Source organism: Rattus norvegicus, chromosome 1 (genome assembly GCF_036323735.1).
Source record: "Rattus norvegicus strain BN/NHsdMcwi chromosome 1, GRCr8, whole genome shotgun sequence".
Lineage (NCBI taxonomy): Eukaryota > Metazoa > Chordata > Mammalia > Rodentia > Muridae > Rattus > Rattus norvegicus.
In genome coordinates this window covers 65,285,289-65,429,467 of record NC_086019.1, presented here as the reverse complement: position 1 = coordinate 65,429,467, position 144,179 = coordinate 65,285,289, and the positions used below count along the sequence as shown (strand labels likewise).

The following is a 144,179-nucleotide window of genomic DNA, read 5'->3' as shown; positions in this document are numbered from 1 at the left end:
CAATCTGTTTTTCAGAAGAATAGACGGATACGTGTTCTGAAAATTCTGTTTCATTAATCAAGTTATCGATGCATCGACAAACTGAGCTCTAGCAAACGGTTACCAATAAAATAGAACTTTCCATTCTGATCTGCCTCTATCCAATAGGTAGAGTATGGGACAAATTAATTTTTAAAGCTCAAACCCAGGGCACCATGTATACTTGGCAAATGTTCTCCTCCCATTGAACTGAATCCCCTACCCCCTCAAAATATGACGAATGCATTTTGTGCTTGCAGGATAACACTTTTTTTTCTATTCTTTTTTTCGGAGCTGGGGACCAAACCCAGGGCCTTGTGCTTGCTAGGCAAGCACTCTACCACTGAGCCAAATCCCCAACCCCAGGATAACACATTTTAAAGCTGACTGTGCACTTGTTCACTTGAGAGTTCTCCTTCTCAAGCTCACTAACCCATATCAACCCGAAACAACTACAATGACTGCTGTTATCTTTGCCCGCACATGCTGCTATGTCATTTCCAACTATCCCCAGGTCTTTCAAAAAGGTTTAGGGTAAACAATGAAATTACTAAACAAAAACTGAGACAGTATGCCAAGTTTCAGGAGAAATTGCTCTCTTCAGTCCACCCATGGAATATGGAAATGATTAAAATATTGACTATAATCCAAACTCCTGCTGAAGGCAGGAAAGTGCTTCAGACAGGCGTCTAGGACACGGTAGTCTAGGTCTGCAGAGCCTCCCTCCCCCACCTCTGAGTGATTCATTTCTACAATCTGGTCTAGCTGGCCTTCCTCAGCCACAGCTGTCACAGAGCTTGTCTACTATGTAAAACAAGATGGCCGCGCAGCAGCTCTCTGCTCCCAGACACCGTGGGAGAGAGACCCGACCGCCTGGTCAGGTGGGCACTCCTGAGGCTGCAGAGCGGAAGAGACCACCAACACTGCCCACCCCTGCCCACATCCCTGGCCCAAGAGGAAACTGTATAAGGCCTCTGGGTTCCCATGGGGGAGGGCCCAGGAGCGGCAGGACCCCTGCCTGAGACACTGCCAGAACCTGAAGGAAACAGACCTCTGCACCCAAATCCCAAGGGAGGGAGAGCTAAACCCTCAGAGAGGCAGACACGCCTGGGAAACCAGAAGAGACTGCACTCTGCATACACATCTCGGACGCCAGAGGAAAACACCAAAGGCCATCTGGAACCCTGGTGCACTGAAGCTCCCGTAAACGGCGGCACAGATCTTCCTGGTTGCTGCTGCCGCGGAGAGCTCTTGGGCAGCACCCTGTGAGCAAACTTGAGCCTCGGGACCACAGGTAAGACCAACTTTTCTGCTGCAAGTGACCTGCCTGGTGAACTCAAGACACAGGCCCACAGGAACAGCTGAAGACCTGTAGAGAGGGAAAACTACACGCCCGAAAGCAGAACACTCTGTCGCCATAACAGGCTGAAAGAAAACAGGAAAACAGGTCTACAGCACTCCTGACACACAGGCTTATAGGGCAGTCTAGCCACTGTCAGAAATAGCAGAACAAACTAATACTAGAGATAATCTGATGGCGAGAGGTAAGTGCAGGAACCCAAGCAACAGAAACCAAGACTACATGGCACCATCGGAGCCCAATTCTCCCACCAAAACAAACATGGAATATCCAAACACACCAGAAAAGCAAGATCTAGTTTCAAAATCATATTTGATCATGATGCTGGAGGACTTCAAGAAAGACGTGAAGAACTCCCTTAGAGAACAAGTAGAAGCCTACAGAGAGGAATCACAAAAATGCCTGAAAGAATTCCAGGAAAACATAATTAAACAAGTAAAAGCCCATAGAGAGGAGTCACAAAAATCCCTGAAAGAATTCCAGGAAATCATAAATAAACAAGTAGAAGCCCATAGAGAGGAGTCACAAAAATCCCTGAAAGAATTCCAGGAAAACACAATCAAACAGTTGAAGGAATTAAAAATGGAAATAGAAGCAATCAAGAAAGAACACATGGAAACAACCCTGGATATAGAAAACCAAAAGAAGAGACAAGGAGCTGTAGATACAAGCTTCACCAACAGAATACAGGAGATGGAAGAGAGAATCTCAGGAGCAGAAGATTCCATAGAAATCATTGACTCAACTGTCAAAGATAATGTAAAGCGGAAAAAGCTACTGGTCCAAAACATACAGGAAATCCAGGACTCAATGAGAAGATAAAACCTAAGGATAATAGGTATAGAAGAGAGTGAAGACTCCCAGCTCAAAGGACCAGTAAATATCTTCAACAAAATCATAGAAGAAAACTTCCCTAACCTAAAAAAAGAGATACCCATAGGCATACAAGAAGCCTACAGAACTCCAAATAGATTGGACCAGAAAAGAAACACCTCCCGTCACATAATTGTCAAAACACCAAACGCACAAAATAAAGAAAGAATATTAAAAGCAGTAAGGGAAAAAGGTCAAGTAACATATAAAGGCAGACCTATCAGAATCACACCAGACTTCTCGCCAGAAACTATGAAGGCCAGAAGATCCTGGACTGATGTCATACAGACCCTAAGAGAACACAAATGCCAGCCCAGGTTACTGTATCCTGCAAAACTCTCAATTAACATAGATGGAGAAACCAAGATATTCCATGACAAAAACAAATTTACACAATATCTTTCTACAAATCCAGCACTACAAATAATAAATGGTATAATAAATGGTAAAGCCCAACATAAGGAGGCAAGCTATACCCTAGAAGAAGCAAGAAACTAATTGTCTTGGCAACAAAACAAAGAGAAGAAAAGCACACAAACATAACCTCACATCCAAATATGAATACGACAGGAAGCAATAATCACTATTCCTTAATATCTCTCAACATCAATGGCCTCAACTCCCCAATAAAGAGACATAGATTAACAAACTGGATACGCAACGAGGACCCTGCATTCTGCTGCCTACAGGAAACACACCTCAGAGACAAAGACAGACACTAACTCAGAGTGACAGGCTGGAAAACAACTTTCCTAGCAAATGGTCGGAAGAAGCAAGCTGGAGTTGCCATTCTAATATCAGATAAAATCAATTTTCAACTAAAAGTCATCAAAAAAGATAAGGAAGGACACTTCATATTCATCAAAGGAAAAATCCACCAAGATGAACTCTCAATCCTAAATATCTATGCCCCAAATACAAGGGCACCAACATACGTAAAAGAAACCTTACTAAAGCTCAAAACACACATTGCACCTCACACAATAATAGTGGGAGATTTCAACACCCCACTCTCATCAATGGACAGATCATGGAAACAGAAATTAAACAGAGACATAGACAGACTAAAAGAAGTCATGAGCCAAATGGACTTAACGGATATTTATAGAACATTCTATCCTAAAGCAAAAGGATATACCTTCTTCTCAGCTCCTCATGGTACTTTCTCCAAAATTGACCATATAATTGGTCAAAAAACGGGCCTCAACAGGTACAGAAAGATAGAAATAATCCCATGCGTGCTATCGGACCACCACGGCCTAAAACTGGTCTTCAATAAGAATAAGGGAAGAATGCCCACATATACATGGAAATTGAACAATGCTCTACTCAATGATAACCTGGTCAAGGAAGAAATAAAGAAAGAAATTAAAGACTTTTTAGAATTTAATGAAAATGAAGGTACAACATACCCAAACTTATGAGACACAATGAAAGCTGTGCTAAGAGGAAAATTCATAGCGCTGAGTGCCTGCAGAAAGAAACAGGAAAGAGCATCTGTCAGCAGCTTGACAGCACACCTAAAAGCTCTAGAACAAAAAGAAGCAAATACACCCAGGAGGAGTAGAAGGCAGGAAATAAACTCAGAGCTGAAATCAACCAAGTAGAAACAAAAAGGACCATAGAGGGGCTGGGGATTTAGCTCAGTGGTAGAGCGCTTACCTAGGAAGCGCAAGGCCCTGGGTTCGGTCCCCAGCTCCGAAAAAAAGAACCAAAAAAAAAAAAAAAAGGACCATAGAAAGAATCAACAGAACCAAAAGTTGGTTCTTTGAGAAAATCAACAAGATAGATAAACCCTTAGCCAGACTAACGAGAGGACACAGAGAGTGCGTCCAAATTAACAAAATCAGAAATGGGGGTTGGGGATTTAGCTCAGTGGTAGAGCGCTTGCCTAGCAAGCACAAGGCCCTGGGTTCAGTCCCCAGCTCCGAAAAAAAGAAAAAAAAAAAAAAAAGGAAAAAAAAAAAGAAAAAAAAAAACAAAATCGGAAATGAAAAGGGAGACATAACTACAGATTCAGAGGAAATTCAAAAAATCATCAGATCTTACTATAAAAGCCTATATTCAAAAAAACTTGAAAATCTGCAGGAAATGGACAGTTTCCTAGACAGATACCAGGTACCGAAGTTAAATCAGGAACAGATAAACCAGGTAAACAACCCCATAACTCCTAAGGAAATAGAAGCAGTCATTAAAGGTCTCCCAACCAAAAAGAGCCCAGGTCCAGACGGGTTTAGTGCAGAATTCTATCAGACCTTCATACAAGACCTCGTACCAATATTATCCAAACTATTCCACAAAATTGAAACAGATGGAGCATTCCCGAATTCCTTCTATGAAGCCACAATTACTCTTATACCTAAACCACACAAAGACCCAACAAAGAAAGAGAACTTCAGACCAATTTCCCTTATGAATATCGACGCAAAAATACTCAATAAAATTCTGGCAAACCGAATCCAAGAGCACATCAAAACAATCATCCACCATGATCAAGTAGGCTTCATCCCAGGCATGCAGGGATGGTTTAATATATAGAAAACCATCAACATAATCCACTATATGAACAAACTGAAAGAACAGAACCACATGATCACTTCATTAGATGCTGAGAAAGCATTTGACAAAATTCAACACCCCTTCATGATAAAAGTCCTGGAAAGAATAGGAATTCAAGGCCCATACCTAAACATAGTAAAAGCCATATACAGCAAACCAGTTGCTAACATTAAACTAAATGGAGAGAAACTTGAAGCAATCCCACTAAAATCAGGGACTAGACAAGGCTACCCACTCTCTCCCTACTTATTCAATATAGTTCTTGAAGTTCTAGCCAGAGCAATCAGACAACAAAAGGAGGTCAAGGGGATACAGATCGGAAAAGAAGAAGTCAAAATATCACTATTTGCAGATGATATGATAGTATATTTAAGTGATCCCAAAAGTTCCACCAGAGAACTACTAAAGCTGATAAACACCTTCAGCAAAGTGGCTGGGTATAAAATTAACTCAAATAAATCAGTAGCCTTCCTCTACACAAAAGAGAAACAAGCCGAGAAAGAAATTAGGGAAACGACACCCTTCATAATAGACCCAAATAATATAAAGTACCTCGGTGTGACTTTAACCAAGCAAGTAAAAGATCTGTACAATAAGAACTTCAAGACACTGAGGAAAGAAATTGAAGAAGACCTCAGAAGATGGAAAGATCTCCCATGCTCATGGATTGGCAGGATTAATATAGTAAAAATGGCCATTTTACCAAAAGCAATCTACAGATTCAATGCAATCCCCATCAAAATACCAATCCAATTCTTCAAAGAGTTAGACAGAACAATTTGCAAATTCATCTGGAATAACAAAAAACCCAGGAGAGCTAAAGCTATCCTCAACAATAAAAGGACTTCAGGGGGAATCACTATCCCTGAACTCAAGCAGTATTACAGAGCAATAGTGTTAAAAACTGCATGGTATTGGTACAGAGACAGACAGATAGACCAATGGAATAGAATTGAAGACCCAGAAATGAACCCACACACCTATGGTCACTTGATTTTTGACAAAGGAGCCAAAACCATCCAATGGAAAAAAGATAGCATTTTCAGCAAATGGTGCTGGTTCAACTGGAGGGCAACATGTAGAAGAATGCAGATCGATCCATCCTTATCACCCTGTACAAAGCTTAAGTCCAAGTGGATCAAGGACCTCCACATCAAACCAGACACACTCAAACTAATAGAAGAAAAACTAGGGAAGCATCTGGAACACATAGGCACTGGAAAAAATTTCCTGAACAAAACACCAATGGCTTATGCTCTAAGATCAAGAATCAACAAATGGGATCTCATAAAACTGCAAAGCTTCTGTAAGGCAAAGGACACTGTGGTTAGGACAAAACGGCAACCAACAGATTGGGAAAAGATCTTTACCAATCCTACAATAGATAGAGGCCTTATATCCAAAATATACAAAGAACTCAAGAAGTTAGACCGCAGGGAGACAAATAACCCTATTAAAAAATGGGGTTCAGAGGTAAACAAAGAATTCACAGCTGAGGAATGCCGAATGGCTGAGAAACACCTAAAGAAATGTTCAACATCTTTAGTCATAAGGGAAATGCAAATCAAAACAACCCTGAGATTTCACCTCACACCAGTGAGAATGGCTAAGATCAAAAACTCAGGTGACAGCAGATGCTGGCGAGGATGCGGAGAAAGAGGAGCACTCCTCCATTGTTGGTGGGATTGCAGACTGGTACAACCATTCTGGAAATCAGTCTGGAGGTTCCTCAGAAAATTGGACATTGAACTGCCTGAGGATCCAGCTATACCTCTCTTGGGCATATACCCAAAAGATGCCCCAACATATAAAAAAAACACGTGCTCCACTATGTTCATCACAGCCTTATTTATAATAGCCAGAAGCTGGAAAGAACCCAGATGCCCTTCAACAGAGGAATGGATACAGAAAATGTGGTACATCTACACAATTGAATATTACTCAGCTATCAAAAACAACGGCTTTATGAAATTCGTAGGCAAATGGTTGGAACTGGAAAATATCATTCTGAGTGAGCTAACCCAATCACAGAAAGACATACATGGTATGCATTCATTGATAAGTGGCTATTAGCCCAAATGCTTGAATTACCCTAGATGCCTAGAACAAATGAAACTCAAGACGGATGATTAAAATGTGAATGTTTCACGCCTTCTTTAAAAGGGGAACAAGAATACCCTTGGCAGGGAAGAGAGAGGCAAAGATTAAAACAGAGACTGAAGTAACACCCATTCAGAGCCTGCCCCACATGTGGCCCATACATATACAGCCACCCAATTAGACAAGATGGATGAAGCAAAGAAGTGCAGACCGACAGGAGCCGGATGTAGATCGCTCCTGAGAGACACAGCCAGAATACAGCAAATACAGAGGCGAATGCCAGCAGCAAACCACTGAACTGAGAATAGGACCCCCGTTGAAGGAATCAGAGAAAGAACTGGAAGAGCTTGAAGGGGCTCGAGACCCCATATGTACAACAATGCCAAGCAACCAGAGCTTCCAGGGACTAAGCCACTACCTAAAGACTATACATGGACTGACCCTGGACTCTGACCTCATGGGTAGCAATGAATATCCCAGTAAGAGCACCAGTGGAAGGGGAAGCCCTGGGTCCTGCCAAGACTGAACCCCCAGTGAACGTGATTGTTGGGGGGAGGGCGGCAATGGGGGGAGGGTTGGGAGGGGAATATCCATAAGGAAGGGGAGGGGGGAGGGGGAGGGGGATTTTTGCCCGGAAACCGGGAAAGGGAATAACACTCGAAATGTATATAAGAAATACTCAAGTTAATTAAAAAAAAAAAAAAAAAAAAAAACAAGATGAATTTCCCAGCAGTACTTCTGAAATCTTTCTCATGAGACACTGTGCAAGGAAGCCTGTCCTTTGACATATAACACGGCATAATATTGTGTAAAGTGTAGATTGACATTGCATGTGTCTCAAGATCAATTAGCTGGCAAGCTTAGCTACATAGAATGCACCTGATAATAACTAGGAAAATGATCAGTTATTTGAACCTCTAAAGAAATCTTTCACGTGTATGTGTGTGTGTACATGTATGTTATCATATGTGTGTCAGTGCACACATCTGCATGTAGAGGCCAGTGTACAATCTCAGGTGTTATTCCTCCGGCGCCATGTAACTTTCTTTTGTTGGTATGTGTGTGTGTAGGTGTGTGTGCACGTGTGCATGCAGGGTGTGCATTCATACATGTATTCATACATGTCCAGGCCAGAGTCCAGTGCATTCCTCAGTTGTTGTCTGCCATACATCTTTTGAGAAAGTCTCAAGCTCACCAATTCATCTAGGTGAGCCATCTACTTAGCTCCAGGGGTCTGCCTGTATCTCCCCATTTCACCCCAACCCCAGTGATGGGTTTACACACGCATGTCCATGTGACAGCTTTCCATGTAGATGCTGCTTGCCTAGTAAATAAATTGAATCCTTACCATGTGCTACACACACCACACTCATCCTCTGCCTTAGATAGCTGAGGCCTGAAAGATAAGCTGCTTACTCCTAATGGCATCCTCAAAGCTACTCTTAACCTAAGGCAGGCCATAAAGATGCAGGGTAACGACCACGGTTCTCACCCTCTGCAGGCGCACTGTGGTCCCATTTGTGTTTATGATGTGATAGAAGGGGATGAGTCACAACCCCAGAGTCGCAATTGCTTGCGTTTATTGTGTGAATCAGTAGAAAGAGAGCAGAGGCTGAGGCTGCATCCTCTCATATTAATATGAGGACTAATCACCTGCTGTTGACATTTTGAATCGAATATTGAATTGTTTTCCTACATGGCCTTGCATTATAAAGCTCAAAGCCAAGGCGATGACCCATGTCACTAACATGAAAGGATTCGTCACAGTTCTTTTGTCTGTTGCGCCTTATTCGCACGGTTTTTATCTAGTTCTTCCCACCTGTTCTGAATTTATAAGCTATCAGATTACTTCAGTCTATTTTCTGATGTTATAACAAAATTTCTGATCCTGAGTATTTATAAAGAAAAGTCGCTTATGTGGCTCACAGTTCTGGAGCCTAGACCTCCAACATAAGGGGTCTGCATAATCTTAGCGTCTGGGAAGAACTTCCTGCTGTACTGAAAACAAGAGAGCAAGCAGGTGCGTGTGGAGGAAGTGTATGTGCAAAGGAGTGAAGGAGACATCAGACTTGTCACATAATAATCTGTTATGAGTAACACACTGCCACAGGAATATCACTGACCCCTTCATAAGGGTGCAGTACAGGACCCGCCCACCTCTTAAAAGTCTCAGACCTTTATCACTAGAGACTGAATCTCTAGTGTGTACATTTAGGGAACAGAGAAATCATATTACATATAACTCTTAATCTAAGTAAAATTTCACAATCTGCAATTAATTATTAAAAAGTCTATAGGATATTCATTTATATGAGTATTTCCATTTCTCAGCAGGATCAAACATAACAGTGCATGTATGTGTGCATGCATATTATACATGCATGTATGTGTGTCCATGCATGTGTGCATGTGTATGTGTACATGCATGTGTGTGTATGTGTACATGCATGTATATATCTATGTGTGTGTTAGCTTAACTTAAAATGGCAAAGTTGGACATGGTGATATATGTCTATTAACGCTGTTCTAGGGAAGTAGGGGCAAGAGGATCAGGATTCAAGGTCATCCTCAGGTACACAATGAACAACCACAAAAAAAACAAAAACAGTACAAATCATAATTCATTTTGAGATTGGGCCTTACCATGCAGCCAGCATTTTGTAACTTTTCCGGGGTGCCATGAACAAGCATCTACTCACCCCCAGATAGCAAGGCACTACAACAGATGAACGAAACAATTCTACCCAAGTCTAGCTTAGAGAGACAGCGAATTCACTGCCGTCATTTATGGTGGCATAGTTGAGGGATTGCTTACACGGGAACACACCAAAGTCCCTCCGTGGCACCGGTATGGACTCACAAGGGTTGCATCCCTACGGCTCCTTGCTCAACTCCCAGGCAGCTGCACCAGGCCCAGCCAGTCTCCTCCCTCTCACAATTGTCAATGCTGTGTAACCTCGGGGAGAAGGCCTGTCAATCTAGCTGGGTAGTTTCTTGAGTCATGAGTTCTGTTTACAGCAAGAGCCTTTATACTTAATTCCGTTTCCCTCCTGAGTCTTAAAGGTTTCAGATAGACTCTGCAACGGCACTACAGATGTGTTGCTCCATGTCCACGAATTCAAGTGCTTTTCTGAATCTTGAGGGTTTTAAGATGCCCTGTGTAATAGTGAAAAGCATCTGGGTAGTTAATGTTGGAGGTCCCGGCAAGCTCTAGTGCTGGGAGAGAACTAACCACAAGAGGCAAAGAAATCCCACGTCAGCACAACTTAGTTTGCCAGGCTGCTTCAAACTTCAGGAGTCTGACCCCTACGCAGCTTACTTTTGACATGTGGAAGCATAGTACATCTCTGGGAAAAAGGTTTCCTCATGGCAGTCATCACAATGAGTGACCATATCTAAACTCCTCTGCAAGGTATGTTTCTTTTGCAAAGTACCTGTGACCTCTTCCATAAAAAAAAAAAATGGGTTCCACTGACTGACAGACAGTGCTCAGGATGAAGGTGAAGCCCAGCTCTGCAGAATAGAGAAATATCAGATTCTCCAACAACATCCGCTCGGGACTTCTGGGTAGAAAGCAGGTATGTGCATCCCGGCTGTTGAATAGAAAAGCCTGGATGTGCAACATCTGTTTCCCTTACACCTCTCTGTGGACACACAGACCTCATGCCCTCTCCAGTTAATCACTGCCATGATGTCAACTTGATGGACGCTCAGACTTGTCACCGGAGGCTTGCTTGTCACATCTTCTTGGGGTTGTCTGTAGACATGGCCTGGCATCAGCTTTTTACCTTGTATAATGCAGCGAAATCGTAGCACTGACACTGACACAGAACAAGTCTTGAGTTCTCAAAAGCTCTCAAGCAGCAGGGAACCAGAACAGAAAAGCCTTCCATGATTGTTTCAAGGATTCTCTTTCAGGGATTTAACACAGTATGCCCGAAACCATTTCTGGAATTACTGAAAATCACAGAACCCCTAAGTTAACTTCTGGAGTAAATTGAACAAGTTCTTTTCCTTTAAAGCCCGGTGTTCCTCTCTTCCTGGAGTGCCACTTCGCCCTTGAGTTTGAAAATTCAAAGGATGCATAGAAATACCAGCAACTCAAGCAAGACTAATCGTACCGCCAAGTACAAAATGCCAAGGAATAAACTACTTTATCACTTTAAAGGGACTCGAGTGAGGACAACAAAAAGCAGAAAGTTAATTTTTATGAAACCAGAAGAAATCCATGCACCTCAAACCCTGGTTAAGAAATAGGTGAGAGGGGAAACAGCTGCCCACCTAGTCTGCTGAGAGGATTCTGCTGCCGGTGACCTGGGAGAAGGGGTTGCCTTTGCACGGTCTCTCAGGAACCAGAGGCGCTACCATAGGAGGCTTGCACATAAAGCAATACGACCCTGAATCTCTACTCTTAAAACAAGGAAACAAACAAAAACCTGATGCAGAAACATAGCCCTGAGGATACTACGGTTTATGGGAGTCAATGCTGAATGAACTCCTGATTGCCCAACAGTGAAGTTCACAGACTGTGTCAATAATAATACTCCCATGTTCCTGGAGCTTTCGGGATGTCCTAAACATGAGCAGGAAGCCAAGATTCACCAGCGAATCAAGATACCACCTTGTAAATGAGATGAACCCCTGCCCCCACCAGACCAACAACTGAGAAAACACAAAAGGGAGAACGCAGACATGACATATATTTCCTGGCCAAGGAGTTGTATTCCAATCCTGAGAACAAATAAGGAGCTCTTGTAAATTAAAAACATTTAATACTGGAATTCAGTGACTCACTGGAAAATGGAAAATCTGGCCCAAGAAATCTCCAAGATCAAAGGGAGAGAAGTTTTGTTCCTGGAATGGAGCCAGTCCTGCTGCACAAGTAGTAACTAACAGACCCTGAGCTGAAGTAGCAGAGGAGAAGGAGCGCTAAGGAATGTCAAAGATAGGAAACCCGATGTCGATTTGCTGAAAATGTTGGACACGAAGAGCTGTAGTAAACTATTTAATCTGTTTTAAAATCATCCCTGTTTGTATTTTATTTGTGTGGATGGGTGTTTCCTCTGAAAGTCTGTCTCTGTAGTATGTTCATGCACGATGCCTTCATTTCAATAAATAAATAAATAAACAAGTAATCTTTTTAAACTCCGTTTCATTAAATACAAGAGTAAGACTTCCCTGGGCAGAGAAAAGGGCATCATACACTGGGGCACATCTTCCTAGGTGTTCCCCCGGTCCTTGCATTTTGCAACGTTTAAAGAGATGATAATGGATATTGGAATCACTATGATGCGTGGATTTATTTCAATATGTGAAAAGGATGTTATTTATCTTAAAATGTCAGCATTTACGATACATCAGAATGTTTTATATAATATAAAGCAATTCTATATCTTGAAAATTGTATGAATGAGTGCAATTACAGAATTTTAATTTTAGGATGTCTGAAAAGTATTTTTCAGAACACGGCTCCAAGGTTGACTGCTGGCTGCAGTTTAATTTAATAAATAGACTCATACTGCCCCCTGGTGGTTGAAATGGTCAGCAACACAACTGGTACCTAGCATTTGGGGAAATTTCTATTTCTTTTTTTTGCAATAAATAAATAGAAAATTTTGTAAACTCTATATAGAACAGAAGAAACACTCTGAAAATAAGTATTTGCAACTCAGTGGACCAAAATTACAAAGCATATGCCCTCTGCTCTGATCAACAGTACTGGATCATTTCAACAGGAAAACATCCTTCAAGTATCTGCTTCTTTTAAAAATAACTTCCCCGTGACCTTGGCTGTGACTTGCTGCACTGGTGTAGCCAGGCAGGAACCCCGGTGGAGCGATAGGGACACCAAGCCACCCACAAAGCTTTTGACCCAAAATTTATCCTGTCTACCAAAACCTGCAGGCAGAGGGATGGAGCAGAGACTGAGGGAGTGGCCAACCAATAACCAGCCCAACCTGAGACCCTTCCCACAGGTAAACACCAATCCCTGACACCCTTGATGGTGTGATGCTTGTAGACTGGAGTCTAGAATGGCTGCTCCCTGAGAAGCCCCACCCAGCAGCTGACTCGGGTAGATGCAGATACCCACAACCATACAGTGGATAGAACCTGGGGACTCTTATGAAAGAGTTGGGGAAAGGACTGCTGGCCCAGAAAGGGTTAGGAACTCCAGAGGAAGACAACAGAGTCAACTAACCTGGACCCTTGGGGCTCTCAGAGACTAACTAAAGAGCAAACACGGACTGAGCCTGGACCTTCCCACATAAACGTAGCAGATATGCAACTTGGTCTTCATAGTCACACGGGTCCTCAATAACTGGAGCCGGGGCCGGGGCTGATTGTCTCACAAGCTGTTGCCTGTCTGTGGGATATGTTCTTCCGTCTGGGCTGCCTTGTCTGGCCTCAGTGGGAGAGGAAGTGTCTAGCCCTGCAGAGACTTGATGTGTCAGTGTGGGGGCGGGGGTTGAGGGGAGGTATAGGGAGGTACTTGCTCAGAGAAGGGGAGGGGTACGAGTATGGGGAAGAATTGTGGGAGGGGATGACTGGGGCAGTGAGCAGGATGTAAAGTGAATAAATAGAAAAAGATAAAATTAAAATTAAAAAACAACTTCCCCATTAAAACAAAACAAAACAAAAACAACAACAACAACAAAAACTTCCTTGACTGGTAAGTACTTCGTGAGTAGCAGAACTACAAGCAGAGTACCACCACCCCTGGCCTGCATCCAGCTGAGGACCTGCTTCTCCATCTGCAGTACTGACTTCTTGAAAAGCTGCTGTAAGCACACTTTGTATTTTCTCACTGAGTGCAAACCTGGCTTGCATTTTCTTCCCATCCACTGAAACTTCCCAGTCAGGCTCTACAGTTGAGTTCTTTGATAGCAAATCCAGTGAAGCCTTCTCTGAAGGCCTGGGTGCCTTTGGATAGCTGATAACTTAGTAAATAAAAGATATATTACGTAAAAAATGGCGTCCTAGGAATTACTTGATGGCTAACATAATACAAGCATTCAAAATACCTCCAGAAAAAAAGGATTTTTTTTTTTTAGAAGATTCACATGTCATCTCACAGAATGCAGAAGAAATGACACTGTGAACACTGGGTTAATTCTGTGCATTGTTCCTGCTTCTAGCTATTTGTTCCCATGTCCCTTGTAGAGTACCAGTATGTAAGGGCCGAGATTGGGGGACCAACAACTCCCATGAGAAAGAATCCAATGCCACAGCCCACAGTATCCATCAGTTAGCTGTGCAGGTCCTCTGTGATAACAAAGCTTTATGTTTTGTCTAGTCTGTTCAAGAACAAATCCATATGTTGTGGGTAAGGTATTTTCTTAGATGTATTAAATTTGTCTAACTGCTCTTACTCCGAAAGAAGTATATTGCAAATACCCCATTATAATAAAAGCATTCACTATTTTATACTGTTTTCATAGGCCAAATAAAAATCCAAAGAAATAAACATATAATCTAATTTAAAAATAGGAACAGAATAGTCTTCACATGGACATATAGATGAGAGGGGAAAGTAGTTTGTGACCTAATTATAAAGAAGCGACCTAATTAAAATTGAAATGTTTTCACCATAAGGCAAAGAAGAAAGTTAACGGTTTGACCATCAGTAAGAGTTCTGCTCAGGACCTCAGTGGACTGGAGTAAGAACACTTGTTGGCACTTCTCGTCCCTGCTCTAATGCTTCTCACCTTACTGCTTTGAGTCAGGATCTCTCACTCAACTTAAAACTCACTGCTGGGATTTATTAAAATGGCCTACAGACAGTGGTTCAGCTAGTCGAACAATGGCTGTCAGCAGAAGATACAAGAATCCAGTATTGTTCACTACATTGTCTCTTCAGTATATGGCGGTACATGCCGGAATCCTGAGGGAAGCAGGCTCTAATGCCAGTGAAGGAATGAACTCGTCAGCAAGCCTAAGGGCAAGCAGGAAAAGAGCAAAAGCTTCCTTCTTCCATGTCATTTATACAGGCTGCCGCCAGGAGGTGTGACCCACATAAAAGGTGGGTCTTCCTGCCTCCGAAGATCTGGATTAAAAGTGAGACCTCCCACTTCAAATGACTCAGTTAGGAAAACCCTTCACAGCTGGACTTGGATTTTAGTTAATTCCAGACATAGTTAAGTTAACAGCCAAGAACAGTCATCGCAACAGGTAAGGCATTATGTCCCAGGACACACCTAGGTGTCCAGTAGATTGTTTTTTAATAAAGAAGTTAAAAGAATCCAAATAGGAAAGAACACTATTTTCAACAATGCTACTCAAAAAGTTGAATCTATATGGGGAAATCTCAAGTGATGAATCTCAAGTTGCACTTTTTCTATTAAAAGGAAAAAAAACAGCTCTTTGGGGACTAGGGAGGTGGGACTAGGGAGATTCCCAGTGGCTAGGGACACTGGACGCTCTTACAGAGCATCTGGGTTAGATTCCCAGTACCCACATGGCAGTTCACGACTGTCTGGAACTCCAGTTCCTGAGGACCCCACACCCTCTTCTGGCCTGCACAGGTATCAGACAGGCAACCAGTGCTCAGACATACGAACGAAGGCAGAACACTCATACACACAGCGTGACATAAATAAACCTGAAAGCTTTACCCAAAATCCATTCGTGGTGAAGCAATGACTCACAAGTAACACCTGAAGTGAAAGCACAGGACACGTTTCACCAAGCCTTAAAGAAGCCATTTTATTATTAGTGTGTGTATGCTCTGCTTGTATACACATGTGTGGTGTGTGTATGCCTAGTAATCACAGAGACAAAAAGAGACTGAATCCCCTGGAGCTAAAATTACAGATGGGGAGGCTGGGAACCAAACGTGGGTCCCTTGCCAGAGCAGTCTGTGCTCTTAACCACTCAGCCGCCTCTCTAGTCTACTAAGTCTTTTAATCAAATCACAAAACTGTAGTGGATAAAGCCATTGCAAGGAAAAGATCACAGCAGGGGGCGTTATTACACCACTTGACTTCAAAATACACTACCAAACTGTAGTAACCAAAATAGCATCGTACTGGTGTAAATACAGACCAGTGAGACAAAACAAGAGAGCCTTCAAGTAAAGCTACACGCCGGCATCAACTGGATTTTAAAACACGTGCACACAACATCCATCAGAAACAGGAGGCTAAGAACCGGATATCTGCACACAGAAAAAGAAACTAGGTCCCTACCTTACGCAGTGTACAATAAAATCAACTCAAAGTACGGTAAAGCCAGGCACAGTGATGCTGCCTGTTAACACTGGGGCAATGTTTCAGTAGACCAGTATAGGAAAAGATGTCTTGTTTGTTTTTGTTTGTTTAATATGATTCCAAGAGCAAAGAGAATGAAAGCCAAGTAGACAGACGGGAAGGCATCTGATCAAATCTGCAACGCACAGTAAAGAGCCACGCGGAAGAACTGCTGTCTCCAGCAATGGCTGCTCAGCATGCTTGAAGCTGTGGCCCTACCCCTAGCACCAAATAAAACTCAGAGTGAAGAGACTGCGTAGGTAATAGGAGAAAATATCTACAAAACAATGCACATAAAACATACAGGTTAGCATCCAACATATAAAGAGCCTCAAAAATGAATGATAAAAAACAATGACCTAATTCAAAAACATATAATTCTTATTAGACACATCTTCAAAAACTTTACCACAATAAATGACCAGTAAGCGCACAGAAAAATCACTCACAAAGAGAAATACAAAAGCCAAACCCAGTGAGATACCATCTTATGTCAATCAGAATAGCTAGTATTAAAGAAGCTAAAAGGCTGGAGACGGTGTAGAGACAGTGACACAACAATATACTAGTGATAAAAATATAAATTAATTCAGTCATTTAGGAAAAGAGTGTGAGACTTCCTTTAAAAAATAAGGAACACAGACCTGAAGGGACCCGGTCAACAGCTCCCTGCACCCAAATCCCGTGGGAGGGAGAGCTAAACCTTCAGAGGGGCAGACATGCCTGGGAAGCCAGAAGAGACCACACTCTGCCCACATTTCTGACTCCACAGGAAAACACCTAATGCCATCTGGGACCCCAGTGCACGGGGGCCCCAGGAAAAGGCGGCACAGGCCCTTCTGGTTGCGGCCCTCACAGAGAGCTCAAAAGCAGCCCCCCATGAGCAACTTGAGCCGCGGGACCACAGGTAAGACCAACTTTTCTGCTCCAAGCGACCTGCCTGGTGGACTCAGGACACAGGCCCAGAGGAACAGTTGAAGACCAGTAGGCAAGAAACACTACACACCCAAAAGCAGAACACTCTGTTCCCATAACTGGATGAAAGAAAACAGGAAAACAGGTCTAAAGCACTCCTGACACACAGGCCTATAGGACAGTCTAGCCACTGACAGAAATAGCAGAACAAAGTAACATCAGAGACAACCTGATGGCAAGAGGCAAGCGCAGGAACCCAAGCAACAGAAACCAAGTCTACATGGCATCATCAGAGCCCAATTCTCCCACCAAAGTAAACACTGAATATCCAAACACACCAGAAAAGCAAGATCTTGATTTTAAATCACATGATGATCATAATGATGGAGGACTTCAAGAAAGACATAAAGAACACCCTTAGAGAAACGCAGGAAAACACAATAAACAAGTAGAAGCCTATAGAGAGGAATCACAAAAATCCCTGAAAGAATTCCAGGAAAACACAATCAAACAGGTGAAGGAATTAAAAATGGAAATAGAAGCAATAAAGAAAACACACAGGGAGACAACTCTGGATATAGAAAACCAAAGAAAGAGACAAGGAGCTGTAGATACAAGCTTCACCAACAGAATACAAAAGATAGAAGAGAGAATCTCAGGAACAGAAGATTCCACAGAAATCATCGACACAAAAGGCAAAGATACTGTAAAACGAAAAAGGCTACTGGTCCAAAACATACAGGAAATCCAGGACTCAATGAGAAGATCAAACCTAAGGATAATAGGTATAGAAGAGAGTGAAGACTCCCAGCTCAAAGGACCAGTAAATATCTTCAACAAAATCATAGAAGAAAACTTCCCTAACCTAAAGAAAGAGATACCCATAGGCATACAAGAAGCCTACAGAACTCCAAATAGACTGGACTAGAAGAGAAACTCCTCTTGTCACATAATAGTCAAAACACCAAACGCACAAAATAAAGAAAGAATATTAAAAGCAGTAAGGGAAAAAGGTCAAGTAACATATAAAGGGAGACCTATCAGAATCACACCAGACTTCTCAACAGAGACTATGAAAGCCAGAAGATCCTGGACAGATGTCATACAGACCCTAAGAGAACACAAATGCCAGCCCAGGTTACTGTATCCAGCAAAACTCTCAATTAACATAGATGGAGAAACCAAGATATTCCATGACAAAACCAAATTTACACAATATCTTTCTACAAATCCAGCCCTACAAAGGATAATAAAGGGTAAAACCCAACATAAGGAGGCAAGCTACACCCTAGAAAAAGCAAGAAACTAATCATCTTGGTCTCAAAACAAAGAGAAGAAAAGCACACAAACATAATCTCATATCGAAATATGAATATAACAGGAAGCAACAATCATTATTCCTTAATATCTCTCAACATCAATGGACTCAACTACCCAATAAAAAGACATAGATTAACAAACTGGATATGCAATGAGAATCCTGAATTCTGCTGCCTACAGGAAACACACCTCAGAGACAAAGACAGACACTACCTCAGAGTGAAAGGCTGGAAAACAACTTTCCAAGCAAATGGTCTAAAGAAGCAAGCTGGAGTAGCCATTCTAATATCGAATACAATTGATTTTCAACCAAAAGTCATCAAAAAAGATAAGGAAGGACACTTCATATTCATCAAAGAAAAAATCCACCAAGATGAACTCTCAATCATAAATATCTATGCTCCAAATACAAGGGCACCTACATATGTAAAAGAAACCTTACTAAAGCTGAAAACACACATTGCACCTCACACAATAATAGTGGGAGATTTCAACACCCTACTCTCATCAATGGACAGATCATGGAAACAGAAATTAAACAGAGACATAGACAGACTAAAAGAAGTCAGGAACCAAATGAACTTAACAGATATTTATAGAACATTCTATACTAAAACAAAAGGATATACCTTCTTCTCACCACCTCATGGTACTTTCTCCAAAATTGACCATATAATTAATTGTTCATAAAACAGGCCTCAACAGATACAGAAAGATAGAAATAATCCCATGCGTCCTATCAGACCACCATGGGCTAAAGCTGTCTTCAACAACAGTAAGAGAAGAAAGCCCACATATACATGGAAGTTGAACAATGCTCTACTCAATGATAACCTGGTCAGGGAAGAAATAAAGAAATTAAAGACTTCTTAGAATTTAATGAAAATGAAGGTACAACATACCCAAACTTATGGGACACAATGAAAGCTGTGCTAAGAGGAAAACTCATAGCTCTGAGTGGCTTCAGAAAGAAACAGGAGAAAGCATATATCAGCAACTTGACAGCACACCTAAAAGCTCTAGAACAAAAAGAAGCAAATACACCCAGGAGGAGTGGAAGGCAGGAAATAATCAAACTCAGAGCTGAAATCAACCAAGTAGAAACAAAAAGGACCATAGAAAGAATCAACAGAACCAAAAGTTGGTTCTTTGAGAAAATCAACAAGATAGATAAACCCTTAGACAGACTAACAAGAGGACACAGAGAGTGTGTCCAAATTAACAAAATCAGAAATGAAAAGGGAGACATAACTACAGATTCAGAGGAAATTCAAAAAATCATCAGATCTTACTATAAAAGCCTGTATTCAACAAAACTTGAAAATCTGCAGGAAATGGACAATTTCCTAGACAGATACAAGGTACCAAAGTTAAATCAGGAACAGATAAACCATTTAAACAACCCCATAACTCCTAAGGAAATAGAAGCAGTCATTAAACGTCTCCCAACCAAAAAGAACCCAGGTCCAGATAGGTTCAGTGCAGAATTCTATCAGACCTTCATAGAAGACCTCATACCAATATTATCCAAACTATTCCACAAAATTGAAACAGTTGGAGCACTACCGAATTCCTTCTATGAAGTCACAATTACTCTTATACCTAAACCACACAAAGACCCAACAAAGAAAGAGAACTTCAGACCAATTTCCCTTATGAATATCAACACAAAAATACTCAATAAAATTCTGGCAAAACGAATCCAAGAGCACATCAAAACAATCACCCTACATGATCAAGTAGGCTTCATCCCAGGCATGCAGGGATGGTTTAATATATAGAAAATCATCAACATAATCCACTATATGAACAAACTGAAAGATAAAAACCACATGATCATTTCATTAGATGCTGAGAAAGCATTTGACAAAATTCAACACCCCTTCATGATAAAAGTCCTAGAAAGAATAGGAATTCAAGGTCCATACCTAAACATAGTAAAAGCCATATACAGCAAACCAGTTGCTAACATTAAACTAAATGGAGAGAAACTTGAAGCAATCCCACTAAAATCAGGGACTAGACAAGGCTGCCCACTCTCTCCCTACTTATTCAATATAGTTCTTGAAGTTCTAGCCAGAGCAATCAGACAACAAAAGGAGATCAAAGGGATACAGACTGGAAAAGAAGAAGTCAAAATATCACTATTTGCAGATGACATGATAGTATATTTAAGTGATCCCAAAAGTTCCACCAGAGAACTACTAAACCTGATAAACAACTTCAGCAAAATGGCTGCGTATAAAATTAACTCAAATAAATCAGTAGCCTTCCTCTACACAAAGAGAAGCAAGCCGAGAAAGAAATTAGGGAAACGACACCCTTCATAATAGTCCCAAATAATATAAAGTACCTCGGTGTGACTTCAACCAAGCAAGTAAAAGATCTGTATGATAAGAACTTCAAGCCTCTGAAGAAAGAAATTGAAGAAGACCTCAGAAGATGGAAAGATCTCCCATGCTCATGGATTGGCAGGATTAATATAGTAAAAATGGCCATTTTACCAAAAGTGATCTACAGATTCAATGCAATCCCCATCAAAATACCAATCCAATTCGTCAGAGAGTTAGACAGAACAATTTGCAAATTCATCTGGAATTACAAAAAACCCAGGATACCTAAAACTATCCTTAACAATAAAAGGACTTCAGAGGGAATCACTATCCCTGAACTCAAGCAGTATTACAGAGCAATAGTGATAAAAACTGCATGGTATTGGTACAGAGACAGACAGATAGACCACTGGAATAGAACTGAAGACCCAGAAATGAACCCACACACCTATGGTCACTTGATTTTTGACAAAGGAGCCAAAACCATCCAATGGAAAAAAGATAGCATTTTCAGCAAATGGTGCTGGTTCAACTGGAGGTCAGCATGTAGAAGAATGCAGATCAATCCATGCTTATCACCCTGTACAAAGCTTAAGTCCAAGTGGATCAAGGACCTCCACATCAAACCAGACACACTCAAACTAATAGAAGAAAAAGTGGGGAAGAATCTTGAACACATGGGCACTGGAGAAAATTTCCTGAACAAAACACCAATGGCTTATGCTCTAAGATCAAGAATCGACAAATGGGATCTCCTAAAACTGCAAAGCTTCTGTAAGGCAAAGGACACTGTGGTTAGGACAAAACGGCAACCAACAGATTGGGAAAAGATCTTTACCAATCCTACAACAGATAGAGGGCTTATATCCAAAATATACAAAGAACTCAAGAAGTTAGACCACAGGGAGACAAATAACCCTATTAAAAATTGGGGTTCAGAGGTAAACAAAGAATTCACAGCTGAGGAATGCCGAATGGCTGAGAAACACCTAAAGAAATGTTCAACATCTTTAGTCATAAGGGAAATGCAAATCAAAACAACCCTGAGATTTCACCTCACACCAGTGAGAATGGCTAAGATCAAAAACTCGGGCGACAGCAGGTGCTGGCAAGGATGTGGAGAAAGAGGAACACTCCTCCATTGTTGGTGAGATTGCAGACTGGTACAACCATTCTGGAAATCAGTCTGGAGGTTCCTCAGAAAATTGGACATTGAACTGCCTGACGATCCAGCTATACCTCTTTTGGGCATATACCCAAAAGATGCCCCAACATATAAAAAAGACACATGCTCCACTATGTTCATAGCAGCCTTATTTATAATAGCCAGAAGCTGGAAAGAACCCAGATGCCCTTCAACAGAGGAATGGATACAGAAAATGTGGTACATCTACACAATGGAATATTACTCAGCTATCAAAAACAATGACTTTATGAAATTCATAGGCAAATGGATGGAACTGGAAAATATCCTGAGTGAGGTAACCCAATCACAGAAAAACACACATGGTATGCACTCATTGATAAAGTGGACATTACCCCAAATACATGAATTACCCTAGATACACAGAACACATGAAACTCAAGAGGAATGACCAAAATACGAATGCTTCACTCCTTCTTTAAAAGGGGAACAAGAATTCCCTTGGGAGGGAATAGGGAGGCAAAGTTTAGAACAGAGGCAGAAGGAACACCCTTTTAGAGCCTGCCCCACATGTGGCCCATCCATATACAGCTATGAAACTAGATAAGATGGATTAAGCAAAGAAGTGCAGGCCGACAGGAACCAGATGTAGATCTCTCCTGAGAGACACACCCAGAATACAGCAAATACATAGGCAAATGCTAGCAGCAAACCAGTGAACTGAGAACGGGACCCTCGTTGAAGGAATCAGAGAAAGAACTGGAAGAGCTTGAAGGGGCTCGAGACCCCTTATGAACAACAATGCCAACAGAGCTTCCAGGGACTAAACCACTACCCAAAGACTATACATGGACTGACCCTGGGCTCCAACCTCATAGGTAGCAATGAATATCCTAGTAAGAGCACCAGTGGAAGGGGAAGCCCTTGGTCCTGCCAAGACTGAACCCCCAGTGAACAGGATCGTTGGGGGAAGGGCGGTAATGGGGGGAGGATGGGAGGGAAATACCCATAGCGAGGGGAGGGGCAGGGGCTAGGGGGATGTTGGCTGGGAAACCCAGAAAGGGAATAACAATCGAAATGTAAATAAGAAATACTCAAGTTAATAAAGATGAGAAAAAAAAAAAAGGAACTACAACATGACCCAATGAATTCCACCAGATGGTATATTGTCAAAGGAAAGAAAATCATATGTTAAAGAGATAGCCACATGCCCAAGTTCTCTGCAGCATTTACTGACAATAACCACAAAACAGAAATTCAGAATGTACAACAGACTGGGAGGGTGGGGAAAGGTGGTAAATGTGTAAATGTGGTATGACATTGCCTCATAAAGTGATGAAATGTCATGTATGACACTGATGGGAATGAGGCGTATACTGAGATAAGACAGGCAGAGTCAAGCACTGTATCTCACTGTGTGTGGAATCTAAGTTTAGTTGCCAAGAATGAGTGGTGCCTGTGGGAAGCTGGCCAGAGTTGGGGTGGGGGTGGGGGTGGGGGTAACAGTGAACTAGGTCACACTGAGATAAGAGCAGGAAGTTCTGTTGTGCTATTACACAGCACAGGAACTACAGCAGTGTAATGTTTAAGAGGTATGAAAGGGATTGTGTCACACACACAAATGAAAAATTGGTCAGTATATGTTTATCCTTATTTCAAACTCCAATAGATAGTTCCGATACAATGGTCACAAAAAGGGGGGGGGGGGTCATAAAACCAACCTCGAAATCATGAATCTGGGCAAGGAATTAATAGGGATCAGCGGGGATTGATAGAAAAGGGAAATAATAGAGTATGTGTGGGGGAATACTCACAACACTCTCTCTCTCTCTCTCTCTCTCTCTCTCTCTCTCTCTCTCTCTCTCTCTGTGTGTGTGTGTGTGTGTGTGTGTGTGTGTGTGTGTGTGTGTGTGTCCCCATCAAATAACATTAAAATTTCAAAAGACTCAAACTCTTACCACATGACCAGGCCAAAAACATATGTGAAACAATTTGCAAAAGAAACCCATAGAAATGTCACTCCTCTTAGCTGGAAAACAAGGCAGTCTCATCGAGAATATCGAGAGAGGGTAGGGATGAACACAGTCAGCCGTGGCATTACTTGGCTGATGAAAGGCAGGAGGATCAGAAGTTCAGGGCTCTCCTCAGAAGTAAAGTGAGTCAGAAGCCAGCATGGGTCCTGAGTCCATTCCACCTCCAGCCAACCTCCCCTCAATTAAAAACAAACGAAAACCAGCATGGACTACTGACACACAAAGTATAAAGGAGTCTGAGAAACACAGTGTTGGATAAAGGAAGTCAGATGAAACGAGTGTGCACTCCGTGATCTCACCTACTTCAAATCCTGGCAGGACAAATCTGAGCTCGTGTAACTTGAGGCAGCTCGGTATGTGGTTTGTCAGGAAGGGGCACAGTGAAAACTTTCAGAGGAGTGAAAATATCCTTCATCATTATGGCAGGATAGCATTGCCGGAGCTCACATTTATAACGCACCATGTATATTTTATTGTACATAGAGTTTCTGGATAAAGTTGACAAAAAAAAAAAAAAAAAGAAAGAAAATCAAAGGAGCAATTCACTTTAAAGTATCACTTCTTAGAACATGGATAATTTACAAAAGAATGCTCCACTCATACAAAAAACAAAAAAATTAGAAAACTAGCGGGTCCTAATAATGTTTTTTTTTAACTCACAACAGCGGAGATCACCAGTGAATCCCAAAGAGTGACAAAGCCCTTTAGAGGAGCCGGAAGGATGAACTGTGTAGTGGAAGCAGATAGGGACATTACATCCGAGTGAATACTTACAGGCTCAGTGTGAGTGGCAGCTCTCCTGTGTGGTCCAACATCACCAATAGATTCCAGTGCGTCAAAACGCTCTGGAAAAAGCAAGTACTGTGAGGTCACCAATACAGCACAGAAAAATAACACAGCAGAGCCAAGGGGACCGACCCCGTGACACCAAAATCATCTACTGGCTATAGAGACTCCACAGATTCGTACACGGGGCTAAGTGGGTGGGGATGGCATAGGCCTTTAACCCCAGCACATGGGAGGCAAAATTAGACAGAGCCATATGTGAGTTCCAAGCCAGCCAAGGCTAAATAGTAAGACCCTGCCCAGCTGTAATTGCCCAACCACCATCCCCCAAAAATGAGAAAACAAATGTGTATCAAGGCCAGAAGTCACAGTCAAAAAACAAGTGTTTCATGAAATCTTAAAAGTTACAATTATGTAAGCTATTAAATATCTAACATTTAAAAAAATGTGTAACGCCACAATGACAGAAAATGTTAATAATGGAGACCTACATTCGTGAGTTGGAAGTCTTAGTCCTGGGACTATTCCCCAGTGTCCTCCACTCAGGGAGCTGCTTATAAAATGTGAGAGCAAAGAATTCCAAAGAATCGGGAGTAATTCTGAAAAAGTACACAGGACTTTCACTTGTAAACTTGAAAGTGTACTTTCATCACTGGTGAAAAACAGAAGGTGCGGTTGGCGTAAGGACGTAAATACAAATGAACAGAGCAAAGCCGGGAGCAAAGCACACGGATGCCTGGTCTCAGAAAACTAAAAACGAGATTCGGTGCTCAGCAAACTGTGAAAAGAAAAATTTCTAGTCAAATGGTGTGTACTATTTCTGTGGTAAGTTCATAGAAAATCCAGCCGTTGCTTGGTTTTGTTTCACATGTGTAAACTAATATTCTGCTGGGTAGTTCTGTTTTTCACTTCCTCATACAGACCATAATGTGCATAGAATGCTGTATCTGCTAAAGGAGGTGAATATTTTCTGCATGGTGCCAATTTTTTGTCATCAAAAACTAAAATTCCTCAAAAAAAAAAAAAAAAGTGCAGCGTGTCCCAACACTTGAGAGGGAGGCAGAGACAGGCAGATCTGAGTTTGAGGCCACCCTGGTCTACAGAGTGAGACCAGGACAGTCAAGACTACACAGAGAAACCATGTATCAAAATACAAAGAAACATAGAAAGAAAGAGACAGAGAGGGAGAGAGAAAGAGAAGAAAAGAGATTTCCCTAGAGCCAATCGCAGAATTGAAAGCATTTTGTTTGGTAGCTTGTTTCTCCCTCTTTGCTATAGTACAAGGTGCACCTTTGGATAAATGCCCCGGTATGGGAAGGATGCCTGAAGAATTTACATCTGTACTTACGTTTAACTTAAAGAAAAAAAAATGAGCTTAAATTTCTACAAAAGTCATTCACTGGAGAAAACATAATTTAATCTCAATGGAACTAAATGTTTTCTTCCAAATACTGATAACTGAACATTCTAAAAATTTTAACCCAAAAGTTACCTACAGATATTGAAACTGCTGTCCCATTCACCTCCCTCCACAGACCTTATATCCAATGCCATGGCAAAGGATAATGGCTTGTCTTGAATTTCAATGTTTGATAAAGATTCTATTCATTTATGTACCGATTCAGAAGCACCTAAAACTTGTTTGCTGAGTAATGAACCACTAAAAATTTTAACCAAGGTACCTTCACATTTAGATGAAGCTGGTAAATCTTAAAATCCACTTTCAATACAATGACTAGTTGTTTTCCCAAGCCCTAAGCCTCACCTCCTTTAAGCTATTGCATATAACTACAACAGTTCCTTACAAAACTAAGTAGTTTATACCAAGAAGTTAGTGGAGTGCAGAGAAAACTACCTAAACATGAGCTGCAAAAAATGATATGCCAAAGCGGACGGGGAAAGCCTGGGAGGCCTCAACCCCACAAGAAGAACTGCAGGCGTGGGGGAAAGTCTTCCCCAGGGAGGAGCATGCCAACTGCTTATCCAATACCAAACGGTCAGCCCTGAAAACATACACACAAGTGATGTTATACAGACTGAGCGGCTTACGTTTATAAATGTTGACACACACACACACACACACACACACACACACACACACTCACTCATAGTAAAAAAAAAAAAGAGGGCAGGAAAGAGAGCAGGGAGGTATGGGAATTATGTGGTATTTGGAGGGAAGGGAAAAACAATGTGGGATAGCTTTTCCAAGGCAGGCTGGCCTGTGTAGTGAGTTCCAGGTGTAGAGAAAATAATGTCACAAAACAAAAACCATAGAAGGTTGGTGAGTGTTCTCAAATAATCTTACCATAAAATCCACTCAACCCTTTCACTGCACGTTGCAAAAATAACTGAAATGTCCACATGGTTAACCAAAGGCTCCATCATACAAACTGCAATGGTTTACAGCACTCTGCAACTGCTGTAGCGGTCTTGTCTCACTGGTTTCCGGTCTGAAGACTCATTCACGCCCTAAACACAGAGGGTTTTCTTTATAAGCAGACAAGCCATTGCTTTTTATAAGAATCGTTTATTGTTTATTATTAAAATGGAAGGTTAGTTGGTACAATGCTATGTGTAATCTCTCATCTTTAAAAGGTAAACAAGTGGACAGAGAAGCAGAATGAGCATGTAAGAGACAAAAGTAAGCATGTGGGTAATGCCCCGGACTGCTGCTGTCCCTGTATCTCAGTAACTTTATGGCTTGCTCCTTTACTGTGTAACTGTTACTTTTTACAAATAACACTCAAATGTTACATACAGGTTTAAGATTGCTTCATTCACCTCAGCAAGTTAATGCAATTAAATGTCAAATTGTTAAAAAGAAAAAAAGAAAAAAAACCCAGCCCATTCTCCAAAATTGCATTATTTTTCGCAAAGTCTCTACAACAGGCTTTTAAGCAAATGACTTAGCCGCAAAGGCATGTAGCGCCGACCCTGAGCTATTTGCTGTGTATCAGGATTGTGGGAAGTGTTCTTTGGGAATTAAATGATCGTTTACATTAAAAGTGGAGGAAAGTGAAAAATGTTAAAAGTTGTGTGCCAGCACTGAATATACTATCATCATTTTTATCTTTAATTAAAACTAGATGTTTAAAAGTTGAGTTATTCCCCAACGCATTACCTTGCATATCAAGAATAAAAATACATCGTCTGCTTCGGGATAACTTTAGGCCAGAGATGAAACTGCTTTGAAAAGAAAAGTCTGTTTGTATACACAGCATAAATTTCATATTTAATCATGTAAAAGGAAGATATAAAAATATAAAGCCACAGACTAACTTTAGGTTGCCCCCATGGAGACCAGGAGTAAACGTTATTCATGGCTACACAACATACATACAAAATCCCCACTGAGTGTAAGGAGAAGGGGGTGGTTGAGTAAGGCATCCAAGGAGAATGCCCACAGGAAGCCAAGACTTCTGTCATCTGTTCTACTTCACAGAAGACGGATTCGTCCACACAGTAAGAGCTTAGGATTTCATATTATCAATCCAATTGTTTACCAAAACACCTTTCTTTCTGGCAGCAGTTACTTAAAACAAAAGATTAAATGCTTGAGGAAACAAGGATGCAGCAGAAACTCCAGGAGCCCACATATCCTTTTTCTTAGAATTTAATTTGTCATATATAAGGTTTTATGTACAATCAGTGTGCACTGTAACAGTTTATATTAAAAAGTCAATCAAGTCCGTCTAAAATGTTAGCCTGGCTGCATAGCACATTTGACATTATTGCCCACGTGAGAGGGAAAACAAATGGACTCACAAGAACGTTTGGCCAGTCTGGATTTTGAAAGTGTTCACACACCTACCCTTTTAAACCAAATGCATCTGCAAACTTTCCCAGAGCATCAAGTTTCTATCTCACATGTAACCCTCACCACTTCTTCTTCTGTAAAAACTACAAACACAAAATTGACTTTAAAAAGGAGGGGTAAAACATGTATCTAACAAAAATATTCAATATAAAAAGAGGACGAAATGAATAAGTGGCCCCTTTCCCCATTTTTACATTCTAAACAATGATTCCATCGAGACAAATCATTAAAGAGTGTTATTACACTGATTTTTTTTTTTTTAATAAGAAGGCCTGAGTTGGTAGGGAAAGGAACAGTCAGAAGAAGCCTGAGAAGGGTAAGGAAGGAAAGCTCATTTATACATTTACAATAATTTACAGCCATCTTCTTCTGTAAAAAGGCATAATAATAATCACAAACAGGAAGTTCCCGGCTATCTTACAGACTTCAGTACAGGATTTAAATATTCAAGCTTGTGACGGGAAGCGGCAAGGTGGTCGCAGTGTACAATGTAAACAAGTAGCTTTGGAAAGTGAACAAAGTCCTTGAGCGATTTTTCTTTATTAAGAAAAGACCTCTCTTTCATTCCTTCCTGAAACATGATCACAGGTCAGAGTAAAGTTCATATACAAACATAATTTAAATGGAGTCAGTCTAAAATCACTGACGTATAAACAGTTTTATACAGCCTACACGGGAGGGCAGTGCTGAGGTCCCTGGTATAGTAAACATTTTCCATTTCTTTAAAAAAAGAAAAAAAGGTACTACAGTATTGCAGTACAGTGCAGCATAATCCTTAAATATAAAAATATCTTCTCTTCTGTTGGGATAATAGACCTTGCGTCCTGGAAAGAAGTAACAATACTGCTACCGATAGATAGAAGAGCTGTTTGTATCTTTCAAGTCATGTAAGGCAATTACTGTGTTGGTTTATGATCTATGGCTAAAATGAAGTCCAGAAAGACAAAACCATCAGTATCTGTTATGTCTTCCGACTACTCCAGGTGTGTTCAGGTGTACTTCTGTGTTCAGCTGAATGTTCAAATGGGGACCTGGAGCCATATGGAGACCTCTGATCTAAAGGAGACCTAGGGCCACTGCTGGCAGCTCGGTGGTCCAGCTGCCAATCTGAGAGGTACCTATAATCCCTGGAAGACTTATGGTGTGTGTGCTCAGTGCTGGAGCGATGGTCTGAATGCATCCGATGGTCCGAGTGAGATCGGTGGTCAGAATGACACCTGTCCTTTAAGCTGCCTTCCACACTTGGCCTGTGCTCTCGACTCCTGTGGTCATCCAGTTTTCTGTGTTTCTCTCTGTCACTATAGTACCTAATGAAAGAGAAAGAGACTTTTAGTATAAGTTAAAATTCCCAAATAAAACCATACAGAAAAGTGTAAATACTTTAAAATGTACTTTAATCATGCAGAAGCTCACAGAATTTCATGACAGTAGCTTAGAATCACTTCTCTGCTGCAACAGAGCCACTCATGCGGCAGCTGGAATCACTAGAAATCTGTACAAATCCTGCTCACACATCTGAAGAGAACACCTGAGAGCATCTGCATTCACTGAGAACCATGTGAATCAGTGCGGCTCAGTGTCTAAGACGCACGGAAATAACCAGAGCTATGCAGTTTCCCCTTGAAACTGAAGCCTTGTACAAATCTCTAGGAAAAAAACTTAAAATGCCAGAATGCAGGCTGAAAATTCCTAAAACGAAACTTCTTTAGTTTGTGATGTCAAACATGTTCTCATTCAACTAGTTATGTACTAAGTCAACACACACATCAAGAAATTCACCCCATAATACAATTTGGCAGCTAAACAAGATCTCTGGTATATTTGCCTTTTCAAATAAAATGCTCCTATTAGTCAAAGAGTCTTGTCACAAACACTTTCTCATGAATTTACTGGTATATACAGATATAGACATAGCTTTTCTTTTTCTAATGTCTCTAACAGAAAGTCTTTCTATAATTAGGGCTTATTCTGTGGTGGCCATGAGCACACCCAAACCACAGAAGTCACATGGGACTTCGCCACACTGGGTGAGCACTCTCAGAGCAGCACCTGCAGCCCCTCCCATTTATTTCTGACTTTTACTTTTACGTCCCAATTTCCTGAGTTTAATTGTAGCAGTGGTCCTACATTAGCAAGGAGACTCTTTACACAATAAAGGAATAAAGTGAATTTTGCAGTTAAAATATGCTCCCCCTCCCAAGGATTTCAATAGCCAAAGCAGAATTCTCTCTATTAAAAGCCTGTGCTTTCAACAAAACTTTCAACTCTCATTGCATATTCTGAGGTCAATTTAATACTTCAAAGCCACTTTGGAGAAAAATTTATAAATATTAACATGAAAAGGACTATCAATTCTTCTATTGATAAAAAAAATGCTTGATCTGTTGTCATGAAAATGGTATAGTTCTACCCCAAATGCAGGAAATGCAATTGAGAAAAAAGATGGGAAGAAGGCAGACTTTGACAGCGGGCCTCCAGCTTACCTACTGTCTTGCCTGTAGTGATCCCACTCGCGATGGTCTTTGCCGTTGCTAAATGAGGAGTAGGGTCTCTTCCGAGAGTCACTCTTTTTATAAGAGTCTCCCTGATGGCGGTCCTTGTGATGATCATGGCACTGAGATAAGTGTCTGTCCGAAGAGTAGCCGTCCCTGCTGCTGTCATCGTGATTTGTATTCTCTTTTAACCTTTCCATGTCTATCCGATAGATAAAATGTTACAAATACTTAAGTAACAGTAACTCCTGCCCAAACAAAATCAATCCTCAAACACAGATAGCTAAAGTATTTAAAAATGGTTTGTAAGCACAGAACTAAAGCTTTTAAAGGGTTTTGCAAGTAAGTGTAGGTACCATGCCTCATCAGAGCCTCTTTATAGCAAGTGGAGACCATTACAGAGAACTCCAACTGGACCCACGGAAGCTACCACTGGGTCCTGGGGAGCTCAGCCCCAAGGATACATTGATTCCACAACTTCTGTGTCTGGTGGAGAAGGAGGTGGAAAAGCCAAAGTACTAGGAAGTCTGTGGTAATACAAGTCTCTCCTAGAAATTATTGCTGCTGTAAGACCAGAACAATGGTGATACCAATGGACATAAAATATGGAGGAAATGTTACAGGGTCCCAGCCCTCGAAAGAGAACTATAGGCAACTAGTGACTGCTTGAAGGAAAACTTTTAGCCTCTCCCAGGGATGAGCCTCTACTGGCTGTCCAGTGCAGAGGGATCGGCCCTGAAACCATATACAAACAACAACAAAAACTGACTTACAGGCTCTATTTATGCACTTGCGCGGGCACATGCATGCACGCACACACACACACACACACACACACACACACACACACACACACACACACACACACACCCCTAATCAAAGAACAAGAGGCCATCAACTTGAGAAGCACAGAGGCAAATTAGAGAGAGGAAAATGATCTAATTCTTTTAGTTAATAGTATTTTCTCAACATAAAGGTACTTTGAATAAGAATAACTTTTTAAAAAATAATTTAAGAAACAAAAGAAATAAGGGCTAAGGAGCTAGACATCTTGCAGAATAAATGTGTTTATTGCAAAATCATGAGTCCCTGAGTTCAGATCTCAGCACCCATATAACAAGCCTGACCAAGCTCCAAGGAAGCAAAGAGTAGAGGATTCCTAACACTTGCTAGACTGCATACTGAAAAAACTATGTGCCTCAGGTTCAAAGATGCTTCCTCTAAGTAACATGTGGAAAGGGATAGGAGGGACATTCAAAACCCTCGCTGGCCTCCGTACTCCCACACAGACACAGGTACTCACATGCATATACTCAATCGCACACAAAAAATAAATCTTCACAAACTAAAATGAAGCCAAGCCAACACATACATGTACACCATTGAGGGGCGAGGGGAGAGGGGGAAAGGGAAAAGGGAAAAGGGAAAAGGGAAAAGGGAAAAGGGTAAGGAATTCTTAAAAGTTTACCTGGATTCCTAATCACATGAGTGGTAGGAACATTGCTATTCTGGTCACTGTTTTGCTAAAATAAAATGCACAAATATTAGACACATTTAAGTAATTTAAGTAGCCTAAACTACTCTTACAGAATAGTAGATGCGCATGGGGGGGGGGGGGGAGATTGAGGGGGGAGGTCCCTTCAGAAAATCCTGATGTTGAATTAAGGTCTTCAAATACCAAGCATTCATAAACATAAAATATACAGGTTTCTTTAAACAAAACAATTTCCTCCATGTTTTTAAAAACTGACTTTCATTTAATTTTAGACTTGACAGAGACGATGATGATGAAAACCATGCACTGGCCTAATATTTTCACCACCTGCCCACCAATGTTAAATCCATGTGCAATACAACACTATCAGCTGAACTAGTTCTCTCTTATGTCCCTAGAAGCCAGTCTAAAACCTACATGCCAGCTATCCACTGTGTCTCTGTGGCAGTCTTCTTCGATAACCTTAACATTTCTAGGAGTACTATTCAGTAGTTTTATTGAGAATCATTCTCATACAGTTTCTCTGAAATTTCCTCATGGCTAGATTCAAATCACATACTGTTGGTGACACCATCACAGATGGGCCATGATTCTCTACAGTGTAGCCGAGGTCTTCATGCTCTGGTTTGTTGTGATTACTTAAGATTGTCAAACAATGTCTCTTTCACATGAATATCACGTTCCTTTCATAGTCACTATCCACGAGGCCAATATAATGGCCTGCTTTCTTTCTTGCCCATTACTTTAAACTTATGGATTTATGCTTGGAATTATTAGTTTATGGTATTAAGTCCAATGGAATTTGGTTTAATTTATTCATTACCTCTATTTTATTAACTAAATTCCCCATTTATTATTAAATAATAAAGAAGGTGTATGGTGTTAATGATATAACTAAAGAATAAAATATTATATACCAATTACCTGAGATTCTTGTCGTTTTTTAATAGCATGCTTATATAATTTATGTAATTTCCTTGCATCAAATTCAGTAAACTTAGAAACAAAAATCCACAGGTTTCTAGAAGAAGAAGAAAAAAAAAAAGCAAATTAGTCTGGTAATAAATATTTAGTCTCATCACAAAATTTCTACTATCGATCATCTCTCTCTATGAACCAAAGTCTATATTAAAGAAATGAATTATTGGAGGCTATTACGGTGGCTCAGCAGGTAAAGGTACATCTGCCAAGTCTGACAACCTGGGTTCAAAGTCAGGAGCTACACAGTGGAGAGAAGTTCTCTGATCTTCATACATGTACACACACATACACATGTACACACACAAAGAGAAAAACAAAACAATTTTTAATAAAAAGGAAAGTTAATTTTCATGTTTACTTTTCAAATTTTCAAGCACATTTAATCTTCAAACACATAAATGGTTTTAGTTCTTTTCCAAATCCCTTTATTTTAGTCTTAGAATGAAATCCTGTATTTGACCCTAACATGACATGTACCAAAGATATGTAAAACTAAGCATACAGTCAAAGATTCATTCTATAGTGCAGAGTATGTGCATAACATCAAACATGCTAATATATGAATAAGAAAAAATAATAGCAGATAACAGATTAAGTTGGTAATGACCTTAAATAACATATTACAATCATTTTTAATAGTATTGTAATGGTCCCAAGAATAATATGGACAGGGAGTATGAAATAGGAGTACTTCAAGTATATCTATATCTTGGCCTTTTTCCATCCAAGGACAGATATTAAAGTAGTAGTTATTTCAGTGTGTGTGTGTGTGTGTGTGTGTATGCGTAGGCACAGTCAAATTGTATACATTAAATACTGTTCCAAATTATCAAATGTCCTTCCAACAATAAACCCATTTAGGTTAGTAACTTAAAATATAATTTGAAAGCAAACTTGGTTGAAATAACAAATTCATTATCTCCCAAAATCTACAGAAACACAAAATTCACTTAAGTTTTTAAGTTAATTTTATACAGTAGCTTAAACATATATATGTATGTATGTATATATATATATATATATATATATATATATATATATATATATATATTTTTTTTTTTTGCTACATCAAAACGAAACAAAGCAACTCTTCTCCTAGGAAGAACTAAAATTAGAACAAGTCTTTTCATTTTCTAGGATAGTAGCCGCTTGGGGGGTCTCCTCCCCTTCCGCCTGTAAGGAACTCCGAATAAGCACACACCGTAAGGATAGCACACACTGTAAGGACAAACAAATAACAAGAAGCATAAAACCAAGGTTGGTCAAGGACTAAAGGGGGAGAGTAAAGGAAGAAACATGGAAACGAGCAATTAACACTCAGGGCCACTTGAGGGCCTTATGAAAACCCACAATTAGAAGAGTTCTAAACTATATTCACATAGGAAAGGAATCTAAATGGAATTACCATATCATGGAGAGACACTCATGTAACTATACATCTTATAGTGCTAAGAAAAGCCCCATGGAAACCCCCCAAAACATCTCAGACTACTGTCAAGGCTATTGGTCACTCTCGACACACTAACAGTGATACCCTGTTGCTGAAGACAGCAGCTCTTATGTCACAGAGTATGGGGAAGGCCAGCCATGCCGAGAGCCTTCAGCTGTATGGACTGGTGCTCAGGTACTATAATAAGGTACTCTGCATGCTATCAGAGAAGGAAATTAGTCATGAACACAGCTACAAACAATGCAGTGGCAACCTCCTACGAGATATGCTGAGCTAACAGTGGTACAAACACTGATTGGATTTAAGCCCCACTACATTAGCTGGAACCCGTGCCTGGCACTGCTTGAGTAGCCAAGAATCTGAGACTGGGCAGGCCACAGGCTTAGGGAAAAACTAATTACATGTACTGATCTGCTAAAGGAACACAATAATGAAAAGCCTCCTAGCAACATTCTGCTATACCCAGGATCAGTGTCTCACTCAGCCACCATCAGAGAAGCTTCCTCCACAGTAGATGAGAACCAATGCACAGACCCACAGCTGTAGAAGTTCAGAGTGAGAGACCTTGGAGCACTGGGTCCTAAACAGGAAGTGTTCATCAACTACGTCCCTACAGGCCAGATCTATGTAGACGAGGAGGCAGAAAGGATTGTTAAGAGGCAGAAGAGATGGGCAATCCCAAGGCAGTAGTTTCGTCTAGACACAATGCCTCACGTATGCTAGCAAACACGAGGGCGGCACACACAGCGCCTGCACAGAGACAGGCTCAGCCCACATGGGTTCCAAGTGCTGAGAGGTGGGAATGGACACCCACCCTAACAACATTCAGCCAGTGCCCACCTGCAAAGCGAAGGTAAGAGCTCTCAGTGGGTCCTTGCTATGAATGTTAGCCACACTAAAGGACGTGCTCAGGCCAAGCAGTAGTTGGCCAACAGAAAATGAACTCAGTGATGTTTTCATAGACTTTTAACTCACTATGTCTGAGCACTCTGTTGTCCTTTTGGACTTCGGGGGTTTTTTTTGTTTTTTGTTTTTTTTTTTCCTTATTTGTTCATGCTTATTTTTTAAAGAGGGGGAAAAAAAAGGGTGCAGAATTGGGTTGGTGGGGAGAACCTGAGAGAAGTTGGGAGAGAGAAAAACGATCAGACTATATGGTATGAAAAAAAATTCAGTAAAACAAAAGGCAAAACTCATCATTTACTGACCCAATTTATGTTATAAAAAAAAAAAAAAAAACTAAATAGAGGGAAAACTAAAGGCTGCTTTGCCTATGTGGGAAAAGAAAAGGAAAGACAGAGCATAACCTTTGGGAGGAAATTACCCAACATGCTGAAAAGCAACATTTCCTGCTACTAGTGTCTCTTCTTCCAAACACACTACTTCTCTTTTCCTAGAGACAAAATCTCAAACATGCATGCATGCACACACACACACATATATATCACTAAGAAATGTCAATAAGGTGTTTCTTATTGTCTAGAAAGCAGGAAAAAAGACATGCCTCTCTGCAAACATAAAAATCTAAATACTAATAACAAAGTTTTCAAAACTGACAATATATAATTAAAAGTGACCGTTGGTAATCTTCCCAAATGGTAATCCATTCTTGCCAAAAGGTATTATTTATAAGCATTGCCAGACTTTCAAATCTTTACTCTAAAAAAAGTGAAAAATTAATGGGACTATTAAAATAACTAAACTAACTTTAAGAATAATTTACTACACTGTCATTTTTCCCTAATTTCTACCATGGGTAACAGTCTAAAACACACGTGGAAACCACTGAGGTAAAATCCACTTCAGCCCTTGCCGATGGGCTCTGCCAATGGAAAGGTGGAGACGAGGGCTGTACTCTCTCTAACGTGCACCGAGTCTCACAGGACTAGCCATCACTGCTTTACTAGCAGCATAAATCAATTTTAAAAACATGGTTTTTCACCTCAAAATTGGAAGTAGAAAATAAACCAAGAAGCACGATAATGACTAAAATCATGAATTCCACATCTCTTCAAAGCTGGCACTTACTTTCTCCACTGCTTAATTTGCTCAGGATTGGAATACTCCTTCAAACATTCAGTGATATGGTCGCCGATCTTGATTAAACACTGTCTAGTGTGTTCCAGCTGCTCTCTTTCCGAAAGGCCCTTCTCAGGCCTGTCAAGTTGTTTCAAAGCTGCCTTCACCGGTCTCATTCTTTCTTTACACTTGAAAAGGACAGAAATACATGTATTAAAAACCCAAGTGAATTAATTCTGACTTTGCGTTGCTTAGTTTCAAAATAAGCAGTTACACATCACCCCACACATTACGCAATCAGTGTTCCCCCATTGGCTTTTCTTCAGGCAAAGAACGCTTTCCATTATCACTGACATCAGCTTTTGAGGAAGCAAAGCTTTTGTTTTACAGAGCTTCTAAAAAATGGTTACTTTCAATGCCACAGTGAACCCATCATAGGTAGTCTTCAACATTAATGATTAGAAGTACAGCCACAGTGCATCCCAGGCTGTGTGCACTGTGATAGGCAGACAGGGTCAGACAGGAGCTCATTAGTACACTAGCAAAACAAAAATAAGGAAACTAGCAAAAATAAACAAAGAAGCAAAATATTAAAATGAATTAAGCAACTGGTATAAATCACCTACTTTTTACAACCTTTTGGGCAGAGCACTATGACTAAAAATGACTTCTGCAGAAGACTGGAGATTGAGTGGCTGGTCAGCAGAAACCACTTTTCTTAATAAATACCGTCCAATTATAAACGTGTAAATCTTCTGACTCAGTTTAATTGAAGTATACTAAAAAGCCAGGAACTTTAGATAAATTTATGGAAATGACTCTTAAAAACAAATACATTGATAAGGAAATTGGTTTAGTTCTACAAATATATAATAACATATCATTGTTAGGTAATACATTTAATTAATCCAATAATATTTGGTTAAAAGAAAATCTGTGTATTCCTGCTCTGAAAGATCAATATGAATTGTCTATTTAGTTGCAGATTTGCTCATGAGTAATTCACTGTTTTACTGCCTGTTATTCAAGTCAGTAGACTTCTCCATTCTTTGTCAGGAATAATTTAAAATCAAATCTATGAATTATAGTTTTTTCTCCAGCTGAATGTTGTAGCACCATAATTACAGTCCTGTAACATGAGATGAGGAGGCAGGAGAATCGGGTTGATGGCCATCCTGAGCTACATAAATGTCCAAGGCTAGACTGGTTCACATGATGCACACAGAGCGACCACCCCAAGGAGAGTACTCTAAGCTGGTATGTGGCTCAGGTAGAGGATGCATGAAAGATATTTGAGGCCAGTCTGAGCAACATAATGGACTTTTTCAAAAAGTAAACAAGACAAAATATTTTAAAAGCCTATCACACTGGACAAAAGGAGGTCTGGTGCTATGTGAGGGAATCCTCCACTCTCTCTCCAGTTGTAGCTTTATTCTAGTTGCCCTCTGCCACCTATTGGTCTGAAAATCTTGTAAGCCAGATATGGTGATTCAAAACTATACCCCCAGCACTTCAGAGCTAAGGCAGGAACATGAGTTGAAGGTCAAGTTGAAACACGGGGGGGGGGGGGGGGGGGGGGGGGGGGGCAGGCATACCTCAAACACCCAAGTGGGCTGGCCAGATAAGTCATTGGGCACTTGCCAATCTGATTCCTAGAACCTACAGCAGCATGAGACCAGCAAACCTCAAAACCTCTCCTCTGGCTTCCAGATATCTGCACTGACACACACATACGCACAATAAATTCAATTTTTAAATTAAGAAGAAGACAGAGCAAATGTACACAGAGTGTCTATTATTTTCTCAGGGTTCTAATAAGCCTAGAAAATGGAGACGCAAGCAAAGCAGGTGACTACTTTACGGCATCAAGACTGACAGACAAGTAGGAAGAAAGGCAGTGCTGGTAACGAAGATGAATGAAGCAGAAAACAGGGAGTCTTTTATCCAATTAGAATTTTAGGGGAAAGTGATGTTTGTGAAGATACTTGAAGAGTTTGTTTTGACAGTTTTAAACCAAAACAAATGTTACCAATGACTGGAGCTAACCAAACAGAAGCTGCTCATAGGTTTGAGAGGCATTTTTAACCCTGAGAGAGATGGAAAGACTTTGAGCACTCTATGTATAGAAGTGACTTCACCATCCTAAGCACTGAACCTATTGTGTTTGCTGTTTGGAGTACAAACTTCCACATGGAAAGAACATGGATAGGATGGGGAAGGGCAAAGCAGGAAGAGCCTGTGAAAGAATGTATGACATGGGCAGCCGTGACTTGGCGATGTAGTATCTATGACGTACTGAAGCTCAGAATGAATAGCTCAAGAATATGAGCTTAAAGTTTCTCCATTCTTTTTCTCTAGGATGTACAAAAAAGTAAAGAAATATGTGCACTGGGCATGGGAGAGATATCCTAACAGTTATGTGAAAACGAGATGGCTAAAGAGGACACATGAGGATGTCACACAAGCTCGAGAGCTGATCTCCACTGACTCCGTAGAGAAGCACGTGGGACAGGGAAGAAGTACATTAAGAAGTACATTTAACGTTCTCATCTCAAAGTCAACAGCTCCAACACTCCATCCACGCACAATAAATAAATGAAAGAATAGGAATAAATCAAACAGACAAGGAGGCTAGATTAAGATCCAGGTCAGAGTCATCCTGATAAAGAAGAAAAGGAATCACAGAGGTCATAAACCCAAAGGGACACAGGACATACGCTGCTGTGTACACAAAATGCAAGTCTACAAAACTTAGTAGCAACCGTTATATTTAAAAAGAGCATTAAAGGGCTGGAGAGATGGCTCAGTGGTTAAGAGCACTGACTGCTGAGTCCTGAGTTCAAATCCCAGCAACCACATGGTGGCTCACAACCATCTGTAATGAGATCTGATGCCTTCTGATGTGTCTGAAGACAGTTACAGTGTACTTACATGTAATAAATAAATAAATCTTTAAAAAAAAAGCATTAAAAACAGGATTGTACCTGTATTAGAGCACATCTCAGAATCAGATAATGAACACATGCTTATATAGTCCTACTCTTAAATCTAAGTACAAAGGAGAAGAGGACAAAAGCAGGAGCTGGAGACACGGACGACGGCGTGGTAGACATGGTCCCAGCAGCTTCTGAAGTGAGAACATCTTTTGCAAGTGTTGCACTTGGTTAACAGTAAACTGATTTAGACTAAATTCAGGTCTAACAACAGATAACTAAAGCCAGCTTGTGGTTTTAACACAGTGTTCAGGTTACAGAGATATCTGATGGGGAGACACACAACAAGGAACGCACTGGTACACACTGAAACTACCTGTGTATTTATACTATTTCCTTCATTAGCAGCCTATAACAACACATGTCACCTTAGGAAACCTCAGCCTCACTAGCTTATCACGAGGCCTGCTTCTCGATGACTTCAACTTGATTTGCTTTTTAAGTGGACGTTATTGATCATAGTAATGGCTGGATTGAGGAAGAACAACCTTTGCACGTTAGCACTCAAGCACTCTAAGTACTGGATCAGGAACTGAAAAGCAGTTTGAGACCAGCAAACCTCAAAACCTCTCCTCTGGCTTCCAGGTATCTGCACTGACACACACAGCACACACGTACATGCAATAAATTAAATTTTTAGGACTTTTTTTAAAGTCCTAAATATAAAAGTTGTCTACACTGTTTTAACCCCACTACTTGAGTCTAATTGGAAACGGTGGTACTTACAATACTGAATGTCTTCTGATCCAGCTCTTCAGACTCTTCAGCTATGGGGACTGGCTCTCCACTTGCAGTGATGTGGACGGGAGCATCAGACACCACAGACTTTTTGGAGCGGTCTTTACTTTCAGGCTTGGAGTCATTCACCTGGAAAGGAGAAGAAACAAAAGCCCAACCATAAAGACAACATGATATTCTTTAGAACAACCACTCGTCTTTTCTTCTGCAAGTATTTACTCTCGGTTAACAGTCATTACTTCCGGGGTTGGGGATTTAGCTCAGTGGTAGAGCGCTTGCCTAGGAAGTGCAAGGCCCTGGGTTCGGTCCCCAGCTCTGAAAAAAAGAACCCAAAAAAAAAAAAAAAAAAAAAAAACCAGTCATTACTTCATTTTCTCACAGCCTCACTCGATCTCTCTTGACCCTTGAACATGACCCACCTTTACTGCTGTTAGGCTTCTTATAAAACTTCATTGCTACTTTGCTAAACAATGACAAACAATAAATGTCTGCTATGTAATGTGATCTTGTAAGACATTAAAACAGTGCTCAGATCAATTCCTCCCCTCAATTATATGCCCACAAAAACGTCTAAAGAACTCAGTTACTGAAACTAGTTTGGGCTTTTCCATTTTCTAGGTTTTACACTTGAATACCAGCCTATTCTTTCCTTTTATATTTTCTTTCTATATAGCTTCTATTTGTTTTCTTTTTTTCAAGATTTGTTTATTTACTAAGTATACAATCTTCTGCCTGCATGTATGCCTGCACACCAGAAGAGAGCACCAGACCTCACTATAGATGGCTATGAGCCACCATGTGGTTGCTAGGAATTAACTCAGAAGGTCTGGAAGAGCAGTCAATACTCAACCTGTGAGCCATCTCTCCGTCCCATTTTTCATTAAATTATTTTCCTACCTTATCCTTTAACTTTTTTTTAACCTTCAAGTAAATTTTTTTGCATGTACTCAGGTGAAAGAAAAACTCAGAATCCCTTTAATAATGATACAGGTAATATTTACTTCTCTCTAAAGTAAGGCAGTCTCATTCAAATTCATAGTAAAATTAAAAGAAATGGCTCATTTAGTTAGCAAGCGTTTGAAAAAAATGGACCATCGATCTGTCTTATATTTGTGTCTATTGCATAGTTATGATATAGAAATAAGTCTAATTACAAACCACCAAAAAACAGAAACATTGCTTTTGCAAAATTCAGCTTCCCTTTCCACATTAAGAGCTGGTGCTCTAAAAGCATACGTACGTTATCGTCCTCCTCCTCAGACCTCTCTGAAGGCAGGGGCGATGAGTCACTCTTTATTTCCTCTTTGACTTTGATGGACTTCATTGCTTTATTCTTTTTAGCTCTTGTTTTTCTCCTCTTTGAGCCTCCCTAAAAGTAATTATTTGTATTTAATCAATTTCACTGACTTCCTGTTTTAAAAACATCATAAATACTGATCTGAAACCTAGACACATATATTCTGAGTCTGTTGGTAATGAGCTGCACCAAGTTCAGAGTCAACAGAGGAGACACAACTTCTTATGTCAGACACAACACTGTCCAAGCACGAGAGGAACGGAAGTGACGTTTTCACTCTCAGGTGTATCACCAAAACTGCATTCATCGGAAACAACAAAGTGATAGAAATATTCTTACTACAAGTCAGGTAGTTGTTGACGTTATATTTACAGGCAAACTTATAAAGGTTTGGAGTCACTCTTGGGCCTGCAGCGATGATAGGTCAACAGCTGAGAGCATTTGCTGCTCTTTAAAGAACAGAGCCCACATAATGGCTTACACCCACAAATCTAATACCCTTTCTAGATTCCATGGGCACCAGGAAAAGCACATGGTACAAGGACATAAATGCAAGAAAAATATTCCTACACATGCAATAAAAATAACTTTTTACAATGCCTTTCTTCATGTGTCTTTTTAAAAATCTTTTATGAAGTGGCTCATAAAGTCCATGATCCTTAAAAAACTATACAGGTCTGGCCTCTCTCTACTGTCATAACCAAGTAGAATCACTAAATTAAAGAACAATGCAGTGCTTACATTAACTATAGATAAGTAGCACAGCCGAAAACTCCAGAAGAGTGGACTGCTTCTGAACATGCACAGTTTAACTTACCGCACCAGAAAGCCTCTGAGCCTCTTTTTTTGCAAGATCTCTGCTAAGTAGTTTGATGAGGTAGTCTGCTCGAGTCTGTAACTGTTTTGCTTGTGGTTTTTTATCAGGATCATCTGGAAGAATCTGAAAGGGCAATGCATTTTGCAGGCGGTCTTTCATAAATGACATGAAAATTGTACTAGTGAAGAATGCAATGTAATAAATATATGTTAGTTCACACATCAAAGTTTTTAATATTCCTAATATTATTGGAAGAATAGGCTATGTGAGAAACTACAAGAGGGCAGCAAGCTGGGTAGCAACAACAGGACTGTGTAGTCACAGAATACAGCTTTTTTTTTTAAAGATGAATTTATTTTATGTGTATGAATACAAACACACACACATACACACATATATATACACACACACACACGCGCGTGTGTGTGTGTGTGTGTGTGTGTGTGTGTGTGTGTATACTTCCTCATGCACACCAGAAGAGGGCATTAGATCTCATTAAACAGCTTTAATTTCCTTCGAAGCAAATTCATTCTTCTCTTCTGTCTTTTTTGTTTTCGTTGTTGTTTGCTTGTTTATTCAAGACAGAATTTCACTGTGTAGCCCTGGCTATCCTGGAACTCCTTCTGTAGACCAGTCTGGCCTCCAACTCAGAGATCTATCTGCCTCTGCCTCTGCCTCTCTGCCTCTGCCTCTCTGCCTCTGCCTCTCTGCCTCTGCCTCTCTGCCTCTGCCTCTCTGCCTCTGCCTCTCTGCCTCTGCCTCTCTGCCTCTGCCTCTTTGCCTCTGCCTCTCTGCCTCTCTCTCTGCCTCTGCCTCCCAAGAGCTGGAAATAAAGGTATGTGCCACCACTGCCTGGCCATTCTTCTCTTCTTTACTGAGATCCAGTCTTACTGCTTATGTTTACCCTTGACTGGCCTCAAACTTGTGTCATTTCTCTTGTCTCCAAGCACTAACTAGGATTACCAGTGTTTACCAGCATGACTGCCTCTTGGGAATAAATCCTATATGAGAAAACCTAAAAAGGAATCTTTCAGTGTAGCCAACTGTAACAGCAAACACGGGAAATAGCAAGCCTGGGTGAAGAGGCCAGTAAAGCAATCTCTCAGTGTAGCTGATGATACCAGCAAACACTGGATGGAAATCACAAGCCTAAACCAAATTGGGTGAACAGGCCAGGGAGATGTGTAAAATGCATAGAGACACACACACCTCAAAATACATGCAGGCACATGCACACACATACACCCACAAACCAAGGCAACAAAAGCTCTCTCTCATGCTATAAAAACAGAAAGTCCGAGGTGTCCCTAAGCATTGTAGAGGAAGCAGGAGGAGACTGGGGCTATCTGGCCAGCCAGTCTAACCTAATAGTAAACTTTTCAGACAATGGGAAACTTTTCAAGATATCCCCTATCTTTAAAGAGGTAGACAGACTTCCTGAGGATGACACCAACATTGTCCTCTGAACTCCACAAACAAGCACACATGCACACAAGCACAAACATTGAAAAGATAACAGAGAAATGCTTCCAAAGTTTCCATTTTATGGAAGAAATAATGAAAAGCTGTTAGATAGAGCAATAAAAAACAAAGCCACCTAATTTTGTAACATTAGTTGATATTTTCTGAAAATATTTGATTTGCCAGGGCCTGGTGAGCCCATGTCAGGAGGATCAAGAGCTCCAACCCATTGAGACACTCCTTAGCATTATACATTTCCACGAAAGGCATTATAAGACTTTTAAGTTTTCCTTGTGTTTCCTTTAATAATGGAAAAGTACCTGTCTTAGTAACAAAATATAATTCAGAAATAAAGCAAAATCATGAGATTATTTAAATTCAATTACTTCATAAGACCCAAGCTATAAATCATAAATCACAGAATGATTATTTCCTTATTCTCAATTAAACTTATTTTCGAAACAATTTACAGTCAACAGAATCAAGAGACACTGAAGTACCTTGTGTGTTAAGCTGAGGTCTGGATCCATTTTAATCATTTCCCAGCTTCCATAGCCATATTCATAGATACCAATTAATAAATTCGAGTCATCCTCTTTGCCCCAGTCTATATCGAAGTGAGCAGCCTTTGTATGGCATGGGATTGTATACCTAGCATCAAAGACAGTAATTACTTCAAGTTAATGAGAGTCAAAAATCAAATACTTAGTAACTAAAACTTTGTATTGAAAAATAGTCAGTGTCATAAAAAAGTGCAGTGTATGTTCAGAAAGGAATTCTGAGTAGGAGAGTGTGACACAGTGGAGTGGGTACTCACTGCTTCCTCTCCTCCGGGTCTGAGGGAATGGACTTATGCAAAGGTATCAGCTCGTCCTCGTGAGCAATGACCAGCTTCGCATTCACCTGTACTCCGGATATTCGGAACGTTGGCCCCTTCACCTTTCCAAGTCTGCCACCTTCATTTTTTAAACAAGAATATAGAAAAACATAACACGCATATCTATAAATTCGTATGTAATTCTACAAAACACAAAACAGCATGTTATTGCTTATGTCAATGTGTATTACTCTTTCTAAAACTAAAACTAAAATCTTAAATTTCTCTAAACTAAATTTCTTAAATTCTTAAATTTCTCTACTAACTAAAGCAGAAAATGTGACTTTGGAGAGGCCCTCTTGCGATTGTTTTGAGGGAATTTCATAATGATCTCTTCAGTGCACAAGACCACTAAGTCTTATATGGGCATTTTCCTCACTGGATGAATGAGGGAATAACTGCATACTCCCAACTACTGCCACTGTGCATGCGTCCATCCATCCAGCCACCTGTGCATGCGTAATGTCCACCCATCCAGGCATGCTCTCAAAAGACAGCACAACAGTAATGCACAACACGTGAGGTGCACTGAGAACAGACTCACTGCCTAGCTGCAGCTCTACTCTCTGCATACCCTGCTACTCAGAATGGCAAGCATCTTTCAGAGTGACAAGCAGGCTAACTGAAGGTACTTACCTGCTCGCTCTGTTCCCGAAGAACTATCTTTTAAAGCTTTAACACAACCATTATGCACCAGTTCTCCTAGTCTTCTGAGGTCTGTTTCCGATTTATCAACCAATTCAGCATCTCGAGCAATTGCATCTAACCTATAATAAAATAAAATGATTTTCAGTTAAATATGTTAAATGAAATGATACAATATAAAAAAAACTTAATTTATTTAATAATCCAAGTATCACTCTTATCTACTTGTAAATTCTAGTTGATATAACAAGGACAACTTAGCAGAGAATCAATTCATCACAGACTCATGAGCACTAGCAATGGTAAAGATTTTATAACAGAGCAAATGGTAGGCTCCTGGAGATTATATACACCAACCATTAAAAATCTGTTCAGCAGGACCCCCGTTGGAGGAATTAGAGAAAGGACTGAAAGAGCTGAAGGGGCTCGAGACCCCATATGAACAACAATGCCAAGCAACCAGAGCTTCCAGGGACTAAGCCACTACCTAAAGACTACACATGGACTGACCCTGGGCTCCAAATACATAGGTAGCAGAGAATGACCCTATTGGGGCATCAGTGGAAGGGGAAGCCCTTGGTCCTGCCAAGGCTGGACCCCCAGTGCAGGGGAAGTTCAGGGGGGTGGGAAGTGGAACACCCTTATGGAAGAAGGGGAGGGAGATGGGATAGGCGGTTTAATGGCCCGGAAACCGGGAAAAGGAATAATATTTGAAATATAAATAAAAAAAATCCAAAAAAAAAGAAAAAAGAAAAAAGTCTGTTCCGATCTGATTGAAAAGGGATAAAAATTTATGACAATTATAAATAAAATGTCCTGCAGTTTGTATTACCATAGAACCTACAAAGATTAATATTTATAGCTATTTCCAGCATCTAAAATAAGCAGGCAAATATCATTGCATTTTAAACAATCTAGCTCAAAATAAGATAGAATGTATCTTTATATTGTGAATTTTAATGAGAAAGAAATGAATAAACTCATCTGAGTCTTTGCTGCTCTGCATTAGTGAGATTCCTACTATAGAAGGTTTAAAGAGTCAGACACTAGGTTAGTAACCCAGTCCCTCTGTAGACACAGATCTGTGCTCTAAGTAGTTAATGAAAGCTAGACAGACTGAAAATACATTACAGCCATCAAAATGCAATGTAAGGAGTATTGTGCTAACATTTATGTAATAAAAGATAAATTTTGGAGACTCAAATCATGCAAAGACATTTTTAATAATTAATTGCAGCAATTAGGTTCTATCGATTTTTAAAAATGCTTATTAAAGCAAATTCAATCAAGCAGATAACCTGACTGGCAATTACTTAAACAATCATGACATTACATTACACATTTCATAACTATATGAGAGTAACAAATATATTTACCTCTCCAGAGGGCCACCAAATTTCTTATAGCTCTTGATAAACCTAGCAGAAAATAAATTTTTGGTTCAAACGTGTTTTATACAAATATGTTTATATATGTATTATGTATTTTTCATAAATATATATACACCCATATGTATATGAGTATATATACATATTTTGTTTTGTTGGGTTTTTTTAATATTTAAGTGGACTGGGGTTGTAGCTCAGTGGTATAGAGCTAGCCAAGAAGGCAAAAAAGGGTCCTGGAGTCCCAACACTATAAAAAACAAAAACAACAATCACAGACACAGACAGACAGACATGTGCATGCGCGCGCGCGCGCGCACACACACACACAGACACACACACACACACACACACACACACACACACACACACACGCCACTCTGTACTCATAATGCATATAAAAAGAAAATACTTGAAGTGAGGCATGGTGTGCAGTCTCAACTCTAGCACTTGGGAGGTGGGGCAAGGGGATCAGCAGTTCCAGGGCAGCCTGAGCTACATGAAACCCTATGTCAAAATAATAAAAGCCAAATGAAATCAAACAAATAATAAACCTAATTTAAGGTATTGTTCCCTGACTTAAGGAAAGAAGCAGCTAAGCTATAAATTGTTAGGATATTAAGTTCCACCAAACATAACACTGCATCACCCAAGAAGAAGCTAAAATATCAATATAAATAAAACAATAGAAGCTAATTTTTATTTTAGAAATTACTTTATTATTTTCATAAGACAAAAAAATGTTCAAAGCTACCACAAGAAGAGGAATTGTCTCCAAAATGATTATCAACCATCACACCTCATCACATCCTAAAGCTGACCAAGATTTACTTGAAGGGTTTAATTCAGATGACTATTATACCAACAATAGAAAACAAAAATTTTACGTCACAACAAAGCAACTTAAGTGGTTGATGGATGAGGGGAAATATCCAGAAAGTAGAGGATGAAATGCTTCTTCAACTAAAGACAGAAAGTCCAGCAAATCAGATGGTCATAAAGGTTCCCTTAACGAAAACTAACAATGCACTTAGTTTTCTTGTAGGAACAATGAGGAAGGGCTTTGTCAGGTCTATGATTTAAAGGAAAAGAGTTAAAAATAACTTGAAAGAAACAAACTTCTAAAACATAAAAATGCACAGGCTTTTTATCAAACTTTACAGGTGAAGCTACTGCCCAACTAGGCTACTCTCACTCCCTGGAGACTGCACGCTGGTGCTCTGGGAAGGGGCTGGCCAGCCTCCCAGCCAGGCTGCCTTCCACTTCTCCTTGCCTAGACCAGGGGTCTTCTCTGTGGTGCTGAGGCTGCAACCCAGGATCTTTACACAGGCAGAGTGTGAGCTCTGCTGATGAGCTCCATCCCGGCCCCAGGAATGAAGGACTCTTTCAAAAGCACAATCATCTCAATGGTAAACAAAAAAAATATAGGGCTAAATTAATCACCTATGAAAGTACTGCCAGGGAACAGAACTGTAATATGAACTTACTAATGTACTTTTACTGTTCAAAGGGCCATTCTGAACCACAAGAGAAAATAACTTTAATATACAAGTGGTGTAACAATAAGTAACGTGCAAACATTAGATGTTACACCTTTCTTCCAAAGTTATAATCAATTTCTAAGCAGAACACCCCAACTCTTGCACAAATACGTGTTTTTTACCCTCTAAAACCTCTCAATCTAGTTTTCATATTTAGTTCCATGTCTAAAAACACCAAGGTAAAGAAAATGGTCTTATGTCTTCTTACCGCCTAATCTCCGCATCACTAAAGCCTTTAATGTTCTCCCGAGGGATGGTGCGTGGTCGCCCACGTTTCTTCGGCCGCTTCCTTTCCGAGATTGAATCACTATCAGATCCCGAGTATCTTCTGCTTCTACTCCGCCGCCCTTCACTTCCATTGAAACTTATCTGGAAAACAAAAACAAAAACACCCTTAAGTACAGGATAAAGAAAGCTTGTATCTTACAGGCAAACACAGTGGATGACTGTAAAAACTGTAAAAACATTAATCCACATATGGAAAACATTCCAAAGCCAAAATTAATTAATCAAATAGAGAATACTATAAAATGTAATGAGAAAGGGCTACTGAGGCACATATAAATCAACCAAAAAACTACCAGCTTTCTGTAAAAATATGATAATGGCTACTAACTGGCAACCTAGTATAAATACAAAACTATATGAGCTCAGTTATACTTTTAAAAAAAGGAAAAAACTATAATTTCTTTTAAAACCTATCAACTTAATAAGGACTAACTGAGCAATAACGGCCACTACAAAACTGGATGCCAGGTACAATTCTGGTATTTCTGCTGCTTACTTAAAACAACAGGTATTTGGCAATATTTGATCATAAGCATCAAAAGTCATCATTCTGCTGATCCAGACATGTCACTTCTGGCCATTTTCCCGAGACCAGAAGTATGAAGCTAAAATTCTTGTCCAGTAAAATTCTTCACATAAAGAAAAATAAAGGGATCCAGATATTTACCAAAGAGGAAGTAAACAAAGCAATCGACAGGCTGGAATACCGAGAATCTAATGGAACATGCTATAGGATGAACATTTATCATGCACTGTCCAAGGGAAGAAAACAAGTTCCAAATTACTGTGCACTTATGCTAACTTGTCAAATGAGGGTGGTTTAAACACTGTGGCGATGCATGTTATGGAAGCACTGCTAGGCATAGCAATGAAAACACATTCTTTTCCCTTTTCAGTATTTTCTTCTAAATATCACCCTTGATTGCTTTTCTAAATAAGCTGATCAGATATTTTCAAGGAAAAAAAAAAACCAAACCTTGCCTATGAATACCTATTTGTAACATTTTATTTTTAATGAACATACCAAAACAAAAACTAATTCTCTAGAGTTTTCTCAAACTTTACAAAGCCATAACTTCTAAATATACATCAGAACTAAAATCACAAAACAACTTAAACATCTAAATCTTGGTAAAGAGTTTCCAAGAAGAAGAGATATTTGAGCCCTGGCTCATTTGCACTATATAAGCAGAATGAGAACTAAGCCAACCACACTTGACTAAAAGCTTAGGCAAACATGAGAACACGGGCACCTGGAGGAAGGCATGCAGGGAAAGCCACTAAAACCTATGCTGTGTATTTAAAAAAGACTATCAGGTGAATGACTTAGGAACCTGACCTCCAGAACACAAGCCTAAGTAAAGGTAGAAATTAGCTCTTTCAAGACAGGAAGCAAGACTGCGAGATCTTTTTCTCACTGAAGACTTCACAGAAGAAAATGAATTCTTTTCCCTGGGTGAATGGCAAAGGACAGAAATAAGTCTCTCACTTCAAATGTAGCAACATGTCCTCCGCAAAAAGGAAAAATTTAGTAATTAGACAATCTTAAAATGCAATATCCTAATGAAAGGAGAAACAAAATCTCTACATAGTAGAAAAAAAATCTCCCAGTTAAATTATGGATCAAAGAAGCCAAAGAAAATTTCAACACTGGATGATAAGAGAAAAATAATCTTAATTTACTGTCTAACCGCACATCTCAAAAAAATAAAACAAATCAAAATCAAATAAATGATGAAGAGAAACATAAAACACAAATGAGACAGAAAGCTCTTTGTTTAAAAACTAAAGGAGATTACCCTAATCCCTACAGAGAATAATCAAGGAGTACAGAGAGAATCTCTGGTTAAGTGTATGGAAGTCTATGGCCAATGAGCTGAGGCAGGACACAGGAGGTGGGAATTCCAGCAGAGTTTGGGGGTAGGGGTGGGAGTGGGGGTTGGGATGGGGGTTGAGGAGGATGTCAGGTCAGGTGAGATTCACCCTAAACGCTGAAGGAGACGGTCACATAAACCTGAAGAGAGGTAACTAGCCATGTGGAAGACAAAAAAACAGAATAAACGAGTAAATAAGTTATAAGCTGGTCAGGAAACAGGACGAAGCTTTTGGCCTAAGAGTTTATTCACATATAATGAAGTCTCAGAGTAGTTATTCCAGGAACAAAGGGGGCGAGCTTACAAAGAAAAAGGCTATCAATATTAGGAATAAATTGGCATGCATTATTCAGACATAATAAAAATAGTAAGTACATTCCTATAAGTTCAAAGGAGAAAAAGAACAGATCCCAGAAACTATCAAACTCAAGAAGAAACATATTCTCATCAGTTCTTATCCATAAAAAATGGAAATCAGCTAAAAATCTTCCAACAACAGAAACCACAGACCAAGAGTCTCCCTGATAATAATCCCATAATTTAATAAAGAAAAATTTCCAGATCCACATAAAATCACGAAAATAGGAGGAAACACTTTCCAACTCATTTTACAAGGCAAACTATCAAAGACATTAAGACAAACAAAATTATGAATCATTACTATTTATAAACCAAACAAGAAAAAGAGCGTTTCACATTAACTACTCTGTGATACTGATACGTAACAATATTCTAAAATATCATCACCTGCTTTGCACAGTTTCTCATTCTCGGGAGCATATAAATTTCTTCCAGCTCCTTTTGTCTCTCCTCCTCTTCTAACCGTCGTCTTTGCTCTTCTGGAATGATGTCCTCCCAGTTCTTTGAATTTCTTTCAGGTTCCAATTCAATGTCATCTTCATCCATATTTGAAAAATTGGCAACCTAATAAGTTCCAGAATTTTAACAGAATAAGTATAATCACTATATTTAACTCGAAGTCACAAATGTACTCTTTTAAGGGAGTAGTGGTGAGCTAGTAGACACAGCTCAGCCTTCCCAAGCAGCGGCCTAGCCCTGTGAGCTAAGCTCTGATGACTGCTAATTATCTAGTTCTCTCTTCACCAGAGCCAAGGAGACTGAGCAAACCAACTGACTGCTAACTCCTCGCTCCAGCACCGACTCTGCCCTTCGAGCTGCACTATTAGTAACAGAACTCAAAGGAGACAACAAACTGGTAGTTAACAAAATAACCAAGCTGTAAAATGAATTTTAAAATGCTGCACCTTCTGAAGGAATTCCTAGTTTATGAACTTGTTGTAAGTGCCAAAGACTATTCCTCCCCTTTCCTAAAAATAGAACAGGAGTAGCTGATAGATTCCTAAGACAACCTTAGGAAAAACCAGGTTTCTAGACCTTTGCTTCCTTCTTTCCCACTTCTAAAAGAATGGACAAACACTAACTTTTGTGAGGACAACTTTAACATTCTAAGATGATATTCAGTCAACACTCATTAAAACTATCTAATGATACTAATATTTGAATATAAACTTAACAACGAAGACAAGAAAACTTATGCCTACTGCTCATAAAGACAAAGAGGCTGAAGGTGCTTGTTCTCTAAGATTAAAATATGCTCAGGCATGTGAGTGCACATCTATAATCAAAGTATACATACAGAAGGCTGTATCAGGAAGATAACAAGTTTTAGGCAAGCATGCTTTCCAAAAGTCCTTGCCTCAAAAAAAAAGGACAAATATTTCAAACAAATAGGTAGCCTTAATAGGTCCAGCCATATGAGAGTACTAATTCGCTGTGTACAAATGATCTGCATTTTTCTAGTTATTAGTGAGTTGTGATTTTTCTTTGCCTCTCCCCAACAAGCTGTAAATGAAATCAAGTACAACATAATTACAGAAAAAATAATTTGCTAGATCAAGTCCAGAACGACAGCTTCAAAAATCTTTCTTCTATTTTGTCTTCCACTTTCTTGCCCTCCTCCCAGTCTATCGTCCGTCCTCCAGGGTCGTCTCTGGTGGTCATATATTACAGTGATGTCTGTGGAGTGAGCAGATGCCAAGTGAGCCCTGAGAACCTCAGCTTAGAGACTGGTGGAGGAACCTGCTTGTCTTTTTTTTTTTTTTTTTTTTTTTTTTGATTCTTTGCTTGAGCCTTAAAGGCCTGAGCCATCTCTCTCTAGCCCACGAGCCTGCTTCTTAAAAAAAACAAACAAAAAATAATCGCTACTCAACGTCCTTCCTGAAGTCATGTGATTTACGCTGTGTCAGCGCCCTCAGTAGACCAGTGACATGTACAAGTGGCATGACAGTTACTTCAACTGTCTAATTTTCTAGACAGCTCTTATTTTTGATAATTCTTCAATTAAGTTTTGTTGAAATCTGATCCAATAAAAATCCAAGTTGTGAAGAGGCAGAGAGAGGTGTACTCGGGGGGCTTGAATTAATGGCAGTACATAGGTGTGATCAAAATATACTGTACAAATGTATAAAATCTCCAAGGAATAAAAAATACTGCCTAAAATTATCAGCTGAGTCTTCGGTGTAGAAATAAGTGTGACTCAAGTTCACACTCACGCATGTGTTACCCTAAATACACTGAGCATGCTGTAAATTAGAAGTCCATCTCACACATCGATGCCATTACCCACAAACAATTTGTCTTCTCAGGTGCTGATCGTTGGACTGACCACAAACTTTTGAACAATACAGAAAATTCTAACACAGACACTATCTTTTCAGTTCAGTCCCTCAGCAATGTGCAGCTCTGAAGAAAGAAGAGGCTACCTTAAACTGGGAGAGCAGCTCATCCCCGACAGTCAGCGGGCCTGGCTCATTTTCGTGAGTCTCAGCTCTCTTCAAGATTTCATCTATATCCATCTCCTGCATTAAAAGGACATTTTTATTTTAGACATCCTTGAACCTTCCCCTCATCTAGCAGACGGCACAGAATCTGGTGGAATGCTGCTCACCTGGGGCTCCTGCTCTTCTCCTTCAGGCTCCTTAAAAAGCTCCTCAGCACCAAACTTTAAAATGGCTGATAATTCCTCTTTATTGAAGGGGGTAGAACTGGAATCATGAAAAACAAAGCCAACCTTAACAGTAAAATTCTCAGAGCATATTCGGTATAGTTGCTTTATAAGGGATGAGGAAGTCACGTGGGTAAAGTTTTAATCTACTTATTTTAAAACCACAAAACCTGAGACACAGAAATTAAGACAACTCCTTTGCGTGATCGATTTACAGTGGCCAAGCAAGGCGCCTGTGTATGCCTCTAACACACATCAGCCAGGCATCTTTAGATGTCTAAAACTAACCACTGAGTACGGCACAGTGTAGCCCACTTACAAGAGTTTGGGGTGACCCCTTCCCCGATGGCATTTCTTACAGAGCAGTACCCACCTTGATGGAGCGGAGCCTGTGTGCAACACTGTCTTCCCAGTGGTATCCATTCGTTGAATCACAAGATGATCCAAGACCATTTTCTTTTTGGCCCTTTCAAGAATATCTTCTTCAACGGATCCCTTTGTAACCAAGCGATATATATTCACCTGTAAAAGCAAGCAGGAGAAGCAAGCTGCAGTAAGTAACAAGGGTCTCTTGCTAACCTGAGTGTCCAAACAATCGTACATAAATCAACTCCTCCTCTACTAAGGCTTAAAACTGTCAAATATAAAAATTAGTAACATGTCATTTCTAAAGCTAAAGTTCTGCCATTTAAAAAAATGATTTAAATCTTTCCTTCATACCCTCCCCACTTTGGCTCGGCTTTATTGACCTCAGAGCACACTTTGAATACATTTCTAAACAATAAACCATATATATGATGAGAACTGGACCGAGGCTGGTGTCGCTTGACTTCAGTAAATATCAGAGGGAAAAAAGAGGCAAAGTGGTACCAGGCTATATCACCCTTTAAGTCTAAGTGCTTGGCACACCACCATTGCTCAGTCAAAAGGGATCCCATCGCATAGCTTCTACATAGGAATAGTCATGTGACTTCATCTTCCTGACCCGCTATTTTCTTACCAACTCTACCCCAACCGGAAGCTGATCACTGAAGGTACTGAGTGATATTCTATTCTGGATGGTTGTAAAGGTTGGTCACGTGAGCCATCTGCCTGGCGACTAAGCCCACACCCCCCATAGGATTCTGTCAATTCAGGCAGTTCTTTAGGTCTTGGCTACCCTGGTTTCTTGAAAGCTACAGTCCCCTGCTGCAGTCCTTTCTCTGCCTCTGCTACTCTTTATACATTTCCTAGGGAATGTATTTGCTTATTTTTGTATATAAAAAACAAGAAATAATTATTTTATGTGTATGGGTGCTTGGCCTGCATACGCATACACACACACACACACACACACACACACACACACACACACACACACACACACACACACATCTGTGTACCACATCCATCTTGGTGTCCACAGAGGCTGGGTGCTAAGAATAGAACCCAGGGACTCTGGAAGAGCAGCCAGGGCTCTTAAATATTGAGCCATTTCTCTACCTGCAGAAATGATTTACTTTTAAATTATAATTTATCTGGGGAAAAAAACAAGGAAGAAAACAAACAAACCTGCAAACCTGACAATCCTTATATAGTTTCTTTGCTTCTACATTTGTTATACTTTGTGTAAGTGCTTTCTATTAAACTACACAGACAACAGAACTCTGTGAACTACTCCCTATGAGAAGCCACACTGTGAACAAAGCTTTAACTTCCTGTGAAACTGGTCAAACAAACAGTGCCACACTTGTTTTGGTCAAATAGCAGCAGACAGTTGTACAGAACCGGTCAGATGCGGCTGGCTCTTGTGTGCAGATAACCATGTATGCCCTACTTGGACTTATCAAAGATGGACAAAGCACGCCATCAAATGGTTTTATTATACTCAACAGGTGACAGGCGTTCTAGTTACAGCCTAAACAGTCAGACCCTGATGTAAGGGTCTCTCAGTTCTGCCCATTCTGGGTCCTGGCTACTCAAAGACCGCATGACTGGGCTTCAATGACTTACATTATCCCAGTCAAGTTTTACATAGCAGTTTTCATACTGTATTTAGAAAAATAAAATAAAACAGTCAAATAACAAATTAAAATACCTGTTTCTTCTGCCCAATTCGATGAGCTCTAGCTTGAGCCTGAAGATCATTTTGTGGATTCCAATCCGAATCGAATATAACAACAGTGTCAGCAGAGGCTAAGTTAATGCCTAAACCCCCAGCTCGGGTAGAGAGCAAAAAGCAGAAATCCTGCAAGGAAACAGGAAGGGTTGGGATGTGGCAGTAATTTTTTTTCTTAACAAATACAAGTCACACAATAAGTTCTAATGATGAAGGCTACTTTATATTGAAGTAAATTAACCGTAATATGTTGAAATACTGACACATCAAATTTACTATATGATACAACCTAAAAGCTAATAAAAGCAGAGCAGCAGCAATCTTCAGAAACAAAAGGCATATAAATGTAAAGGCATTCGTACCTCTGACCCCTCCGCATTAAAGTGGTCTAGAGCTTGTCTCCTCAGCTCCCCTTTTATTGATCCATCTAATCTCTAGAATAAAGCAAAGTAAAACACTTCACACACCACATTCAAATGTTAACAGTGAAAATCACTAAGTCCAGTGTGGTGCTAGGTTGTGGTTGTGGGTTGCATTAGAACCGCCTGAGAACAAAGAAATGGTGATTACCTATGAAGTCCCAACCCAGACTTTCTAAATCAGACATCCTAAGGTAGAGTTCAGCAAACACCATATAGCCAATGATTCTGACCAGTGCTCAGGATGGAAATGCATCTGGTCAAGCAGCATAAGCGGTTTCTTCACTGAATGACTTCACCAGGCAATTCAACTTTCCCCCCTTAGCTGTTCCTTCACAGTAAAGTAAAGCCAAGAGGAAACAAGAGAGTGCCGGGTAGCCATTCAAGCTCTTCGTAAGCATTAACTATTACTGAACATGGAGTGTGCCTTCATAGCAGAAAGCGCATGGACCCGCGTTCGTGTGTGTGCACGTGCGCGTGCGCGCGCGCGCACACACACACACACACACACACACACTGACACCCACAGACTCACATGCAGAAACACACACATAAACACAAAATTAATGAAAAAGAAATAAATCATTATTAGGTATAGAGTACAGAGAGTAGGACCTGACTCTAATACTAAAACAATCATGGGTGTAGGTTTTAATTCCAGTGAATGAATTTCACCACGAATCTCAAGTAGACGGGATGCCAGCCAGCTCAAGTTTTATTGGCTGATCACAGCACAAGAGCACTACAGCCAGCACCGTCCTACATGTGTCCAAGGACAGCTTCTCTTTCCATGGAGTTCATCTTAATTCACATGGCTTGCCCTTCAGAGCTATCTTAGCACAGAAACACCACTTCAGTCCAGCTTTTAACAATATGCAACATAAAAACAGAAGTAAAATTTAGAGAAAAAATGAAATTCTTAGAAAAGTAACAAATGATTCTCTACGTTTAAGAGAAATAATTTATATGCAAAATAATCTCAAAAGTAATTCAATAAAATAAGCCCAAGAATACAGTAAAAGAAAATGCTTACTTGAAAGGGGAATTGGCGATACTTCAAATATTCTGCAAGTATATCTAACATCCGCACCATCTGAGAAAAAATGAGGACTCGATTGCCTCTTTCTCTTAGACGAATCAACAGCTTGTCTAGAAGAATTAATTTTCCACTACTACGGATTAAGTGCTAAGAAAACAATAGAGTACAACTATTACAGTGCGAAAACACAGTAGACAGTACAGAGTCCCACTTCACATCACAGTTGGTCCAACTATTTCCAACTCAGAGTTCAAGCTCTTCATAATGCTGAAGAATAAACGTACTTTGGCTTTCTAGGACTTTTCCCATTTTACTCTACTACATAAACTAAACCCGCCCCAACATGCATAACTAGACTATTATTTTTGCTGTATCATTCTACTTGCCAGCTCTTACACTATTTCTCCGAGACTTAGCCAAAAGCAAACAGATATTAAAAAACAAAAAAGCAACTAAACAAACAATTCTTTAAAGAGCAAGCAAACATATTCTTTTTTAATTCGGGAATCCTCACCCCTCACTGAACTACTATGACTGAATTCCAAGTGTCTTCACGTCTGAGCTGCCTCTCAACGGTAAGAGAGGGGTAGCAGCTGTGGAGGCAAGGCCTCCCTCAGGTCACAGTCATATCTACTGATCTACAGTCAGATTCAGTCATATCATAATCTATAACACACGAATAGATTTTGTCTGATAAACCACTACAGACCACTGGCTTGAAAGATTATGTTTATAAATTATAATTTTAAGAGCTTTCATAAAAACAAATAATAACCAGACCTTATTTAAATGAAACATTAGCCAAAGAGAACTTCCAATGAATATATTACTGTATTGTCTTTAAGCTAAAACTGAAATACATATTCTTAGAATTCTGCTTTACCAAAAGAAATACTTAAAAATTCTTACTTGTAAGGCCTCCTGTTTATTATAGAATTCGTTATTATCTGGTGGTTTAATGAGGTAGCAATGGTTACAACATTTCTTTAGCTCCATCATAATGTTCAAAAAGCCTGAGGTACTGCCCTTGGAACCTTTGCTGAGGGCTTTGTAATTCCTAGTTAAAATCCACCTTCAAAAACAAAAGTCACATGAACAACATTCAGCAGATCATCACCAAGATAAATTCTGAAAGCTTAAAAACAACACTAACACCAAATCGAAACTTCACCCTTCCCAAGTTCCTGGTTACATACAGGATGGACTGAACCTCACATCGAAGGCTTAAAAAGTACACATAACTTGTCTGATCCATCGACTACATACAGAGGTTTTATGTAGCATAATAAACACATTAATCCTTTTCTCGAGTTTTGGGAAGCAGTGGTCCACAGTATCAATCTTCTTAGAAATTTCATTCCAGCAGACAAGTAATTAGAACCACATCTTTTCCAGTCTCATGAATACCTGGTTTGGTCATACTGTCCTCTCTAAATTGCAGTTATGTGATACCTATGCAACTTGAACATCACTTCAAACCACACACAATTCTTCTCTCAAAACCTACTTTAATTACCTATTGTTAACTTCCTTTCTCGTAAATTTACCTTATGAAGAATATTAAAAATCCCACACTATCTAGGTATTCTTTTATTATCTCTCTTTATTATTGGTTACTTGGGATTTGCCTGACTTAACTTAGAAGCAAACAGGAGTCCATACACAATTCTTGGTTCTGAAGGAGGTATTTCAGGCTGAGACCTTACTTTACTGTACTCAGAATGTCTCCTGTGTTTCTGGAGGAGATACTCTAAAAATTTTTACAAATTTATGGCAATCTTTCAAGGCTAATTTGGGCATCAGTCAGGACTGTGTTCACTACCCCACCCCTAACCCTGCAGGAGGGAACATACACCATTTAAAGCCACATTTTATTACCATAGTAACCCCAAAATAGTACCCAGAAGTTATACGCGTTATATATGCTTTCTCCTTTTAACTGTTTCAAAATCTTTTCCATTTTTAAATTTTCCTAATTTTCACCACACTACAAAAAAAAAAAATACTTAATATTACTCTTTTCCATTATAAAACATTCTCTCCATAAACAAAAACCCAAATCTAAACAAGCAGTTGATCTACAGGAAATAAAAAGGATATTTTTAAAGATTCCAGAAAAATATACCAGAAAAATCTACAATGAAAAGTTTATTCAGAAACCTGTTTCCTTATCAAAGGAATTTTAAGGGGCACGGATACCTACAAGTGAGGCACTTCATTATCTCAGAAAGATCATATTCATTTCTGACGTAAGCAAAATTTAAAGTTTAAGGCAACACAGAAAAGGCTTTACTGAACATTGACATAAAAAATGTTAAACTTTATAAATGGGTATCTTTAAAAATTATTAGAGACACATGAAGAAATATGAATGTACCTCTGACATGCCTGAGAAGAAGAAACAGAAGAAACTAGTGCACTAACAAACTCAAACTTAAGTCACGGGCACTTGGGAGGTTTGTGAGGCAGGGCAGACCCTACAGTCCAGCTCTGCCTAGAACTCGATGTACTCTGGATGGATGGATTTGAATCTCAAACTCTCTGACCACCTCCAAGTACTGAGGTCACAGTCTGCACCCTAAGACCCACAATAAACCCACATGCATGGCAGTTAAGAGATTTTCACCATAAAATTTAACTTTTTTTAGGATGCTAAATATAATCACGATGTATTTCCTTGTACAAGTAACTATCAATACATGTTAGGACATGTTTTGGTTTTATCCTTTGAAAAGTGACTATATAAATTTGACAAGGAACTTACACAAAATATAACTTGTTCATGTTCTTCAAAAAAGGGAGGAGGCAGCTAACACTCTGTCTAAGGCTTCTTTAGCTCTGTCAACTACCACAACTGCTGGATATATCAGGCTGGTTGAAAGGTAAATATGAGCAGGGGGATTCGCGATGATGTGTTACAAACATGGCTTAGGAGCAGGAAAGATGGCTCACTGGTTAAGAGCCCTTGCTGCCCTCACAGAAGGTCTCAGTTCAGCCCCCAGTGCTCGTACAGAAGTTCACAAGCATCTGTAACGTGGGTTCTGGTGGATCTCAGGCTCTACTCTGGCCTGCGTACCAGGTACCAAGCATGTATGGTACACACACATACATGCAAGCAAAGGCCGATACATATCAAAGTAAGTCCTTCAAGCCACGGTTTAATCTTGGACCCAACCCTAAAGCTCCCTGCTAATTAGCCATAGAAGAAACGTCCTTTAAAACTGAGTGAGTTGCTACTCTAAGATCCATGTGGGGATGCAGAGCACCACAAGGGCAAGGACAGCTAACTCTGAACTGTGTTCTATTTGGCTTACTTGTAATATTGTTTCTGTAAAGCACTCATTTCCATTCTTAAAATCTGCTCCACCTTGGCAGGAAGAGATTTTTCCACATCTTTCTTAACTCTGCGTAACAGAAATGGCTCAAGCTCCTTGTGGAGGCTTGCATAACCATATTCTCTGCCTTTACCATGTTCTTCCTCAAAATCTTCCCATGAAGAAAACCTTGAAACAAATTTAAGGAACAGTTATTGAAAATAAGCAAAATTGTATATAAAAGCTAAACTTAGTTACCTCTAAGTCTCCAACCCAACAAGTTCCTCCTATACATACACACACACACACACACACACACACACACACACACACACGTGAGTATACGTTATCTATATGCATAGAGAGTGGGCATATATGATCCAACTTGAGCTACAGAGTATATTTAAGGCCAGCCTGCACAACTTAGGGAGACCCTACCTCAAAACAAAAAGTAAAAACGAGGGCAGGAGATGTAGCTCGTGGCAGACCCTACAACGTGTGATATACTAGGCACATCTTGCAGAACTGCACCAAAAAAGATTAACTATGAGTAACTTATAATGACTGCTCTTGAATTAAATTCTTCAAAGATAAAACTGTCACTAAATATCTCTAAAAATTACTACGTTCAAAACATATTGAATAAAGAATGTGCATGTGACCTTTAAGTGCATTTAACTTTCTGGTCTAGTTTTCATTTACAAGATCAGCTTGCTAGCCATCTCTGGGTACTGCAACTGCTACTGCACATACATGGCACACACATACATGGAGGCAAACCACTCCTGCACAGAACAAGTCTTAATGTATACTCTCAAGACTTTATATTAGAATTAAAATATCTAAACTTAGAAATTCATATTAGGGGTTGGGGATTTAGCTCAGTGGTAGAGCGCTTGCCTAGCAAGCGCAAGGCCCTGGGTTCAGTCCCCAGCTCCGAAAGAAAAGAAAAAAAAAAAGAAATCCAAATTAATTCCATCTTGTTTTTTTCATTTTAATGATCTCTGACCCAATGTCATTTAAATCATGAACCCAATTCCCTAAATTTTTTCCCAGCTGAATCTAAGCATATAAAACTATGATCAAGACGGTGTATCCCATGCTGTCTTACTTTTCTGGCATAATGAAATGCAGCAATGACCAGAGCTCTTTCAGGGAGTTCTGCAGAGGAGTTCCAGTGATTAAGAGGCGGTGATTAGATTTGAAATCAATTAAAGTTTTATATAGAAGGGAATCATCATTTTTTAATCGATGTGCTTCATCAACACCTATAAATGCCCAATTCAGACCACCAAGGAATGCCTGAAAACAAATAAAAAAACAGTTAATATACTTAGAGAAATAAGAATTCAAATTTAACCTTTTCATTTGATGAACTTACGATTATTAAAATAAGGTGAATTAAAATCAGAAACTATCATTTTAATCTCAGCACTTAGGAGGCAGAGGTAGATGGACCTCTGAGTTCAAGACCACCCTGGTCTGGAGAGTTCCCAAACTACCAGGGAAACCCAGAGAAAATACTGTCTTGAAGAACCCAAAAAAAAACCCCAAATATTTCATGACTGAACTGAAATCCTTAAATCAAGCAACTTATCGTGCAAAATAAAATTTCTTCAATTATTAATTTCACTATTAGAAAATAGAAAGTATCAGTCTATGTCAGCGTACACTATGAGCAAAAAAGAAGTAAGCTGCCACCACCTATTCATTTAAAATTTTACACAAGATTTTCAGTCTAAATCCAATAGGTCTCTATGAATGTCTACTTGAGACAGTATCATGCTTCAAGTGCACATGACTTCTACAACTGGTAGGTTTCTAATACTTCTATTTAGGTCCCTTGAGACCTGAAATGAAGGTGGGCCTGATTCTGCTGTTAATAGCTGTGTGACATTAGACAAGGGCCATGTAAAAAATAAAAAGTAGAAAACAAAAAATTAAAAAGGACCCAAGGCTGCAGTTTGCAGATCAGTTCTGACTTAAATATCCCTTCATTCTGACTGCAACACACAATGCAGGAAAACTGTAAGAAGAAAACACTACCACAGGTAATACATTACATACCTTATCCTTCAATAAAATTTCATACGTTGTTAAAAGTATGTTAAACTTTAACCGTTTGGTCTGGGGATGCATCCATTCGTGCGTTCTTATCTATTATGAAAATTTAAGGACAAATTTAAGAGAAGCATCAAGCAAATTATATAGCTCTACTTAAATATCTAAAATGAATTAAAAGTCATTTAAGATACACACACAAAAAAATATAATAAAAATTAATAACTCCTTATAGAATCAAACATGGCATGTGGAACTGAAATCTTTTATTTAAAAAAAAAAATGGAGCAAACCTAATTTTATTATTCACTAAAGAAAGGTTTGTTGTAAAACAAACAATTCACTTAGTAATATTTATGGATGAAATACGACATTTAAGCTTCATCTTGCCTAACTGCAAGGAGATAATATATACGTGTGTGTGTGTGTGTGTGTGTGTGTGTGTGTGTGTGTGTATGAAAGTAGATTAACAACCAGTTAAAATTCTAAAACTTGGGAAGGGAATATATAAATGTTCATGCACTCTGAAAACTATTCTCATGAATATTTGAACTTTTCCACAAAAGAAAAAATATAATTCATATGTGCTTCTCTATGTGGGTTTGGCACATGTCTACAATGCCAACACATGAGAAGCTAAAACAAGAGGATTTTGAGATCAAAGCTATCCTGGACCTCAGAAAGGTGTAGAAGTGTGTATGTGAGTGTATGTGTGTGTTTATATGTACATACAACACATATATATGCATACATACATATCCAGTTGTTCCTGAAACCAAGCATGACTTTTAAATATTTATTTATTTATTTATTTATTTATTTATTTATTTATTTATTTATTTATTGTGTTTGAGTATACCTGCATATGTATAGAGGTCAGAGGACAATTTAAGGAATCAAATACAGGTTGTCAGGCTAGGTGACAACCCCTTTACCCACTGAGGCATCTCACCAGCCCCATAGCTTGACTTTATTATAACCAATTAAGCATGTGCTAAGCACTTCTTTGTAGCAAATTACATGATAGAATTAAGGATATGGAGACAGACAGACAGACAGACAGACAGACACACACACACACACACACACGAAAAATCTGGCTGGCCTACCAAGTTTATGGAAAAAGGACTTACCATGTTTCTGCTGTTAATGTCACCTAAATAAACCACAGCATTCATCTGAGACGCCCACGTCTGAATTTCCCTTTGCCAGGAAGTCAGAGTGGAGAGCGGGACAACTAGTAGAAAAGGTCCGTATAACTGATGTTCATGAAACAAATAGTTCAAAAATGAGATGGTCTGTATCGTTTTTCCAAGGCCCATTTCATCAGCAAGTATGCAACTATTTCCTCTACAAAGTTAAAAACAAAGTCCATGTATGCAGTAAAGGTGTAATTCATGAAGAATGGTTTTCATATCTCCCATTTATATGAAGTTGTATAAAATGATATATAGGAGCTATTTTATGCAATGCACTTTCTATCAGCCACACACAATAAATACAAAATCTCACCAAAACACATAATCACTAACATTACAGGAAAGGTAAGATGAACAAAAAGTACATTCAAGTCTTGTCTTAATATTTAATATTACTATTCTTAGTTAATTACAAAGCCAATACTGCAATTTATCTACCAGCAGTAAATAGACTGTAGACCTGGTGTAAGTAAAAAGTATCTAGGAAGAACACGGAGGAAAAGTACAGCTAAACTACAACCTAAGAACAGAGCCGAGGGGCGGCAGGGACGGAAGGAAGACTCGGTGGTTACTAGGAAGAACTAGGGAACGGGGAAATTATTTCAGAAGTATGGATGACAGCATACACAACTTTTCCATTTGAATAAAAAACATTTAGAAATGTCAATCATCAAATAAGTTAAACTCAAACTTTATTAACAGATATCATCCCTAAATTATGTATTTGTAAAATCTGTCAATCTGTTCTCACTCCTTTAGCTGCCTTTAGCCACGTGGTAAGTAGGCGTGGGGGGGCGGGAGGAATAGAGACTGACTCACTGTCAGGAAACCATTAAGATTCAGAAGTCAGAGCTGTAAAACTAAAAGATGTGAAACCATCCAAAAACCTCTCAAAATACTTCCCACTGACAATTATGATTCTCATTCTGCTGACTGGTTCCACTTAAAAAACCTAAGTCATATCTGACATGTTTGTATGAATGATGACAACGAAGGGAAATAGTCCTCTGATGCCTGCTGCAGATCCTGTGGTGCTGTCTGCAAGCAAACCGCAGGCAAACACTGCTTGGCTGCAGTGCTTCAGCTTGTGGAAATCTGACCCTTATAGGGTTATGACAGGAGACTGGTGACCTGCAAAGAAGGGGAGTCTCATTGTCCCAGGGTGAGTAGGTAACTCAGAAAATACTTACTTGCACCAAGAGTGAGCAAGCCAGTTTAAACCATTCAGCTGATAGTCTCTCAATTCTAAACCCTCATGTCCTCCAATATAGGATGGTTGTTTCTTCAGAGCTACAAATCTTGGTCTTTGTTTCAGTACCTTGGTCAGAGTAAATATTAATGTGCAGAATATAAGCAATCATGCATAAAGACCAATGTCCTTTAGACTAGCTTTAGCTAACGTTTAGATAAACATTAACATTCATCTTAATTAGTTTTAGAGGTTTTATAAATCAAAATGCATAAGAAGCCAAGTACTATAGTATGGTCCTGTAATCTGCCCACTCAACAGATGAGACAAACACTTATTTCTAAACACTGGAAGCATGGGGATCTTGAGCTCAAGGCTAGCATGGCAAGGTATCAGAATCCCAGCTGGAAACATCAGATAACAGCTTCGTCCAAATGATTGACTACAAGCTAACTCTACCCTCCCCTGATACGCAGGTACTCCTAAGCTCGTGCTGCAACTGTAATATTCCACACCTTCCACAGATGCCAGCACTCAAACAAAAGAAAACTCTATATGTATCTGATGATTCATTTGTTCATGGCTATTTGCTATAGAGTAAAATGTTTTGTCTCCCCCCCCCCGTGGAAAAAAAATTACTGAGGAAATTCAGTTCCCAACAATATACATGTGTCAAGTAATTCATAAAGAAGGAATGTCAAATTCATTCCTAACCATTGCTCCAAACATGAACTATAATTTATAAGACTTTCTATTCCATGATTTTCAAAATACCACTATGAATTTAATTCAATCCTGTAATAAAGTAGTTTCTATATTTTAAAACTATCACTTATATTTTTACATAAACTACGTAAATTTCCAAAGTTTACAGAAGATAGCCCTAGACAGTTTCTCATGCCCTGGTTTCTGCTCTAGCTTTCAGCAACAATTTCTGCTACTTCTAAACCAAGCATGTATTTCCAATTTCCAAGAAAATTTTCTCTGTGCAGTCTCTACACAATCATCATTAACCAACACTTTATTATATTTTAATATAGAGCCACTAGAGGAATCTCAGTTCCTCTAAAAGGCATACCAAACTAAGTTCTCTTTTAGCTTGTACGACAAGAAGATTCAACATGTTAGAAAGGCTTGAAACAAAACACACATTTGCGGGGTTGGGGATTTAGCTCAGTGGTAGAGCGTTTGCCTAGCAAGCACAAGGCCCTGGGTTCGGTCCCCAGCTCCGAAAAAAAAAAAAAAGAAAAAAGAAAAAAGAAAAGAGAGGCAAAACACACATTTGCATTAATTAAAACGGTTGGTACTCACTTTGCAATCTTTAAAAGGTGTAGTTTTTGACTGATTCCTGCTAAAATACTCATCGATACACGTCTGGAACTTTTTGGAAATGAGCGCTCCGTCCTCCCAGCTGCACTCAGAGTAGGGAAGCCCCTGCCATTTGCAATAGTAATCAGGAAGACCAGCTGCTGACTTCTGATTGGAATGAGCTGTGAGATGAATCAAGTACTCACTTTATTTCTATTTAATTACATCACAGGCAGACTCAGTAAAGGCTACACAAGTGAAAATTAGTCATCTACATTACAATATTTTATTTAAGTAAAAGCAAGCTAATGTATTTTGTGTATAAAGGTGAACTTACATTTGCTTACATAATTACAAGTACAGAAAAAAAAAATCTGAACGCAAACTTGTAATCCCAGCTACTCAGGAACCTGGGCTTGGGTTCTGAAATTAAAACTTTAATGGACAACATAACGATATCCTATCTCAAAAGCATACCCAACAGATAACACCTTATGGCAGGTATTCACTACTAACCAATTATGCGCTCCACTATCTGGTACTGTTTGTGGAGGTCATCGGTAAGCTCTTGCTGGCAGTTGTAATATTCCACATCTTCCGGAGAAGCATTTTTCAGCCTGAAATTTTTTAAAGCAACAACAGACTTCAGATTTTCCTCTAAATAACTTTATCTTACTGATAATTATCTGTGCGGCAAGCACTCATTGTACCCTTTAATGGTATAGGCCAAGTCTGAACAATGTAGAAAGAGAGCATTAGTAGTAGGTTTTTTCCCTGTTTGTTTGTTTTATTTTCTTGTTGTGTATGTGGTAAGGCTAGAGACTGAAACTTGCACGTTCTAGGCAAGAATTCTAACACCCTCACCAACATCATTAGTTTTTAATTTTAAAACTTATTGTGAGTATGACAGCCTGTGTGATTCTTATCAAAGATAAGTTCAGACTGGACTATTCCTTTCGCCCTGAGATTAAATACAATATAGGCTAGAAATATTCTATGCTGTCATTTTATTCTTAGTTATGCAACTCTAATCTTGAACTATAAAAAACATTTTAAAGGAATCGTTACCATCGTTTTGTCTCCTGATCTTTTTTCTTATAATTATCCAACTTTTTCATCCCTCTAACGTTCTGCTGCTTGAGGGTTTCTTCCGTCTCCCACGTGTTATGGATGTGCGACCACCCTTTCCACTTAATTAAATACTGGACGTCTCCCGGCTCTTTGCTTTTTTCGAATCCTGCATTTGGGTCACCATCTGCTTCAATAGCATAAATGGTTGTAGTAGCACCAGTAGCTAGAGGCAAAGACAAACTCCATGTGACTCTGTTAGTTACTGTCTTCCCGATTTTCAGCTTCAAATGTGTACAATCACTCACTAGATAGTAAAACTCTTAAAATAAAAAAAATTTACGGTAAATTATGTCACATACAAAAGATACTAAGAATTTTAGAACTAAAAATTGACTAATTCAATCCCTCTTGAGTTTTAAGAACTGAGGAAGCAGGCAGTGAGTTGACTCACAAGCAGAAGCCTAAAAGCCTCAATTCTAACCCCAGGACTCACATGATAGAGACCACCGCACAGGTGCCATAGCACATGCATACACATACACATGTGCACACTGAAGAAATGTAAAATTTTCTACTTAATAAGCCATTTAAAAAAACAAAAACAAACAGTGGGACACTCAACAGCATTCGCATTAGTGTACAGCAAGTAACTTGTAACTTGGAAATTGCTGTTCTAATGAATTTACTCTCCAGGTACATTAAGCAATAAGAAGCCTATATATATTCAAGACAGAGGGGGAAATGGTCAAAAACCAACAAAACTCTTGAAGTTGAAAGTATAAAAAAAGAAACAAATGATTTAAAATGTTAAGAAAACACTGTTTTTCTTATAGTTTAGAAAAGGGCTATTGAGTTGAATGTCTTCCAACATACAACACAAAACTGTTACCAGGACATTTTCAGACGTGTGGGCCAAGCAATGCCTATTTTCACAGTAAATAAGCAAAGGAGAAAAAATTCACTTTCTCTCATAACTGGAACCTATCTACGAAACGCTGTCGTTCACATGGTGGATATTTGAACAATAACATAACATAATGCTATTTACAGCTGTACCTCCTTTCCGCCCAACTCTGCAATCCATAAACCTTTCTATGGTCTCAAACTCCTCATCCTCCGTCTGAGGGACGTCCTCTCCGCAGACCTCCAGCAGGTCATCAGAGTCAGTTTTCATCTCTTCATCCTCCTTGTAGCTCACATTGACGGTGGCCTGGCGTCGAGAGCTTCGTTTATCATTATCGTAGTCCTCATCATCTTCATCCTCAGACGAATCAATCTGCCTCTTTTTCTGTCCAAGAATTTTTTTCCCACTTTTTGACTTAGATCTGGGAAAGGGAAGGAGAAAAAAAGAAAGTGCTTTGCAGATACTAGGATAAAAAGATTTTTAAGAAACTATACCAAAAAAAAATTCTCTAAATGGCCATTTTTAGCATCAAACCACAAAATTCTATACTCACCTATTCTGAGGTTTTCTGCTTTTGACTTTGTTTTTTGGCTCATAATCAGACTCTGTCCCATCACAGCTACTTTTATCTCTCTCGTCTTCAGATTCTGAGTCTGAACCAGACTGAGATGGAGATCCAGACCCAGACATTTGCCAATCTTCACTGTATACAAAACATTTTAGATATCACAATTTATATTGCTAATAAAACTCAATTATGGTCAAAACTAAATTATATCCCACTGAATGCAAGAAAACTATTGCTTTGAGCCATACTGGAAAATAGTAAATATCAGCAAAGTAACAACAAGAAGTGTTTTGCAAAGATGTTTCTTATAACCCTAGAGTTTTACTGGTAACTTAACCCTCAAATGAAAAATATTATGTACATGAACGTTTATATTATTCTCTTAAAAACAAGAGGGCTTCTAGCCCCTCATTTTACTTTTTTAGAGACTGTAGTATGTAAAAAGCATGTGCTTTTACACAGAAGCAGTGGGGCCCGGCATGGTGGAGATCACGATGGCCTGGTCGTGCTGCACTGCATTCGCTAACCACATCCTCGGAGGTGCTCCCACTTGCTGTGTTTTGTTTTGTCTTCGTGTGGGGAAAGCAGGACTGTTGAGCAGTCCAGGTATGCAAAAGACAAGTGAACACCTGCACAGCTGGCTGAGTTTCCTGCCTCTGAAAGACCCTTCCCCAGGAGAGGAATCTGCACTGCATGGGCTCAGAAGGCGGGAACATATCCTTTTATGTGCACGGGGTCTGAACACCACCTGCATTCCTGGTGCCAACAGAGGCCAGAAGGGGTGTCAGCTGCCCTGGGTCTGGACTTACAGACAGTTGTTAGCCACCATGTGAGTGCACACTGGGAACCAAACCACTGTTCTCTGGGAGAGCAGCCTGTGCTCTTAGTCACTGAGCCCACTTGCTAGCCTCTAAAGTAATTTTTAAGTAAGAACATATATTCTCTAGGGGAAAAAAAGCTTAATGTAAACAACATATACAGAAAAATGTTGGGTCTACATGTTAATATTTTGTAATTATTATACAAATATCAGATGAAAGATAAATATTAGATTGTTATATTTAACTTGAGTATCCCTAACATAAAACTCTGAAACCATGAAACTTTTGAAAAGTTTGATTTGGAACGTTGGGAGTTGGGAGTTTGGGGTTGGGTGCCCAAGAGGTACAGTATATGCAAATATTCCTAAATTTGCTAAATTCGAAAACCTGAGACACTTCCAGCCATAAGCATTTCCCTACCAGAACTCAACCCTACTTCAAGTGACATTTTTGTCCCAATCCTTGATATACACCAAATCAATTGTGACTATGAAGAAGTTAACACAACAAACTCACATAAAATCAGATTATAATTTTATCAGATGGTAAAACATAGAAGTCAATTATTTTATCCTGGGGTCTTCTAGGATCACACACACTCAGAGTGGCATGATGCAGGACACATGAAAAATTCTTCCAAATAAATTTTTCAATGTAATTTTTAATGTTTATACCCAATCAAGTCTATGTATCAGCTCAAATTACTTCTCTTTTATTTTCTTATAACCATACTCAATGAGAATTTAGTAGCTCAATAAAAGATATAAGTAGCTGAGAAGACACCATAGTTGAAAATACAATATAGTTTTCACTGAAAACTAGAATACAGGTCAGCTCAATTTTCAGTGCTTTTCTGGAATGTGTGTAGCCAGCATCACACACACAAAAGCACACCAAGGTATAAAACAGATCTGAAGTAATAGTATGCCCTATGACAGAGGGGGAAGAAAAACAGAAGATAACCAGACACAAAAACAGAATTTCCAGAAACTAAAAAACATGAATCTTATAAACATACAAAACCTATTAGAAAAAACAGTAAATCCAAAACAAAGTAAACAAACAGAATACCCAAGATAAATAGAAAAAGATCCATCAAAGCATGAGAATGAAAAGCAAACCAGTGGAGCGGACCTAATGTAAGAAACTGTTCTACCTGCTTTCTGGGTCAAATTCTGTAGGATGATGTCATTATGCAGGTGAAGGCCAGTACAAGACAGAATGAGGCCTGTCATTGGACGAGAAGGAAGGATGTATGGGAGAAAAGTCTGAGAGAGGAGGAAGAGACTGGAGCGAGGTGGGAGCAGCCGAGAGGACGTGGAGGCAGATGTTAAGATTCCTCTCTGCACATTTACAGGTTGTTATGGATATTCTTAAGGGATGGATGTGTATGTCTAGGTAGGCAATTATATATTATCAATTGGATCAGAGGTTATTGTGTTGTGTATTTTTCCATGTGGCGATTTAATTGAATTCAAGAGAATATGTGGTGGCTGGAGACGCTAGGCAGCCACAGAATTGGGATATGTATGTCTGGCACGGTGGCAACCTGCCTTGGGAGCTAGATGGGTAGAGAGATTGCTGCCAGGCTCAGAGAGTGGCCACTGGCAGTGTGATATGGGATGAAGCAAAGAGGACGAGACACTTTGCTGACTGAGCTGAAGATATCTACTAGTTATCTTGGGGCACTACGGTGCCGGATCTAGTGTGGGGTAAAAGACAACATTTATTTTTATTTAATTTTACAGCAACAAAATTCTGTGACAGCTATACTGAGTTTGAGTTTCTAAGTGAAATGTGCAAAAGTAAACTGCATGTGTAGATGAACTGCTTGGGTAATTAACATAAACACCAAGCCACTCAATTACTCTGCGCTCTTACATGCTTTTCTACCATGCTGTCAAACTTGGAAAGTAGTATGTTATGGAAAGTAGTTCTTTGATATCACTTAAAGTAAATCTTTAATCTGCAAATACAGAGGAGATATGTTACAACATATAAAAGAACAGGCATAAAAAAGATAGCAGCTGGTTATAGAAAGACAAATGGTAGTGGTTTAAATTAACTTCAAAAACACCATGAACTAAGAATTTTAAAACTATGTTTGGAAAGGAAATGTACAAAAGAAAAACAAAACCATAATATTTCCTTAGCATTCAAAATTAGTTGACTGAGCCGGGCGTGGTGGTGCACACCTTTAAACCCAGCACTCAGGAGGCAGAGGCAGGCAGATCTGAGTTTGAAGCCAACCTGGTCTACAGAGTGAGTTGTACGACAGCCAGGGTTACACAGAGAAATCCTGTCCCAAAAACAAATGAACAAACAAAACAAAACACAAGTCAGCTGAATAAAATCACATACTCGTTATGCTTTTTCCTCTTGACATCGCTGGACGAGGCGTCTGAGTCTTCACTGCTAGAGGAATCCTACGGAGAGACAAGGCCAGTGTCAGCAGCTCACAATCCACATCTACGCACATTAGCAAAGCTTCACTTGCTGTACTAGCTAGCGCTCATTCTGCTGACTGTAACCATGACAGAGACAGACAGACGGACAAACACACTCCAGTGGTTTGAATGAGATGTACCCCGTAATCCTGGGCATTTGAACACTTAGTTCCGAGTTGGTGGCACTCCTCAGGTAGGTGTAGGAAGCGTGTCCTTGCTGGAGGAAGTATGTCAGGGGAGCCAGCTTTGACATTGAAAACTAGGCTAGTCCCAGGTTGCCTCTCTGCTTCCAGTTCATGGTTTAAGTTGCAAGTCGTCAGCTCCAAAGGCCATGCCGGCCTGCTATCCCACTTCCCCACAGTAATAGTGACAGACTCTTTACCCCTCAGGAATGTTAAGCCCCAGATAAACCCTTCCTTCTGTAAATTGCTTTGGTCTTGGTGTTTTTATCACAGCAAACAAAACCTAACTAAGACACATAAAAAAGAATATTACCAAAACAAGTAGCATATGTGGCAGTTATCTCTTAAAAAGTAAAGTTTCTTTTAGAAATGTGTTGACACTAGAATACACATAAATATATACAAATATGTGTACTGACAGAGTAGACTACCTCACTATAGGACATATATACACTAAAAATTAATAAATTCCAATAACACACATCAGCTGGGAATAATTCAGACCAAGACAGCATGTGAATGAGTACATACATGCCTGGTTATTTTTTTGCCCCGTAACACAAGCTATCTGGGAAGAAGGACCCTTAGTTGAGAAAATGACTCCATCAGATGGCCTAGAGCCAAGTGTGTGGGCATCATCTCAGGTGATGACTGGTGTGGGAGGGCCCGGCCCACTCATGTGGTGTGACCGTGAGCAGGTCCTGGGAGGCGTAAGAAATGGAGGTAAACTGTGAGTTGGAAGAGCAGTAGCCCTCCAGGGCTTCTGTTTCACTGTCTGTCTCCAGGTTCCCGTCCTGACTTCATGATAGATTGTAGGGTACATAATGAAATAGGCCCTTTCCTGCCCAGGTTGCTCCTGGTCAGTGTTTATCATAGCAAAAGAAAGCAAACTAATAAAATACACAAATATTCAATAACAAAGCTGGGCTCCTATTTTGTATAGAACTAATAATATGTCTTTATCCATTAAATCGTGTACATCATACACATACACATATGGGTATAAAATATTAGGGGTGGGGCACTGAAAAAGAAGGCCTCCAAGGTACAATCATTCCGCCTCCATCTCACAAGGGCAGTACTAAGATTACAGACACTCATTACCATGCCAATCCATCATATTTAATATTGCTTGCAAGTTCACCTTTGGCTTACCCTGTTCTTGTCTTGAAACAGTATTTTACTAGGTTGGTCTCAGGCACATATGACCGGTGCTAAACTCTAATTTACCTTGCTTCAGCCTCTCAAGAGCTGGGACAGCAGGCATACATAATAATCATATAATAATAATAATAATAATAATAATAATAATAATAACAACTAATAACAACAATAACAATACATCAATGCCTTATTTCCTGTTTTGCCATGATAAGGAAACAAATCACATAAAGGTCCCACTAACTGTTTTTTGATTAACCCATAAAAGTAGGAATACTGGTACTAAAGAAGACGTCTGTATGTCAAGATTAATACAAATATCTAAGTTCAGGCATTGCTATCTATTCAAAGCAATGGTGTTTAGTAAGTAAGTGTATGTCTGTTATGGAGCTGCGCACAGGAAGCTCACCTCTTCGGATCCACTATTAGATGAAGCTGGGCGCTGCTGCTGAGGCTGCTGTGTCTGCTTCCTAAGCATTGCAGATCTCTGAACAGCCAGAATACTGGGGTTAGATTTCCAAAACTGCACCAAAACAAAGCAGGGAGAGATGAAATGTGTCAATGTTTACACCCCTCCATGTAAATTATTCTCCTCACTCACTATATGAATACAGTGCCCCTGCAATACAGTGAAACACAATGAAGTGACCATGAGAAACGGACAGCATGTCGGACCTTACATGTAATAATAACCACCATACTCCTGGTACTTCCAATGCTTTTCAAAACAAAGTGGAAATGTACTGCATCCCTCCTACATACCATGGCTCTCTATGTTCTCCTGTGTTAGGTAAATGTGAAAAGCCAGAGTCAAAATATAAACCATGTCACTCCGTAGTTTTGCTCATAAACTTGGGGGGGGGGGGTGAGGGGGCAAGGTTCTCTATTAACAAAGCTACAGCATGATTTACATTTTTGGCCCATACATCTTAGTTCTCCAGGAACTGGTACTCTGAGTAGTACAGTCACCCTGCAGCAAGTAACCTGCAGGAGACAGTTCTGTCAAGCGCGCCCGCCTGCTGTTAGCAACAGAGCACCCCCTGCAGACCTTAAGGGCAGACCACCAAGCCTAACCAGAAGACCTCAAGCAGCCTTTACTTTTATCTAAGAAATTTAATTTCTATCATTTGGTGTTTGTGATGCTAGGAACAAATCCAGAACGCCAGGCATGGTAGGCAAGTGCTGTAGTGCTGAGCTATACTCCCAGACCATGACGCTGTCCAGTCAGTTACAAGAGTCAACGTCTGTCTTAAAGGGGTAGAAAAGGTTTTATCTGTGTACATAAGTATTTTACAGACACCTGATTCTGTCTTAAGTCAGTTCAACTGCATAAATTACCTCAGCTCCATCAACTTTTGGTGGTTTTGCTTGAACTTTGTTCTCTCGGGATGTGTCTGACTCAGACTCTGATTGACTTCCGGAGTCAGAACCAGAATCAGAGTCGCTGCTCCCAGACTGGCTGCTGCTCCCATCACTGCTGCTGCCAGAGCTTGAGCCAGATCCAGAGCCTGATGCTGACCCAGAATCATCTTCTGACTGACTACAATTGAAAATAAAAAACTTAAAGCAAAATCCAACAGGAATTTTAACTCTTCAGCAGAAAGCTAAGCATACAGTTTAATATTTCAATCATCTGGGTCCAAATACAAAGGAAAATGTACATTTATAGTAATGAACACACACATTTGGTTTTTTGTTTTGGTTTCTGAGACACAAGGTTTTTTCTGTGTAGTCCTGGCTGTGCTGGAACTTACTCTGTAGACCAGGCTGGCCTGGAACTCAGAGATCTACCTGCCTCTGCCTCCTGGGTACTGGGATTAAAGGTGTGCACCAGGTCATTGGACAGACTTATTAGGACTGTAATCCCTCAAAGACAATGTGCAAGGCCAACCAACTATGGGACCCTAGGAGAGAAACTAGGAAGACAAAATGTTTAAGTCATAATACAAAAACCCTAATAGAGGTTAGCTCTAACAGTTTAAATTTAGGAAGTGTGTGAAGAAATTAACAAAGTGTAGTAAATTCTTACTACAGAGGGTAGAAAAATAAGCCCATTTCTTCCAGTGAATACTTGTTTACAAGATTATTTCTGGCAATGTGCAGTGATGCAAGTCTGCAATCCCAGCACTTGAGAGACAGAAGCAGAAGGTATTGTCTTCTGCCTTCTATAATTTTCCAAACTACCACCAGATGGCACAACTTGCTGACAGACTACTTTCAAAAGCTACTCTTCAGGAAAAAAAAGGAAAGCAGCTAAGAGAGTTGTAAAATAGAGTAATAAAGTTTCCAGAAAGAATTTTTATTCTACAAATTAAATGTTTAAAATGACAACTATATATGTATTTTGAAAAATGTGGTGTAATTTTGTTTCATAGAAACACAAAGTAAAACTTTTCCCCTAGTGAGATTTATGGTTGCAACATTGTCTCTACCAATATTGCTTTTTCTCTCCATTCCCAAACCCTTCCCATCATTATTTCCCTCTCCCAAACACACAACTCTGAGCCACTCAGATATCATTGTCTTTTAATAAAAGGGGAGAATAGTCCTATTTTACTTGAGCTACTTGTACAAACTGTAGCAATGCTATTAGAGATTTTTTTCTGATAATTTTATTTCTCTGTTAAGGAAGAAAATCACTAATTCAATAAACTTTACTGAGAACCACTCGTAGATGGAGCCTTGGGAGACTAAAGGACACAAAGTCTTTACCATCAAAAGAAGTCCTACCTTACGTAGCTCCCTCCGTAAGCTGATAAGCAGCTTCCTGTGCTATGTTTATAACAAGTGATCTTGACATGACCAGGTTTGGGGAAGCAATCAGGAACACTTAGTACAAATTTCTATTAAGGAGGTCTTAGATTGTTGCTTGGCAGGGGTTCTTATTTTCACTGAAGCACCTAGCATAAATTTGCTTGCCAAACATACACAAGCACTGGGTTTGATCCCAGTTATAAACTTGATAAAGCATGCCTATAAACGTGGAGGAGGCAGAAGTTCAATGGCACCCTTGGTTACAATTTGAGACCTAACATGCTGTCTCTAAAATGGAAAAGGTAAATGGGTGATGGAATTCAGGGCAGACTCTGTCACAGATCCCTGCTCCTGCTACAGTAACGGAACATGTTTATATCAGGAACTGCTGGACTTTGGTATTTATATCCAAAGTAGTTTACTGAGTTGTTCTTTCATGGAATAAAGAATATGTCAAGATAAAGAGGAAGGAAAAGTTTCAGCAGAAGTGCATTCTAATGTCCAACTATACAGCAGGGTGAATACAGACCTTGGTGATAATAATAATATACCTTTTCTTTTTAAAGCTAGGAGGAAAAGATGTTTTCAATGATTCAATATAAGTGATAACTATTTCATGGTATAAATGTTTACCCTAACTTGAACATCATACAAATAAAATTCTTGCAGCTGCCCAGCTTTCTGATAAGACAGGTCAGACTCACTTTGCATATCTTGCCATAAGCCATAATTGTTATTTCATTAAAACCCAAGCAGATCACAAGTATGAGGTAAGCCTGTGACTGTGTACATGTCACTTTGTGTGTTTGGCAAAATGAACGACAATGCATGTATTTTTAGAGAAAATACATTAATTTATGCTAGTATTTCTAATCCACAATCAGAGGCTTTAACTCTTTCAGTTTTCTGTTTACATCATTTTGGTTGAACTTCTTGGTTCCAAATGACACCAATGATCTGCTTGTTTAATCTTAGGGCCAATACATATACTACACACACCCAACTAATCAATTTCACATTAGTAACATTAGTACTGACGGAAACTTTGAAATAATCCCTTTGCTTTCTGGTTTCAAAATTGCTCATCCCCATAGTTAAACTACTGCCTTAAAGCCTATTAATTCCTGTGTAACCAGAAGTTGTCCAACAACTTGATATACAGAATCGTCTCTTTATTTTTAAAGACTTATTGTTCTGACATCATATTATTATTAACTTAGGTTCAATAGTTTAAAGATACAATGTTTGATCAGTTAAATTAAAATGTAATTTTAAAATTTAATTGCCTTGCACCCAGATCATGATTCCTAAATACTACTGCACACCTAAATGACAACTCTCCTAAGAAATGGAAGACTGGTGCTGTGCTACAGAAAGTAAAACCTAAGCCTACCAGCCCTGATGGGAAGGGGAAAAAAAAAAAAAAACAAAAACAAAAAAAAACAAAAAACCTTAAAAAACAAACTTTAAGAAGGGGAAGAGCACGGAAAAATTAAAGGACATAAGAGGCCGGCGTAAAGAAGCTTTCATTGACCTAATTTTTAATATCAAAATAACAGTACTGAAAGATTACTGGCCAGTAAATGAAGTAGGAGCTCAAGTTCCTGAAAATGACAGACTCAGGGACATGGGAGGGTCAGATACAGAGGGGTAGAAAAGTCTTATTACAGTTACACAGAAAATACTAGCACAGACCAGAACCATCAGTGGGTGCTAAGTATAAAAGAACTTGATGAGTAAAATATTTACATCGTTTTAGACTCTTTTTTGTTCTGGGGAGGAGGGGTCTCTGTTTGCTTGTGAAAGAGTTTCTGGCAGTCCTGAAATTCAATTTGTAGACCAGGCTTGTCTGGAACTCAGAGATCGGCCTGCCCCTGCCTCCTGAGTGATGGGATTAAAGGCCTGCACGACCACACCCAGCAGCTGCAAACTCTCCAGAGCTACTGTGTAGCCCTGGCGGCCTAGAACTTGCTTTGTAATCCAGGCTAGCCATGACAAGAGAGATACACCAGTCTGTTTCCCAAATGCTGATTTACCACCATATCTGGCAATATTTATATAGCTTTAAAACATCTTTTCACAGGGGCTAGAGTGGTGGCTCAGAGGTTAAGAGCACATGCAGATTTTCCAGAGGATCTGAGTTCAGATCCTATATCATCTCTTAACTCCAGCTCCAAGGGACCCAATGCTCTATTCTGACCTCCAGGGATGGGGATGGGGAATGGGACAACTGAAACTCACATGTGATTAAAAAGTAACAGTAACAATGAGGCAGCCAGTCTCACAAAGACAAGTAACACTTTTTCTTCTCATATGTGTAATCTACTAAGGAAAATAGTTCATGGGGATAAAAAGTGAAAAAGAGTTATTGAAAGAGAAAAGGAGTGGGTAGTTAAGGAGGTCAAGAAGGAACAGAGAGGTAACACATCATCAGCATGTGTAGACATGGCTAAATCAGTGGTTCTCAACCTGTGGGTCAAAACCCTTTCACAGGGGTAGCAAAAGACCATTAGAAAACAGATATTCCCATTACAATCCACAACAGTAACAAAATTAAAGTTATGAAGTAACTGCAAGTCAGAGGGACTGCAGCACCAAGGCTGAGAACCTCTGGTCTAAATGAAACCTTACTTTTACAATAAATACATACACAGTATCTTTAAGGCAGTAGCGCTAACAGGAGCAGGTAAGACATGAGCTTCCAGATGTTCTTAAGATGTATCATTTGAACTTAATTATAAGTACAGATTAAACAAACACAAGCTGAAATACATATATTATACAAAATGACTGGTGTGTAGTCCTCAAAGACAATTTAATAAAAGACAGAACTATTCCAGGTTAAAAGAGATAAGAGAAACAACAGCCAATTGAGTATGTGATCTTAGTTTGGATACTAATGAAAGACGGAGGTGACAGTCCAAAGTGAAATGAAAAGCGAGAGTCTCTGAACAAGCTAGCTCACAGGGTTTAGGTAAGAGATTATACTCTGTTCTTAGAAAGGGTAGACTAATATGTGTGGGGCACCATTATAGCAACTTATTTTCTTTCAAATTCTCCATACAGACAGACTGACCACAAGAGGTTGTCAATGGTAGCTTACTCAGCTAGAAGTCCCTATTTGGGACTTTATAATTTTCCTTCAAAGTTTATAGGTGAAGGCACTGAAAATTAGAACAGAGGTTTGTCCGTACTGTGTAACTCAAGGCTCTGCTCTACAGAAGTAGCTACTCGGACATCCACATAGATGCTGTGCTAGACTAACAAGAGCAAGAATGACAACGGCCAAGATGGCAATCAACTCGCAGTGGATAAGGAAATGTGGTACACACACATGATACCCGCAGGAAAGGATAAAATGGGAAATTAAACTGTGAAGGGACAGACTCAAAAACACAAATACCACACATTTTAAATTTTCCTATGTGCAAATGTGGGTAGGTAGGCAGGAGTAGAAATTGAGAACCTAGAAAGCGGGCCGTGAGAGCAAGGAAAAGTGTCTTAAGGAAGTGGGGAAGGAGAAAAGGGTTAACAGTACACATGTCACATGAGAATAGGCGATAGTGGAAGTGTGATATACGATGCTTTATGTTAATGAAAAATAAATCTCACTGTATCTCAGGAATAAAAGCCAAAATAAATCTCAAGTAAATAAATTTTAAAGTTTGTAGCCAAAGCAACAAAAGAGAAACATAGTCAACATTCACATCTGTAATAATTTAGAAACTAATTCTCTCCCAACATTCCCTAAGGTATTGAACAGTTAATGTTGTCAGCTTGAGTGCTTACAAAAATATTAACATTCCACTAACAAAACAGTACAGCCATTTTAATTTACTTCTTTTTCAAAGAATTCTGTGCACCTATACTCCCTGGTCAAATCCTCATGAACTCCATAACTAAAATATTATGATTCTGTGTCTATGAATTACCTGACAGAAATGTTTTTCAAACTCTAACCTTCATCAAGATGGCCATCCTCCCGCCCCAGTTATAAACTGTGGGGGCCTGGGATCCATCTCAGACCTCTAAGAGCCGGTGGCAAAGCTGTAACCACAACTTATTTTGAGGATCTTAAAGGCTATGCTTATTGCCTGGCTAAAAGACCTAAAATTTGAACTCTGGTAGCTATGTATCCGCTTAATCTAAAATCATTCTCTCTGCTTTGCAATGTAAACACCTACCTTCCTGCAGCCCTTGAACTCATGTTATTCCTACCTTAGCCAGCTGTGGTTCAAGCACTTCCATTCCTACAAAGCTGCTAAGTGTCACTATCCTGCTGGACAAGGGTTCTCAACTCCACTCAGCCTGGACTCCAAGGTGTGCTTTTCCACCCGACACTCCACACATGACCAGCACAAGGCAACATACCAGTACAGTGTTCACTTAGCAAATACATTCCTGTGTCCTCGCTTTCTAGCGGCCAGACGCAGGATGATTTATTTATGCAAACGCTGCATTCCTTTTCCGTCCTGTTCTACAGTAATGTACCAACCTCTGCAGACATTCTTTCTCACTCTCCTCTCCAGTTTTCCTTGCTCTACATTACTCCACTGTACTCTTCCTCAGTCGCTTAATTAAAACTCTTAACTCTTCTGGAAAAATCGAAGGCTTGACACACAGTCTACTCCCACATCGTCACTGTCCACATGTAACACTGACCCTGCGGGAGCTGACTCTACTTTAGGAATCAATTCCCCAAATACCCAATACCCAGAAAAGGTCTTGATGGCCAGAGAGCCCTTTCTCACACCTCTTCTCCAGTAAGACAAAATTTAGGACATGACACCCTACAGCTTAAGCATTATTTTCACTGTGTTTTACCTCTACAATAAAGCTGTACCACTAGTCAGGACAAATGTAGTAAGAACAGGTATCCACATTAACAGAACCCCTAACATCAATCAAGGGCAGGCAGCCTACCTGTCAGTGAAAAGATCTGCATTTGAGACCATGTGCTAGGGCTGGGGCACCTCTATTACACTGCATTGTTTATTCAATGCACAGACAATTTTTTTAAAGACTAGGTTTTCTGTAATTAATAATTTGATTTCACTTGTTTACCTTCTTAACAATTAGTGAGCAGGGGTTTTTACTAGGAACAAAACAGGGAGAATGCTAGGGCAAAGAGAATGGAAAGAGAAAAAATTGGAGCTCTTTGGGAGGTGAAGGCAGGCAGACGTCAGAGAGTCCTGCTCTACATAGCAAGGTCCAAGACAGCCAGGGCTCTGTAGACACACTGTCTCAAAACAAAGAGGGAAGCCCAGCATAGGTACCTACCCCTATACTTTTCCTCATCTGAAAATGCTTGCTCTTTAGCATTGGTAAAGTTATTACCAGTTATTTGGGTAACATCCTATCCATTTCACCACAGAGGAAGAAGCAATGTTGACAGAGAGGTAACAGGTGACTCTAAAGGACTGCTGAGAAATGAATGTGTGAGAACAGCTTCAAACTTTACTATCAGCATCCACATGTATGCCTTTTACACAGTGAGGTGGTCACACACACACACACACACACACACACACACACAGAGAAACAGAGAGACAGAGATAGAGACAGAGACAGACAGACAGACAGTTGAAACCAATCAAAGATAAAATAAGCACATTATGCCCCTACCTACCTGAAGTCCCAAACTGAAGAAATGAGAACAAGGCTGCTAGAAATGGATGCTAGAAAGGTCATTTTTGGCACGACTGAGTTGAGAGATAACTGCATTAGTCATGCTGAGTTAGAGGCTAAGCCTCAAAATGCTTTAGAGCGGTGGTTCTCAGCCTTCCTGACGCTGAGACCCTTTACTAAAGTTCCTCGTGTTGTGATGACCCAGCCATACACTTACTACCACTGCTACTTCATAACTAGTTTTACCCATTATGAATTTTAATGTTTTCTCAACGAATTCTTTTTTCCAGAGCTGGGGACCGAACCCAGGGCCTTGTGCTTGCTAGGCAAGCGCTCTACCACTGAGCTAAATCCCCAACCCCTCCTTAATGTTTTCTAATGGTCTGAGGCAAACCCTATGAAAAGGCTTTTCGACTCCCAAGACCCACAGACTGAGAGCCACTACTTTTAAGTATCAAGAAATGAAAAATGAGTGTACACACATACAATTAAAATTTACTGGTAACCATTTCATAAAATACACATAAAATCACAAATGTTGTAGGAAGATAAATGGCTAATTCTATCATTTATAGGTAGGTAGCTTTTTTCCCCCTCATCAGTATTACTGACCACGTAGTAGTGAATAATTTAAAAATAATCAAGCAAAGCAGGCCAGTGGCAGAATTAAGAGATGGAACTGCACTGCCACCAGAGAGTGCTAGAGGCACAGCGGCACAGCACGTACCACGTACGTGTGTGGCAGCTCACCCTGTGGCCACCATTACTTCAGGGATGCCTGAAACTATCCAAGGTAGCTGAGTCAGCAAAATAACATCATACTTTTAAAACATTAATGTGCTGAAATTTCCTTAATGCTGCCACAAGAAATAAAGTTCCCACCGGGTGTGGTGATGCTCGCCTTTAATCCCAACCCCCAGGAAGCAGAGGTAGGAGAATCTCTAGTGAGTTCAAAGCCAGCCTGCTGATCTACACAGTGAGTTCCAGGACAGCCAAGGCTACATGATGAGATCCTGACTCCAAAAAAAAAACAAAAACAAAAACCAAAAACAAAAAATCAGATCCCTATACTGTATAGCTGTAAACAAAACTATTTATAGTTTGGTATCTACTATGCGTCACTTACTGAACAATACCAGAGCCAATGCAGTCCACGCTGGGTTAATTATCATCCGAACAATGTACTACTACAGGACTGCACATCAAGATAACCCTTTGGCCCAGTACATGCTAAGGCTAGGATTAAAGGTTATTTAAAGTGTGAGCACCCATTTAGACAGCTGGTATTTAATACACATTCAAGTGACTTCTTAGTAAAGTATTTCAGGATTCAGTTATTTGTAACTATGAGGTGGGGGGAGTACTCTAGGAGCTAGAGATGGTTCAGAGAACCATCTGTTGCTTTTGCAGAGGACCAAGATTTGAGTCTCAGCACCCACAGGGCAGCTCACAGCCATTCCTAAGTCCAATTCCAGGGGATCTAGCACCCTCTTCTGGTCTCCATGGTGACCAGGCATGCACACAGCCCACTTAAGATACACACAGACAAAACACTCAAAAAAATTAAAACAAATCCATCTTTAAACAACACAACTACTCTGGATTTAACCAGAGGGTGATAGTCAGCATCTACTCTAACAACAAAAGAACAGCATCTTCATACCAGTGAGGTGAGGAAATCAAGACTGTCCTGCCCACTTTGCCCACTGCTCTCATGGCTCCATTAACTTCCGAGGAACATTCCCCAACCAGCCTCTGGTATGCCTGGCTCTTCTTGCACAGGCTAGAAAAACTTTTTTTTTTTAAAAAAACTGAAAAACATAAAAAAATTAAAAAGTAAAAAAACAAACAAACAAACAAAAAACCTTCATTCCATTCTAGTGAAAACTGTTTTTCGGGAAGGGGCAGTGCGGCTGAGAGGCAGCCGCCGGGGTCACTAATAGAGCGCCCAGGAAGTTTTCTCCTGTGCTTTAGCTCTGAGAAAGAGTGTACATACTGACTACCAGGAATGCCTTCTCTCCTTTCTCTGTTTTTTCATTTCAACAGCAACTTAAATCTTACCTAATCTTTCCATAGCAAAAAAAAAAACTGTCTGTGGCTTAGCATGTAGTTAAATGTTAGCTTCTGAGTAAGCAGTCACCTCATGACTGGCGGCAGCTAGCAACACAGCTTCAATTATGAAGAGCAGTCCTCAGTCAACAGTGCAATACCATCTCCCTTAAAACTAGTGGGTCTGACAAGCCAGAGACAGACAGACAGACAGACAGAGAGACAGAGACAGCGCACGCAGGCATGCATGCTGTAGCTTTCCTTTTCTGTGGGTCTGATGAGCCTGTGTGATGGTTTACCTTCCCACCATCTACTCTGCCTCCTTTTTCAAAGTCTCCTTCACTCCCCCATTCCAACTAAACCACACAAAAACTTCAGCACAACAAGGAACCAATCTCGGGATAAAAACTGTAAAACTAGAATGTCCAATTTCTGTTTATTAGAATGAACAGCTCTTCTTTACTGGGGGGATACAATATTTGTAAAAAATTTTGATTTCCTAGTAAAAGTATCATTTGTTCTTTCTTTGAAAACTACATCCATTTTTACCCAAATTGTGAAAGTTCAGTGGGAATCTTCCATATAGCTCACTGCATGGTTCTAGCACTTACCAAACTGCTTTCCCTCACCTCCCCTGCACGACTATATGGCCCACAAGTACCTGCTTAACTAAGTATAGATATACTAATCTATTAATACCTCTAAATTAAAATAATCTTTCCAAAACTCACTTATTTTAAAAACATGCTGCAACTCCACGTGAATAGCTTTATATATGTATGAATTTTGATACGAACACAACTATCCCGAAGCCCTATTAAAATGGAAGTTATGATCCAGGAAATCTAAGATACAAAAGAAAACTTTCAAGGTAAGCCATTCTTTTCCAGTTTTTGGCTCTTTGCATTTGTCAAAACTCAGAACTCTAACTCACGTTCTTTACAATTAACAAGTATAATGGATTTCAAATGCAACGTGACTAACAAATGCACCGGCCTCTAGGACTAATTTGAAAACCCTGAAGGGAAAAGGAAGTGCTGGGCAACTTCGGAAACTACTGGGTTGAGTGGACACTGCAAGGCCAAATGCACATAAATACTGTACACGCACTGTATTCAAGTTGAGTGGACACTGCAAGGCCAAATGTACACAAATACTGTACACGCACTGTATTCAAGTTGAGTGGACACTGCAAGGCCAAATGTACACAAATACTGTACACGCACTGTATTCAAGTTGAGTGGACACTGCAAGGCCAAATGTACATAAATACTGTATTCAAGTTGGCAAGTTGGTTTCTCCTAGAATTAAAGTCTATTTTTCATATATTCTAGGTGTCATATATGTGAGTGCCTGGATAACCTGAGCCGGCTTCTCCACTGTTGGAGGTAGAAGTTATAAGAGCACAAGAGTGGGGTTAGAATGAACCTTGTGGAGCCAGGTAGTGGTGGGCCACACCTTTAATCCCAGTACTCCGGATTACAGCGGTTACAGTGAGTCTCTTATAATAAGTTCTAGGCCAGCCTGGTGCACAGGCCGAGTTTATGACAGTTTTTGCACACATAGATTTCCAAGTTCCATTTGCTTTATCTGCTGAGAGGGCCTCAATTGAAACCCAAGTTTGCTGATCAGGTTATTGCCTGCAGCTGCTTAGCCATCCTCCCAGTCCTCCACCTTATCACACTTGGCAGGTCTCTGGGGTCCTAAGTCTCCAGTTCCCAGGCTGGGAGTCCAGCTGAATGCCCCAAGCCTGGAGATAGATACATATGTAAAATCTCCCCGCATGTTGTATGCCAAGCATGCATTCACCCATCCAGTCAACTCCCAGGCCTCATCCGAGTTTTAAACTGTTACAGAGCTGAAGAGATGATGAATGTCTAAAAGGACGTGCTGCTCTTGCAAGGGATCCATGTTCAGTTCCTAGCACTATGTTAATGTAGCACACAACTGTCTCTAAGTCTAGCCCCATAGCATCAACACCCTAATTATGGCCTCCTCACTCATGCAAATGAAAGTGGCATACAGGCACAAAAATAAAATTTGAAAACTGTTTATAAACCTTATTTTCCTACCCAGAAAGCAAAGTTATAAGACAGTAGATAGCAATGGGGTTTTGTGGGAATGTGTTCTGAAATTTCTTGTGACAGTGCCCTGAATGTACCTTGCTTGGTTCAGTCAGAAAATCAACAATTACACTTTGCCACTGCATGTGTTTCTAGCAAAATAAAATTTACCTAGCCTCTCTCTGGCATGGCTCCTGACAATATTCCTCAGGAATTCACAGAAAATAGAACCTTATTTAAGTAAAACACCAGTAACAACAATTGTAGGGATAAGTGGCTAAATTACTAAGGTAGACATGTTCATTTTATTTATACATTTACACGATGAATTGAACACACACACACACACACACACATCACTTAGGAACCTGGTACAGTAGGAACACTCTGGTATGAAACCCAGTTCTCCATTCCCAACAGGCTCAGGAGAACGAACCACAGTGCAGTTCTAACACTTCTCTTCCTGTGCATTCGAAATCTTCCCATCTTAAGAAAAGTTCCGGCTGGGGATTTAGCTCAGTGGTAGAGCGCTTACCTAGGAAGCGCAAGGCCCTGGGTTCGGTCCCCAGCTCCGAAAAAAAGAACAAAAAAAAAATTATAAGAAAAGTTCCTTCCAAGCACAGTTGCAAACTTTTAATCCTAGCACTCCTCCCAAATCTCAACACTTGGGAGATGGAGCCCCCAATAGCTCCATGCCATCCTCATTACACAGCAGGTTCAAAGCCTGCCTGGGCTGCAAAGGGATCTTGTCACATACACCGAATAAATTAAAAAATAAAAAATTTAAAGAAAAAGTAATCTTTCGAACACGTCTTTAAGAAGACACATTGTTTAAATATAAACTACAATAGGTACGGTCCAGTTAGGCATAAACTTGCTATTATCCCTTCCTGAACATATCTTACCTTTCTATATAGGACAGTACTGCACTAGAAAATCACAGAATCCTCTTAAACTCACAAGCTAAAAGTAACACTAACTATAGGACCCTATACTTACCACAGTCCCAGGAAGCTATGGCAATTATAACTTGGTTAACTCTACTCAAGGAACAGCCTACTGCTAAAGCCGCTGGTATGCAGCATATTGAGATTTCCGGATAGAAATCTTAGCTTCAGAAGCATGCAGAGGATGTGGGGAAACAAAGCCAAAGAAAGTACACCTGACCAACACGTGGACTGAGAGAAGTGAGATGCAAGAGTTACAACATCACCAGAAACTGTCCAGCCAGGTTTCTGAACGGGGTCGCCTCTGGCCATTGTCTTCATCACCTCCTAGTTTCCTATCTTCCTGAAGATGCTTGCCGTCATAACTTCACAGTTAGCATTACTTTACAAACTTACTCAACTGACTCTAAAAAGTGGTTATAAAACGAAGAGCAAGAAGCACCATGTTTTACAATGTCTTATAAAAAATATTTAAATCTAATGTAAAGATAAACCAGTTTTTTTTGTGTTGTTTCTCTGTGTAGCCCTGACTACTGTCCTAAAGCTTGCTCTGCTGAAGACTGTCTTGAATTCAGCAATCTACCTGCCTCTGCCTCCTAACACCTGACCCAAAAAAAAAAAAAAAAAACCCAAAGTTTTACATGTATGAGGTATATGCACGTTTATATAATCCTTGAATTCAAGTGGCTAAGGATGAAGACTCAGCCTAACCCACACGTTTATCATTATTAACATTGTTTAAAAGAAAAATGAAGATTTTAGGTTGGGGTCTAATTAGTATACACAAGGTTCTAGGCTCTATGACCTGTGTCCTTGCATATATACACACAAAAGATTTTATTCTAAGAATCAGGTCAACTGAATTCAATTAACTACAGACTACGTGAGACTTAAAGCACATTAGCACTATCTTTCACTCTGTAAGAATTATTCAAGGGCATAACACATAGAGCAGTGGTTCTCAAACTCAGGGTCTAACGACCCTTTCACAGGGTACATATCAGATATCCTATCAGTTATTTACATTGTGATTCCAACTACCAAATTAGTTACGAAGTAGAAACAAAAATACTTTTATGGATGAGGGTGAGCAAAAAGCATAAGGAACTGTATAAAGTGACTGAACACAGCATTAGGGACAACTGACTTAAAGAGGGAAGGATCAAATTTGTAAGCCTTACACAACAAAGTTGCTAAAAGTTGAACCAAACAAGCATCTATCAATCATCCAAAAGATAAGCAAAATATGATCACATTTCAAATATTGGCCCTTAAATCCATTATTGGACTAAATCGTCCTTCAAAATACCCTTTAGGAAGAAAATCTGGGGGTTGGGGATTTAGCTCAGTGGTAGAGCGCTTGCCTAGCAAGCGCAAGGCCCTGGGTTCGGTCCCCAGCTCTGAAGAAAAAAAAAAAAGAATTGCCTAACATGTGAGCCCTTGGGCTTCATGTGCAGGAATACAAAAGAATGAGTGAATGCAATCTTTTAAAATGTTTAATAGGCAGGGTTTAAAGAACTGCCCACACCCCAAGTCCACACAGGCAGACCTGCTGGCTGGAACCCTTCCAGCACTGTATTCAGAGAGCTTGGCTTCAGCTACATAAAACTTGTGTTCAACTGAACCACATACAGGTGTCCTGGCCTGCACTTAAAAGCTACAGACTCACTCTAGCAACACAAACACATGATAATTCTGCTTTTATTTTTTTTATTTTAATTTATTCTAATTACTGGGGTTTTTTCCAACCCAGCTGGCCTGGGAGTCCCTATATATAGGCCAGGCTGGCCTTGAATACAGAGGTCTGTCTCTGCCTCCTAAGTGCTAGGATCATCAGGCATGGGCATGAAAAATATTATCTTCATACAGCCTGTTCTGATACAACTTTTCCCTCTCCTAACTCCTCCCAACTTTCTTTCTTACCCAACTCCATGCCCTCTCGGAAGGAAGGGAGGGAGAGAGGGAGTGAGAGAAAGGAAGGAAGGAAAAACACAAATCACAAATCATAACATACAAGCCAAAGACCAGTAAGAGAAAAATGCTCAAAGCAAATGGGGGAAAAAAATCTACAAAACTACCACTGAGTTAGCTTTGTGATGGCCAACTGTTCTGGTCATGAGGCCCACCCAGGAATAGTTAACATCAATGGAGACTTCACTGAAAACAACTAATTGTTCTTTTGCCACCAAATAGCAAACAGCTTCTTGGTTAGGAGGAGAGGCCTGTGCACACTTCCCCATCTCAGACCTAACCCACTTTTCTAAGCAAGGTTTCAAAGCTATCAGTTATAATACAGCCGAAGGGTCTATTTCTTAAGAATTCTTTCTTTTCATCAATGGTGACTGTTCTACACAGAAGGAATCAACCCCTTCGCCTCCACATTTCTTTTTCTGTAAAAAGCTAAACCCAACCCAAAATACCAAATGGTAACCTCATTTCAGAAGCTTCCACCAAATAAAAATGAAATTCTGTAGCAAAACACATTTTACATTTCTCAGCCAACACCATCAAATTTGCTTAACTACGTATACAATGTATACTAACTTCAGAGGTGGATCATTTTTCTCATTTCTCTATTATTAATATTTTCTGTTGTAATATCTTTCGGTATTTTGGTAAGAAATCCTATCTGTAGAGTTTAAGGCCTCAGTTAACCAGACACAATTGCTTTTCTTTGCACAACCTTACAACGAAAGCATTTTCGAGAAAGAGTAGGAAGTATCAATACAAAGGGTGAAGAAAAAATAAAAGACAACACAAAGCAAGAAGCTTTGTGTCAAGGAAGGTCAAGGAAGAGCGGAAATAAAGAGATCCCAAAGCCGCACGTGTAGTCAGATCCCTCAATGGTGACACTCAGAAGCACCAGAGTCTGACAGCAGAATTACTCACATTATAGAAATATGCTTTGTAACCACTTAAAAGGAGTATAAATTGAGAAAGAATAGAATTTAGTATTCTGATCCGCCTCTCTTCCTGGGATTATAGGAATAATATTCCAACTATGCCAAGTTGGAAAGAAACCGTACTAACCCCCCCTCCAGTTTATTATCAAATTGGCTTCATCCTCCTCCTAGCTTTGGATATGGCAGCAAATACTGGAAGGTTAAGTTTTGAGAATGTACCAAGCAGGTAATCCCCTGACTTAAATCTGACTTCCTATTCTGTGGATACCCTTGTTCCTAAGTTTCTCTGTGAATATCTACTTCTTAACCATTTCTTTACTCCTAATGAATGAGACTTAGACAATGTAACTCTTCTATTCACTTACTACAATGTATCTAGAGATATGAATCAAGGCTGAAGTGTAAACATCCTCTTAAGTGAACCAGCACTCAGGAGGCCAAAGCCAGGTGCATCTCACTGAATTCACAGCTAGCCTGGTCTACATAATGAGAATTAGGTAAGCTAGGGCTACATCATGAAACTCTGTCTGTCTCTCTCTCTCCCTCTGTCTCTCCCTCCTTTCCTCCCCCTCCCACACTCACACACAAATCCTCTAATTTCAATAATTTCAACTCCACTGATTCTATAAACTCTACCTTGTACTACTGTACAGCCCTCCCCCCACTCCCCACCCCCCACCCCCATTAGCAGGGACTCTCTATGTAGTTCTGACTATCCTGAAACTCTTATGTAGACCAGGATGGCCTCCAGCTCACAGAGACCTACCTACCACCTCTGCCTCCTGATTGCTGGGACTAAAAGTGTACACCATCACTCCCGGGCTCAACCCAGGTTTTTAACTTCTAGATCCTTACTTACATAACAAAACATGTTCTATTCTCTATGTTGTTGTTATTTTGTTTTTGTAAACTAGCCCAGCACCTTTCCTGCTTCTTGAACCTCCCACTTGTCCACCACTGTAACTTCAGTTTGGTGTCCTACACAACACAAAACATCAATGTGTATTGTGCCAGAAACCATTTGAAGTCCTGACATACTAGATTTCACATCTTATTTGTGTGTGTGTGAGTAATACTGTAATTCCCATTTTGCAAGACCAAACATCAGAACTGAATAATTTACCTCAATTCATAGTGAGTAACCATTAAAGTCAGGATTAACTGTACAGTCAGACAGCAACACCTACTTTGCTGACTTCTATGTCTAAGTATATACAAATAATGGATTGTGACAGTAATGTGGAGACTATTTAAATATAAAAGAACTTAATGGTGTTGGACCAGGCAGTGATCTATGCCTATAATCTCAGTGCTCCATTTTGGTACAGGATGAGAAGTCTTACAGAGAGTGGTCTGAGCCTTACCACAGACCCTGACTTGAAGAGAAAAAAAAAACCCAAAAGGATTGACTTACACATAAAATGCCTCAACATTTCATTTCCATAAACTTTATTTATAAGAAACAAAATGGTCCAAATAAGAACTCTAAAACTCCCATATAAAAATAAACATAGACTAAATTCACATCAATTTTGTCTAAAGTTTTCTATAGTGGCAGAAATACTTCCTATTAGTGCTGCGGACATGTGTCATATGTCATTTACATACTATTTGAATGTCTGGTGTAACTTACAGAATTTTGAATGTTTTATAATCTAAACTGTTGCATGCAGCTAATAGCTAACTGGATAACAAAGATGTGGAACATAAAACTCCTGACAAAGAGTGCAGAAATTCTTACTACATTTAGACAGTTCATTAATGGCCAAATAAATCAATCTTAATGTCTCTTTACTGTTTCAGCTTCAATTAATTCAAAATATAAACCTTCAATAGATTTAAGTAGATCAGAATTTTCTATAGTTTTCACCTGCTATCTTCACACACACACACACACACACACACACACACACACACAAATATGCAATGTTAACAAAACTGCTATTGGGACTTTTTAACCTTTGCCAAGCTAAGACAATTTGATAAAAACACTCCCAGTTTCAGGTCTCAGGTAACTAGCTGGTTTAAAGTGCTCACTTACCTTGATTCTCCGCTGCCATTTCTAACACTTTCTTCATCACTGTGTCCATTCATTGTAAAGATCAACAAGTTTTAAATAAAACACAAATCTCCTCAGAATAATAAAAGACGAGTATGAATGCCGATTTCCTCGAATATCAAAAGTTCAAAGATGAATTTTCTTCAACATCCACGGGTTTCCAGGGCCCCCTCTCTATGTCACCTGGGGGAAATATATTAGCGGTTAAGAATATTTGCTGTAGGAAAAGATGTAAACCCGACTTTAGAACTCACAGAAATGGACCTAGACCATTAGACTGGAGATGGCTAGGAAGACCCGGACGCCTTTCACTTACAAGAACTAGAAGGCATCTATTAAGTACAATCTTTCTTTCTTACTAGAACTTAGCCTGCCATTGCTAGTGCTGTTTTGACAGAAGGGCAACAAACTTTTCTAAACTAATTGCTACTATGAAGCACTATTTACATAGATTATTAAAACAAAGTTGAACCTACCATGTAACATATACATACACGTAGAGTGGAAAAAATGCTACTTGGTAACTTCGCCAAACAAACGAAGTGAGGATAGGACTTACGTTTAATGAAACTCTAACTTCTATTACCAAGAACTTCACATTCCAACTAAGGGAAGTCTTTAAATGCTCATAAGGAAAAGAGTGTAATAAAAGGTATCACGATTCTTAGCCAAAGTGCAAACGTCAAAACAGACGGTTTTTATCGGTAAACCAATGGTAGAGTGGAAAACAACATTTATCCAGTAAGGTATTTAAGACGCCTTGAAGAAAAAAAAACATAAAAAAGCAAGACAAAGAATATATACACTGTATCTTATTTTCAAGGCAAACCATGGGGGCGGGGGGATCAAGACAATATTTCCACCTCTCAAGATTTCCGCCAGAGCACTAGAGTCACCTACAAGCCAACCACGAATAAACAAAGGAGATCTCTGGCAGGGGAGGGAGAGGAAGAAGCGGGGGAAGGAGACGTCAGATCCTTCCCCAGCCAGAAAGTACCACCAAGACACACTAGGAACGGAGCAGAGTTGTCCTCCGACTCCAGCAGAGACTTAACTCTGATTATTTCCACTCCAAAGAACAGAGGGGCCAGCCAGGCTGCTGCCACCTGGCCGACTCTGCACCTGGATAGGGATTTCGAACCCGCAGAGCTCAGTCTCCAGACCTCTGCGAGAACAGGTCACTTAAGAGCCACAGCACTCAACAGTAATTCCTAACGTTAACTATTAATCCCAGCCCCCGTGAAACCGTGTCCAAGTCCCCCCACCTCCTTCTCTCCGCAAACTCTGCGCTGAGAAAGTTCACTCGCCTGGGCGCTTTCCCTTTCACCTTTCTTTAGCCCCTCAAGATGGCTTTCCCCGGCCGCTGGACTTCCTTTCCAGCCTCGCCTCCTTTCTCCGTCCTGCCCTAAGTTCTGCTCGGAGCGCCCGGACTCCGGACGCTCCCGCGTCTCAACAATAAGAGCCTCCGAAGTGGCCAGGGCTCCCTCTGCAGCTTCCCTCCCCGCCTGGCAGTTGCCGGGCTCCGGCTAAGTTAGCCGGGCGGCGCCGCGCGGGGCCGCTGCACCTTCTCCGGGCAGCCGGGCGACGCGGCCTCCTTCCCGCCTCCCGCTCCCGCAGCCCCGCCGCGCGCCCTCCCGGGCTCGCCCGGTCGCCGCCCCCTCCCCCCCGCGCTCCCACGTGCTGGTCCCCTCCGCGCGCCGGGCAGCGCCGCCAGGCCGCTGAGGATGCGCCGGGCCGTTCTCCCACGCCCCCGGTGCCGGGCCGGGTCGGGCCTCACGGGCCTCGCCGGCTCCCGGCCTCCCTGGCCTCGCCGACCCGTCCTTACCGGCGGGCACAGGGCGAAGGGTGGCGCGGGCCGGCGCCTCAGGCGGAGGATGCCCCGCGCGGGGCCCGCGATCCTGGACGCCCAGGCCGCGGGACCCGCGCCGCGGACGGCAGAGGGGGAGGGGAGGCCGCGGGCGGAGACGTGAGGGGCTGGGAAGCGGGTCCTACGATCAGTTCATCTCCGGGCGCCGAGGGCGAGCGGGAAGTACCGAAGGCGCCTCCTCCGTCCGCGCTCCCGCCCCGCCGCTTATCGGCCGCCGGCAGCCGCCATGACGCCAAGACCGCGATCGAGCGCAACCGTCTCCGCCGCGCGGCGCCGCCGAGGTCGCCGTCGCCTCCGCCTCCCGAGCGACGTCACCGCCTCGGCTCACTCCCCTTCCCGGCGCGCGGCGGCGGCGCGCACGCCGGGCCTTTCCGCCGACGCGCGAGCGCGGGGCGGGGCGGGGCGGGGCAGGGCGGGGCGGGGCGGTGGTGTCCGCCCCTCGGGGAAGCCACTCGGTCTAGCCGAGCCTCGGCCTGCGCACTCCTAACCCGCGCTACCTCTGGCTTTCGCCTGGGGCTTCCGGAGATGGGCGCTGAGGTCACTGCACCGATACGCCGGGATCCAAAACGGAGGCCGAGGACTGCGGGCGTTGGGGACGGGCGGCGCGCGCTGGGTGTCCGGAGTCCGGCCGGAGCTGCTGCGTCACCGGGGCAGCTAGGGAACTATTGGGCAACCTTGTCGCCTCCCGCAGCGATCCTTGCCTGAGCGACCTGCGGCTAAGTCTCTTCCCGGGCGGGGCTCTAGTGAAAGAAAGAGTTCGAGGTGCTGACATCCCGTGACGCTACTTGATTCGTGTGTGGGTGGCCCATGCCTGGTTCATAAAAGAACTTTTACAACAGCGCCTGCCTAGGTCCCTCCCTGGAGGACGGGTGGAAGGGTGCCGTGCCGAATTGGAACAAGAAAGGCTACTACTGGAGGGACGTTGGTAACTGGATCTAAGGTGCTGCAGCTTAGTTGACAGTTTCTGTCATTACTGTATCCGCGGGCTCAATTTGTCGGAAACAAGATCTCTTCGAGCTTGGTGATGTAGCAATCTATGTACGGTTTTCAATTTTGTTTTTATTATGCTTTTTGGTTTTGAAAGAGCGTTTTATTATGTTGCCCTGGGTGGCCTCAGGGTGATCCTTCGAAGTTTTGGCATTACCCGCAGGCATGTGCTACCTCAAGGCTGACTGTTTTAAAGGGTTTGGAACTCTGTTTGCTTACTTGTTTTTAAATCAAAATTCTTCTGATTTCATTATCCAGCCGGCAAATAAAAAGATTTTTTTTTAAAGACAGTATACAAGCCTGGCTGGTCTTCCTTTTCTCCACCTACCTCCTTCAGCCTCCGGAAATGGTCGGTGTACCCATCTTGTGGGGCTAACTTTTAAAACTTTTTGAAGTTGCATTTGCTGTAGAGGTCCCTCCTTCGAGTCAAATGAGTTTGACTGCCGTAATATTCTCCAAATGATTCTTTTAACTTTCAAGCTTTATGTTTTGAATAAAATCATAATATACTTCTTGCACTGTAAAATCTTAAAATGACTTAAGAATATAGAGAAATGCAACATATTAAAAACTTGCAACAATCTTGCCTGTTCAAGTTTTTTTGTTTTTTGGGTTTTTTATTTTTATTTTGTTTTTTGTTTTTTGTTTTTTTGTTCGAGACAAGGTTTTTCAGTACAGACTTCTGGGGTTTTTGGTTTGTTTTTTGTTCGTTTGTTTGTTTGTCTGTGTGTTTCTCTAGACAGAGCTTCCAGGGTCCTGGAACCCATGTAGACCAGGCTGGCCTCGAACTAATGATTTACCTTCCTCTGCCTGCCAAGTACTGGGACTAAAGGGGGTCAGCTTCCTGTTCAAGTTTTAAAAGTAATGCAAAAACACTTGTCAGCGGAGCGATTAAACTCTCAATTTTTTAAACAATCTCTTCTCTAAGTTTTATTTCTTGTTAGTGTTTGGGGGTGTACCACAGCACATGGGGTGGTGAGAACAGCTCTCAGGGCTTGACTCTCCCCTTTCACCATGAGATTCTAAGGGGCAGAGCTCAGATCTTAAGACTTGGTGGCAGGTGTCTTTCCACACTGAGCTGTACCTCTGCCCATTTGCATCTTGTCTCAGTATATCAAACAACAGCCTAGGGATGATTATAAACATGTAATTAGCAGAAATTCCAGATAGTTAGCATCGACCAGGAGGGAATTTGGTTTATTTTGTTACTATTCAATTTCCATCTGAAACACATCAAAGTCCTTTGGGAGAGAGTGACGAATCTAATGTATTACTCTGTGAATCCTTAACTCTGAAACATTCTACTAGCTGTGATTGCCGGTGGATGTCTGGGATGGTTAATCTTCATTGTCAGCTTGGTCGGCTTGAGAAATAGGAGATGTGTAAAATAAACAACTCCATGTGTCTGTAAGGCAGTTTCCAGAGACGATGAAAGGATTAGGCCTCCAGCTCTCCTAGCATGGATTTCAAGTTTTGAATGATGAAGTGTGGTGGGTAGAGCCTCAGTGGAGGAATCACTTGGGGGTGGGGGTGTGCTTTGGACGAGTCTCAGCTCTGGCCCCAAAACAATTAGCCAAAATTAATCTTCCTATAAGTTGACTTTCCTCAAGGACCTGATCATAGTGATATGTACACACACACACACACACACACACACACACACACACACACACACACACACAATACGTGCACACACAGTATTCTTAAATAGATAAACTGAGAAACACTACCAGAATGGAAAACTATGCTCCAAATAGAAAATGGTAGCTCTTTCTTAACTTTGTGAATACCAATATAGGGATAAAAATATTCTTTTCCCCTATTTAATATTAGAGTAGAGACAGTCTGACTTAACATTGTTCCAGTTAGTCTTTTTTTTTTTTTTTTATGGTTATATGGAATTGACACATATTCTGTAGGAAGAACTTTTTCCGGGCTGAAGAAATGCCCTATGCCCTATGAGTCACAGTACTTACCCATACATTCCCAGTCAGACGTGTGAACATAGGGCACACAACACAAACTCAAGTATCCATTATGACTGAGTTACGGTATTCTGTAGGCCGTATGTGTTATATACACTTTTGGCTTACGGTATTTTCAGTTGTAGCCTGCGATATCAACCCCAGTGCCTTGCCAAACTGGAAGAGGTTTCCAAATACCATGTGTACATTTACAAAGTTCTTTGATAGATAAGCTTGTGAAATTTTAAGTCCTAGTAAATGTGACACATTCAGTGTTTGGAAGAATTTCCTAGTTCATTCTGATATCCATTCCAGACTATTATATTTGGGGGTTCCAGATTATTATATTTGGGGGTTTTGACTGATGAAATTATTTTCTTTTAAGTGTTTTTTTTTACATTTATTGTATGTGTGTACATGCATGTGCAGTCACATATAATTCATATGTATGTGGTGGTCAGAAAACAACTTGAAGGAGTCCATTTCATTATTTGAGTGCTCAAGATCAAATTCCGGTCATCGAACTTGGCAGTAACTGCCCTTACCAACTTAGCCATCTTACTAGCTGATAAATCCTTTTCTTTTTAAGACATGGGTGCCAGTTTGACACAGTCTCCCTATAATAACTATTATGGCTCTGATTCCCAAGCTCAGGTGACCCTCCTGCTTCTGTCCCCTGAGAGTCAGAACTAAAGGCTTCCATCATTTGACCTTTTATAAATTAGTCCCTTGATACCAATAAAATTTTAAATGGAGTTCTTAAAGATGATTCTAAAAGGCCAGTAGGTATAAAATCTTATAGGTATTGTGTAAATACAAAAGTATATCTTCAGCTTCCAAAACTAAACGTATACATATATATGCAGTAAAAGAAAACTGATAGTTTAGTGGCTAACCTCTATCAGATTAGTTCACCAGCGTTACCATGCCTCCGTTCTACTTTTTTTCAAAAAAAGTCATTCAAGTATTAATCATTTCATATCAGATAATTTTGTATTTATCCTTTTTTTTAGAATTTATTTATATATATGAGTACACTGTCACTGTTTTCAGACACACCAGAAGAGGGCATCGGATCCCTTTACGGATGGTTGTGAGCCACCATGTGGTTGCTGGGAATTGAACTCAGGACTTCTGGAAGATCAATCACTGCTCTTAACCACTAAGCCATCTCTCCAGACTGTATTTATCCTCTTAATCCCTACTAATACTTAGGAGCCTATTTTCTCTATCTTCCCAAACTTCAGTATACCTTTTAGGTTACATTTTGTGTGTGTGTGTGTGTGTGTGTGTGTGTGTGTGTGTGTGTATACATATATATACATATACACAGACATATATATTTGCATGTTTGACTACATGAATGCATTATGTGAATGCACGTCCATGGTTATATATACAAAGTGTATAATTCATATAGTTATGTATGCAAAAATATGTAGTTTCCACTTAGTTTATCATTGCCTCCTACCATTCCTAGTAGACTCTATACACACATTTCTTCAGGAAATAGTAATTGGAATAGTATTTCTCTATTGTAAATAGTTATAGTTCATCTATCTATTTTAAAGATCACTCTCTGGATTAAGTAAATATCCAAGGACTACTGTAACTGCACACACCACAGACCTGTCCAATTTCTTGTCTACTTTTTATGACATAAATAGGTGTCCTGTCAGTTCAGTGGATCACTGTATTGTCACATGGTATTTGCTCCATGTCTGAGGGGTTTATTGCTGTGAAAAGACACTATGACCACAGCAACCCTTACAAAGGAATTTACATTTAATTGGAGCTGGGTTATGTTATGAGTCCATTATCATGCCAGGAACCATGGCAGCATGCAGGCAGACACGGTGCTGGTGGGGAAGCTGAGAGTTCCACATCCCGATTGGCAGGCAACAGAGAGAGTGACAGTGGGCCTGGCTTAGGCTTCTCAAAGTCTACCCCTCAGTGACACACTTCTCCAAGAAGGCCACACTTTCCAATATTGCCATCCCCTAAGCCCATGGGAGCCATTTTCGTTCCAACCACCACCCTCTGCTTCTATGCTAGATTGTAAGACCCTTGAATATAGAGACTGTCCACACTACATTATATTAATAGTCACTCTATAAACTTATTTACCTCAGACATTCTGCTGAGGAATAGGGAGCTGTCCTAAAGCAAGATCAGACAGGAAATACCTACATTAATTCAAAATTGAGAAGTATAAATATAAAGAGAAATATAATCCCATGGGAATAATAAATGCTAGTTAGAAAAACAATCTCCCCAAAGAAAGTGCGGCACTCTGAGAACTCAGAAATTAGCATGAATTACACAAACGAGGCCACCGAAGACATTCTTTGTAGATAAAAGAACTGCGAGAACAAAAAAATTCTTGAGCCAGAGAAATCGCTCTTGCCAAGAACAGGCCTCGGTTACTTAAAAAGTTTTCTTCAAGGATATTTGAGAAATGTTTCAGTGATGAACAGATGAGCATCGGGAAATGTATTCATGGCCTTTCTATCTCTGTGGTGGTTTAAATGAGAATGGCCTCCGTAGGCTCATATGTTTGAATGCTTGGCCACCAAGGCCTGGAACTGTTTACAGGGATTACGAAGGTTAGACTGTGTGGCCTTGGAGGACTCATGTCACTGGGAGTGAAACGAAGGTTTCAAAAGCCCATGTCAGACCCAGTCAGAGACACACCCTGCCCCTCTCTCTGCAGATTAGGGTGTAACTCTCAGCTGTTCATCCAGCACCATGAGTGCCACGGTGCTCCAAGCATACCCCTGCCATGATGCTAATGGACTAACCCTCCAAAACCATAAGCAAACCCCCAACTAAATGCCTTCTTTTTTGAGAGTTGCCTTGGCCATGGCAATCAAACAGTGACTAAGACAGTTATTATGACAAAACACCTAACAAATATAGTTCCAAGAAGGAAAAGTTTATCCTGGCTTATAATTTGCATGTATTACCCATCATGGTGGGGGAGATAGCAGCAGACGCGAGGCAGCTGTCACACCCCGCAGTCAGAAAGAAGAGAGAGATGAATCCTGCTGCTTAGCTTTCCTGTTTCTGTTTAGTCCTTTAATGTGCTGCCCACATTCCCTCTTCATGAGTTAAACCTTTCCGAAGGTATTATAGAGATGAGCTAAAGTGTGCGTCCCTGGTGACCCTAAACTTAGTCAAATTGATAGGGAAGATTAGCCATCACAATAAGGGATATAGAATACATAGTTCTGAGAGAGCACACAGCAATTGAATGAGAGAGTCCCTACACATGCAAGGCTCTTCAGGGACCAAGTAGATTATGCAGGAAACCAGTGAAGGAATTTTAGCGACAGTGACTGAAAAGGATTGGTAAATTGAAAACTGTACTCTAGATATAAATCCCAAACAAAGATTAAGATGTATCAAGGTAGATAAAAATACTCCAGAATTAGTTAGAGGCTTTTGTAAATAAAATAAAAAAGCTAGAAAGGGCATGTTGGACCAGGTTAGTGAGAAATAGATAGATTGAGCTGGAAAACAAACAGTTGAATGTACTTTTAAAGTGAGCATAAGGAAGAGGTTACTTGTGTATTTAGAACTGCATGGTAGTGGCATTCACTTAAATGTTAGAGTATTTGGAGGTGGATAGGGAGGTTGGGAGATCATTTGGTTTAATACCTACTGAATTTCTGAGGGTTTTGAATCATCCAAGCAGCCTCTAAATAGAAGTATGGACCTGGGAACAAGCTCCTTAGGGGAAAGGATTTATACTGGCTGGACATCTACAGCCTATCCCTACCTACCGAGTGACAGGAAGTCACAGCAGCAGGAGCTTGAGAGAGCTGATTACATCACTTGTAAAACAGAAAACCTGGTGCATATATAAGGAAAGATTAAATTCCTGAATACACAGAAGACTGGCTTTACAATACCTTAGGGCCTAGGTAGGAGAAGATGAACCAGACAAGATGGAGTTCTCAGAGGGTGTTATGTGCTTGAAGACAAATGACTAAGCACTTCAAGGAAGGAGTGGCGAATAAATAACGTCAAGTGCCATTGTGAAGTCATGTGTAACAGGGCCTGGAAAATGTCCACTGCCTTTGGTGACGTGATGGTCATCAGTTACCACAACAAGAACTGTTTGGTTGAGTAATATGGCCATAAGCTAGACTGAATGGAATGTGATAGATGAGAAATAAATGGAGTGGATCTAAACTTCTCATGGGATTTGACTTTTCATCGGGAGGGTATAGATCATAGTTTGTTATTTTACACATGTGTATGTGTCTGTATGTGGGCAGGCACACGCAGCTGCGACACTCAGGAGCTACAGTTGTGAACCTTGGAGCTGCAAGCCATATGGCATGGGTGCTGGGAACTGAACTTGTACCTGCAAAAGCAGTGAGAGAGCTTCTAACCACTGAGCCATCCCTTCAGCCTGGAACATATCATTTTCTGTCTGTGAGGATTTTGATTTGCTTTGATAAAAGACTTAAGGTGTCACACACACACACACACACACACACACACACACACACACACACACACACACGGGGGGCGGGGGGGGCTGAGACATGGTCTTACAGTATACCTGAACTCACTGGTATCAAACAGGCAATCCTTCTGCACTGAGACAACTGGTATACCTGGCACTTAACTCTTCCATACCCTGTTTTTCCCTCCCAATGTCAATTGTCAACTTGACACAGACTAGAAAAAACCCTCACCTACATTGGGTAGGCCTATGGTCACAGGGTAGGAGACAGGACTGTCTTATTGTAACTGATGTGGGATGACTCATCCCACCGTGGGTGGCACCATTCCCAATCAGGAGGTCGTGAACCATGAAAGGGTGGAGAGATTCAGCCAGGCAGAAGCAAGAAAGCAAACGAGCTTGTATCTATTCATCCCCCCACTGCACATGACTGTAGTGTGCATTCCTGCCACCCTGACTTCCCAGCAGTAATGGGTTGTAATTTGGACTTGTGAGGTAAAATATCTTCCCCCTGAGTTGCTTGTCAAGATACCACAGTGACAGAAATAAAAGTAGGACAAGGACACACTCTCTCTCTTCCTTCCATTTAGAAATTGTATTTTTTTTATAATGTCTATGGTGTATGTGTGTGTCTGTTTATGTGTGGGAATATACCTGTGAATATAGCTGCTTATAGAGACCGAGAGACCCAAGAGCAGCTAGTACCTTTAATCACTGAGCTCTCTCTGCACCTTTCAACTACACATCTGTAAATTTTACTGTGTTTGTTCTGTCCTATGTTTTATTTATTTATTTATTTATTTATTTATTTATTTATTTATAAAAATGTATATTTTATTGGGCTCATGAGATGGTCCCCCAGGTAAATGGTAAAGGCACTTGCGGCGTAAGCCTGACAACCAGAGTTCCATCCCCAGCACCTGTGTGACAATGGAGGGAGAAAATTGACTCTCCAAAGTTACCTTCTGACCACCACACACACCATGGCTCCTACGCAGACGTACAGAGCTTTGTCATCACCATCATTGTAGTCCACATCATCGCCATTGTCATCTTCATTACACCATCATCCTCATGCCCATCATCATCGTTTTAAATCTCTATTTTTTTTATTAATGTTCAAAAATACATGTTTTCTAATGGTATTTTTCTTACATAGTTGTGGTTGTTTCTGCTCTGAACATCTACTTACCCCCATCTCCTACCCCTTGCCCCTCGCCCCTCGCTCTCACGCCACCCCCACCCCGCCTTCTCTCATTAGTATTTTCCTTCCCACTTCATATTGCATGAGTTCCATCATCCCCGTTTCCTTAAAGGCTCCCGCTTCCACACTTAGGAGCTCCTAGCTGCACATCCTCCACCACACACTCACCCACACAGAAATACACACACATAAAAGGTCAAAACCGGGACCCGTATATAAGAGAGAACATGTGTTAATTGTCTTACTGAAACCGGGGCACTCATTTAATATATTGTTCCCTTCTAGCCATTTCCCTGAGAAACGCAGTCATCCCTACAGCTGCATGGATCCACTGTTGTATGTATTCTATGTGCCATGTTTTTACTACCCATCTGTTCATTGATGGACAGCCGATTCTATTTCCTTGCTATTGGAAAGGATGTAATCATGGATGTACATTTTTATGTCAGGCTACAGAACACTTTGAGTAAATGCCCAAGCATGCGAAAGGCAGATCATACACTAGCCTTAGTTTAGTTTTCTGGAGAAAACTCCACACTGATTTTTACAGTGGCTGCACCAATTTGTATTCCTACCACCAGTGAAGAAATTTCCCTTTCCCTCCACATCCTTGCCAACATTTTCTGTCTTTTTTGTCTTGATAGCGGCCATTATGATTGAAATGAGACGAATCACAAGTAGATTTAATTGGATTTTTTTTTTCTGGTGGCTAAGAATACTTGGCACTTGAAAAAAAATACTGACCATTTGTATTTCTTCTTTTGAGAAATGTCTATTTCATTCACTGACCAATACATTGCTTGGCAATTTGGGTTTTCTTGGGGTTAAACTTGAGTATTTGTATTCCGGATGTAGCAGTTTGAGAGAGAATGAGCCTCATAGGTCACTATCTTTGAATGTTTAGTTTCCAGTTGATGGGTTGTTTAGAAAAGATTAGATGGGTGGCCTTTTGGTGGAGGTAGGACAATTGAGGGTGGGCTTTGAGAATTCAAAAATTCACACCAAACCCAGCCTCACACACTCTCTGTCTGCCTCTGTCTTGCCATTTAGATGTAAGTTCTCACCTAAATGCTCCACCCCCATGCCTGCCTATCACAATGCTTCCCACCGTGGTCATGGACTCACCCTCTGAAATTGTAAGCAAGCCCCAACTAGATGTTTTCCTTTTATAAGTTGCCTTAGTCAAAAGCCTTCTCTGAAGTAAAGCTGAGCATACCCTTTGTTTTAAAAATTGAAAGTAAACATAAAGGCCAGTTTCATGCTTAGATACATGCAAGGTTCTCTCTCTCTCTCTCTCTCTCTCTCTCTCTCTCTCTCTCGTGTGTGTGTGTGTGTGTGTGTGTGTGTGTGTGTGTGTGTGTGTGTGTAGAGCATTGCTTACAGAAAAGAATACTGGATTTAGAGCCACTGCACTGTACCTTCTACCATTAGTTAAATGGCATTCAGCAAGTCAATTATTTGAGGACTTTTTGTGATTATAAAAAGAGGTGTCATCGATTTGGGATAAATAGCAAACTGTTTTTTTCAGTAGTTTGGCCTTGATTGACAACCTCCCACATAAGAGTTCTTTAGGATGATGTCATTATGCAGGTGAAGGCAAATAAGATAAAAGTGAGGCCTGTCATTGGGGGAGAAGGAAGGGAGGCGGGAACTGAGGCTTTTGAAGAGAAGGAGAGGAAGTTTGAGCGAGGAGGAGGAGCGGAGAGAACATGGTGGCAGATGTTAAGATTCTTCTCTGCGCATATGAATATTTTTAAGAGACGGGTGTCTACAGGCTTTTGTGCTGTTTAGATGGGCAATTATATCTTATCAGTTGGATCAGAGGATGTTGTGTGATGTATTCTTTCGTGTGGCGACTTAATTGAGTTCAAGTGAGTATGTGGTGGCAGGACACATAGGACCTACCACAGAATTGGGATGTGTATGCCTGGAGTGGTAACAACCCATCCTGGGAACTAGATGGGTAGAGAAATTGCTGCCTGGGTCAGAGAATACTTGAGGGCAGCATGGAGCCGCTGAGATAAACTAGCACTGGTTCCAATGTTCCAATGGCTGGCCGGAGGGGAACGCCAAAGTACCCGCAGGAGCTGGTCATGCCTATTTATTTATTTATTTATTTATTTATTTATTTATTTATTTATTTAATGTTTACCACAACAGAGTTCAGCCTCGGGAACGACATATGTACTAGAAGACCAAATAACTCTGAGTTTCGCTAGATGAACCAATGGCCCACTCTGGATCAAATGGGTTGTCTCGAGAACTTAGAACGAGGTCTGAGGAATGTTTGTCAGGTGGCTGATCATTTGAACTAAAAACTCGTAAACTTAGGCTATGTGTGACAGCATGCATCCTGTGGAGAACCGGTGTCTCTGTGGAAGAGACGGAGCAGTCCAGGCCACTCACTGTGCCATTTGGGGTCGCAGTTCTATGGCTCTATGACATTAATACTATCTCCTCTACTTGGGGAGCAAGAAAGCTGGTAACTGCTTAAAGGACTTGTGGGAGCCGAATTGATCAGGCAGTTTAACTTGAGTCTGTGTTTTCATGAAGCATGTATCAAACACAATGTAATAGCTGCCCCAGTCCTACTCCCCATCCTGTGAGAAGTTGGCCCGCTTTCATGTTTGCACTGTCTGTCATAACTCATCCCTGGAACATAATCTCTCATCTTGGCTTTAGCAAAGTGGATTTCTAGTGAGTGCAGCAGCAAAGCCCTGTACTTAGGTGGCTATAAGTGGAAAAGCAGATATAAACCACAGGGAAAGGGGCCAAACCAAAAGGTAGGAAGAATCATATAGACCTCCAATTATAAGGTGTCTATTAGTCAGGGTTCTCTAGAGTCACAGAACGTATGGGTAGTCTCTATATAGTAAGGGAATTTGTGGATGACTTAGGGTCTGTAGTCCGACTTCCCAACAATGGTCAGCAGCAGCTGTGATTGGAAGTCCAAGGTTCTAGCAGTGGCTCAGTCCCACAAGGCAGGCAGGCAGTCAAAACAGAGCGACTCTTCCTTCTTCCAATGTCCTTATATAAATCCCCAGCAGAAGGTTCGTCCCAGATTAAAGGTGTGTACCACCACAGCTGGATCTAGGACTTGCTTTGTCCCAGGTGACCTTGAACTCAGAGATCTCCTTACCTTAGTCTCCTGGGATTCATAGCCACTATGTCTCATGATCTCCATGCCAAGATCCAGTTCAGAAACTTCTATCTTCCAGCCTCAAGATCAGGATCACAGGTGAGCCTTCCAATTCTAGATTGTAGTTCATTCCAGATATTGCCAAGTTGACAACCAGGAATAGCCACTACAAGGTAGAAATTTAGTGTATTATGCAGTGGTTATCTTACCCAAAGTGACTTAGAGCTCAATTTCTATAGTAGCCAAGTACTTTTGAAGCTTACAAATATTTGGGTTAGTACATACTGAATTTCAAATGTACCTAGGAAAGAGATACATTCTAAAGAAGGTTTCTAGATGGAAGTGGAGAGTATTAATCAGGATTCTCTAGAGAAACAGAACTAATAGAATGAATATAGTAATAATTAATAATTAATTAGTATTTAATTTGATTATATTTAATTATGTAAATATATTTATATTAATATAATATTTTAAATATGTAATATAATATTTAATATATCTAATACAACACATTGTGTTATGTGTTAATTATTATATTTAATTATAGTTTAATAATTTATATTAATTAATCAATAGTGAAATTATTATTATTAATCATCTAATTAGAGAAGCTCACAAGCTGTGGTCTGGATAGTTCGACATTGACTGTCTCCTGAGGGAAATTCCAAGAATCTATACTCAGTCTGAGAGGCTGAACGTCTCCACTGTTCTTCATTATATGTCAGAATTCTGCAGTAGGCTCCAATACCAGTGTAGGATTGAACCTACCAACCAGTGTGGGCAAGCAGGCTAAAAGCAAGAGCTTCTGCCTTCCCTGTCCTTTAGATAAGCTGCCATCAGAAGGTGTAGCCCAGGTTGAAGTGGGTCTTCCCATTTCAAATGATTTAAATAAAAATAAATAAAATAAAAAACCCTCACCGGTGTGCTCAGAAGCTTGGCCTTTAGTGGAGTCCTTGATTCCACATGTAGTCAAGTTGAAAATCAAGACTAGCCATCAGATAGAGCAAGTTGTCAGGATTTGCTCCAAATTTGACCAATTTAATGGTTATCAGCTCTCTTTTGTGCCCATCACCTTTGGTCTGATAATGTAAGGATAGATAAGAAATGAGTAAATGGGCATGCAAAATTATAACACAAGCTTTTGCCGTACTTTTTCTAAATGGCGCCCTTCACAAACGAGCGCTCAAGGAGAAAGACTCCCCAAGGGGCCACAGCTGTAAGGCACACCGCTTCCTCAGGACCCTCCAAAACATCCTGCACAGCCCATCCCTGAGTCTGCCTCACAGAAATATGGTGATTCCTTCGCTGCCTAGCAATGGCCACCAGGCCCAGAATGCACCATTGTATATAAAGATATCACTAAGGTCAAGCTGCAGGGCCCACTTGCTCCCTTATTTGACTTGAGGCTGAAACAGAGAACAATTCGAAAGGATAGAAGCTTGGCTGTTGCTAAGAAACAGAAGTCCAGATAAACTCGCAACTCACAATGAAACCTGATCCAGTGTGCTCTTAAGAGATTATATTTAATTCTTCCTAAGAGAAAGCTGGCAGACAATGCCCCCAGTAGAGTGCTTGTGCCCCAAGTCTATAGACCACAATCTATCTCCACGCCTCGTGTGAGTACACACTCTTCCTCCAGTACAGAAGATTCTTCACCAGACAGAAGTGGGCACCTTTCCCCAAATGAGGATGGGCAATGTCTGTTCTCAGGAGTAACCCTGAAAAAAAACCTACAAAGGGGAGTCCCAATCAAGCTGTCTTACAGAAAGAGTTTATTAGGACTGACAGTTCCAAAAAACTAGAATAGCTATCTTGGCAGGGAGTCAACAGGCAGACTGCATTGTGCCGTCTTACATTTTTATCCAGAAGAATAATGCAGAAAGAGAGCTAACAGGGAGTGGTGTGGGCTTCTGAAACCTCAAAGCCCACCCCAATGACACACTTCCTCCTATAAGACCACACCTCCTAGTCCTTCCCAAATAATTCCACCAGCCGGGGACCAATCATTTAAATATTTGAGCCTATTTGGGCTAACGTCATTCAAACCACCACACAAACAAGACCAGATTTTCTAATAACTGGTTAGAAGCGGTTCAGTGAGCTCGTGCCTCTGAGGGTTCCAGCAGTCTATTTGCACACTACCCCACTTCTGCTGGATACGGTATGCTTGCTGAACTAGGTTTATAGAACAGGAGCAACCACAAATAATGAACCATCTGACAGGCAGATGGAGACTCTACTCATTGCAAAAGAATCGAGAGGTGGATAAATAAAATAAATACCAACATACTTGTAACCCCAGCACTCCAAAGACAGAGGCAGGCAAAGCTCTGAGTGTGAGGACAGCTTGGTCTTCAGAGTGAATTCTAGGTCAGCCAGAGCTACACAGGGAAATCTTACCTTGAAAAATGAAAAAAAAAAAACAAAAAAAACAAAAAACAAAAAAAAACAAAACCAAAAACAACCAAACAACAACAACCACCACACACACACACACACACACACACACACACACACACACACCACGTTCTCTTTTTGGTTTTTCTATGTAGCCAAATATCTGGCCTTGTAATACTAATTGTCTCCTTCCTACCTCGCAAGTGATAGCATTTCAGGAGTGTACCACTATACCCAGCTGAGCCGGTTGAATTAACTAGTTAAGCAATGACACATACTATTTATTCATTTCCTGGATGACCTGTATATACCTTTGCTCAGGCTAGGTACTAGAAAAATAGTGTCCAGGCAAAAATGGGTTTTCTCACTTGAAAATGGCATTCTCTTGAGAAGGGCGGAGAGTAAGAATGTAAATAAGGCATTAGGGTTGGAAATTGGGGTGGTTTAATAAAAAGAAAGCGTCCTTTCAGAGCAAAGATTCCCATATTTGAATGGGAAGTACCATTGGGTGGTCAGATAAGGCTGCTCTGAACTGGACTGAGAAGGAATAGAACCTACTGGAAGAAGTAGAGGAAAGGCAAGTACAATTGGGAGGATGCAAGGGCAGCAGAGAACTTGGGAAGAACTGAAAGACACACAGACAACTAGAGAGCAGCAAGTGACAGGCTGGCTGGGCTGAGTCAGAGCTCACCTATGAAGGTTTTGGTTTTGTTTTGTTGTTTTATGGTTCATTTGTTTTTGCTTTTGCTCTTCTTTCATGTGTGTGTGCATCTGTCTGTGTCTTCTGTTTTGTTTTGTTTTGTTTTGTTTTGTTTTTTGAAAGAATCTATTCTGTAGCTCTGGCTGTGATATGTAGACCCTATTGGCCTTGAACTCACAGATCTAGCCCCTTCTACCTCCCAAGTGACACTGAAACTCGTTTGTTTGTTTATTAATTTGTCTGGAAGTCAGGTCTTGAGGTCCTAGCACTTGGGAAGCTAAGGCTGCAGATGCTTTGGTATGACTTGCCTAGAGGTTCCTTTCTCTTTGCATTGTTAAAATTCTCTAGAGCTTACATTTTTGAGTACCTGGGATGTTTACAGAGATTCCATACAATAGTTAAAATGAAAAATTATTTTAAAACTTTAAATAGATTTGATTTGATTTTATGCTTTCCTTATACTCATTATTGTAAGTCATCTTCTTGTCTAACTAGTTAATATCATTTAATAAAAGCAAAATAATTAAAAATGGTGCAAAATTACTTCATTTGTTAGTAACAAAATTTCTAAAGAAAATGAAGCTGAGCTTATGTAATCTCCAAAAGTTATTGTACACCACACACACACACACACACACACACACACACACACACACACATACACATAAACACACACACACATACATACACATAAACACACACACACACACACACACACACACACACACACACACACGTATATGGCAGACAGTGTGGTATATACCCTTAATCCCAGCACTCAGGATGCAGAAACAGGCAGAAATCTAAGTTCCAGGCCAGCCTGGCCTACAGAGTGAGTTCCAGGACAGACAGAGAAACAGTTCCAGGGCTACACAGAGAAACCCTGTCCCCCCCCAAAAAAAAAAACAAAGAAAAAGGAAATAAAAATAAAACTATTGTTATAAGATATTGCCCAATGGCAAGAATCATTTATAGAAGAGAATGGAGGTATTATGCTGCTTCTTATATTTTTACTTCTTGCTCTGCCCGGGGTGTTTAAAGACTTTGAGCAGCTCCTTCTGCTTCACTGAGCCACACTTCAGGACACTCACCTACGCTGAACTGGGTCTTAGAGGCTCGCTTTCTACCCACACTCTGTTACTTGTTTTCTCTGCTGGCTTTGACCCTGGCTCTGTCTGTGCTTAGAATGCTTTCCTCACATCTTTGCATGTGGGGCTTTTGGTCTTCCTTCAGGTCTCAGGCTGAGATCCCTTCGACATTACTTTTCCTAGTGATCTCATTTAATTTCTTTATAGCAATGACGATGAGTCACAGTTAGCATGTTTTAACTCCCCATGTTTGTTATTGACTGCCTTCTGCTTGAGGAAGCTCTATGAGAAACTGGTATAGTGAACCACTTAGAAAAGTCGAAGTTATCTTTAAAGTCAGTTTTGCTTGTTTGTGAAGTTCTAACATTTGAGGCAGCTGCTTGTATACCTCTAACTAATGCCCAGTCCCCTTCCACTTGGGCAAAGTCTTCCTCTTCAACAAGCAGTGAGTTCGAGGGCAGTCAGGCCTACACAATGAGACCCTATTTCTTTAAAAAAAAAACTAATAAATCATAAGAAGGAGGAGGAGGAGGAGGAGATGAAGAAGAAGAAGAAGAAGAAGAAGAAGAAGAAGAAGAAGAAGAAGAAGAAGAAGAAGAAGAAGAAGAAGAAGAAGAAGAAGAAGAAGAAGAAGAAGAAGAATGAGGAGGAGGAGGAGGAGGAGGAGGAGGAGGAGGAGGAGGAGGAGGAGAAGAAGAAGAAGAAGAAGAAGAAGAAGAAGAAGAAGAAGAAGAAGAAGAAGAAGAAGAAGAAGAAGAAGAAGAAGAAGAAGAAGAAAAGAAGCAGCAGCAGCAGCAGCAGCGGGAGAGTGTTAAGAGCACTTGCTTCTCTTACAGAGAGCTCAGGTTCAGTTCCTAGCGCCCACATAAGGACTCCAGTTCCAGGGGCTCCAATACCCTCTTTTGTCCTCTGTATGCACTGTATACTTACACATGCAATCATACAAGACAATCATACACATAAAATCAAATAAAATAACATATTTAAAATAAAATAATAAAAATAAAGGAGAAAAAGAAAAGGGAGAGAAAAGAAGAAAAGAACAAAAGAACAGAGCGTGAGCCATTCTCCTCTGACATCCACCATGGCTTTGTAAATCCAAGTAAGGTCACATCTCTTTTACCCTCACTAGAGAAACAATGTAACAATAATATGAAATGCAGAGGGGGGTGAGAGCCCAGAAACCACAAAGAAAGGGAGCTGGAGCTTCCAGAGAAGGCTGGGCCCTAAGCATATGGTAAATTCTGTGGTTCTAATTGTGAAAATCAGCATGGTTCTCAACTATTAAGCCCAGGACTGCAATTGCTGGAAGCTGATGCACCCTGATCAATAAAAACTCTTCTCTCTTTACAAACACTGGAAAGACAAGGTAAACTAAGAAATAACTTAGTACATATTAGGTAGAAAATGGAGAGGCTGGAGAGATGATGACTCAGGAGTTAAGAACACTGACTGCTCTTCCATAGGTCCTGAGTTCAATCCCAGCAACCATGTGATGGCTCACAACTATTTTTTTTTCTTTTCTTTTTTTTTGGAGCTGGGGACTGAACCCAGGGCCTTGCGCTTGCTAGGCAAGCACTCTACTGCTGAGCTAAATCCCCAACCCCATGCTCACAACTATTTATATTGGGATCCAATGTCCTCTTCTGGAGTGTCTGAAGACAACTACAGTGTACTCATATACATAAAATAAATACATCTTTTACAAAAATGGAGTTTAAAAAACAAAGAAAATGGAACTTGCTTGCAGAAGAATTTAAGCAGCTTTAAAAATGTGTTTGCATCTGGGAAATGGAAAGAGCAGAGAGAGAGGCAGGAGCTGTTGTTTTTTGTTATAAATGTTTCAAAACAATCTGATTCCTTAAAATTTGTCTTTTTAGAGTTTTTTTTTAAAGATTTATTTTATTATATATAAGTACACTGTAGCTGTCTTCAGATACACCAGAAGAGAGCATCGGATCTCTTTACAGATGGTTGTGAGCCACCATGTGGTTGCTGGGAATTGAACTCATGACCTCTGGAAGAACAGTCGGGTGTTCTTAACCACTGAGCCATCTCTCCAGCCCCCCCCCCCTTTTTTTTTAAGATTTATTTTATTTTATGTATGAGTACTGTGTTGCTGTCTCAGACACACCAGAAGAGGGCATCAGATCCATCACAGATGGTTGTGAGCCACCATGTGGTTGCTGGGAACCGAACTCAGGACCTCTGGAAGAGCAGTCAGTGCTCCTAACCGCTGAGCCATCTCTCCAGCCCCGTCTTTTTAGAGTTTTAAAGCCTAATGGCGTCTGGATTTTTAATTGTATCCATTTTAAGGATCATGCCTTAGTTGTTGGCTTCTTAGTGTCAATTTAAAAGTAAAAATATGGGGCTGGAGAGATGGCGCAGGGGTTAAGAGCACTGACTGTTCTTCCAGAGGTGCTGAGTTCAAGTCCCAGCAACCACATGGTGGCTCACAACCACCAGTAATGGGGATCTAATGACCTCTTTCTGGTGTGCATGAAGACAGTGACAGTGTAGTCATGTACATGAAATAATAAACAAAAAAAAAGTAAAAATATTGTGTAAGATGTAGAGGACACGGACAGTGAGTTAGAGAACATGGCGTGGACAAAGAGGGAAATACAATGCTAAAAGGTCAAGAAGTTTTGAGGTGGGTGTTTAAGTTATGAGTTTTAAAGCTAACACTTCTCATTGTGTGCCTATAGTACAATGCAATGTTCAAAGGACACTGAAGGATTATTTGTAAAGATACATTTCTTTAAAGAAAAAAAAACATTTTATACATGATATGGTAATCACCGCCCATTCCAGGTGTTAAGGTTTTCCTTGCTAAGACTGGTATTGATAATCGTGCTTTCCACTAAATAATATTGTAACCAGGATCGTATCCCCTCTGCTTTGTTTCACAGGACCCTTGGGATTTTGTGAGTGCTAGAGGAGTCTGAGCCTGCAAATAAGTGGATGTTGCATTAGTCTGACCTTCGTTCGTAAGAAAACAATTGAAACAGGATAATTTATAAAGGAAAGAGGTTAATTTGACTCCCAGTGATAGAAGTCCCAGTGCCCACACCTGGTCATATAACATATTTCTGTCATAAAATCTTTTAGTTTTTAATATATTTTTCATTACTTATGTGTACATGTGTGTGTTTGTGTTGGACAGTTATGTGAGCATGCATGTAGGAAATGTTTCACAGAGGTCGGGAAACATGTCACAGTTCATTCAAAGTTTCTAAATGATAATGGGGAGCACGTGGGAAACCAGAGAAGATCAAGAACACACTGTGAATGAAACTGAGATCCCACAGATGAGGCACTGACGGTGCTCACAGTGCAGTCACGCCAGCCGGTTTGCACACGGAGATCCATTTGCACCTGTTCTTCTACTCACCCAACTTGTCCAAGTTTGAAGAATGAATAAGGCTCTATAGCCTTCTAGAAAGAAGAAAGCACTGCAGACTAAGCAGAGGACGCAGATATGAAGAAGCATCATGTTCTGGTGTGAAAAGGCAGGCAGGGGCTGCAGAGACGCTCAATGGTCAAAAGCACTTGCTGTTCTTGCAGAGGATCGGGGTTTGGTTCACAGCGCCTTTATCAACTAGCTGTGTGTCATTCTAGTTCCGGGATACCCAATGCCCTCTCCCATCAAAGTTTTAGTAATTGAGGGGCCACATTCTCCCAGGGACCCCAATATCATATATAACTGAGGTTGTCATTGGCAATGGGACAACTCTGAACTAATTCACAAGCTCCATCTATCTTAATCTTTTGATTGTATGCTGTATATGAAATACGTAGAGGTTTCCTCTCTGCTTTACTTTACAGAACCCTTGAGTTTTTTTTTTTTGGAGCTGGGGACTGAACCCAGGGCCTTGCGCTTGCTAGGCAAGCGCTCTACCACTGAGCTAAATCCCCAACCCCAACCCTTGAGATTTTATGACTACCAGAGGATTGTGTATCTACAGAGAAGCAGCCCCTACATTAGTCTGACCTTCATTCATAAGAAAACATTGAAGCAGGATAATTTATAAAGAAAGGAGGTTAATTTAGCTCACAATGATAGAGGTCCCAGTGCCGACACATGACTGTGCCTTCTTTCTGAGGCACATAGAGTATCACATGAAGAGTCAGACACTGTGCCTATGAGTGCCCTGAGCTAGGCCTGTCTTTATTTCTGATAGAGCCACCAGAATCCAATCATAGAGGTTCTGTCCAAATGACTGTATCCAAATGTGATCACTTCCCAAAGGCCCCACTATAAGCATAATAGTTAGATTGTTTTCACCCTCTTGTGGCCTGACAATGGAGGCAAAATAGCTATACATGTCCCTGGAGAACAGGCTCAAACAAAGTTATAAAGCATCCTTTGTTGTTAATTTTTGAGTTCATGCTGGTGAAGTGACCAGGGGTGGGTTCTTAAATATCTTCAGAAAGACCAAGGACAGGAAGAGGGTACCAGCTACTAGCTCCATAAAAACTCCGACCCAACAAGGTTGGAAGAGCATTCGCATCGCTCATCACGTGCAATGTCATGCTAGACATAAGGGAGAGACTAGCTCCAGCCTCTTTGTTTAAGGGAACTGCCCTACTCACTGGTGATAATCCCCTGTGGGAACGGAACCAAGGGTTGGGGGGTGAGATGTCACGTGACACACCACAGGAAATCCGTCTCTGGAGACTAGCATCAGGAAGTTGCTCTGAGCCTGTTACCCAGCCTATAGGCATATATTGATCCAATCCCAAGCCCCTAAATCCTCGGTCCATCATATCTCACCACATAATGCTCCAAGAAAGCTCTGCCTGATGAGGTAACTCGGAAGGGGTGGGGGCGGTATCATCACGTATGAGGGCTTCCCTGAAAATGGGGGATGCGGCCACCACCACCCTTGCCTCAGTTCCTTTTGCCATCTCACTTGGTGAGTCGTGTAGGGCAGGTCAGGACTCTTCAAGGAGTCACCCGGAGTCTGTGGTACCTTGCTCTCCATCCCACTTTTTTCCTTCACAAAGTTGACATCCACATCCCGGCTCCTTCTAAAGCAGTGGACTTGGAAGTTAGAAGTTAGGATTTTGATGTTCAATTTTAAGACCTCAGCTCCCTCTTAGGATCTCTCGGCCTACTCTTTACACCAACAGTGCCACTTGCTCTGTTTCAGTGCTGAAGAGTGAGTTAGGAGCATAAGAAGTCTCTGGAAACAAACCATTTTTGGAAAGGAAACACACACACACACACGAGTGCTACAGAGCTGACAAACTTTTTCTAACAACCAATTATGGAACTCCAGAAGGAAAAAAATTGTCTTTTGAGAAAAATCTTACATTGGGGGAATAAAATGGTTAGGCCTTGCTTCCGCTGCCACAATCTGTCATTGATTGACAGCTGCCAAGAAAGAGATTAGTTCTGCTGGAATGATGCTCTTTGGCTTCATGTGGAGGTGTGTAATGGCACTCAACTTTTAAAACTCAAATTGTATTACTTTTTGTAAAAGAGAGAGAGAGAGAGAGAGAGAGAGAGAGAGAGAGAGAGAGAGAACAACTTTAAGGACTTGCTTCTTTCCTTCTTCCGTGGGTTCCAGGGATAGAACTCAGTATCGAGGAATACATAGCAAGAACTTCCATCCATTGCCTGGTCCCCGAATGGCACGTTCAGTTTAAAAGGAGATAAAAGTAGTATGTCTCCATGATGAGCCTCTAGTGTGAGACTCTTTTGCACTGCACCCTAGGAGCAAAAGCACTGGAAATAAAGCACGAAGCGTAATAGGGGAATTGCACGAAGCAATTAGAACGCTAGATCTCCCCAACTGCTTATCACCACGAAAAGATAACTGTAAACCGAGATTGGGGATGGGGCAGTGTATGAACCATTCGATTTCATCTGTGGTTTTGTTGTTGTTGTTTGTTTTTGGGTTTTTTTTTTTTTTAAGCAAACAAGATTTTAGAGTAATGTTCCTTGCAACAGGGAGGAGTCTCAAAAAGGGCTTGCCTTCATCCTTGTTGTTTAAAACAACAGTACGTAATTGAGAAGATCCATAAACGACCTGGTTCTTTACAGAAAAGCCTGCCAACAATTGGTATTTGTTTTAAGTGTTCCAAGTCTGTGTTAGCATTGTTTATACCCACTGCCGCTCCGGGATCGGGTGTGTGGGCTTGTTCTCCTATCACTCCCTAACCCTGCCTTTGGCACGATCATGCTTGTAGCCTGAAACGGGCCACATAGAAGAAATTGACTGCAGACATTACCAAATGCAGTCACTTGGGCCTATTTCTTTCTGGAGATCTGGTTGTCAAGCATTTACCCCACAGAGTGCATCACTGCAAAGTGTGTATGGATTAGGACCTTTTACACAAATGTGTGTATGGAAATCCTAATCCCTTCTGCCTCACAATGTGACTCTCTGCGGAATAAGAGCCCTTGAAAAGGTAATTAAGTTTAAATGACGTCCTTAGGGTAGATCCTAATATAGTTAGTATGAGCTGTTGTTGTCCATTTGGGAGTTGAACCCTGGACACTGGTGTAGAGGAAAGACCCCAGGATGACCCAGGTCAATGGCCAAGGACAAAGCCTAAAGTGAGCCCTACCCTAATGACATCCTTGATATTGGACTTCTAGACTCCAGAAATGAGAGGGATACATTTCAGTTCTGTAATGAGCCAATCTGTGATACTCTGTCAGGGCAGTCATAGTAGATGAGTACTGTTAGTGTCCCAAGGAGGTCAAAATTTCTCCAGAAGTTATCCAGGAAAGACGTGTGATCTACTGAGTGTCTACACTACCACCGCCCAGCCTCGTTGCATATCGTTAACACTATTAGGTACTCTTGAGTGCAAAGCAAGATTTAAGTATACCTTAAAGACCAGCTTCCCTGGGAAATAAAGAAAATGACAGAACATTTTCTGCACCTGATGTGGCCTCATTGCTACCTTGGAAGAGCAAGATAATAAGTTTAAGGTATATTGATGACAACTTTCTATGAATTTCTTAGTCAAGGGGGAGGCATTCCAAGTTCCCTTTTGTTTAGGACTTTTAAAAATATTTATTTAGCTTGTCCTTGAGAAGAGGCAAGTACTGTGAATCTACTAGTCCTCGTCTAGTATGAGCTTTGTTTTTTAAAGTTTCCTGTGGTTTGAGGTAGGACATTTGGTTAACAAGGAAAAGACACACCTGGCCTGGAACTGACTTACACCTTATAAGAATGGAATGATCCCATAGGATGTAGCCTGTGATTTTCCATGTTGCTGTGGTGCGAATGTACCCCCAAATTCATATGTTGAGATACAGTTACAGATACAGATCATATACGAAGGTGATTAAATCATAAGGGAAGAATCCTACGGAAGGGAATAAGTTGTCAAAGAGAGAATGAGGGACTGGGATAACTCTCCACAGTCTTACAGTGTTCCTCTCGGTTTTTCCCAGTGTGCCACCTACCATGAGAGAACAGCCATTGTTTTAGAAGTCTTGCAAGTTCCTACAAGCATCCTGAGTCCCGCTGGGCAGTGGAAGTGCTCACCTTTAATCCTGGCACTCAGGAAGTAGAGGCAGGCAGAGCTCTGAGTTCAAGGTCAGACTGATCTACAGGCAGGATAATCAGGGCTATACCGAGAAGCCCTGTCTCACAAACACAAAAGAAAATAAAAGAAATCTTGAGTTCTAAGGAGACTTGCTCTCCATAATGAAGAAAGCATCGGGTAAGAAGGTGAAGGCTTTGTTCTGAATTTCCCTTTGAGCTGATCATTGAGTCTCTCTGCTCTTGGGTTTCCAGCTCTGTAAAGTGGAGGTGGAAGATACAGGTTATTGAGTCCCTCACAGCCTTAGAAATGGTGGTTTCAGGATCTATCTGGTGTTAAGGCTTTCTCTTACCTGCCCAAATGTGCCAGAGAGAAAGGTCTAAGTTCACAAGTTGACAATGCTGTGCCAAGGAGGCGATATTAGCTGACTCAGCGCTCCTCTCTGGTCTTTGGCTTGGCAAGCATATCTCATTTGTTCCCATTGTTACATTAATCTTTGGCCAGGAACACGGGTGACCTCAACCTTGTCTTGCCTATCTGGAGTAAATAATGAAACATGCATAGTTTCCTTTGAAAACTCTGACACTGGCAGTCTGATTTTCAAAGTCTGAATTGTGGTATATGACTCGAGCAGAAATCTGGCACAGGGTGATTAAAACCAGCCTCTGAAGTAATGACCTTATTATATTTGAATTGTAATTTAATTTTTAAAAGTTGTTAAACAAATGAATGAATTAATTAATAAAGCAATCGAATTTTGGGATGGAAGTGAGTTTATGTTGCAATTTTATTTTTGGTTGTGAGCCTAGTCTTTAACCGCTGAGCCATCTCTCCAGTCCATATGCTGCAATTTTAAAATTCAGATTTCTGATAGACTAAAGCAACCATAATAACAGTAATAAAAAAAACTTAGGGGTTGGGGATTTAGCTCAGTGGTAGAGCACTTGCCCAGCAAGCACAAGGCCCTGGGTTCGGTCCCCAGCTCCAAAAAAAAAAAAAAAAAAAATTAAAAAAAGGAAAAACAAGCACACAGGTAGGTGTATACACTGATAGCAATGAACTTGGAAATTTCTTCCCCTGCCCCTCCGAAAATGTGTTTGGCATTATTTAAATATTCTGAATAATACAATGTGATTCCAACTCTAAAGTTGTAAAGTAAGGAATGTGAAAACTAGAAGCAGGAAAAACATGTTTGCTGGTTTGTGGCTCTTAGGAAAGTAATGAGTTTCTGAAGCCTCAGCTCTCTTTTTGGCACCAACCTCCTGGGTGCAGATCTCAGAATGTCAGTGTCCCCTCTGTGCCAACCAGCAACACATCTCTGTGAATGGAAATACGGGAGAGAAAGGCAGAAATGTGAAGGGGTCATCTACGCTGTCTGTGCAATCTCGGAAGAAAGAACAAACGTAAGGCAGAGATAACAAGTGACTTTCCTATTTTATTTTATGATCTTTGTATTTCCTCTACATTTCAGATTCCTGTATCCTTCACTCAGCCATATTCATGACTTTGTAGCAACTCAGTGTAAAACTGACTGCCTTAGTTGGGGATTTAGCTCAGTGGTAGAGCGCTTGCCTAGCAAGGGCAAGGCCCTGGGTTCGGTCCCCAGCTCCGAAAAAAAAAAAAAAACAACTGACCGCCTTACACAAACTCTGAAATCCCTGACTCCACTCACTTTTTTCTGAGGTCCAAATGAGATTTTCCAGACACTATTTTGAGCTTTCCACTTGAATTTTCTGCACATTAGATTTATTGTGTTTAAAAATAAGCTCATGACCTTCTCTCAAAACCACTCCCCATATAGTCTCCACCTTTTTAAAAAAACAGCTGTAAGCCAGAATCAGAATCATACAAAGCGGGTTATTGTAACCAGTGTTGTCACCCTGTGTCTAATAATTTGTCACTCTTCTCTGAGGCAGGATCTCACTATGTAGTCCTGGCTGTTCTGGAACTCACTAAGTGACCAGGCTGGCCTTCAACTCAGAGATCCTCCTGCCTCTGCCTCCCAAGTACCCGGCCTAAGGGCCTTATCAACCTGCCCAGCTCTACCTCCTCTAATATGTAATCAGAATGCTTCTTAAAGCTGCCACCCTCCGTGTTATTCAAGTTCCTTACGCTCTTTTCTTTCTTTCTCTTCTTTTTCTAACACTTAATCCCTATGAGGAGACAAAGGATATTTTGTTGCTGTTGGTCCTAAAATTAGACAGTTGTTAAAGAGATTTGCTTAGATATGTTTAAAAACGCAACAGTTTGCTTTGTTTGTTCCGTTAGTTGGTTTTGGTTTTAAAGATAGTCGGAGTAGTAAGGACTCGAGAGTTGGTAGAAACCTCTGCCCTGCTGGTTGAAGTGCATCTGTTTAACTCTCTAAGGAACGGGGTGCTAACCACAATGTTTACCCATACCCACCTGGCTGACCCAGTTTGCTAAAGAACTTTAACAGAGAAACTGCCTTCCTGCCCATCCCCACATCTCTTCCTTAGTGGTCTGTTTGTCTCTGTCAGCAATGACTGGGGCCGGTAAGAAAAGCTGCCTTCTCTGCTTAAACAACTGAAAATCTGTGTGGAAGCTGCGACTCAAACTTGGCTAATAGGATATTCCACAATTTAGACTGACAGCTTTAATTCCTCTTTGCAGCCTTCCTACCCCCAGGCTTGAGGTTTAATGAACAAAAAGCCAGCAGAGGATTACTACACAAAAGAAATTACACCAAAAAGGACAGTGATTATCTTTGAGCCTCCAAGCTGACTTTCTTGACCCCTGTAGGAAGAGAATTGTCTTGCAAACCTGGAGAGTGAAAAGGTTTCACCCGAGTCTTTCTGCTTGCATTTAACATATCAAAAGCTAGGGCTGAACTTTCACACCAACACCCAGTTCACACGAATTCCCCACAGTCACTCTACACTCTAAGCAGGTTATAAGCTGAAACTGAAGTTTCACACACAAAGAATGCTTTCACTATTTGAAAGGCGTTTTTGGCATATTTTTATCATTTGTTGTAAATATACTATTGGTGGTATACTGAGCTCTCTCTCTGTGTGTGTGTGTGTGTGTGTGTGTGTGTGTGTGTGTGTGTGTGTGTGTGTGTGTGTGTGTTTAAAGCCTGGTGCTTTTCAAAAGACAGAATTCAACGAGGCAAAAGAAGTTAATTCCACTGCTTGAGGGAAATGGGGAGGGGGAGGGTGGGGCTTAGCAAGAATATCAAGGAGTTGGAGGTGCTCAAATATGGAGTAGAATTGATCAGAGGGTGAAATATCTTACACTGAAAAATAGATTTGTGTATTTTTTTTTCTTTCTTTCTCCTCCCCCCCCCCCCCCCCCCCAGAGCTGGGGACTGAACCCAGGGCCTTGCGCTTGCTAGGCAAGCCCCCTTAGACTTGTGTATTAATGTTAAAAAAAAAAAAAAAAAAAGCTGAAGGTGGAAGTGACTGAATTAGGAGGAAAGAGTAAAGTCACCAAGGCACTCTGTGACAGATGGGAATGGGTTGGTCACAGAATGTTTGTGTTGTGATGAATCATAAGCACAAAGTAGCCACGCCAACAGTGGGAGACCAAAACGGTTGTAACTTTCAGCAGTAAGCTGATGGCCGAAGCCATGAAATGCTTCCTCCTGATACTGATATAAGAAGCTCGGGAAACACAAATGAAGGCACTGATAACCAGTGCTGGAGCAATCTGGAGGCCGGGTGTTATCACCGAGAGAAAAAGACGATAGCAACGAACCGTAGAAGTGAAGGCTGCTGGGATGCGGCTCAAGGAAGATGCATACGTACAAAACAGTCAATGTACGGCTGTTGTAAAAGTGTCTGCATTTGGGGATGAAGACACATCAGTGTCACTGTACGTTTGAGTAGATGAGTAACCGTGTGGTCTGTCTCCTGTGTTTCTCCAGCTTTCTCAGCAGGCCTTCCCTAAACACGCTACACGTGCTTTAGTGGATCACAAACCGGCATGTGGGAGATAGTGTCGTAATGAAGTCTCGCGTGTCTGTTACCAGTAACGTTTTCCATTCCCGTTAACCCATCTTGCTGCCGCTTTTCTGGTTTGCTTTAGAGTAATTTTTAAAGTAAATCCCAGGTGTTGGGGACCACCTTTCATGCTGGGGGTTTGGTTTGTTTATTTTCTTAGTGTCTACCTTTCCTTACTAAAATTGGAGTTCGACAACAGCAGAGATTTTTTTTCTTACCATCTCTAATCTTAGCGACAGCATCTTTTAAAGGTCCTGGCAGGGACCTAGCTGGAGAGATGGCTTGGCAGTTAAGAGCACTTGCTGGTCTTTTAGAGGACCTGGGTTCCATTCTCTAACCACTCACAAGCGTCTGTAACTCCTGTTCCAGGGAATCCAACATCTTCTTCTGGCCTCCAGGCACTCAGATGACTGAGGTACATACATGTAAGCAAACACTCAAACAGATAAAATTAAAAATAAATAGAGCTTTTAAAGTGTCCTGACACCTAATATATGATTGATAAATTGATTGAGCACATAAATGTATGAAGATGGCGACATTTTTAGTTTCTTGCTAGTCACTTACACATCCAAGGAAACCACAAATATCATGAAAAAGCAACTTACAGAATTATAGAAGCTATGTATTTGGTAGAGTTAGCTCTGAAATACATTAAGAATTTCTGTAATCAATGGCAAAAGAATATACAACCCCTTCTTCCTCTGGAAAACGTCAACCATTGGTACTGGTGTGTCTAGATGGCCTGGGTTTTAGCAAAGGCCTACAAGGAATGACTGCCGCAGTCGCTAGGGAAAATGATTGTTTATGGTACACACAGAAGAGAATCCAAAGACAGAAAGTGGAGTGCTGTCCTTGGTGGGCATTTGCTCTCCTCCCTGCCCATTTAGGAGTCTGAGATGATAGAGTTTTCTTCCTGGGATCAAACCTCGGAATGAGGTTTTAAAGATGGTGTAGAAGCAGACACACCAACCAGTGGACCTGAGTCAAGGCATCTGTTGTCATTGGAGATTGTGGTCATGCTAGTCTGGGTACCACTTAGTACTGGAAGGAGGTAGCTGTAGCCATCGGAGCAGCCATCATCTTGGCTAAGCTCTGCACAGCGCCCACAGAGAGAAGTCACTGGGAAAACAGGATTATTAAACCCTATAGCATTCCATGCAAGGTGACAGGCTGTAGATATGCCTCATCCCAACTCCAGAGGGATGGGTATCTTTCACTTCTATGCCCCCAAAGCTACTGCTATTGGTGAATACTTGCTATGCTTCAGCCACATAGGGGCTCTTCAGAAAAATGTAAAGGTTAGAATTACTCTATGACCCTACAATATCACTTCTGGATATTTATCCAGAAGAATGGACATAATTTAACTGTTCCTCTGTTCACTCCAGTACCATTCGAAATAACCAAGGCAGGGAAAGTGATATCTAATGGAGTGGCAGACAAAGTAATGAATCAGAGAAAGATGTCACAGACTAAGCTACTTAAGGGGCAATGCAGAGAGAAAAAAAGAAAAGAGGAGGGCGGGTTTACCAGGAGGGTTTTACAGAGATATGTTGAATAGAAAACAAGGTAGGGAAAGGTGAAAACAGAGAATGAGAATGAGAATGAGAATGAGAATGAGAATGAGAATCAGAATCAGAATCAGAATCAGAATATTTGAACAGATTGCCAAAATTCATTTGAGGCCAATCAGAGCAAAGTCAAAGGCTAAGAGAAGTCAGTTTGAATCAGTCAGCTTACAGAGCCAGATCAGCCAGCCGGAGCTCAGAAAGAACTAAAAAGGGTAAGCTTATTCAGCAGTAAGTCTCAGAGGTGGAGAACATTCTAGGCCTAGATAAGATTGTACAGAGGTTAGAGCTTCCGGTACTAGGTCCTGGATAGCACACAGAGGCAGTGTAAGTTCAAGACAACAATTAAAACAGGAGGATAAAGGCAAAATTTACAGACCTACTTCTGGTTGGTTTTGGTGAAACCTCCCTTGTGGCAAAGAGCAGAACAGTAGTGAGAATCCTGGGAGAGGGAGGATTCTTAAGAATCCTGTAATCCTTGTCTTACAGCAAGACAGGGAGTCAGGGAACAAGGAGAGGAGACTTGATATTTTTTTTTCAGTGATGGTTTGTGTCAAGAGAATGAATGCTTAAAACTGGAATAACTCCCCCAGTATGTTAAGATTAATGTAAAATACAGAGAAGGCTCTGTCAAACAGGATGGCTTATGGACTACATGGGAAACAGATGTAGTCCATACACTTTGGAGTTATCTGACCTGGGAGAAATGTGAAGCTATCCCATAAGATTCTGTAGGGAATTTCATTGGATGAAACAAACGTTGAGCATCTTTCTATATTATCCCTGTTCATTTGTGCTGTCCTTCCTTTCTCTATATCAAGCTGATGCCTTGTTCTATATCTAGGGCCTACAGCTTCAGTGTACAGTAAACACAGTTTCTGGTACACCGGGATGGCGAAACTCAGCCTCTGATGCAAAAGCTGTCACTGAGTGTGTGTCATTTATTCCTTAGATCTTTCATAGAAAGAGGCAGAGCCCAGACTGGCAGGAGACACCTAATTCATTATGCTATTTGTCTGTCTCATATCTATACCTTTAAGTCATCTAGTACACAGAGAGAGCCCAATGGTGCCCAATATAGCCCCGCCTGTGTCCTCTCTGTGCTTGGCTTCTTCCTATATTTGAATCCAAATTCTTGGAGATTCCTCTGACTTACCGTCTTCTTCAAGCAAAGACTTTCTCATCATCATGATGACGAATGCATTTAATGAAGATTAGCAAATATTGCCAATACGAATGATATTAAAATGAATACTTCTGTTCACCCAAAGATATTGTTAAAAGAGTAGAAAGTAATGTATAAGGAAAGTCATTTAAAAGCGAAGCACACTTCCAAGAAGCCTTATAAATTAGTAATGATTGGTCATAACAGAAACATTGACAAGTCTGAGGAAGGGGGGGATCTCATAAAATATCAATTGATCAATTCACATATGGAAAGGAACTCAATAGCCTTAGTCAACAAGGAAAGATTAAAACTATAAGGAGTTAACACTACCCGGCCATTAGAAAGGTAACGTGAATCAGTACAAGGGTAAGTGCTGGCTTGAGAGGCACAGGAATCTCTGTTAGAGGCCACTCTGGTCTGTTTAGTAAGTTCCAGGTTAGCCAGAGCAGTTATAAAGTGAGAGAAACACGAATAACGGTGTGTGTGTGTGTGTGTGTGTGTGTGTGTGTGTGTGTGTGTGTGTGTGTGTGTGTGTGTTTTATGGGATTTATTGGAATGACGAACAGGCATCAAGCCAGGGCTCAGAAAAATGCTTTTGCAAGAATTGAGGCTTAACAGTTACTGGAACTGGCTGTCTAGCATTTCACCAGGGGCAGATGCAGGAGTGAGTTTGTGAATGAATTAACAATGTACTGGCAGTTGGGAAAATGCCATTAGGGAAAAGAAAGCAACTTGAGATAAATCAGGGACATTATAACGATTATTTAACAGGAACAGATGTTTTCAGTTTCAAGATCTTGGAAACTGTTCGTTGGGAAGAAGATGATCGGAATTTGTTTTTACGTTTACAAAAACGTTTACTATGTAACTTCGTTTGGCAGTAAATTAGCTCCTAGGACATTTGCTATTTATAGTCCGATGTGAGCTGTCTTGTGAGTTTCCACTGCCATTTGGAAAGCCCTATGAACAAATACAAATTCTGATCAATGAAATATTACACATGGGAAGAATGTCCCCAAACACGCCTGGGAACTGCAGAAAAAAAAGTGTGGGGTGGCAATCAGGAAGCTAGTGACCATACCATATGGGTTGTTGTGGAGAATTTTTATTAAGTTTGGTCTTTAATAATAACACGTAGATCAAATTAAGTGATTTAAAAGTTTTATTTTTTGAGACAAGGTAGCCCAGCATGGCCTCTGACTTACCATATTCTTCCTTCAGCCCCCTGAATACCCACATCTCAGGTACACACCCAACAAGCCTGGCTTAGACTTCCTTCATTCTTTAGGGTTTCTAAGAGAGTCAGTAATAAAACCCAAAGTAAGACGGAGGTTGGTACCAGGAGAAGGTTATTGGTGTGATAGGTCTCACCATGCTTTTTTTCCCCAAGCAATGTGGATTTGGGGATTTTTTTAAACCAATGGGATGCTTTTCGTGGAGTTTGGTGGGCCAAGCAGGAGTATGGAAGTCAGGCGTGCTGGTGGGTAATTTGAACTGCAGGGACCTGGCTCAAGAGGTTTCAGAGGAGAATTTTAGTATGTGGCTTAGAGATTGTTCCTGTAATATTTTGGTGAAGAATGTGGCTGCTTTTTTGCCCTGGTCCCAAGAGTCTGCTTGAGGCTAAAGTGAAGAGATGTGGATTAATCGTATTGACAAGAGGAGCCTCAGAGAAGCCCAGCAGAGACGTTGTCTTCTCGTGAAGAGTGTTTTGATCAAGCATAGCAAACTTAGAAAAGAAAAATACAAAATGTGTGGTTCAATTATTAAAGGGACGTCAGGAAGTGGAATGGAGCTAAATCCCATATTAAAAGATATTAAGTGTAACTAAGGGAGTGGTGACCTCAGGGCAAGATTCCACCCAGCTGAACTTGTTTATGCTTCTGCAGTGGAACAAGGGATAGTCATATTATGTCGGGCATTATTATGGCCTGGTTATTCTTTTTTTTCATTTGGACCTTTAATCAGGAATGAACTACAATCTAGAGATGGAGGGCACACCTGTGATACCGATATTGAGGCTGGAAGACATATGGACTTTGGATGCAGATCTCGAGACATAGTTCTTAGGAAACAGAGAAGCAGATCTCTGACTTCAAGGCCAGTCTGGTACAGAGCAAGTTCCGAGTAAAGAAAAGCTTAGGTCCAGGCATGGTAGTATACATGCCTTAAATCCCAGAACTCAGGAGACAGAGGCATGTAGATCTCTGAGTTCAAAATCAGTGTCCAGGCAGTGAAGGATGTACTAGAACAAGTGGGCGACGGTCTCACCCCAACAAGCAGCAGAACTCAGCAGTTCTAGCCATGTGGCTCTAGCGTAAAGACTAGAAGGGGTTACTGGGGCAATTGATGCTGGTTAACTGGAGCTAAGAAATTAGCAGTGATTGAGATATAAAGACCAGCATCACTGAGGTGAGTTCTTCTGGGATGTGTTTTCTGAGAGCACAAAGAAGCTGTGTTCCAGAGATGGCCAAGGTTGTACCGCGTGCTGCAGATGTACTTGGTCATGTGTAAGAGTCACCCAGGTAGTACAGGTTGTGAAGGCATAAAGGGATTATGGAGAACAGCTGAGGCTTGTCACCGTGAAAGGCCAAGGAAGGTCACTGGTGAAGGTACAGCTCAGTTGCAGCCAAGATTGAAGGGTCATGCCAAGAAGTTAAGGCTTGGCACCATGGAGGGAGACGATGGGAGGGTATTGGTGAAATGAAAGGCTATAGTTGCAGTAGAAGACTCCATAAATTGGAGATGCCAGTAATATGGGATGGTCACCAAGAGCAGGAGCAGCAGCAGCAGTGGAACGGAGTGAACCAGCACCTAGAGTGCTGCATAGGGCAGAGCTGGAGAAGGGACCCAAGCCCTTTGGAGAAGCCCAGAAGATCATGTATGGATCCAGACATTGGAATAAGAAGCTGGGAAGTTAAAGTTGACTTGGAAACCCTGAGATCTTAATGGCAGAGATGTGGGATATCTGCTGAAGAAAACTGCTAACAGGGAGTGAGTGCAACCAGCCCAGGAGAAAGAAGTTTGTTGCAGTCGACAAGAATGAAAGGAGGTCTGAAGAGTGCTTTACGTCAGACATGGAGATGCAGAGTTTGGGGTTTGCCCAGCTGTTTCCTGTCTTATTTTGGTCTAGTTCTTCCTTACTATGATGTTTTGGAATGTTAATGTATATCCTGTGATATTGGAAGTACATGATTTTGATTTTATAGGGGATTACAGTTAAAGTCTGTATGAATATCAGAAAAGACTTTGAACTTTAGACTTTTAAACATTGCTGAAACCATCATGGACTAAATATAGTTTGCATTACACTGTGTTTCGGTATGACTCCCATAGACTCATATGTTTGAACAAGCCTATGGGGGCCAGGGAATGGAATGTGATGGTTTGAGTAGGCTTGGTTCATGGGAAGTGGCACTATTAGGATGTGTGGCCCTGTTGGAGGAGGTGTGTCATTCACTACGGGCAAGTTTTGAGCTTTCAAAGACTCATGTTACTCCTATTTTGCCTTTCTCTGTCTGACTGCTGCTTCCATAGCAAGATGTGAAATGTCACCTTTCCTAACTCCCAAGCTGTTGCTTCACTATCCTGGGCTCTAATTTTCTAAAACCATAAGCCTAATTAAATGTGTTCTTCTAATTGCCTTTGCCATAGTATTTTGTCATAGCAATTTAAATTTACTAAGACACATGCTCTGGTGTTTTTCCCCCACTGTGCTACACATATTTACTATCCCTTTCTTTTAAGACCCTACTCCAACTCCCAAATACCTCCTATGTCTTCTTTCTTACTTCTGTCTCTATATACAACTCCAAAACACAGACATTTTAAAACTTGATGCTGTAATTATATGAGAAAAGAACAGGAAGTTTATCTTACCTGTGCTTGGGTTACCTCCGTAATATAATATTTTTCAAGTCACCTGAAGTTTTTGTTCTTATTCGGTGACAAGTGGAACTCTATTGTGTAAATCAATAGGATATTTCTTATTGTCTAGCCATTCGTTGATGAATATTTAGGCTGATTTGATTCCTTAGCTATTATGACTAGAACAGGAACACGTGGCTCTACACATTTCTCTGTAGTAGCGTATGGTGTCCTTTGGTTTATTCTCAGCAGAAGCATAGCTGGGTGATCTGATAGTTCTATTTTTGGCTTTTTGAGAAATCTTCAGACTGATCTTCATAGTGGCAGCTCCTACAAACAGAGAATAGAATTCCCTCTCATAAATGATCATACCAGCTTCTCTCAGCTTTAATAGAAGTGTTTCCCCAATAGTAACACATTTCTGTCATTTAAAAGATTCTCATATGAGTTCCCAAGTTGATTTTTAAACATCTATTTATATTCATTTTAATATGTAGACTGTTTTAAATAAAAACAACTAAATATAAGAGGTAGAATGATTGCTCCTCCAACATAGCACACGTTCTTTGCCAGAGGGCCCAAGTCAAGTTCCCAGCACCCACTTTGATGGCTCACATTTTCTAGTAACTACAGCTCCAAGGAATATGGCACTATGTTCTGGCCCCTGTGCCCACCCCCATGACATATATTTACCCACATATATAATTTTTTTTAAAAAATAGCAACAGTGATGGTGAGCATTCCTCTGACAATTTCTGATGGCTGTTGCTTTTTTTGTTCATCAATACTCTTTGCTCAGAAGGTGTTTGCTCTGTCCACTTCTTAAAAGTCACCTCAGGAAATCTCTACATATCTCACACAAGGCATAACCCTTCCTCCTTTTCTCTTTAAGCGCATGACCAAACCATTTAAAAAGTGATCTTACTATATACAGTATATACAGATTGTTTCTAAGATGTCTTTCTTTAAAGTCATGGGGTTACAGGACAGATGGTCTCATAAGCCCAATGACAAGGCAACAGTAAATATTTGTTTATAAGTAGATGGATGGATTGATAGAAGGATAGTTGGATGGATGAATGGATGGATGGATGGGTGGATGGATGGATGGATGGATGAGTAAACCGCAGTCACTGTTTAGAATCATTAAAAGACTAGGGATAAGGTTGTAGTTCAATAGTAGAGCAACTGTCTTGCCTTCAACCTCCCACCACAACAAAAAGATAGAAAAATAAAAAAGAGAAAAGAAAGGAAGAAGAGTTCTCAAGTGTCTTATTTATATCCCTGGGATCACATGACCAATTATTAATTTTATTTTTTTTTTCTTTTTCTCGGAGCTGGGGACCGAACTCAGGGCCTTGCGCTTGCTAGGCAAGCACTCTACCACTGAGCTAAATCCACAACCCCAAATTATTAATTTTAAAAAGCCATCTTAAAATTGTTCTATGATTTTCTTTCCTCATAAGCGATGTCAGTAAAATAGAACGTTGTGGGAAATTCTGCATAAAACTGCAGTAATCATGCTGCTGTTGGAAGGATGACTAATTTATCCCCATAAGAAACTGAAAAAATGACAGACTTGATGAAAGACTGGAAAGCATAGCACTAACTTATCCAAGAAACTTCATCCCATGCTTAACCCAGTAACTGACTCAGCAGGGCTAGGTGCAGTGCAACTAAGATGTCTGAAGAAGGGAATACTACAGAAAAAATAAATGGAGTTTTTCAGGATTTGGCAGCAAGGTAAGGAAGGTACTGAACCAAGGGTCCAAAACCGTACATGGAGTAGTTCAACTTCCTCCAGCCTCTCTTTATCCCTAACCAGGACTGCAGCCTAACTCTATGGATATAAACTGATTAGATGGCTCTGGAATTAGGGACACCAGGCCAGCAGAAAGTTAGGAAATAGGTTAAGTTCAGATTCCAAAGGTAGTGACCCTTAGCTCATTTGTTCTTTGTTCAAAATGCCAGTGGTCAGCATGTGCCCTGATAAACACAAAACCAAGTTATTTTTCCCTTTTGGATCTTCTAGCTGAAAAGTATCAAGTGGGAATTTCTGGTTTCTTTGGCAACTCGGTTGTGTCATGTGATGTTTTGGAAACTGTCTTATGAGAGGGGGTTTCAATGAGGCAGGCACATGAGAGGATGTTTTGCTGAGAACAGACACATGGTGTTTTCTCAGAATGCTGCCTGGGAAAAGGGCATGTGATGTTTTGCTAGAGTGGATGATTGAGAGAACATGTGGTGTTTAAAAAGGATATACGCATGACCCAACAGACAATGACCAATACTGTGTGGTATTGGTATGTCTTACCATTCTTTGCTGGTCACCATTGGGCTTTGCTGATGCTGGTCTTTGCTGAGGATGCGCTGTGGTATTTGTTCGCCTTTCCATCCATGGCTGGTCATTGTTTGTCATGACTTCATAGAGAAAAATGCACCAAAGAATTTCTGGTGGTGTTCCAGCAGCTTCTTGCCATTTCCACCATTGACTGGGGCTGATTGGCAGAGCCTTGGGGTTTCTTCTGGATCAAACTGCTGTTGCTGATTCATAAATGGTGTTTGATTGAGCTGTGGCTGCTGATCCATGTAAACTAAACTGCTGATATCCTGACAACGCAGATTAGATTTGCTCCAAAAAAACTATTTCTAAACAGGTCCACATCTTCCTTTTCCCTATTAACTTTTTATTTCAATTACCTCTGGTGGGTGGTGGGCTAAAAGGGAGGTTAAAACAGTTAAGTACCCTTATTAAAAGTAGGTTTTTAAAAATATAAGCCTACAGGTTCTGAGAGAGGTTAAGTTCAGATTCCAGAGATAGAGTCCCTTAACTCATTTGTCCTTTTTCTAAAATGCCAGTGGTCAGGCATGTACCCTGCTAAACAGAAGACCAAGTTATCTTTTCCATGGAAAAATAAGTAGCTTTTGGATCTTTCAGCCAAAAAGTCTTCTTACTTGGACAATCTAGAATGGATTAGCCAGTAAATTTTATACTGCTTTAAGCTGAAAATAAATGGTTAGCTATGCCTTCACAGAAACTTGAAAATGACACTTTGATGTGAGTGACACAAGTTTAATCAGCCTAAGACAGAAAACAAAAAAATAAAAAAATAAAAAAACCCAGGGGCTATAGAGAAAATGCAAAGGAAAAAAATTCTTAAAATCAATAATTAATATCCTTAGGAAATCAAAGAAGTTGTTTTGTTATTGAAATGAAACAGTGCTACCTTGTGGAAATAAGAAATTTATTTTCTAAAATAATAATTTCAAAACCCTTCTCCTGAAAATGATCCCACTAAAAATAATGACAAATAAAAGTTACAAAAAAGTAAACAACAACGAACAAAAAGTAAACATCAACAAACAAAAAGTAAATAGCAACAAACAAAAAGTAAATAGCAACAAACAAAAAGTAAATAGCAACAAACAAAAAGTAAATAGCAACAAACAAAAAGTAAACAATAACAAACAAAAAGTAAACAGCAACAAATGAAGTCTGACCTCTCACTAATAAGATTCCAAAAACCCTAATCAACCAGAGAGTAGGAAATTGCAGAAGACAAAGTTTAAAAGCTGTTTCCCAGAATGAAGAAACATGAGTTTACATGTTTAAAGTCTCCACAGAACAAGAGAGCACTCTGCTATGAAATTTCAAAATGCTAGAAACAAGGGGAAAACCTTTTAAACTATTAAGAGGTCTCTTCTTTTTTAAATGTTTTTAAAAAGTTTTTAATTTTGCAGTTCTTTTTTAATGAGTTTTTTTATATATTTTTGAGTCTCATACATGAGTACTTTGTTTATATTATTTCTATTTCTCCTCCTCTTCCAATTCCTCCCACGTACCTCAGCTTCCTTTCAAATTCATGATCTTTCTATATATGACCTCATTCAGGTTGAACTGCCTAGCCTCAGCCCCAACTCTCAACTAGAGGACCAAATGAAATCATGGACTTTAAGGTAGCCCATCCATCTGCTGACCTCAGCTACTGCCACCCGAGAACTACTAAAGAGCTTTCAATCTCCCACAATCATAGTCATACCATCAGACATGAGTGTGTTCACCTGAGGACCACTGGCTATTTCTCATTGGCTTCTTGACCACACACTCAGCTTCCCAACATCTGCTATCTCCAACCTTGGGCTGACTGGTGCATACTCAATATAAATCAACTAAAATTTATATTGAGAGTAACAGGTTCTAACCCTAGTGTTTTTTAGGTTCTGCTACTGTTTGCCTATCTGAACAGATAGTTTCTAAGGGTCAGTATGCCCCTTGCTGATCTACTCCTCTACTGCCTCCAAAATGGGTCACATATGTGGATACTAAGCAAGTCTCAAAGAATGGAAAGTTTAGATAACCTCCTTCATTCTCTCTGACCCCATGGAATAAAACTGGATAGCAACAGCAGTAGAAACAGCAGAACGTACACAAGCTCCCAGCAACACAAAATAATTGGGTGAAGGAAGAAATCAAGAAGGAAATTTAAATTTTAATTTAATCAAATGAAAATAAAAACACAACATACCCAAATCTGTGGAACACAATCAAGACACCCTAAGAAGAAAGTTTACAGAACTAAGTGACTGCATAAAGAAACTCGATGCAGGGGCCAGAGAGATGGGTGAGTAGTTAAGAGTAGCTGTTCTTGGGCTGGAGAGATGGCTCAGTGGTTAAGAGCACTGTTTGCTCTTCCAGAGGTCCTGAGTTCAAATCCCAGCAACCACATGGTGGCTCACAACCATCTGTAATGAGATCCAATGTCCTCTTCTGGTGTTGTCTGAAGACAGCTACAGTGTACTTATATATAATAAATAAATCTTTAAAAAAAATTAAAAAAAAAAGAGTAATTGTTCTTGCACTGGACTCTGCTTCAGAGTGAACATGGTGGTTTACTACCACTCAAAACTCCAGTTCCAGGAGATCCAATGTTCTCTTCTGACTTCCTAAGGCACTGCACACACAGAGAGAACCTAAAATATGCAGGCCAAATATTCATTATTCATATACATAAATAGAACAAATACACTTAAACTATTTTTTTAAGTTTGATGGGCTGGAGAGATACCAGTGGTTAAGAGCATACACATACAGGCACATGAACATACACACATGTGCTCATGCACACCCATGCGCGCACACACACACACACACACACACACACACACACACATCTGTACACACACACTCAAGAGCACACAAGCACACATGCAAGTAAAACAAATTATTGCAAACTGAATTCAAGAGTAAAGGGGAAAGATCATTCCCAAGGTTCAAGCTAGCATCAACTCCAAGATACAGGGATTGCTCAAGTTTTGTAAATCAATAAATGTACTTCACCAAATAAATAGACTCAAAGACAGGAATGATGTAATCATGTCATTAGATTCAGAAAAAGCCTTTGACAAGATCCAATATCGCTTCATGATATGAGTCTTGAAGAATCTGGGGACATGGGGCACATATCCCCATAATATTACCAACATAATATTACCAACATATTACCAACATAATAGTAGTAATATAAAACATACTCCCAGCTAATCATGCTAAACAGGAAATCTCATAGCACTTCTACTAAAATCAAAAATAAAACAAGGATGTCTGCTTTCTCCACTTATAAAGATTTTTAAAGACTTATTTATTTATGTATGTGAGTATCTTCCTGTATTGTGTACACCTGCATGCCAGAAGAGGGCATCAGATCCTATTATAGATGGTTATAAACCTCCATGAGGGCTAAGAATTGAACTCAGGATCTCTGGAGGAATAGCCAGTGCTCTTAATGGCTGAGCCATCTCCCCTCTTTTCTAGTTGCTAGTCAGTGGGAGTCCAATAAGTGCCCCAAATTACAAGATATTGCCATTGTGCTCCTTTATCTCCCAGAACTTAATGGCAAGACCTATTTGCTGAAGACACATGAAGAGCATGGAGAAATCATGTTGGTACTGATCCAGAAACTTCATCCCTATTGACTAGCTTTCATAGTTCTGGAAGGAGCACCGACTCCTAGTGGTTTATCTTTATACCCATAGATAAGTGCATCTCAACTCTCACCAGAGAAGTTCTTTCTTGCTATACATGGAGATTATTAAAGAGACACAATATCCACAGAACAAAAGATTGTGAGTTTCTCAGCCCTAAATGAGATGTCTACACCATAGACTCCTCTCAAGGCACAGGGGTCCTGAGACAGTGGCAGGAAGCGGCGTGGAACTGGCCGTGAGGGCTCATGCTAAAAGGTTCATACTTAGTACAAACTATCCTCCACAAGGATCACCAGTTATAGGGTCACTGCATGGAAATACTATAGTCTTATGACTGATACAGGGGAGATAGATGTATGGGAGATGGGGGAAGTTAGCAATGTTGTATCCGAGAAGACCTGGAGGTCACTGTCCTCAAACTCTAGGATGCTGTGTAGGGTTTCTCCATAGGACAATACTTGGTTGGACCCATAGATAGACCAGAGCAAACCCTGTTATAGCTCATCAGCTTTCTGCCCCTCTGATAGACATTGGCTGTGTTTTATTCTCTTCATGACTCTGCTACCCTTGGAGGCATAATTCACAGCCAAGTGCTTCCCACTCCTTAAAAAAAAAATCTTGTGATTTCCCAGTCACTCTCAACCATCTCAATAGCCTGAGGACTTTACTGGTTCTTGGTTTTCTTTCCCATCACAGAGTACCCCAGTGTCTCTCTGACTTGCTGTCTGATGGGCTGCTTTACCTGTCTAACTTCTGGGTTGCTAAAGCCCATCACTTTATCCTAGTGGCATCAGCAGCACCCGGGTGTGGAAAGGAGGGCCTTGTCTGCTCCCCTGGCCTTCTGGTTGTCTCTGCTTTACTATTTTAAATAAAAAAATATTTACTTGTATTTTATGCATGTGTTTGAGTGTTTTGCCTGCAAGTATATGTGTGCACCATGTCTGCCTGACCTTCAGTTACAGAGCTGTGATCCACCACACTGGTGCTAGGAACTGAACTCTGGTCCTTTGCAAGAGCAGCAAGGAGTCTTAACCATTGAGCCATTTCTTCAGACCATTCTACCTTATGTTTTGATATGGGGTTTCCCTCTGATTCTGGAGCCCATAGTTTTGGCTACAGTAGTTGGCCAGTGAGTTCCTGGGGCATCTGTCTTGTCTCTCCCACCTCGGTGCTAGAGTTATGGGCAGTAAGTACCACAGCACCTGTCTTTTACATAGGCACTGAAGATCTGAACTCAGGTCCTCGTGGTTGTACAGCCAGGACTTGACCCAATGGATCATCTTCCCTGACCCCATTTAACAGTTTAATTATGTGCACGAATTGTCTAAGAATCAAACCTAATTAAAGCCTGCAACTATAAAAATCATAAACTATAATATGACCACTAGAAAATAGATAAGCCCTATGTTGGTGTGTGTCCTTTAAGCCCTATGTTGGTGTGTGTCCTTAAAGGAACAAACATCAAGATGGGGGTTACATATGGGAAGGTATCAGATAGACAGCTGGAGGAAAATGGGGAACTGGGAAAACAGACTACAATGTAAGCCTGACAGTGAAGGGGGTAACAGAATAAAATAAGGAAGGCAGGCAAGGTGGGAGGAAGAAGGGAGCCCTGCTGAAAGCATTGTCTTAGGGTTTCTATGACTGCAAGGAAACACCATGACCAAAAAGCAAGTTGGAGAGGAAAGGGTTAATTTAGCTCACACTTCCAGATCAGTCTACCACTGGAACTCAAGCAGGGTTGGAACCTGGAGGCAGGAACTGACAGAGGCCATGAAGGGGTGCTGCTTACTGGCTTGCTTCCTGTGGCTGGCTCAGCCTGCCTTGTTATAGAATCCATGACTACCAACCCAGGGATGGCACCACCCACCATGGGCTGGGCCCTCGCTCTTTGATCACTAATTGAGGAAATGCCTTACAGCTGGATCTCATGGAGGCATTTCCTCTCCTGCAGCTCCTTTCTCTGTGATGACTCTAGCTTGTGTCAAGTTGACACCCCAAACCAGCCAGCACAAACATCTTGGGGTGCTGTGCAGTCTGAGAAAATGCCTACCAAGGCACTGGTGGTACCCCAAGCTAACATAGCAAATGTACGCTAGAATCTCCCAGCAACATGCTCGCCTCCTTCACCTGTGGACAATTTAGAGGAAGCCTGCCTAAGAATAAAAACTTATCCATCGGGGGCATAGAGGTACTGACCGCTCTGGATCACTTTATTAAGAAAACAAAATTAGCAGTGCTACCGAATAATATTTTGTTTTTATTTTGATTTGAAAATATGAGAAGATAGGACTGGTGCTATGGGTCAGTTGGTAACACACTTGTTTAGCCTGTGCCAATCTGTCCTGTATAAAATGTCCTGTAGTGGGGCAAGCCTGTGGTAGAGGCTGGAGAATCAGGAATCATAATCGGTGTCACATACACAGTGACTTTGACACGTGGGAAACATAAGACTGTCTCATAAAAAGGAAAAGAGGAGAAACATCAAGGAATAAAACCTTAACAATGGGGCTGGAGAGATGGCTCAGCGGTTAAGAGCACCCGACTGCTCTTCCAGAGGTCCTGAGTTCAATTCCCAGCAACCACATGGTGGCTCACAACCATCTGTAAAGGGATCCGATGCCCTCTTCTGATGTATCTGAAGACAGCTACAGTGTACTTATATATAATAAATGAATAAATCTTTTTTTTTTGTTCTTTTTTTTTTTTTTTCGGAGCTGGGGACCGAACCCAGGGCCTTGCGCTTCCTAGGCAAGCGCTCTACCACTGAGCTAAATCCCCAACCCCAAATAAATCTTTAAAAAAAAAAAAAAACCTTAACAATGCTGACTGGACAAGGATTTGGTAAGAATGGAGTAAAAGACAGATGTGTCTCTGAACTCTCGCAGCCTGCCACACAGAAATGCTAGTTAACGCTGAGTGAAGTTAATACTACGCTGAGGATGAAAATACTGTCGCTTTCTGTGGCATTGTTGTCTTTTCTTCTGCATGGTGGACGGTGTTCTTCGCCCTCTTGCTGTGGTTTGTGCTTGATGGGTGAAGGGTGGACAGAGGTGACACATGTTGATTTCTTCCGATCTCTCCTCCTGTACTATTCTCAGAGGAGATACCCAGTTTACATAAGCAGTTTACCACATTAAGGCAGTCTGAGCACCTATCTGTGGAAGCCAGACTCATAAACCTGGACTTGCAGTGAAATTTGAAAAAGAAAGAAAAAAAGAAAGGGAGGGGGAAAGAAATGAGGAAAGGAGGGAAGAAGGAAGGAAAGAAGGAACTCGCCTCAGGTTTATCTTTTTGGTTTTGATAAAATAACCTATAGTCTCCTAATTCATGGTTATGGTGATGTGTATGTAGTATGTATCTATGTAGCATGTATGTATGTAGTATGTATGTATGTAGTATGTACATACTATGTAGTGTGTGTTATGTAGTATGTGTTATGCAATTTGTGTATATGTAGTGTGTGCATAGTATGTATGTAGTATGTATGTAGTGTGCATGTTATGTGTATTTATGTTGTATGCATGTGTGTATGTTGTGTGTATGTATGTGGTATATATGTATGTGGTATGTATGTATGTATTTATGTGTGTATGTATATATGTATGTATGTATGTATGTATATATGTATGTATGTAATTTTTATTTTTTAAAACAGGTTCCGTAGTCCAGGCTGACCTTAAAGTTACTGTGTAGCTGATAGTGGTCTTGAACTCCTGTTCTCCTACCTCCACCTTCTGAGTGCTGGAATTACAGGTGCACACCACCACATCAGGTTTCTTTCCGAGATTTTTCGCACACCAATCAAAAGCTTACAAACTGTGCTACATTACCAGCCTCAAAAGAGGGTGGTCACAATGCAGTGCAAGCCTGATTCTAAAAGAAGAAAAGAGGAAAGGAGATTGAACGGCAAGAGGAAGGGGGGAGGGGCAAGCAACAAATGCTTTTGGCTGTATAGCCCCAGGACAGTAAGTTTACAATATGGAAGAGGTGCTGACTTCCTCCTCCTCTTCCTCCTCACCCTCCTCACCCTCCTCTTCCTCCTCTTCCTCCTCTTCCTTCTCCTCCCCCTCTTCCTCTTTCATTGTCTCATATTCAATATATTATTAATTTTTTCAGAATCTCTCTTCAAAAAAAGACCAAGTCCAAAAAACTTTCACCACTTGTAGCTGTCTTAATTTTTTTTATCTAGATATCTCTCCCCTTATCTCCTGAATCTTTCCCCTTCTCCCGATTATGTTCAACACAGCAGCAAGGCATCATTTCAGACCGTAAATCAGAGCAGACTACTTCTCCTGCCCAAACTTCCAAAAGTCCTCCATTCTCCCTTAGAGTACAAACCAAGGTCTTTGCCTCTAACCCCCATTAACCCCCATTAATACCAACAGGGAGCCTATCTCACCCTTCCTATGTACAATCTCAGTTGTCCTCTATGCTCTTCCCACCTTCCTCCTCTATCTCATTTTCTTCCATAGTTCTTCAAGCTGTAGGACCTACTTTCTATTTCATAACTTCAATACTGCCTGCCTCCAGTGTTAAAAAAAAAATTATTTTGACTACAGTAAAAGTCGGAGTATTCAAAGAGGCTTAATTACCATTATATAGTAGTTTTGTTTTGGTTTTAGATTTATTCTATTTTTCATGTGTATCACTGTTTTGCCTCCATGTATGTGTGTATATGTGCAACACATGTGTGCCTGAAGCATGCGGAGGTCAGAGAGAGCTTATTAAGGGTCAATGTGAACCTCCATGTGGATGCTGGAGACCAAACCCTGGCCACCTGCAAGAGTAATACGGTCTTTGGGCTGTGAGCCCACTCTCTAGGTTCCGTCTTGTTTTTTAAACAATGTCTTACTCTGTAGCTCAGGCTGGCCTCAAGTTTATGGCAGTCCAGCTCCCTTAGCCTCCTGAAAGTGAAAATAAAAGGCACAGGCCTCTACACTTAACTAACAAGTATATTCTTTAATGAAGAAATAAAGATTTCTGTCGAGATAATGCAAAATAACTCACATTTCAAAAGGGCTTGTCCTGGACTGTTAACAAAATCAGATTAAGTGGCATAATAATCACCAGCCTCATAATGCATTTTATATCCATAGGGATTTCCAATAGAAATGATAATAATAATATAATTTTAAGACATAATTTATCACGTCAAATTCTCTAATAAGAGGTTACATAGTTTTATTTAAAGTTTTAATCAGTTATTCTGACAAAAATATGTTTAAAAAGATTTTTTAAAGGTGTTTTTAATAGGACAGAGGTGAATTATGAGAGGACTTTATTTATACCTCTTCTCCCCCCTCATTAGAAGTTACATAAACAAAAAGTTAAGGTTTCCCTCAGGATACCATTGAGATAGAGTGCATGTGTGTGTGAGTATGTGTGTGTGTGATTACATGTGATATAAGAAAGGGAGCCTACAGGGCTGGAGAGATGGCTCAGAGGTTAAGAGCACCGGCTGCTCTTCCAGAGGTCCTGAGTTCAGTTCCCAGCAACCACATGGTGGCTCACACCATCTTCTGGTGTGTCTGAAGATGGCAACAGTATATATATATATATATATATATATATATATATATATATATATATATATATATATATATATTATATATATACATATATATATATAATCTTTAAGAAATTACATGAATTTGTAATTATTTATATATTTACTTTTGATCGTTTTCCTTTGACCTCCTAAGTAATGGAATTAGGCATACACCACCACACCCAGTGGGCAAGGTACTCAGTGGTAAAAAGCATTTGCCATACCAAACAGACAAGTTTGACCACCAGAACCTATAGTTGAAGAAGAGAGAATTGACTTCTGAAAGCTGCCTTCTGATCTCCACACTTGAACTTTGGCAGATCCCTATACACACACTCACACACTCACACACTCACAGTCACATACACACACACAGTCACATACACACACATACACACGCTCACACATTCACACACAGACTCACACACACACTCACATACACACACACTCACATACACTCACATACACACACTCACACACTCACACACACTCACACACAGACTCACACTCACACACTCACACACACTCACACACACACTCACACACACTCACACACACACACTCACACACACATACTCACACACTCACACACACACTCACACACACTCACATACACTCACACACACTCACACAGACTCACACACATACTCACACACTCACACACACACTCACACACACACTCACACACACACTCACACTCACACACACTCACACACTCACACACACATACTCACACACACACTCACACACATGCTCACACACACACACTCACATACACACACTCACACACTCACATACACACACTCACACACTCACACACACTCACACACACTCACACACTCACACACACATACTCACACACTCACACACACACTCACACACACACACTCACACACACATACTCACACACTCACACACACACTCACACACATACTCACACACTCACACACACACTCACACACACATACACACTCACATACACACACATACTCACACACACACATACACACTCACACACACTCACACACACTCACACACACATACTCACACACTCACATACACACACTCACACACATACACACTCACACACACTCACACACATACTCACACACTCACATACACACACACTCACACACACACATACACACTCACATACACACACACTCACACACACACATACACACTCACATACACACACTCACACACACACTCACACACACACTCACACTCACGCACACTGGGGTGGAACTTAGTGACATTTATAAAGTAATATAAGGATACAGTAACCTTTGGCTATGTAGTGAGTTGGAGGTCAGACAGGGACTACATAAGACACATAATAATATGGTAATCATATGTGGCTTAGTCAAACACACTAAGGAACACATTTACAGTTCTTAGAGAGCTTTCCTCTGAGGAAAGCAGAATATGAGGAAGCTCTAGAAAGAGACTGCCTATCACATGAGTCATCAAACATGAGTATCAGCTTGCAGAGGGAGGAGCTAGGTAAATGTCCACTGACACAACAACCACAGTGACTACTTTCAGAGAATACTTTTGGGGTCATATATACTGTGATGGTTTGAATATGCTTGCCCTGTGGGAAGTGGCACTTGTTGGAGGAAGTGTGTCACTGCGGGAGTGGACTTTGAGGTCCTTTGCTCCACTGTGCCCAGTGCAGCAGAGACAATCTTCCTGATTGCCTGGAAGGCAGTCTTGTCCTAGCTGCCTTCCAATCAAGATGCAGGACTCTTGGTTCCTCCAGCACCAAGTCTGCCTGCAAGCTGCCATGTTTCCCACCATGATAATAATGGGCTGAACCTCTGAAATTGTGAGCCAGCTCCAACTACATATTTGCCTTTATAAGAGTTGCCTTGGTCATGGTGTCTCTTCACAGCAATAAAACCGAAACTAAGACAGACAGAAAGAAAGGAAGGAAGGAAGTCAGACAGAAAGATAGATATAGATTTCTATCTCTAGGGCAACTAATCTTTCCAGTTTTCTATTAGTATATTAATAAATATTAAATAAATAATGGCATAGTTGGGTAGGGATGCTTGCTTCCCTAATGCCACCTGTTAGTTATCCTTGACCTTTCGCATATAAACTCATACACTAATTTGGCTTCGGAAGAGACTGAAAAAGACTGACTCCAAGAAACTGTGATCTATTTTTTTCAGTGCCAAGAACAGTCAATTCAAACAATCCCTTCCCCAAGTCAGGATTAAAAGCTTTGTACACGCTAAGTTCTGCCTTCGATTACATCTGAGTGTTTTTTGTTGTTTTGGTTTGGTTTGGCTTTGACTTTTTGGCTGTTTCTTTTTTTGAAATAAAATCTGGCTAAGTTGACCAAAATGGCCTAGAACTTGCAAGGAGTCCCATGCCTCAGCCTATAATCCTCACGATCTCTTTCCTCATGTAACCTTTGTTTATTTTCAATGTTCAGAAGACCAGCCATATGAAAATCTCCTAGGGAACAAGCTGAAAATGAAAAGATCCTGCTGAATACAAGAGTTAGACTCTTTCTGGAGCGTGTTTGGGAATCAGGACACAAGAACAGCAGTTTGCTTTGTCCCGGGTAATTTAAAAGCACATTTTGGAACCAACCATAGGTTCAAATTCAAATTAAAAAATATATTTAGCACAGAAACCTAAGAGAACAGTGCCCATAATCATTCTACTCATGATTTAGACCAGTGATACCAGACAGAAATAAGACAAATCATGTAAATCGTTTAGAATTTTGTAGCCTTACATTTAAAAACAGATTAAATTAATAGTAATATAGTTTGCTTAAACAATATATTCCAAGGAAATACAATTTCAATATTTCATTACCATTAAGTTAATGAGTTATTTTTGTATTATTTGTAGTGAGTCTTTGAGGCTAAAATGGTATTTCACACTTACAGACAACCCACCTTTGAAGGGGTCAGTAACCACATGGGTGACAAAAACGCATACCACCACATATACCGCTGTCTCCAGCCACCAACCGAAGAAAGCACGGCTGATTTTCCGGTGTAAGAAAGGGGACAAGAGGGGTTGGGGATTTAGCTCAGTGGTAGAGCGCTTGCCTAGCAAATGCAAGGCCCTGGGTTTGGTCCCCAGCTCCGAAAAAAAGAAAAAAGAAAAAAAAAAGAAAGAAAGAAAGAAAGGGGACAGGAGGAGGCTTAGGGTTACAATGTCACTAAGACATTGTTACTTCTGCTCAATGTTCAGCATCTCATCCACTAAGAAGCAGAATGTAAGAACAGTGAATCATGGGAGGAATAGGAATTTCTTCCAGAGGTCAGAAGCTGAGCTCCTGTAAAGCTGAGCTCCTGTAAAGCAATCTCCTGTGTCCTCTGTGCTGCAGTGACATTGCTGGTCTTTGTCTGCGGGCATGGAAGCTGCATCAGAAGGAAGCTTCCAAGCACAGTGTCCGTTATAGCACTGGCCACATCACAGCCTAGTTCTCCACACTCGAACACTAAGCTGACATCAGAGCTGTAAGGCTGGCCAACACTTAGGAAGTCTCAGCCCCTAACAAATAAAAATGTCAGTGATGAAAAGTTTAAAATAACTTCTGAATATCTTGCTAGATTGTAGTATCGATATCAGAGGCAAACAATAGAAGAAAACCATTTTGTGGAGGAATGTTATAGCTGCTCGAGTTGTCTGTAAGATCCAGGAATAGATGTCTAATAGGCGGTTGGATTATATTGGTCCGGAGCTCAAATTACAGTGTTCTGGCTTGAGGATAAAGGCTTGTCAGGCAGAAGCACAAAAGGCTGTACAGGAAAGCTCATAATTTTAGATATTCAGCAACCCTTGCTTTATAATTATTCCTTTTTTGGTTAATGACAAATTTAATTTTTTGCCACCGATGTGAAGCATGCTGTTAAAAATGGAATTGTTACTCTTTTTTTTTTTTTGTATCTCCTGTGATAAAGTACATTGGTTTGTATTCTCTACCGATATTTCCTTCAAGGACTGTTAACTGATGAAGAACAGAGAGTAGACGTGCTTAGGAGATTTGAGATGAGGGTCCTCCGAAGCTCTTTTCACACTGACCAGATTTTATTCTTAGAAAACTTTCTACCATAGACTTAAGAAGGTATTCATAATATTTGCAATGACTGTTGAAACTAAATAGGTCACCAAGATGTCTCAGCATATGAAGGTGCTTTCCGGCAAAACTTTACGGTCTGAATCCAACCCCTAGGTCCACATAGTGAAAAGGGAGAACTGACTGCCACAAGTTGTCCTCTGATCTCCATGCATGTGCTGGTGGCACACACGTTCATACACACATATGCACACACACACACACACACACACACTCTAGATAAATGCTAGATTAATGATTTCTTCAAATGTGTGTAGGATCCATGTACCCCCCCAGACACAATAAATAAATAAATAAATAAATAAATAAATAAATAAATAAATAAATGTATTAAACAACGTTTAAGAATACTTATCCAGGCATGGTAGTGCAAGCATTTAATCCCACTGCTCCAAAGGCAGAGCAGGCAGATCACTGAGACTGGGGCCAGCCTGTCCTGTAGAGCAAGTTCCAGGGCTACACAGAGAAACTCTGTCATAAAAAACAAAACAAACAAAACTTTGAGAACAAAGATGTCACATGAGAACTCTTTTTTTTTCTTTTACTTTTGCTACCCCATTTGTGTGTGTG

At 40.6% G+C, this 144,179-nt stretch overlaps 2 protein-coding genes and 1 long non-coding RNA gene across 8 annotated transcripts; 1 reads left to right on the top strand and 2 right to left on the bottom strand.

Annotated features, from left to right (window-relative positions):
• Positions 1-27,197: 27,197 nt before the first annotated feature.
• On the bottom strand, positions 27,198-94,563 carry Chd1 (chromodomain helicase DNA binding protein 1). Of its 6 annotated transcripts, none has more exons than XM_039110782.2 (36): positions 94,427-94,563; positions 92,045-92,245; positions 74,998-75,199; positions 74,069-74,182; positions 72,231-72,295; positions 69,034-69,183; positions 68,633-68,901; positions 67,574-67,799; positions 67,022-67,122; positions 66,509-66,687; positions 65,199-65,326; positions 63,943-64,159; positions 62,816-62,905; positions 61,860-62,050; positions 60,749-60,937; positions 58,344-58,506; positions 57,429-57,581; positions 56,339-56,410; positions 55,956-56,105; positions 54,252-54,400; positions 53,822-53,918; positions 53,637-53,732; positions 51,601-51,777; positions 48,900-49,060; positions 47,142-47,183; positions 45,757-45,887; positions 45,061-45,199; positions 44,744-44,894; positions 42,783-42,905; positions 41,909-42,037; positions 40,657-40,797; positions 36,947-37,125; positions 33,415-33,511; positions 32,464-32,518; positions 30,987-31,197; positions 27,198-29,810 (listed from the first exon to the last, which is right to left on the bottom strand). In XM_039110782.2, the coding sequence occupies exons 2-36, from the start codon at positions 92,095-92,097 to the stop codon at positions 29,465-29,467; spliced, it is 5,136 nt and encodes a 1,711-aa protein (XP_038966710.1). In that variant the 5' UTR covers positions 92,098-92,245; positions 94,427-94,563; the 3' UTR covers positions 27,198-29,464. The 6 variants fall into 6 exon arrangements, with proteins under 6 accessions (XP_038966710.1, XP_038966704.1, XP_038966713.1 ...); XM_039110776.2 differs by lacking the exon at positions 94,427-94,563 and adding an exon at positions 93,888-94,024; XM_039110785.2 differs by lacking the exon at positions 94,427-94,563 and adding an exon at positions 93,390-93,666.
• Chd1l2 (chromodomain helicase DNA binding protein 1 like 2) lies at positions 92,573-118,165 on the top strand. The gene is made up of 3 exons (XM_063280535.1): positions 92,573-92,604; positions 93,575-94,869; positions 112,801-118,165. The coding sequence occupies exons 1-2, from the start codon at positions 92,573-92,575 to the stop codon at positions 94,632-94,634; spliced, it is 1,092 nt and encodes a 363-aa protein (XP_063136605.1). The 3' UTR covers positions 94,635-94,869; positions 112,801-118,165.
• Positions 118,166-121,442: 3,277 nt separating this feature from the next.
• Positions 121,443-123,486, bottom strand: LOC134485094 (uncharacterized). Its single transcript, XR_010062954.1, has 2 exons — positions 123,310-123,486; positions 121,443-122,481 (listed from the first exon to the last, which is right to left on the bottom strand). It is a non-coding gene; the product is annotated as an uncharacterized LOC134485094 (long non-coding RNA).
• Positions 123,487-144,179: the final 20,693 nt, after the last annotated feature.

What these genes read in the sequence shown, in the direction of transcription:
- Chd1l2 (XM_063280535.1), top strand. Translation starts at nt 92,573, where the DNA reads ATGCTACTTGGTAACTTCGCCAAACAAACGAA. An exon ending in AACTTCGCCAAACAAACGAA is followed by an intron (nt 92,605 to 93,574) that starts GTGAGGATAGGA and finishes CCCGCCTGGCAG; the next exon opens with TTGCCGGGCTCCGGCTAAGT.
- Chd1 (XM_039110782.2), bottom strand. Translation starts at nt 92,097, where the DNA reads ATGAATGGACACAGTGATGAAGAAAGTGTTAGAAATGGCAGCGGAGAA. An exon ending in CTAATAGTGGATCCGAAGAG is followed by an intron (nt 72,296 to 74,068) that starts GTGAGCTTCCTG and finishes GTCTCTCCGTAG; the next exon opens with GATTCCTCTAGCAGTGAAGA. An exon ending in GAATTGGGCAGAAGAAACAG is followed by an intron (nt 54,401 to 55,955) that starts GTATTTTAATTT and finishes TTGCTTTTACAG; the next exon opens with GTGAATATATATCGCTTGGT.